The sequence below is a fragment of the Anoplopoma fimbria genome, chromosome 15 (assembly GCF_027596085.1).
Source record: "Anoplopoma fimbria isolate UVic2021 breed Golden Eagle Sablefish chromosome 15, Afim_UVic_2022, whole genome shotgun sequence".
Lineage (NCBI taxonomy): Eukaryota > Metazoa > Chordata > Actinopteri > Perciformes > Anoplopomatidae > Anoplopoma > Anoplopoma fimbria.
The window spans coordinates 6,677,147-6,819,427 of NC_072463.1; the positions used below are offsets into that span (position 1 = coordinate 6,677,147).

General features: G+C 40.3%; 9 protein-coding genes across 10 annotated transcripts in view; 6 read left to right on the top strand and 3 right to left on the bottom strand.

Annotated features, from left to right (window-relative positions):
- The first annotated feature begins 409 nt into the window (after window positions 1–409).
- Window positions 410–4,632, top strand: ccdc170 (coiled-coil domain containing 170). The gene is made up of 8 exons (XM_054614404.1): window positions 410–436; window positions 616–789; window positions 1,310–1,612; window positions 2,164–2,364; window positions 2,463–2,636; window positions 2,748–2,990; window positions 3,223–3,426; window positions 4,351–4,632. Exons 1-8 carry the CDS (start codon window positions 410–412, stop codon window positions 4,627–4,629), a joined length of 1,605 nt encoding a protein of 534 aa, XP_054470379.1. The 3' UTR covers window positions 4,630–4,632.
- A 1,056-nt stretch (window positions 4,633–5,688) lies between these two features.
- On the bottom strand, window positions 5,689–85,185 carry syne1b (spectrin repeat containing, nuclear envelope 1b). Its single transcript, XM_054614389.1, is given in 148 exon segments — window positions 5,689–5,933; window positions 7,726–7,790; window positions 8,759–8,851; window positions 9,012–9,224; window positions 9,684–9,812; window positions 9,927–10,127; window positions 10,260–10,471; window positions 10,616–10,742; window positions 10,998–11,125; window positions 11,906–11,974; window positions 13,035–13,362; window positions 13,524–13,715; window positions 15,389–15,526; window positions 15,758–15,940; window positions 16,056–16,206; window positions 16,313–16,500; window positions 16,948–17,110; window positions 17,248–17,305; window positions 17,308–17,413; window positions 17,521–17,679; window positions 18,481–18,636; window positions 18,851–18,976; window positions 19,251–19,445; window positions 19,845–20,079; window positions 20,241–20,335; window positions 20,422–20,569; window positions 20,782–20,936; window positions 21,033–21,179; window positions 21,303–21,485; window positions 21,795–21,999; window positions 22,094–22,227; window positions 22,429–22,599; window positions 22,760–22,915; window positions 23,029–23,184; window positions 23,290–23,466; window positions 23,732–23,881; window positions 24,067–24,249; window positions 25,032–25,164; window positions 25,343–25,539; window positions 25,869–26,000; window positions 26,275–26,448; window positions 26,577–26,777; window positions 26,890–27,009; window positions 27,110–27,211; window positions 27,461–27,670; window positions 27,948–28,103; window positions 28,217–28,345; window positions 28,471–28,624; window positions 28,736–28,851; window positions 28,998–29,129; window positions 29,683–29,874; window positions 30,870–31,046; window positions 31,155–31,349; window positions 31,550–31,711; window positions 31,810–31,920; window positions 32,285–32,425; window positions 32,701–32,889; window positions 33,172–33,315; window positions 33,599–33,781; window positions 33,906–34,028; window positions 34,206–34,391; window positions 34,649–34,786; window positions 34,878–35,060; window positions 35,152–35,304; window positions 35,459–35,614; window positions 35,741–35,906; window positions 36,110–36,378; window positions 36,465–36,683; window positions 36,767–36,911; window positions 37,015–37,352; window positions 37,979–38,991; window positions 38,994–40,138; window positions 40,538–40,803; window positions 41,098–41,274; window positions 41,537–41,662; window positions 41,752–41,892; window positions 42,014–42,190; window positions 42,312–42,479; window positions 42,654–42,806; window positions 42,910–43,236; window positions 43,491–43,661; window positions 43,777–43,932; window positions 44,182–44,499; window positions 44,637–44,801; window positions 45,213–45,356; window positions 45,510–45,663; window positions 45,894–46,066; window positions 46,164–46,328; window positions 46,670–46,825; window positions 47,349–47,492; window positions 47,613–47,795; window positions 49,529–49,706; window positions 50,280–50,416; window positions 50,558–50,914; window positions 51,529–51,693; window positions 52,037–52,346; window positions 52,470–52,642; window positions 52,738–53,029; window positions 53,191–53,340; window positions 53,426–53,631; window positions 53,745–53,857; window positions 54,180–54,387; window positions 54,486–54,689; window positions 54,873–54,974; window positions 55,219–55,401; window positions 55,851–56,009; window positions 56,104–56,254; window positions 56,359–56,538; window positions 56,692–57,317; window positions 57,449–57,602; window positions 58,091–58,257; window positions 58,454–58,577; window positions 58,760–58,947; window positions 59,150–59,248; window positions 59,338–59,565; window positions 59,945–60,095; window positions 60,464–60,624; window positions 60,737–60,877; window positions 62,290–62,466; window positions 62,575–62,742; window positions 63,225–63,389; window positions 63,587–63,695; window positions 64,440–64,648; window positions 64,934–65,092; window positions 65,323–65,457; window positions 65,672–65,836; window positions 65,931–66,089; window positions 66,263–66,430; window positions 66,946–67,089; window positions 67,188–67,340; window positions 67,439–67,603; window positions 67,765–67,967; window positions 68,292–68,312; window positions 68,444–68,540; window positions 68,634–68,802; window positions 68,976–69,088; window positions 69,235–69,399; window positions 69,894–70,031; window positions 70,138–70,245; window positions 70,701–70,751; window positions 71,169–71,278; window positions 71,726–71,922; window positions 72,051–72,229; window positions 72,512–72,604; window positions 73,479–73,562; window positions 75,109–75,204; window positions 77,945–78,006; window positions 85,119–85,185. Coding segments are annotated over 148 exon segments (26,397 nt in total). The 3' UTR covers window positions 5,689–5,695.
- Window positions 85,186–89,525: 4,340 nt separating this feature from the next.
- Window positions 89,526–91,671, top strand: myct1b (myc target 1b). The gene is made up of 2 exons (XM_054614409.1): window positions 89,526–89,641; window positions 90,556–91,671. Exons 1-2 carry the CDS (start codon window positions 89,587–89,589, stop codon window positions 91,050–91,052), a joined length of 552 nt encoding a protein of 183 aa, XP_054470384.1. The 5' UTR covers window positions 89,526–89,586; the 3' UTR covers window positions 91,053–91,671.
- A 3,410-nt stretch (window positions 91,672–95,081) lies between these two features.
- On the top strand, window positions 95,082–106,325 carry tulp4b (TUB like protein 4b). Of its 2 annotated transcripts, XM_054614391.1 has the most exons (16): window positions 95,082–95,333; window positions 96,871–96,999; window positions 97,163–97,324; window positions 97,589–97,769; window positions 97,873–97,980; window positions 98,074–98,240; window positions 98,472–98,696; window positions 98,836–99,070; window positions 99,640–99,781; window positions 99,902–100,046; window positions 100,181–100,274; window positions 100,362–100,505; window positions 100,595–100,991; window positions 101,664–102,424; window positions 102,503–103,977; window positions 104,363–106,325. In XM_054614391.1, exons 1-16 carry the CDS (start codon window positions 95,082–95,084, stop codon window positions 104,477–104,479), a joined length of 4,734 nt encoding a protein of 1,577 aa, XP_054470366.1. In that variant the 3' UTR covers window positions 104,480–106,325. The 2 variants fall into 2 exon arrangements, with proteins under 2 accessions (XP_054470366.1, XP_054470365.1); XM_054614390.1 differs by having other exon boundaries at window positions 101,667–103,977.
- Window positions 106,326–106,983: 658 nt separating this feature from the next.
- Window positions 106,984–113,223, top strand: slc18b1 (solute carrier family 18 member B1). The gene is made up of 14 exons (XM_054614405.1): window positions 106,984–107,108; window positions 107,322–107,461; window positions 108,971–109,066; window positions 109,161–109,234; window positions 109,931–110,078; window positions 110,300–110,456; window positions 110,564–110,700; window positions 110,788–110,889; window positions 110,980–111,071; window positions 111,348–111,443; window positions 111,534–111,608; window positions 111,736–111,829; window positions 112,237–112,286; window positions 112,516–113,223. Exons 1-14 carry the CDS (start codon window positions 107,078–107,080, stop codon window positions 112,568–112,570), a joined length of 1,347 nt encoding a protein of 448 aa, XP_054470380.1. The 5' UTR covers window positions 106,984–107,077; the 3' UTR covers window positions 112,571–113,223.
- Window positions 113,224–113,351: 128 nt separating this feature from the next.
- On the bottom strand, window positions 113,352–124,964 carry ahi1 (Abelson helper integration site 1). The gene is made up of 27 exons (XM_054614393.1): window positions 124,876–124,964; window positions 124,426–124,508; window positions 122,897–123,015; window positions 122,144–122,724; window positions 121,952–122,040; window positions 121,644–121,830; window positions 121,292–121,484; window positions 121,114–121,209; window positions 120,849–121,034; window positions 120,553–120,705; window positions 120,182–120,314; window positions 119,885–120,008; window positions 119,350–119,579; window positions 118,895–119,001; window positions 118,630–118,748; window positions 117,865–117,995; window positions 117,648–117,788; window positions 117,328–117,518; window positions 117,189–117,234; window positions 117,003–117,055; window positions 116,477–116,594; window positions 116,113–116,171; window positions 115,305–115,370; window positions 115,052–115,214; window positions 114,888–114,964; window positions 114,454–114,542; window positions 113,352–114,293 (listed from the first exon to the last, which is right to left on the bottom strand). The coding sequence occupies exons 2-27, from the start codon at window positions 124,433–124,435 to the stop codon at window positions 114,113–114,115; spliced, it is 3,642 nt and encodes a 1,213-aa protein (XP_054470368.1). The 5' UTR covers window positions 124,436–124,508; window positions 124,876–124,964; the 3' UTR covers window positions 113,352–114,112.
- Window positions 124,965–125,617: 653 nt separating this feature from the next.
- Window positions 125,618–130,068, top strand: LOC129103706 (uncharacterized). The gene is made up of 14 exons (XM_054614292.1): window positions 125,618–125,635; window positions 125,725–125,977; window positions 126,193–126,312; window positions 126,949–127,068; window positions 127,246–127,365; window positions 127,785–127,904; window positions 128,039–128,247; window positions 128,336–128,381; window positions 128,461–128,594; window positions 128,764–128,889; window positions 128,991–129,105; window positions 129,200–129,334; window positions 129,448–129,573; window positions 129,729–130,068. Exons 1-14 carry the CDS (start codon window positions 125,618–125,620, stop codon window positions 129,860–129,862), a joined length of 1,776 nt encoding a protein of 591 aa, XP_054470267.1. The 3' UTR covers window positions 129,863–130,068.
- Window positions 130,069–130,873: 805 nt separating this feature from the next.
- On the bottom strand, window positions 130,874–135,925 carry map7a (microtubule-associated protein 7a). Its single transcript, XM_054614294.1, has 15 exons — window positions 135,820–135,925; window positions 135,011–135,115; window positions 134,773–134,847; window positions 134,511–134,674; window positions 134,298–134,397; window positions 134,013–134,129; window positions 133,667–133,800; window positions 133,405–133,529; window positions 133,059–133,297; window positions 132,788–132,965; window positions 132,538–132,706; window positions 132,319–132,423; window positions 132,076–132,126; window positions 131,718–131,946; window positions 130,874–130,884 (listed from the first exon to the last, which is right to left on the bottom strand). The coding sequence occupies exons 1-15, from the start codon at window positions 135,923–135,925 to the stop codon at window positions 130,874–130,876; spliced, it is 1,908 nt and encodes a 635-aa protein (XP_054470269.1).
- A 6,309-nt stretch (window positions 135,926–142,234) lies between these two features.
- LOC129103794 (otoferlin-like) overlaps window positions 142,235–142,281 on the top strand; it is a 15,710-nt gene continuing 15,663 nt past the window's right edge. Inside the window, exon 1 of the mRNA XM_054614392.1 lies at window positions 142,235–142,280. Coding sequence (XP_054470367.1) covers window positions 142,235–142,280 — 46 coding nt within the window. The remainder of the gene's footprint in view (window position 142,281) is intronic.

Below are 142,281 nucleotides of genomic sequence, written 5' to 3' on the forward strand. Positions count from 1 at the left end.
TCATCATACTTTGTGCAACATGCCATACAATACTTAATATTATTACTGCATTGAGAATTGTGAAACGAGAAGACTCAAGTTGGTGCCTTAGAGGTTAGGCTACCTGAAAGACTTGACCGAGGGCATCATAGTCTTTATCATGAGTTGACCTTCACATGCATCTTCATCAGCTTCTTGCTTCTATTTTATTAAAATGTTACTTCATGCATTTACTTACTGTTTTATAAGCTATGAATAACATTCAATTTGCATCCAAAGATCTATCTTTTGTTTTTGATAATGTCAGATGTTCTCACTGCTACAGCTCCCCCTCTGGTGGAGTCTTGTGTTTGGTTTGGTGTTGCCAGGAGACTTCTTAAAACAGAGACAATTCTCTCCTGTATTCACTTCACCTGCAACACTCCTAATTATGGAATTTATGGAAAACCCTGAAGAGGTATGCTTACACAACAGAAGTTAATTTGAACTCTCTTTATGACACATATTTTTTATTGAGCATGAACTAAATTGAACCTAATGTTGAGTTTAGCTTCTTAACCAGCTTTTAATTTATAAATATCATACTAAAGGTTAAACTATATCTCTTGATTGCTTTTTTTTAATTAGGTGGACCAGTCTCATGAGAGGGAGAGGCTGAAGATGAGAATTGCTGTTTTGGATGAGAGTGTGAAATCCTGTGAGGTGGAGTGTAAAGCCAGCAGAGAGACGGTGCTGAGGCTGGTGGCAGAGCTGGAGCGAGAGAGGAGGAAGGCTGCCAGCAGTGCAGCAGCACTGGATTCACTCAAAGGGGTACTTACACAGCTTTTGAACTCTCCATACTCAAGTTCATACTACAATTACAAAATACAGTGCAACCATCAAAAAAGACTGTCAGACACCAGAAGAAAAGTCTGCAAAATGTTTTCAGTTTTTGGATTTTTCATTTTTTATTTATCAAACTGTTCCAGGGATATTTAGATATATGTTTTAGCCTTCTCTATACATCAAGGAATAACTTAAATAATTATTATAATAATGATAAAAAATTTTAGGGTTTGATAGTAATCAAATTGAGTATACAAATACTGGAATCAGCCTATAAAATAACCTCCATGTGTACATTTTTAACTGCTTTAATGTTTACTACTCCCAGGTTGATTAAACCAAAACACTGGTACAACATTGATGTCTTTGCTGCAGCCCTGTGGTGCAGTTCTGGAATAGAACCATTCAAAATCATACCAAAGTTTCTCCTGGACATGGTCTTACATAAAAAAAATCTGGCAACATTGTGTGTTGTGACTCTTTGTGGTGTGTTTACCTCCTTCAGGAGTTGGACGGCCTGGTGGTGGGCAGGAGGAGTGTCGAGATGGAGAGGGGAACTCTAATGGAGAGGCTCGACGCCAGCAAGAGAGTCATAGAGGCAGCGAGGCGAGAGTCCCATTGTTTGGAGAAACAGGTGGAGGAGCTTGAAAGAAAACTACAGACAAGCCAAGGAGAGAGCCAGGCAGCTGAGGAGAAGCTACAGATGTTCCTGAAGAAAGTGGCAGGCCTGCTGCAGGGGAAGTCTGAGAATGTCATCCTGCCCACAGAGAAAGATGTTTTACAAAACCTGGATAATGTCTGCAATAAGGTGAGGGATCAGAGCAGGGATTCGTGGCACAAATTGAAAGGAAAGAAGTCATAAAAGGTCAAGATTCCAGCACTTCAATCCTGAACAACTTTATTGTGAGAGAGCCCAATGCGAAACAAGTTGGTTTCACAATAAAGTCATAGCCTAAGGTATGGCTTTTTTGAACATAACACTGAATTTTCAGTGAACATATTTTTTATTTCTGATGCAATACAGTGTAAGCAGCATTTTAATATTGTTGCCGACTGTGGTAGAGCAAATTTTACTTATTTTGTTGGGTGGTTTAGGTGCATTTTTTGTGTTTATGATAAGTTATAATAATGATTAACAAGTAACTAGTACCTACATTTGTCAGATAAATGCAGTGGGGGAAAAAGTGTAAAATACCCTAAAAATTGTACTTATGGACAGCACTTGAGAAAATGTACTTAGTTACTTTCCAACACATTTATCCACATTTCCCTTTACATCAAATCTTGAGTTTCCATGTCTCAAAAAGCCAATCCTACTCTAACATATATAGCATCCTTACTACATTTCTTTGGACGCAGTTTTTGTCAGAGATAGAAGCCAGGCTGTGTCACGTCTCTGAGGAGCTGAGCGAGCAGACGGAGCTCCAGCACGGTGCACTGCAGAGGGCTCAGCTAGCAGAGCAGCAAGTCCAGGACCTGAGGGAGAGACTGCAAGGTCTGGAGACTGAGCTGCTGGCAGCAGACATGCAGCGTGACGGGCTGAGACAGAGTGAACAGCATGTGAGTAAAGTCAGGAGCAAAGAAGTTGAGAAAAATTATTTAGATGACAGATATATCCAGTTGTCTTTCATCCATTTTACTAAGTGTTTTTTTAACAGTATGAGGAGTTTCTGGAACAGCTGTCAGAGACAATGAAGGTTGACGGTATTGCTGTGGATCTAGGCTTCGACATGAGGCTAAAACTCATCCTGTCACGGGCAGAGCAGCTTGTCAAACAAGAGGCAACTGCTTTGGTGGAGAGCAAAAGTCTGACCTTCAGTCTGCAGCGAAAGGTTGGTTTCACAAATAGCTAGTGTCACCTGGAGTGTAATGTTGTGATGAAAGTTGTTGTGTTTCCATGAACAAAAATACCCCTGTAATCATAACTTTCCTTTTCCCAATAGTTTAAGTCACAGAAAGACCAACTAGAGAGCAAAGGACTCCACATCCAGCTCCTGAGGAAGAAGGTGTCCGACTTGGAGGAGGAGAAGAGGAGCCGTTCAGCGTTGGCTGTGGAACGAGACGATGCTCATCTGGAGGTCGGGAGGCTGAAGAAAAAACTGGAGCGTCTCCAATTAGAGCTGAAGGCTACCAAGCTGTCCAACACTGAGCTCAAGGCCCAGCTGTCCGTCACCAGTGAGCTCAAGGTAGAGGGGAGAGGGGTTAAGACCCCAAAAAATAAATGCAGAGGCATTTACACTTCATAATTTATCATGTGTTTGTGTTTATGTCTATGTTTTAAACTGTGCACCAGTTATGTAAAGCAGTTTTTTTCTGAAAACAACCATGTATATATTTTTTAAGTATCAGAGTATATGAGAGCAATAAAGCCATTGAATAACAGTTGCTTCACTGAACACCTCTGTCTGACGCGCCAAGTTGAAAGTCATGGAACATAGTCAGACCGTGCAGGAGCAGAAAAAGAGGCTGGATCAGCTGACGGAGGGGAAGTCCAAGGTGGAGAAGAAGCTGAACACAGTGAGCTCCGACCTGCAGAGCCGAGAGAAGAAGACCAGAGAGGACCAGCAACAACTCCACTCCCTCAGACAGAGCCTGACCCAGCTGTCCGACAGGGAGAGAGAGGTGAGGGAACGATGAGAAAGAAAAGTTTTGTTCAGCAACATCTGAACAAAGAGGTTCAGATGGTATGGAGATATTTACAGTAAGAATACGTCTTATGTATTTATAATTTTTTTGTGATTGCAAGGACATAAAAACTGGTACTTGTGGCACAATTATTGAAACTACAATCTCATGTAGCTATCCATAAATCTATTAACCAGGAATGCTAAACCATTAGCACTTTGTCTGCTTTATACTTTACAAGTTAGAAATTCTAAAACACACTTTGCAAATAACTACACAGTAATCTACATTAGACACGTCATTTAAAATGAAAAGCCTGTGTTTTTTGTTAGATAAATTAAAATTGAATTACCACACTCTATTTCAATCACCTGCACCCAGAAGGCACCTGGGAAATAACCTGTAAACCATTAGATAACTAAGATATCAGAGCGTGAACATTATTAATAAGATTAAGGTTTGCTTTTTTGGGTGCAAAACAATGAAGAGGGTTAGAGGACTGTAATTGCAATATTGTTTGTGCAGTGACTATGTTTATGTCATCTGTGTCTGATACTATTGTGAATATAAAAGTATTAACAATAAACACATTGCATTTGTATTCAGTCTGCTACAAAAAAAATGCCAAAGGCTCTATATAGCAGGTGTTTTATACTTGACCAACTTATATAGTTGGAATGTGGAAAGAGCTATTTATTGGTGTTTCTTTGTAAAATTGTGATTCAAAAATGCAATTCTAGAAGAGTTTAAATAGCTTTGAATGACATTTGTGTTTATTAGATATGTTGTATTTCGAGTACATGTTTTTGTTTTTTGTGTGTAGAGTTTCAACAAAGAGATCCCTGGTTTCAGAAGTAGTTTCTTAGCAGTTGTAAAAAGCTGTTAAATCAAACTAAAACATTTTTTATCTCCATCGTTCAGCTGCTGGATTTCCGGATGGTTGTTTCCCAGATGTTGGGTCTGGATGCCACAGCTTTGGCTCTTTCAAACTATGAAATCATCAAATCACTAGAGACCCTTCTTCACACTCATCACCACCATCACCTCCTCCATCATCATGTCAATATGCCCTGGCACTGTGCTACTCACCAGAGGCCTCATCTCGCCCAAATCCAGGACCTTCCTGACTGCTCCTCTTATGACCTTTCTACCTCCAGGTCTGCTTATCCAGGGGATGCAGCTCCACTTCATGAAGCCTAGATTTAAACATACTTAAGCCAAACTGTACTTAAATATTAATGTATTATTGTGGCCAAAATAGTATATCAAAATAAATCTTATACCGAATCAAATCATATATCAAACACCATATTATCCTATTTGTTTTTTCAGGAAAAGCTCAGTATAAATATGATTCACTGAATAAATATCACATTAAAAAAATAAAATAAAAAGACAAATATAAACATGAGGATTTGGCATTCATTGTTTTTGATGGTCGCATATACATACATTTTTCATATTTGTTTTTAACCATTATATACACATGTTAAATAATCTTTGACTGTTATACATCTGATACTGACGGTCATACAAAATATACAATAGTTCTGTATGTCATAATTCTCAATCTTAAAGTCGTATTTTATATTTTGTTAAAAAATAAAATGGCAAAATGTATAAAGACCATGGGTGACTGACGATGAAAGTTAAACTCTTGAAATGTGTGTGGCTTTGATATTAAAACACATGACTTGGTTTTAAAAAGAATCTTACATGAATCAATGTAATTCAAGTTAAAAATGGACACAATGACGGATGTAAGTAAATAAAAGGATGTAAGTAAATAAAAGCAAAAGCTGCATGCCAAAATACAGGTAAAAAAATAATTGCAATGGAAGATATATTAAATGTTTTTTGTCTGTTTGTTTAAGAAATGTTTGAGTTACAAGCAAATTCACAGGCTATACTTCAGCATTTAACTTTGGTGCTATCCACTGACAGATCCATTCAGAAAAATACGACATGTATGTGCCACTGAGTTGATCTCCAGTTCATTCATCCAGCAATGTCCACCGTGTCTTCAGTTCTGTTTCTCCTTCATCGACACAGCATTGCACAGAGCAACAAAGTCAGATGCTTGATCCTATGTGCTACACACAAAGTTATTTACTGTGGATGGCAGCTGTTTTTCTGCAGCACAAATGGATGACAAAGATCATTTTTTGCTCCCAACATAATACCTTTTTTTTATGGATATCAATGTAATTTCAAGTCAAGTCATACAGGTGCATGAATTCTGAAATGAAACGCTCGCACAGCCAGTCTACACTGGAGGTGGTCCGTTCGTGTAGCTGAGCATCGGGTAGAAGGAATGAGCAAAGTTGTTGGATTGAGAACAGTAGTCCTCCTCGGTCATTGGCAGCAGGAAGGCAATGACCACTAACAGGAGCAGGAGGAGCTGGAAAGGCAACGCGACCCAGAGGACGCGCCACAGAAACGAGGACCTAGGAACTGCCTCCGAGTCAGAAGGGAAGGAAACGGATCCAGCGTCGCTGCGAGACCTGTTCACACACACACACGCATTCACAACACAGCAGCACAGACGTTTAGTTACTCACATCGGTCAATAAGAACAAATGAAATCCTGCTATCTGGTTTGACATCTGACTCCCTAATTCAGACCTGTGTAATCACATTACAACGGCCACCTTAAATGTGTTTTTATTCCACAAAAATAAACTCAGTGAAAATAACTGACAAATTAGATTAGTCTAATTTAATAAACAAACTTAATTTGAACTGTAATATAATATCCTTCTCTCCATACGGCTTATTGTTTAGGTGTTGTCTACCAATTCTCAATCCAAATAAGAACTCAGTTCAGCGATGGAGGAACTGCGTGACAGTGCTTATAGAGACCATGGTATATTTGAAAGACATCACCAACGTGGTTCAAAAACAATGCCTGGACAATGTTTCACACTGTGATCTACATGCTGACTCAGACTCGGTGGCTAAACACAGTTACAAAGACAGTCACAAAAGCATACATACTGTACAATCCTGCACCAAACAGACACATTTATTATGTGAGCTTGCATTCCTTTGTAAAGGATGTTAGGATAAAAGACGACAGGCATGCTGCAAGTATCAGCTGCATTATCACACGTTTTTATAAAGGACTCTTTGAAAGTCCTGTTGGAAAAATGCAAAGCATGCCGAGGCAAGAGCAATAGCAATTAGAAACAGCCTCTTTGACCAGGTAGTTTTGGTAAGCTTTTCTGCAGGAAGAATATGTTAATTTGCTTTCTTGCTAAGAGTTGGATGAGACGAATGATACCACTCTCAAATCTGGAGACGGTTAGCCTAGTTTAGCATAGGACTGGAAGCAGGGACTAACAGCTGCACTACTTCCATGCTTCCAGCTCTATCAAAGAGAGCTCCCAGCAAGAAAACTATCTTCCCAAAGTGTCATACTAGTTAACTGTATAATATAAAGTCACCCTCACCCTCAGTAAAACTGTCTTCTTTTAGCCTCCAAGGTTAGAAGCCAAGGTCAACTAAGGGAATGATTGTAAAGAAGCTCACTCACACTTACCTACTGTTAGAAACAGGCCTGCAGTACTCTCTAAATGTATTTCATTAAATTGATCCCTGACTCCAGGAATGCATGGACGTTAATGATGTATGAATTATTCTCAGGATGTCCTATGTTACCAAAAGTGCCCCTTACCACTTTACAAATGGAGACCTGAGACTCACAGATGACAGACTGAGGGGGGGGAAATGGCAGATAGTTGGTGAAATAGCAGCAGCAGCAGAAGAAGAAGAAACGTCACACACACACACACACACACACACACACGAGAGAGTGAGAGAGAAAGAGAAACTGCAGCCTTTCGCATTGTTCATTGCAGACATTTACTGGCTCGGCAATTTTAGGAAAAAGGGTGTGTGTGCTCAGTAACAGCGAGGGAGTGTTAGATATAGAGAAATATTTGTGTTATACATAGTAAATGCCCTCTGGTTAGCGATATTAAGCAGCCAAGGACATCGCTGGAGAAGAGGCGTCGCACCATCCCATGTGAAACTCTTTCATTTAAGGATGTGTGGGCAGCATTGCACCTCATCACCGAGCCTACACAGAGCGTCTAGACTGACAGAAGATGATGGAATTCACTATCATGAGCTGCTAAGCTGGCACAAAAACTGAAATTGGGATCTTTTTTTGTATATTTTAAAAACACAGCTGTTGTTGGGAAGGATTGGAAAGCATGAATAGGCCTCCAAATGCATCATGGGCTGATGAGTTCCATTATCTTCTGCGTGTGCTAGAAACCAACAGAAAGGTACCTGTGCTGTGGACTGCTCACAGAGGGTCCAGGCTGTGACAGACTACGGCTACATTTGCCCCGTTGCTGTTTGCAATGAACAGGGGGGGGGAGGTAAAAGAAAGAAAGTATGTTTCAGTCCAGGCAAATCAAGACAAAGCTACCGATGAAAAGAAAACTCCCAAAAAGAAAGAAGAGCAGTAACAAAATCATATGTGAAGGTAGATTTTGTAAACCTTGATAACAAGGAATCTGGCTTTTTCAAAGTGCGTGACTACTTTGAAGTGCTTCGGCTTGGGAGTGCAACAAACGTATTGCATATAGGAAGCTACGAATAATGCATGTGATGCATGGATTTCTTTGATAACACTGACATTTAGTCACATACACATAATATAAGCAGCGGCATGCTTATTTGGACTGATATCAAGATAAGATAAGATAATCCTTTACATCATTAATCAATACTGGTTCTTGAAGCCTACAATTCAAAACAAAATATGATGTCATGCTTTCTACATCATAAAACCACAGTTTATATTCTTCTTTTGTACATTTAGCAGTTTCATGATAGCCAGTATTCCTGAGAGTAACATTACAGGGATCTAACCAAAACTAGAGTGAGAAGATATTAAGAGGAAAGTTTATTTGGGAAAAAGGATTTGTAGGACAGAAGTCTTTTTTTTTAGTGTGGAAATACTGGACGAGAAAAAGTGATAGCTAGGGCAGAACTGAAAAAGTCATCCAAGGAAAAGAAGAGGAAATAAAAAGTTAGATAGAAAGGTTTCCCCAGTTGTCTTGCAGGAGTTTGCTCTGGGAATATACGACATGCATGAAGAGTAAAAGGCTGGAAAGAAGTTCAGAAATCAGAGGGAGGGAGTGTAGAGTAGGTCGTGGAGGTGTAGAAAGGTGTGAGGAGAGATCTTGGGATGACAGGGGTGAACATGGCCTTCAACGGGGCATTTGGGGCACAAGTTACTGTATGCAATGTAACCGGGGTAACCGAACACCTGGCTTCACATAGAGCAGCATGTACAGGTAGATGAATACGTTACCGATCGTCGTCGACTTGGCGTACTCCTTCCTGATACAGGACTGAGGGAACCGGATGTGTCCAGCTCATCAGCAGATGACCAAGATGACAGATCCTGACAAAGGAAACGTTTACACAAAAGAGAGAGAGAGCAAGAGAGAGAGAGAGACATGACAAATCAGACAGAGGTAGGAAAGTAGCAGCCTTCCATTCCAATTATACTTTCAATAATTTACCTAAAACACTGCATAGGTATATAGTAAGTGAAGATCTACCTGTTGACTGCTTGTGATGTCCAGTATCTTGGCCAGCTCTCTGAGGTCTCGGGTCACTTCCTTTAGCAGCAATTTGAGGCGGTTCCCAATAACATGAACCTTCTCTTTGGCCTCCAGGCAGTCGCTGCCCTGAGAGTTGACCAGCAACTGGAGGGACATGTCTTGCAGAGAAGCGACTTTGAGCTGGGAGTCCAGCAGCTCCTGGCGGATTTGCTGTGGGGATTGTGAATTTGAGACATGAACACTAAAACACCAGGAGAACTAGGAGTATTCATGCAGTCCTGTTGTATTTTAAATAGATATTGCGATACTTTAATCCATATTGTTTAATCAGGATGTATATTTATTTTCACCTGGGCTATAACTATGACCTTGCACCCCTATTAAAGTGTTGGGTCAAAATGTACAGTTTTTATTCATGATCCAATGAATGATCTAAAAAAAATAGCCCCTATTATGTTTAATTCATTTCACAATTTTGGATGCAATATTTGGTTAAATACACAAGGATATAAATAATTTAGATAATTAAGATATTCTCAATTACTGTCCAACAGAGGGTAAATCCTAACAGGAAGGATAATGCACTTTTATGTGAGGGTTAAAATATGACCCAATATATCACCAATCATTGTTGTGTTTATATATTTACTTATACAATATTTTCTGTACCGTAAGTGATTTATGATGCGCGTGGAGAGTGTCACTGTCCTGGATGGGGTCGATGGGAACCACCTCATTCCTCCTGCGGTCGATATTTTCCAACCAGAGCAGCAGACCATGACTCATCTCATGGAAGTCCTGTTAGTCAGGTGTGGATCAGAAAAGAATGCGTGATTACAGCTCTATGAAACAATCTCACATAAACATTCAGAACAACTGCTCCCTGTCTTAATCTTGATGACTGGCACCTACTTGACATTGCATGAGAGCTTCCTGTAATGAAGACCTCCACTCCTCCAGTGAGCTTCCCAGTTTGTCCCAGTGGTTGTTCATGTCTTTCAGTTTGGCCTGCAGCTCTCGGGACTCCTCTGTGTCTGACTGTAGAAACTCAGCACTGCACAGATTGATGGACAGCACGATAGCTTTGCGTTTGTCGTACGCCTTCTGCAGCTCCTGTAGACAAACAATGTTTATTTATATTTTTGCTTTCACAGACTTAAAAACTATATTTATTTAAAAAGAGAAAACTAAAAAAGTATCAAAACATACCATGTTAATGTACTACCAAAAAGAAAACACTGATACCTTGAGCTTTTTGATGCGCTGCTCTATGGTCTGGATGTCCGTGCTGAGGTCCAGCCTCCGCTGCTGCTCCAGCTCTTCCTCCGTCTCTCCCAGCCAAGTCCAAACTTTGTTCAGGTCAGAGTTCAGCTGCTGCCACTGCTGCTGGTTCTGCTTTGTGCGCAACTCTTTGCTGAGGTCCTGAGCCTGCAGGAGCTCCCAGCGCTCAATCACTCCTAGATTACAGGGTGCAAGAGAAAAAACGATTCACTACATTTGGAACATTTACACATTTCAACCTTTTTTTTTCATGCACATTCATTTAAATGTTTGGTAATGTAGGATACATGCATGCAGGATTGGTTTATGTGTCATATTACCTGATGTCTGGGACTCTGAGCTACTGGGATCTGCCAGTCCAGACACCGCGTCTTCCTCCTCCTTCAGCTCATAGCCCATCCTCTTCACCGTGTCAATACTGCCCCGACACTCACCCATCAGCCGCGTCTACAGAATCGACGTATGTTAGGTTAAACAATGATATTTTGTATAGTGCAATCAGTGTACGCTGATTATATTTCATAGGACTTGACATTATTTAAATACATAGTTAGTTTTTTTTAGATCTCATACTAATGTGATGGTTGTTAGATTACATTTAATAGACCAAACAGAACTAATTATCACTTCATGTTCGCTGAAAAACAGGATATTTCATGAAACGTTTTTTGGGCCTCATTTAGCTGTAAGAGCATCACATACATATCCCATATACGAGGCATCCAGCTCTGTGCTCGTGGGTGTGCGGCTGCGGTTGCTGTCCATTTGTTGAAGATGGAAACGGCTGGAGTCCAGAGGGTGAACATGTGAGTCCGTAGAGGCAACCTCTCCTGTAGGCACAACATAAACTGGTCATCTTTACAGATTATGATCACATATTGTATCATGATGGTTACTTGAAATATTTGTACACACCAAGAAGAGATTAGGCCCCGTTCAGACAGAGAAACACAAGACTTAGAGAGTAAAGAATGAGTTGAAACAAGTAGACTGGAATGCAGATTAGTTTGTGGATCACTTGTGACTCATGTTGCCAAGTGATCCACCTCACACACTCATCGCAGTGCTCTCCTGTCCTGCTTGCATTACAAGTTGCATTCCTCATTTAAAATAAAGAGCTCAAAATCATTTTTCTTATGTAATGCACCTCTGTGTGAACGGAGCCTTTGAAAAGTTTACTTTAAACAAATCTGCAATCCCTTCAACAAGAAGTTCAGACTTGTTCATTGTGATAATATAACAACATGCTTTTCTTAAACACAAAAAGCACATCAAATAACTCTGAAGGTTAGATTCACAGCACACTCAAACAAAAGTAAGAAAGCCAGTTAGAAAGAAGGGTTAGGCTGAATTCCATTTCAGTTCTGCTGACATTAGAAACCAAAGCAGAAACAGTGAATTAAAGGAGTAAAAATGGAATTGACCCTATCCCCCGGTGTTAGAAAGTGTTGCCGTTGGTTACAGCCTGTGCCCAAAGTGTATATAAGAGAGGAAATCAACACAAATCAAAGTCCAAGCCGGTGATTAGGCTATAAGTATGGTATCACTCAGTGAGCTGTTATTTCTGGCCCCAAACACTTGTGGCATGCTGGGGGTCTGCTGTTGCCTACCAGTGGAGGACCTCAGTGTTTGTTCTGTAAGTTTAACATAGGCCTCTGGGCTCTCTGGGATCACTACATCTGGAAGAAACATTATACAGTACACACATTCAGCATTGGGCATTACACTGTTTGACTCCATGAGCTGGTTAACCTGGTATCCATCTGCTGTTTTTAAGCTTGTTTGATGCACCATCAGATGGATGGAGATGCCTGTTATCAGTCAAAGGAAAATACAGTCTATTGACAATATGTTTTGTGACAAACGGTACTCACCCAGCATTTAATATAAACCATGTCAAGTATTAGCTTATTCTCCTTGGTCCACGGCTCAAACCCAAATCATTAGCTGAGATAATATGTTTTTTTGGCTAAAGAGTTATTGTATGTTGTCAACAATGTACTTTTTGTGAGATGGTTCAAGGCTTTAAAAAGTCTATTATAACAAACTCTTCTAAAACAATCAAATCCAACATTGAATTTAACTGTATTTAGTGCATATTATCTGGAATTTGATGCTACATGAAATTCTTGAGAGATATTCCTTTACTACCACTCATATATACTTGCTAACATTTAGTTCCTGTAGGCAAACCCTTTTTTCCATCTGCTTAGGGAGAGCAAAAGTCATAGTTGGCCATTGAACAGCAACCTATAACTGTTTTACATTTAGTGACTCCCTCAGCCACACTTCTGCTGGACTCGGGTTGGCAACGGGTCACTAGCTAATAAATTGGACAGTGAAGAAGAAAAATATTATTCTGCTACACTTTATTGTTTTGTTCTGACTTTTATCAGATCTTTGTTTTTTTTCTTATGAAATACTTGATAGTTTTACCACTTTATGCCCTAATTATTCAGTTAGTAACCATTATCAAAGTGAAACAACCTGAGAAATTTAGAGGACAATCCTCATTGGTGGAAGTGCTGACAATTCAAAGATGTAACCTGTGACCACAGACTCTGCATCAGGGATCATAAACCAAAAAGGTTGTGAACCACTAGATTAAAGATGCTCTCCATTTTCACTTGAAACATTCTCTGTTTTCTACATCTCAAAAATAGCAACCATACATCATACACCAAGTCTAAGTTAACACCTTAACTTTAAACAGACTGCTGTGCGTGTTTAGAAACTAACCTGACAGGGCTGAGGTGGGCCGCTGGAGGAAGTCCCCCTCCTCACTCTGCTGTTCTCTCAGGGCCCTGCTGGCGCTCTCCAGCCCGCGGCTCAGGTCGTAGTCGTGGTCCCACTCCAGGGGAATGGAGTCCACGCTGGCTGGGGTGTCCCTGCCTGAGCGCTCGGTCCTGAGCTGGGCTGCCAGGGAGGCCGAGCGGCCAGATGACGGCAGAGGTGACAGGAAGCCATCCCCCAAACGCTCGCCCCATGGGAGGCCGGACAGATCACCAGGCTCGTCCAGCTCCAGCTCTCGGTCCGAGAATGACACTTCGGTATCATCGTCTGCAAGCTGAAGAAAAAAGCACATACATAACATATACAGTTTTAAATGCATAAAAAACATTATTTTAGACTCCTATTTAGTATCTGGAATCAAGCAACTTAAGTTGGTGAAATCATGTTTTATTAAAAATATACAATCTTTGCTATGCTCTCAATCTGGGGCCTTACAGGAAGCCTAATGAGCTTTTTGTAGTAGCGCTCCACTCGACCAAACACTTCCTGGCAGTAGCGCTGCAGCTCCTCCAGCTCCTCCTCGATGACAGCAGCATCCAGAGGCTCGCTCTTCTCTATCAGCGCCTCTCCCTGGTGGAAGATGTGCTCGATCCTGGCCGTAGTGAGGGAGATCTCCTGTTGGAAAGACTGTGGGACCGAAGGAGGAAGAGAACCGATAAACAAATCCTCAGAAATTCTGTTTTTCATGCTGAACACAAGATCCTTTCACAGTCTCAATTTCTAAATGCATGACATTTTCCAGATGTTAAATTATTTTGATGCTCAGCATGACTTGTGACAAAGTCAACTTGTAATATCAGTTAGTCTAACTGCTCTTCAAAATGGCAAACATCAGAGAATGAGATGAAAGGGGTTTAACATTTTTTAATAAATTTGGGACGCTAAATGCCGTCTCTTATTTGATGAAATATTAAACTTTGATATTAAAATGTTTTGATTAGAAATGTATTCATACTATTTCAATAATTGCATGTAATGTTATGATGTTTTCACGGTGCCGGTACCGGTGGACCGGACGGCTCATCCTCCTGTATACCGGTGTACCGGTGGACCGGACGGCTATATATATTTTCAAGTTCTGATTTTTAAGATCTTAAGTTAAAATAGGTTTGTTCAATATCATCTATTATCTTTATTTAATGTTTCATTCTCTTTATTTAATGTTTCATTATCTTTATTTAATGTTTTATTTTCTTTATTTAATGTTTTATTATCTTTATTTAATGTTTCATTCTCTTCATTTAATGTTTCGTGGTTTGTCACAGTCGCGGTGCAGTGACGTCATGTGGTGACGTCAGAAAAATGGTGACGTGTTCAAATTTATTCACCGATAGATTTTTTTTTTTTTTTAAATTCAATAACTTTATTGAGACATTTGTTCATACATATAAAACACAATATATTTATATATATATATGTATATATTTAAATTTTCAAGTTCTTATTTTTAAGATCTTAAGTTGATGCCACGAAGGCTGCAATATCATCTATTATCTTTATTTAATGTTAAAAAATGTAATGTTTTATTCTCTTTATTTAATGTTTCATTCTCTTCATTTAATGTTTTATTCTCTTTATTTAATGTTTTAATATCTTTATTTAATGTTTTATTCTATTTATTTAATGTTTCATTATCTTTATTTAATGTTTTATTCTCTTTATTTAATGTTTCATTATCTTTATTTAATGTTTCATTATCTTTATTTAATGTTTCATTTTCTTTATTTAATGTTTTATTTTCTTTATTTTATGTTTCATTCTCTTTATTTAATGTTTCATTCTCTTCATTTAATGTTTTATTCTCTTTATTTAATGTTTTATTATCTTTATTTAATGTTTCGTGTTTGTCACAGTAGCGGTGCAGTGACGTCATGTTATGATGTTTTCACGGTACCGGTGTACCGGTGGACCGGGCGGCTCATTGCATGGTTATTTTGAGTAAATTGTTTAGTTTTACAGTGTGCTTTATATATATCCAATTCCTTATTGCTATTATTAAAACTTGAGAAATGTTTAGATTAACAAAGTAGAAAAAGTCTTTCAATAGTTTTCCAAACATATCAATAGCTAAAAAAAGAAGAAGAATACTTGATGGGCATTTCACATCAAAATTGAACTACTTTCTAGCTCACTTACTGAGTCTGTTGGGCAATCCCTATGCAAAAATCTTGAGGAATTCTAAAACTACAATAATTCTAAAAAGAATAAACACATCAATATAAATGATTTAAACCTGTTAGTTTGCTTTGCAAACACTTTCCAGACAATGTTGTTGTTCTGGCACTTTGTGACAAACCTACCCTGAGTTGTTTGATCTTGGCCTGAATGTCACACTCAGAGAAGTGTTCGATGTTGGTCAGCTGCAGGTCCATCTCTGTCAGCCAAACCAAGATGCCGTCTCTGGCTGTCTCAAACTCCTCTCTCTGACTAATAAAGTGCTGCATGTTTGAAATAGAGATGCTGCTGTTAGTTTGATGCACTAGTGCATTGTGCAAGTATAATGTACATAGTATATAATAAGCTTCATTAGTCATTGATTTAACATATAATGAAAGGGCAGATCACAGATTCTACAATCTAACATAAAAGTGAGGAGAAAATCCCAAAATGCATGTGGAGATTGAACTTTGATTTCAATAAAGAAATCATGAATGTAATGATGCATGTACCTTTAGCCTGCGGAGGATGGATGCCACCCTCTTCTGCAGGTTGTCCCATCGCTGATTGGCATCGTTAGCCATCTCCCTCAAACGACAGGAAGAGTCAGTGCGGTTCTCTCTGGCCAGACGGCGGTATTGCTTATTAATTAACTCCAGCTGGGTGAGGCTTTCGTGGACTTGCCTCTGAAAGGCCTACAGACACACAGAATCTTATCAATATCGTCCTGATCAACAGAACCATCTAACTGGGTCAAAAAAGAAATGTTGTCAAGTTTTTAGTTGTATCGACGGAATACTTTTGCAATACCTCAAATTTCTTAAGTTCCTCCTTGGCTACAGTGTACAGAACATCAGAGGAGTTGGGCAGAGCAGCAGTCTTTTCTGAAGTGGCCAGCCACTCCTCAAATCGTGCAAACTCATCCAGGAATTTCTGCCATAATCGCCACGTCTCTTCAATCCTATCGGAGGAAAACATGTCATATTTACATACAATAATAACAATGACCTGTTTCCCATCCATACTATTACATGCTACACTCTTTTTGTTCTCATCTGGCATCTTACTTGATTCTCCTCTCCATAGACAAGGCACAGATGCTCCTCCAGCGGCGATCAAGGCTACGAGTCGCCTGCTGGATGGAGTCGCACTCTGCATCGGTGGCGCAGGCGTCACAGTCGTGCAGAAGCACCTCACACAGATTCAGTACGGACGCAACTCCTGTACTGTGTTTCTCTATGTCACGCTGAAGCTCCTGAGAGGTGAGAAAAGAGAAGTGTCATAGGAGAATGATACACAGTGAGGGAGAGAGAGAGAAAGGGAAAAATAATGACGTAATGTAAAATAATGACTTTTGATTTGTTTAGTTAATCGAAAAATTCTAAAGATGAATACAGTCAGAAGGACCATTTTCACTACTGACTTATAGCTATAATAATGTGCCATTAAAGGATCACAAAATTATTAATAACTAAAAAGTTTTTGATTTAGCTGTCCCATTAAATAAGTGCTTCTCTATTTGAGGAAAAAGAATGACACTTAGATCCATGCAAAAAGTAGAATGTAATACTTCTGAACAACAGGGAAACTGCTCAGTGGTCGTTTGAGGTTGCAGGTTAACATTAAAATGCTAAAGTAAGATTCTAAAATCCACAATAAAGTATTGTACATATGTTATGCACTGTGCTGTACTTTATGTTACCTGCTGCAGATCGAGCTTCCGCTGAATCTCCTGGAAGTCACAGGAGTCGTAGGCGATGGGTTTGGACAGCTCGGTCTCGATGTGGGCCAGCCAGGAGCGAAGGCTGCTCATATTCTTATCCAGCTGCTGCACAGCCACCAGAGTTTCTCTCAGCTTCTTCACTCTATAAGCATAATTCATTCAGCTCTGTGAGTAATCTATGAAATACACTCTAGCACTTAAGGAAAAAAAGCACTCTTAATACCAAAACAAATTACAGGACTATTTAAGTTTCTCAGGTGTGAGTGTGTGTCTTTTCACCTGGCTCCGATGAGATCCAGGAGGTGCTGCCAGCGGTCGCTGACTTTGGTGAGTTTTGTTCGATTTCGGCTGCTTTGCTCGTGTGACTGGCTCTGGCCAGGCGCTCTCCCAGCTGGTGCAGCTGCAGCTTGTTCTCCTCAGCCACAGTGATCTCCTCCTGGTAGTCCTGAGACACAATGCAACACAAACAATTAAAAAAGTTTAAATGCTGTGTCTAAAAGCTTGGCAATAGCTGCATTTTTAAAAACATGCTAATTGTATATTTCTGTTTACCTTGCGGAGCTTCTCGATCATCTCCTCAATGCTGATGTCTCCATTTTGGGAAACCTTGCTCTCCATGTTGGTGAGCCACTCGCAGAGCTCCTTGTACCTTTCGCTGAATACCGTCCACTCATTCAGCTTCTCACTCACCTGCTGCCTGCGCAGTGACAGCTGCAGAGGCACAGCAACATATATATTCAGTTAAGTGCATCGCTGTGCAAAGTGCATAAAAACAATCAATGAATGCATGTTAAATTTCAACAAAAGTGCATTCATGTCAAAGAGTCTCAAACGGAAGCAGTGTTAGAGATGGCTGCACCATGACTGATTCATTTGCATCAAGCAGCGAGTGTCTGCTTCTGTGTGTTTCCTGTGTGCGTATTTTATCTACTCGACACAGGATGCGACTCACAGGCTTGAGGTTTAGCTTTGCATGCAAAAGCTACGGCTTTGGACCGTTAAGTTCCTTTTTAAAAATGTTTGTGAAATCACATTGTGAGTTTCATTTAAGTAATCTGAGGAACAGTGAACACTATATTCATAGGTTAAAGCTTCTTTAGAACTGTGCAAATGAATGTGAGAATAAACTCCTTATTTCTAACACTTGTTCTACCTTGCATTTCTAAAACTCATTCATCATATAAATGTTCTGTCTTTCATGCATATGATGGTAAACTGTATTTGATGATGGGGAACTGACACTGGCAAGACCAAAGTGTAAGTCTTTTGTAAGTATAAGTGATTTTGTTTGACACTAGCACCATCATTTGGTATCTCAAGGAACTGCAGAGACAAGAGCAGTGTATCAGATAGTGACACCTACGAGTGGTAAATACCGTGTGATACAGGGCCTGGGGATGAAGTCATTGGAAATAGTTTTATTTGAATAATGCTCCAAAAGATGATCGGATATGCAGCATAGAGTATATTCAGAAAATCAGCTCTGCAAAGGTACTGTTTGGTGAACTATACCTGGTGGCAGATTTCGTCCCATTGTCGATGCAGCAGCTCAATTCTCTCCTGTAGGACAGACAGGTCCTCAGCGCTGATGTAGCAAGACAGGGACTCTCGCAGCACATTCAGATGGGCCAGATCCCCAGTCCAGCCATCAAATGTGTTCTCAAGGTCCTATAATTGAAACGTTATTATCATTATTAAACATAAATTTGTACATCTTGAAGACAAACTCAACGCTGATGAGACAATTTATTCAAATACCTCTATATTGATTCCACACTTTTTTGGTCAAGGTCCCCAAAGCAATGTAACATTTTAGCCTTGTGTTACTGGTGTATAATATTTCCATTGTGTAAAATGACATACATAATGAAAAGCTTCTTACCTTGCAGCGCATCTGCTCAGCTTGCAGATCCTCGTGGTGATCAGGAAGAGGCTGAGAGAGCTGCCGTTTGAAGGCTCTGAGTTTTTCAAGGGATCCACCAATACCTCTCTCACACCTCTCCCAGTCCTGCACATTACACAAACAACGGTTGCAACTCCATCAGTACTATATAATTAAGAATTAAACAGTGAAATAATAGTGGTTTCTCCATAAATTTCTCTATAATGACTTGTTTGGCATTCATCATTTAAACCACAAGTAAAAGCTTGTTGAAGTTTAGAAAAAACAAAAGCAGGGCATACAAACATGCCCCTAAAATGCCAACACATTAATAGTGTCCCTCATATGTCCCCTGAGGTTCCCTATACTCCACAAGTTGCTGGCAATTTGTCAGGTTTACCCTTAACAAGGTGGCAAGCTCTTTCTTCTGTTCGTCCAGACAGGTGTTGGCATGTTTCCACCGCTCCTGGATATCAGTAAGCTCCGTCTGCAGGGCCAACTCCGCCCGGCTATCAGCCGACAGGAGCAGTTGTCTTCCAGCCTCCACTGTCAGGATGTAGCTGCCCTGCTGACGCTGCAGCACCTTTTCCTTCAACTAAACCAGAAAGCACAATCACACAGACCTGTCAATCTCCTGCCCGACAACACATGGAGTTATTACAGTTACATCTTATACAGGTGGAGTTTATCACTTCAAGAAATATGAGACCTTATTGATTTTTAAGATCCCTTGGCCCCCGATCTGCATCAATTCTTGCTGTAGCTCAATGTTTACTAAGTGGGTTTATTCTCTCCTCATTTTGATCTCCAGAGTATTTTTTGCCAGAATCCACTGCATAATACATCTTAATCACCCTGGCAGAGAGATATATATCTGTTCATTAGATTAGTGGGTGGACTAAACATAAAATGTGTGTCTTTCTCTCCAGCACCACCTAGATAAATATGAGATGTGTGATGAGATGTGTACTCTGTAAGCTGTTACACTATATACCTGGACAGCGTCCAGCATGGACCGGGCTTGTTGCAGAGGAATGGCGGACCCTGCCTGAAGGGCTTCTGCAGAGTGTGAAACTTCCACCAGCCATTTGCGCAGCTTCTCCACCATTTCTCTGTAGCGCTGCCACTGTCGTATCAGACCGTCAATGATGCCCCGCCTCTGTTGAGCACGCCGCACCACGCCCTGCCACTGGTTACTCAGGAGAGTCAACTTCAGGTTGAACTCATCTCTGCAGGAGAGGGAAGTTGTTTAATTGTCAAAGGAAGACTTATGATGGATTTTTTGTGGTAACAGAGAAAAATGGATTTACAAGGTTGAGCAATCTTCTACTCTTAATGTATAAAATATGAAACTAACAGATTAGAAACAATGTGATTTGGGGTTCTTTACCTGTCATCCACCTGACCCTGCTCCAACATCTTCTGTCCATCGCTGATGATAGAGTGGAGGATCTGCTGGCGACTGAACATCTCGGTTTGGAACAACTGGAAGACAACATATTGATGATTAATGATTATCAAATTAAAAAAGCAGCTGTTTGAGAGTCTTTTTCTTCAAAATGAACTCTCACCTCATGACCTTTTTGCTGCTCAATCAAACTCTGGTAGTTCCCAGAAATCTCCACTGCCAGATTCTCTTCCGTTTGGACCAAGAACTCCATCCATGTTTCACACTTCTCCAGAAAGGTCTGCTGCTGCAGCAGGAAGGACTGGAGTTTGCTGTGAGGAGAAAACAAAATACTTAATTTTTATGCCCACCCATTCCATCATCCCAGTCAAACTGGACATTGGCCTTTATTGAACATCCGTGGTGTTATCAATGTTTTCTTGAAACTGTGCTGGGAAGCCACATTTATTTTCAGAAATGGATATCTGCCTGGAAAAGGTTTGCACATTTTTCTTTAATATTTATCATATATTCCATGTCATACCTGAATCTCTCTGTGGTCTGTGCTGAGGCTGTTGACCAGCCCCTGTTGAGGTTCTGCATGCGCTTGATCTCTGAATCGTTTAGAGGGAGCCGGTAACCAAGTTCATTAAGACGCTCCAGTTCAGGAGCCATACTGCTGAATTTCAGCATGAGCCTCTGTAGAGGACAAGATATAAATGTTAAATTTCTCCTATACATGACAATCAGTAAAATTGATTTTTTTCAAACTGACATAAGTGAAAAAACAACAACCTTGAGCTCCTCCATGCGGTCTTGGATGACTGTCGGGTCGGTGGAGCCGTTGGGATCGTGCTCCCTCAGAGCCTCCTCAGCTTCAACTATCCAGCGCCCCAGTGAATCCAGCTGGTTGTTAAAGGTCTCATAGTCTTGAACTCCAGTCTAGTGTGAAGGAAAAATATCAGCAATCAATCAGTGTAAAATTCATGATTCTGACTGGATGATGACTGACGACTTAAAATGGAAAACTTGAAGTCAAAACTAATTACAAAGCCTTTTCTTTACCTGCAGTGTGGTGAGCTGCCTGCTGAGGGCCTGTTCCACAGCAGCCAGCCGCTGGGTGAGAGAGAGGTGATCTGACTGGATTGTAGATGCTGCTGATGTGTCCACCTGCTGTTTCAGCTGATCTCCCAGTTGTTGGAGAACTTGCAGGGAGGCCTGAACTGGAGCTTGGGACCGAAGCACGTCCTGAGACAAAGCACAAATAAAAATTTAGAGTAAAGTATTTTTTTCATTTAAAACTCAAAAACGAAATCCCACATTGAAAGAAATATGTATCAATTGGAAGGGTTAATAATATGTATTATCTATTTATTTCACTTCAGGAACATAAACAACAATATGCAATCAAGGTATAGATTGCTGATTGCAACGAAGAAACAATTAATTTTTTTTAGCAAACTTTTTTTAAATAAGGCTTAAAACACATAGACAGCTACTGAACCGTTGTTTAGCTGAATACTGAGTCAACAGTGGCACAGCTGTGGCCTCACTCACGCTGCATTCTTGGATCCAGTCGGACACTTCCTCGTCGGCGATGTCTTTGCTGCAGGCGAGCTTGAGGAGCTGGTCTGCCTTTTCCTCCTGCAGCTGGCTGCTGCTGCAGCTCTGCTCGTAGAGCTCCTTATAGCGCTGCCAAAGCTGAAGCAGAGCTTTGCTGCTTCTGAGACGCTCCGCAATCTCCTCCAGTAAGCCGGTCCATCTGGGTGCAAATATGACATGGATCAATGTAAGGGATAATGAAAAGAACAAAAACTGCACTTCAATCAATGAACTTTTTTCTACTTCAAGATCACCTTGCATTGACGTCCTTAAGGGTGTTGTTGAGAGAATCTGACACTGAAGGGTGACACTCCCTGAGCAGTTGGTGGGTCACAGCACCAAACTTTCTTAGACTGCTCTCCTGTTTCTCCAGTTCCTCTTGCAAATCCTTCACAGGTGACAGAAAAACACAGTTTTTAATTCACCAGCAAGAATAAACAGTGTTTGAGACCATATTCAGAAACATTCCCCTTGTAAAAACAAGTTTATCGCAACAAAATTTCTGAAATCAATGTCAACGAATTCTTCTGGATGACAAAAGGCCAGCTGACAGGTAAAATAAATCAGAAGCCTCTTCCTCCTAACATACCTGCAGACTTTGCACCTGCAGCTGAACAGCCTCCAGGGATCCCGTGAGGAGGCGGAAACGAGACACAGAGTACCTTCCCTCCATCAGGTAGCCATTGATCTCTTCTGAAGCCCGCTTGTATAGACTCCACTGATCAAGCACTGACCTCAGGCTGATTTTTAGTTGCCCTATCTGTTAAAAGTAAAATAAAAAACACACAGTGACATTCAGTAAATTGTTAAGACCAGGCCCAAACAGAACAGAAGCAGGAAGAGCAGAGTAGAGCAGAACAAATGGGTGTAACTGATCGACCATATGGAAAACAGAGTAGAAAGAGAACAGGGGAGATTACCAAGTGGTCCAGGTTAGCCCAGGTGTGATTGACACCCTGGAGTGTCTCCATGACGATAGCACAGGCCTCATCGGTCTTGTTCTGGACAAGGGCACAGCCCTGCTCCTCCACTCTCTCGAGTTCTTTCTCTTTTTCCTTCACCAACTCTTCCATTTCCTAAAAGTGAAGTATTATCACATGACAAATCAATATTGACTCAAAGGAGGTGATCAGAGCAGCACGTATGGTTATTAACATGTTTTGCTAAATCAGTGTTGAGAGAAGCCTACCTGGCAGTCTTTGAGGGCATTCTGCACAGATGTTAGATCCTCTATCCGGTGTTTCCTCTTTAACCTTTCTTCCTGAGTTGCCATCCAGGACTTCAGGGCCTGAACGCTGCTCTCATACTCCAACCACATCTCCAAAAGGCTCTCAAGGAACTGGATCTGCAAGTGTTTTAAAGCAATACAACTGTAAAATCCTGATTCTGCACTAATAAATTACAATGCCTGTTCTCTTTCATTATCCAGTATCAGTGCCTATGTTCGTACCCTCTCATTGATGCGGCCTTGCAGGATCTGCCAGCGTCTGTTCATGGCTCCCAGTCGCTCAGCAAAGTCTGTCTTATCGCTGCGCTTGCTCTCCACATCCTGACCGCTGATCTGCAGCACTGACTGGTTGACAAAGTCCACAGTCAGCTGCTTACAGCTTAAATCTACTCTGAAGCCCTGATTTGGAGGAAACAAGAGTAGATTCCAAATTAAAATGGCTGTCACAGATTCATAACTAGAATCATGCATTACATCAACCTTTATAATCCGGTTAGCAAGAGTTGCAATCAAGAACAACTACATTTTTGACATACACACATCGTCTTTAATAGTCTTAATAGTCCTCTAATTTTGAAGCTAGAAAAATATTTAAACTTAAAAAATACAAGTTTTTGGACCAAACAAAAAAATTAATAATAATAATAAATATGGAGTCCACTACCTTGTGCTTTTGCAAATAGTCCTGAATCACATTTGACCCCACTGCACTCTTGAGGTTCTCTTCATTCTCCTCAATGACATTCTCCATCAATGATATCCAGTTAAAGAGCTCAGTAATGGCATGACGGGAGGCCAACTTCTCCATTTGGATCTGAGAAAAAATAAAACCCATTGAACCAGCATATCATAAACATCAGGGGAAAAAGACAAACGTGCAGCCAGTTGCAGGGCAACCTGGTGTGAAAACTTCTGTATAGGAGGGAAGCAGCAGAAAAGAATAATCCTATTTGCTCTGGAGCAGCTAAGCCTGCTCTGTCACGCTGTATGTGACGATACCTGATGCAGCTTCTCCTGGACCACTGGGATGCGTGTGAGCAGCTCAGTCCACTGAGTGTCGATGCGTGCCAGGTCCGACCGCAGCACCACCGTGTCCACTTTCTTTAGACGCAGCAGCTGGTTGCCCTCGGTTACCACTGAGCTCTTAAGGCTTGACTTGCCTTCAACTTCCTTTGAAAACTCCTGAGACAGAAGGGGACAAGAATCAACAGCTAGTATGCAATCAAAGGTTTTTCTTATGAGGATATTAAATACTTTAATAGGTTTTTGCAGATGACACAGCAAGATTATTACTACAAATGCATCTATGACAAGTACCAGTGGTGAAATAAGTACATTTACAAAAGTACAATTTGAGGAACTTCTGCTCTAATTGAGTATTTACGTTTTTGTTACTTTTACTCCACTACATCCCAAAGGTAAATATTGTACTTCTTACTCGACAATATAGATTAAACTTCCCAGAAGTATAAAAAGTAATTAAAAGTAGCATCAGCTTTACCAGCTGCAACACTAATGCATCAATAATTATAATCCAATAATATACAACATGTCATTCTGTAATGGGCCATTCTGCATCATGAGTACTTTTACTTTTGGTATTTATTTTGATGCTAATACAAAAAAAAAAAGATTATATTTTACATGTATGCTCTTATACAACCGGCATGTGCTGTAACATTGTACATACAGCGTGTAGTATATTATTTGAATTGTATACTGTAGTACATATATAACCTAATATACATTGACACATTCTTGCATGTGCATGTGAATAATGTTGTATGGCTGCAATTGGCTTAATTTGCAGAATGGTGACTCAGTTATGAAAGAAACAAGGTTGTGTATACATCTGTATAAATGTCTACTAGTTGTAGCACTTTTGCTGCCGGCTAAAAGCCTGAATCTCTGGATGAATACAGATACAAAATGCAAAAGAAAACAATAGAAAACTGTGGTCTCACAAGGAAAGCAGAGAGATGGTCTCTGACAGTTTCCAGCTCCTGTGGGACTAACACTGCCTGTGTATTCCAAAACTCCAGACGCTCCAAAGCCGACTGCAGCCATTCGCTGAGCTCTGCACACTCCCTCTGATACCTAGAGGAAAACCACAATTCAATCAAAGAACAAAGTCATGGAATGATCCTGAGTTCAGAAATCACAGGTGCAGTTTTGGCTTTGCTAAATTGCACATTTTAAATACCCTACTTAAAGATAATGTTTTTCAGTGCCCCTATGGTATACCAGTTGGACTTGGTGGCTAAACATTTCTGACCTGGTCCAGTGTTTTAGGATGGCCTCCAGTCGCTGTAGTTCCTTGTTGACCTTGCTAGTGTTGTTGAGCCAGTGTTCCCCCAGCAGCATGAGTTGGTTCTCCAGTGCGGGACAGCACACTGACAGCAAGAGATGTTTGCCCTCATCCAGTACCTGGTGTAGCTTGTGCTGGTGTTCTGTCAGTCTCCCCTTGAGACCCTTTACAGAGAATGGAAGAGGAGCAGACAACCAAATGAATGGTTTGGGGGAAGAAAGGGAGTGCAACTGAGTGAGTGAATTAAATAAAAGTAAAGAAATCTTCAAACAGTAAAACAAAACTATACCAAGAATCTCAGCGAAAGCAAAAACATATCAAGTGTGCTGGCCTCTTGAATTCCCTTTGGTCCTCATAGGCCACATATCAAATCCTACCAGAATCCTTCTTGTCATTCCTACTCTATTGACAGTATTGTAACAAAACAAGGAGGCTTACGGAGGCTATTTAGGATAATCCACATCCGTGAATCTGCACTGATGTCACCTTGTACCTGATATAATGAGATTCTGTCCATGAGTCTTTCTTCAGTCTCCTCCACCAGGCCAACGGTAGGAATATTTCCTTCAACTGCCTCCAGTTGGTTGTTCAAACTTTGGTAATCCTGAACCAAGCGGCACCAAGTCTGAAAAAAAGATCACAAAGGGTATATGAAATTGAAACAGCTGACTAGTAAACCTTAAAACACAAAAAATCTGCTGTGCTCTCTCTCTATAGTGGGGGAAAGAAAAGGCTCTCCAATACATTGTGTTTAAGATCATCTTCAATAGCTTTAGTTTTCAAGCATAAGTAACTCTGGGCCAGAAAAATAAGCATTTCAATTGTCAGATTTCCTATGATTTTATCAGTATTATTTTAATAGAAAATCATGGTAACACAAATAGTATTCTCTCTCTCACCTCCAGGATACACTCCAGCTCAACTCCTTTACTGTGTGCCTCTTTGAGGACGCTCTGAGCCTCAGCCAGTGTCTCCTCCAGGGCCTGACTCTCTTTGGGAAGCATCAGAACGCTGATTTTTCTGAAGAACGTTTCTGTTAGAATCATATGGGACTCCAGACCCTGGAAGAACTCCTAGGAAACACAATCAGACCCACACACAAAGACATCATTGTATCTCCAGCATTAATAGTTGTGTTTTCATACCGTTGATAATAAATATTAATCCTTTCTCGCTTAACAGAGCTCCAAGTTGACCAAACCTTGTGTTTGTCCAGGTGATTCTGAACTTCCTCCACAGAGCTGGCAATGATCCTCTGATCGGCTGCCATCTTGTCTTTAGCTGTGTCCACCAGGTCAGTCAGGTCCTGCAGAGCACGCTCATACTGCTCCTTCAGCGCCATGTTCTGGTTCAGCCCACTGCGCCGGGAACCCACCGTCATCACCAGCTCCTCATATGAGTCCTGAAAACACACACAAAGAATATAAATAAGTAAAAGCTGGACTGAGCAGCTTTTGCTGCATGGATTTCAGACTGAACAACTTTTTGTGAGAGCTGTCGGTGATGTAAATCACCTGGAGTTTCAGTATTTTGTTTGTTGATATCTGATCCGCCTGTAGTGCTGCTCCTCTGGTTTTAAGCTCCGTAATCCTCTGTTCATAGTCTTTCATGCTCTCCTCTGCACTGGCAATAACCTAAGAAAAATGACATTCACAATGATTTATTGTTCTGTAAGTGCTGATGAGGACAAGCAGGGTCTGTGGGCATGCATGTCTATGTCAAAGCTTCCTTTACCTCCAGTTGTTTTGAGGCTGGTCTATCCATGGCTCCAGCTAAAGCCTGCAGGATCTGGCACTTTGTCTCAATAAAAGCAGTCTGGAGAAGTTGCAACTCAGTCTGTATTAGACAAAAGACAGTTCATAGAACATTTATATTGAGGTGTATGGAGTTATGATACATATAATACTGTACTGTACATATATTGCTATAAAGACATTTTCGTGTGATTACGTTCACTAAAATCTGATGTGAAGAATTAAAAAAAAATCCTGAATGCTCTGCAAATGTGTCTTTATTAGCTAATGATTTTTGTTTTAAAAAATGAAAGTCCCTTAAAAAGTAAAAGTTGCAAATTATCAAGCAGACCTGGTAGGCTGTGAGCTCATGAGCTCTTGTCCTCATGTGGTCACAGCGTTGCCCCAGAGCACAACCCAGAGCTCCTAATCTCTCCTTCAGGCAGTCAAGGTTGTCCTCGAGCAGAGATCGGTCCTCTTGTCTCAGCCCTGAAGACCCAGCTAGCAGAGCCTGGCTGAGCTTCACTTCCTCTGTGACATGTCGCACATCGTTCTCTAAGGTCTGGAGGAAAGATAAGAAACAGTTCATGGGAGATTTAAAAATATCAAAATGCTAAATGACAAGATTACATCCATAGATAAGATAAACTGTTACTTTAATTGTCAGTGTTTTTAAACTCTAGCCACAGTATCACTGTATCCTTAATCAACTTCTTGTGGAGATTTTCAACTGACCCTTAGTAGAAAAATGTGATAATTCCTAGGTCATGGGTACTACCAGATTTGCTATTTAAAAACTGCAATAATTAAAGACGCAGCACAAATAAGCCTAATAGTACCTCCTGCTTTTGCAGCTGGGTCTCTGGGTTTTCCGCCAGCAGCACTGAGCCAGAGAAGACGTTGTTCTCCACACCATCCAGCCAGGAGGAGGTGGATGACACAGCTGTGTAGAGCTGCTGTTCCATCTCCGCCACCTGTGTCTCGCCACCACCGGGCTATGTACACAAAAGAGGGTTGCAAATTTCCATTGACACACGTTGAAATACGTATTTTTATGTTGCAATAGAATGGATTAAAATGTGTAATAATGTTAGAGAAATATAAAAACCTGAGTGGTCAAGTCCTCCATTGTTTGTCTGAAACTATCATACAGAGTATTCAGGGAGGATTTGTCAGCCTGTGTCCCTCCTTTAAACAGTGATCCAGCCGTGGTCATACGAGAAGCTCTGGAGTATACCTGCAAAAACAAAAACAGAGGACAGTCAACAACATTAAAAATTAACAATTGATAACAACAAGAACAATGTCAATACACTTTACTTCTACTTTATGCTAAGAATAACAACACAACAAGGTTTGTACCGGCTGTTTGTGGTCCTGCTCCAGGGTTTTCTGCAGGAGCTGCAGCTTAGTTTTGAGCTCTAGTCTCAGGCTCTCCCATTTCTGCCTCATCTGCTCTCTAGCAGCCTGAGATTCCCTCTCAACCAAAGCTGCTGGTGAAAATGGCTCTGATGTACTGCATGGAGGGAGACAAAAACATGAATTAATTAATGTTCCATTTGTAATCTGCCACAGGAATCATTACATATGTTAACTTAACATTCTAACTATTTGATTTGAGTTACACCTGTTTATAAAATAACTGGCGCTGCTGGGCGAGGCCTGCTGGATGAGGATCTCCTCTCCTCTGCTGGCCACTGACTGAAGCAACTTTTTCTGCTCTGCAAGCTGCTCCTCCAGTTCCTAAAAACAAACATGTAAAACAGTTAAGATTGGACTGGAAATCATTTGAGAAAAGAGATCATTTTTTTTGCCAGCGGCTGCACACTACATGCCCCATGCATTATGAGTACTAAAACAAGGAGGCAAAAGAATAATGGAAAATGTACCCTCTGTCTCTGCAGACTGTCCTGGTGTTGTTGGGAGCGTGTGGTCCGGGCCTGGACCAACCAGTCCTGCACACTGGGACTTTGAGAAAGGCTGGAGTCTGATTCACTGTCCTCCTGCTCCTGCAGAGAGCCCTGTAGGACCAGACAATGTATTAGAAAATATCTAAGTAATACACATCAGCAAGGAAGTACGACTATCAAACGCCGTAGTTAAATTTTGATTCAAAGGTTTGGCAAATATGTCGGTGGGTGTGAAGAAATCCTAAAGTAAAGTAAGGGTGCTCTATCAAGACAAATATTCAATATTGGCCGGTAGATGGAAAACAAATGGACAAGACATTAAGGTTAGTCTATTGTGTATAATAATGCTCTAATAAATATGCTGGTGCAAGTCATAGTATAAAATATTCTTTATGGTGCAGTTAGAAAGAAAATGTTTTTACATTGTAAACAAAGAACCCACAGTGGAGATTGAGTATAATATCATATCATATAGGCCCTTTTCACAGCAGTGATTTTAACACCTCATTGCATGGTAAACAAAGGTGTAATTAATGACACTAATAATGACCCTGCTCCATTTAGGTGGGTCAAGGCTCTGATATTCAGCATTCTGTCTAACTGGAAATACTTTTACACACCCACATTAGTGTATATCAGCACTGAAAGCATGTAGCCAGCTCACCTGAATGTTAAGGAGCTTGTCTTGTAGCATCCTCTGCAGCTCCAACAGGCTGCCCTTCAACATGCGTAACTTCCCGCCCAACTGCTCGGTGTCCTCTCTGGTCTCTGTCCGGCCCTCCAGAAGCAGGTTCTCACTGTGCATGGACAGCTCCGACAGGGCCAGCACCTTCTCTTCAATCTCCAGCAGCATGTTCTGCAGCAGCAGGAGGAGAGAGGCCAGCTCAAACATGGTGTCCCTGCCCCTACAGCAGCTATTCTCTCTACACAACAGACCTTCCAGACAAACAGGGGGTCAGGGTCTGGCTCAACCCCCCTTAGACCAGAAGCTTTCCTCAGCCACAGGACAGTGAGAGCTCTCCCTCTGCTCTCATCCTTGGCCCGACTCTCCGGCCTCGCCTCCTGTGCAACATATTACCACTAATCCTTCACGCTCCATGCTCCACAACATACATGCTCACGCCAACATTCAAAAGCAATTCTCGTGTCCAGAACACCATGCTAAGTCCAGACCGGTTGACGATGATGTACCAAAGTTTGAGGATACATTTGTCTCTAATAGCATTGCCACTACTCTCCTATCGATATCTTCAGCAGTTCTTTCTATGGCAGATAGTAACTCCCCCTCCCTCCCGCCTTACCCTCCCCATTCTCTAGGATTCACCTACTTGGATATTCTAGTGGCTTTATCACCAACACCAATCCCAGCAGTGGGATCTATTAATCGTCTGAGAGCCACAACCTCTGACACTCCGCCCTATGCTGCTAACAGGCCCTCGTCAAACAGAGACATCTGCATAATCTGCTTAAGACTAGTGCTACAGTCGCTTAGAGCGCAGCCGTCTGAATGACCCTCTAACTCCTCTAATGCTCTTGTTTACCCACTGAAAGGTTTCTGTCGCGCTCGGATGATCCATATGTCATAAAGGAAACAAGATATTGAAGTATAATAAAGATGTAATTAATTCATTGGAAAATGTGCATTAGTGTGCTGACCAGAAACACAGGCTGAACATCTAGAAAAAAGTACTCCAAAAGTACTCCAGCACAGTATTCCCATTCCTGACAATTTGCTTTGCCATAAATGTTAGTAAGCAACCTTATTATCATATTCATATATTAATTAATATAATAATTCAAATATGTTGTTTGTATCCATTGCTCTGAATGAACAGCAGGGGGAGCTCTTACCTGACATTCAGCAAGCTGATCCTCCATATCCGTCTCCTCTAGAGGTTTAGATTCAAGGATGAAGGTTACAGCACTGCGCATTCTGGTCAACCACAGGTCCAGGTCGTCTGCCTGGGTGTGATAGAGCTGTATGGCTTGTTCCTGCTGCTGACCCTCCAGACGGTCACTAATGCGTTCCTGGGGAGGAGCACATCACATTTTACTCATCACACCGGTCTATTAATTCGGTATTATAGATATAAAAATGAATTTTAATCAATAAATCACAATATTCACAAAAAATACCTCCAATATCTGCTGTTTCCCTGAGGCCTTCATGTGGATAGTGGCCATCCTCTCAGCTAACACAGCCAGGGAGGAGTGCATGGCCAGCTGGTCAGCCATGTCTGACTCCACAGCATCAGAGGCCAGATCTTCTGTGAAGCTTGTCTGCAGCCTGTCTATTTCCTCCTGCACACTCTGGATCTCTTTTATCAGACCCTGGAGTGGACAACATAGTTAAATGTGTAGCATTCTGCACATTTATTGACTTTATTTTTCATTTATATGTTGGTCAAATGGAAGTATCATCTTTTTGAGGCATGTAGTTTTTACATTATGTTAAAATTCTGACTTCTCCCTACCCTGTCAATGCGAACGTTCTCTTTACATCAAACCTTTATTGTAGTGTAATGACTCACCTCTTGTGTCTTAACGTGGCTATCTGGGCTTCTATCTGCCTCCAGAGGCTCACCCAGTTTGGCCTCCAGAGCTTCCATTTTAGAGGAGATTGACTGCAGGGAACTCTGGTAATGCTGCTGCTTTTCAAGAGCTTCATACAGAGACCTCTGCTTCTCGCTGATCTGTTGGAAGACAGAGTGGACAATTTAAAAGTGCTTATCCTGAAAATAGTGGATGAGATTCAACAAACTACCAAGCTGACATCTTGTTAGTCACATACCACGTTCTTTAAAGTCTCCCATGAGCGCTGCAAGTCATCTAAGTTGGCCACGGACTCAAATGCCGGGTCATATAAATCTTGGATTGGAGCTCTTGTGAGTGTTCCTCTTCCCTAAAAAAAACATTCAAACAGTGCCAGCAGCAGTTAAGAGAAATTAGTTATGAAACAGATGGCAGATAGAAATTCTTCTATAAAGCTGTTAATTCATTGTCAGTCATGATGAGCTTGCGGGTGCAGGCAGAGAGTAGATATGGATTATAACTCCCCTTGGTTTGTTTTTGCCTTCTTCTTTTATTAATTGCATTTATTAATTGAGTGTGTTTAATGTAATTACAGAGCTAACAGGAAAGATTACAGAAAAAAATAGAGAAAGATTATTCATTGACTAGATAGAAACTACAAATTTTACAGTATGTAGAATTTTGCTGAAAGACCAGAATGACTGAAAAAAAAGATGAAGAGGGAAGGCAGATACCTTGGTTATAGTGGCTTCAGTGTAAGTGATGGGAGAAGGAGAGCGACAGACAGGAGGAGAATAAACCTCACTGTTAGTGCCCTCCTCCCCAGACTCCTCAGTTACAGGAGACAGGAGGGTGTGACAGCGGCCAGCCATCATCTGACACGCCATGCAAGAAACATTAACACAAGAGCAGACATGCGAGATGGATTGGGAAAGATTAATAATATGCAATGTGTTTTTTAGTTAAAAGTTGCAAAATGCTCCTTTTGAAAACACATATTTTATAATAAAAGCAGGCAAAAAGGTGTAATTAGTAAGATTAAAGGAATAAAACTCTTCAGAATTATTTAAGCTTGAGCCAGAAATAGCAGAATGAGTTTATTAAGTAGGCAAGCACCACTTTGTTATGGTGGTATATTGTGTTCTCTTACCATAACGGCTTGTGCTGAAGATTTCTGGGATTTCTCCCCATCCGTCTCCTGCAGCCCCTCAGGCAGTCCCTCCACATCACTCACTGTCAGCAGCATGGTGGCATGCTTGGCCTTCACTGCCAGCATCTTGCATTTTGAATTCAGTGAGGCGATCTGCTCTTGGTAACCTTTGATCTTATGGGCCAGTTCCTATTCAGAAATACAAAATGTACTTATTATAACTTATTATGCAGTTATGAGGACATTTGACTTAACACCATAGTGCAGAGAGTATCATAAGTAGAAATGAGGATTGCATTGAGTAAGTTTAATAAATACAGATGTTACATGTTGTAATGCTATGTTACAAGCATGTCACATTTTATTTGTTATGCCTGTATTGCATTGATGACCTATCCTGGGTCACTTCCCTTCAATTTCTCCCTTGCTGTTAAGAAAAGGTGGGTTAAGTATGTGAATAACGTATTCTACTTCATGGTGAAGGATCTGGGCCTGCAGCTCCTGGATGTTGTTTGTGGGAATCGGTCGGTCTTGAATTACGCGATGTGCTTCCTCTATCAGTCCCTGTAGGTCTCTCACTTCCTGTTCATATTGCTCGTACTGCACCACTGCCTCCTGGATTGAGAATGAAATTGCTTTGTTACTGTCAGATGAACAGGTTCAACCTCAAAGTTTTTTTGTGCAGAATTTAAAAAGAGTATACAACTTAAAATATGCAAATAACTATATGAATCCTTCAGTTCAAGTAAAATCTTCTTTAATCATCTTAAAACTTGTTTACTTGGCAGCATTGTGACTCAAGCTGCTAGCTGTGCCTTTCTATAGACACCGTGCATTATGTCAGAACGCAGGACAATATGACGTTACTGTGCTGCAGCAATAGTGTCCCCTACTGTACCTGTAGGATGTTGCATTGCTGAATGGCCACATGCTGCAACTGACTGGCCTCTTGCTGCAGACGCAGCGCTGTGCGACATATGGCGAGGTTGGGCATCACCTCCTCTGGGACCCGCAGAGCACTCTGACACAGCTGCACTGCCTGCACCTGCTGCTTGAAGCTCTCCATATCTGACAAGAGACGCTGCACAAACAAGTTTACATTGTGTGAAACTGTTAGCAAGCTTTAGTGTGCAAAGTAAGCATCCGAGGTGCTTTCTGACAAATTACAAGCCATGTCATGGATTATTTAAATGAAGTGTGGTTACCTGTCTCTGAGCCAGCTGTTCTTTGAGGCTCTGGCGTGCCAACTCTGGAGAGGTCAGTGTGGCTTGGACCTGCTCCAGAGCAACATGTAGGGCCTTGACTTCATACTCCAGGGCTTCCATACTCTGAGGAAATATAATACATGAGTCAATTATAGAGTATATATATCACTGTAAGGTATGAGATACAAGTACTAAAGGGAAAAGGAAATACCAGTAGTCAAATATAATAAAAATAGAAAGAGAAGGGTATTTGTAAATGTTACAAAGAAGTAATAGATAATAAGTATTTTTTCTCTGTACCTTATCTGCATCCTCCAAGCTCTGCAGTTGTGTCTTGATGCATTGCTGAAGCTCCTCAGTGTGTCGACTAAGTTCACAAACCTGCTGGCTCATAGGTTCCACCTGCAGCACCTCAGAGAGAAGATCCACTTTCTCTGCCATGGATTCCAGGTCACCATGGAGCTCCCGAGACTCACGAAGAACAGCCTAAGGAACAGGGCAACAAGACAGTAAATGAAAGACATGTGTGGTATGGTCTCCTGGTAGGAATAGTTGGCTTATTCCCTGCATGAGCCTTTTATGAAATGTGTGCATTGGTAAAAGTCCTGACATGTCCATGAACAATTTACTTCTTTCTATTTTTAAATAATTGGATTGTAAAAAGCCCCAAAACACTTTTTTCAAAGCTGAAATGCTGCAGTTGTATATCACAATAGAACCCATGTCTGGACCCCCAAACTCACTTGATACATTCGTATCTGCTCCTGCAGATGAACAGAGGAGTTCCAGATGATGTTTGCCCGCACCAGGCTTTTGGCTTTCTCCGACCACCTCACAATGAAGTCCAGCATCTCATTATACTCATCTAAATAGCAGACAGCCTGAGGAGTCAAGATTAGATAGAGTATCAGTGTATCTGTGCATAGCATAAAATAACATTTGCATTTGTATAGGCGACCTGTAAACGCAAACCTTTTTGAGCCAGTTGTTCCTACAGTCTGCTAGCCGTGTTGTGTGGTGATGCATCTCTGATAGCTTGCTGATGGAATCACTAAGCTGTTTTGCCAACAGGGGGTTTCTGCGGCCAAACTCTTGTACAGCAGCATCCAGTTCTGAGAGGGTGCGACCACAACTGTCCAGGTCCTCAGCCAGGCTCTGAAGAAATGTAAAAAAAACATCAGAATTTCAAAGGAATCTGTATCAGCTACACATTCACAGTAGGTTCAAGCAGAGTAAGCTACCCCACCTTGACCTCTTCTTTGGCATGATCAACGTCAGGAGATTTTTCCTTGAATTTGGCTGAGATTGCTTTGAGTTTCTCAGAGATGTCATGAATTCTAGAGCTGAAGTCCTCTTTTATTTCTCTGGTTCTCTGAATTTCTCTCTCTTTTGAAAGAACCTAGAAGAAATGTCAACAAATGCAACATGAGGGACACACATATGGTTGGTGTCCCTTTATGAAATTGATAGGATAACAATTACGATGATACAAAATATAAAAGAGGGCCATTAGGATCTTGTTTTCATTGAAAGCTTTTTAAATGATACCCTACCTGATCCTCAATGGCACCCAATGCAAGTGAGACCTCAGCCAGCTGCATGGAGATTTCAGAGGGCAGTATGGTGTAGAGGTCCAGATACTTGCTTTGTTGCTGCTCTGCTAGTTTATCCACATTCTGACGATAATTGATCACTTCTCCATGAACAACCTAAAAGCAACAAATACAGAACTCCATATCAGCTCTCTCAGTAATAATAACAGTCAAATAAAAATGTTCAGAGAATGACTGGAAGATCAGAACGTTGATATACATGTTTTAAGATATGAGACTTACCTCAAGCTCCTGCAGCAGAGAATCAATGTCTGGTGTGGGATTGAGAAGAAGCTCCCTGGTCTCCTGGATCCAGGCTTTTACGACGCTAAGTTCCTTCTCCACTTCCTCTCTGTCCCTCAGTTCCTGAGCTGTTTGAGCGCGCTTGGTCCTGGATTGTGTCAGGAGGCTGGAGGCAAAGAAACAATGAGTCTACTGAAATTCTGAATGACACAATTACTATTTCTGAATAGTTGAGAATGTTTTCAACCAAAATAATGACAATCTAAATCTAAAAACATCTCCATTAACACAATACCACTGATAAGACTTAATCTTAATACATAAGCTCCTGTTAAATGCAACAACCTTGCAGGTTTATCGCGTCTCTACCTTTCCATTTGGTCTTGAACAGCTCTGATCGCCTTCAGGCTGGGCAGCTCTTCCTGCTCAGTAGTGGGTGAAGGCACTTCCACATCGTGCAGCAGGCTGAGAGCGTACTGGCGCAGCAGTGTGAGGGAGGAGAGCTCTCTCTCCAAGTCTTGGCTCAGCAGGTCGTGCTGGTCCAACAGAGACTGCAGGGTGGCTTTGGAAGCCTTCTCCACGGCGCTGTCAGGGAAACGACTTTGGAGCTCATCAGAGACTGCTCTCACCTTCACCATCTGCACATCAATGATTAAGAAAGTTAAGCTTCTGGTAAAAAATATATTTTCATTTAATTATCGTCTGTCATTGTCTGTTTTTGTACCTTCTCTCTAAAAGTCCTCCAATCCTGTGCTGTGTCCTCGAGTACTCGCTCTCGTCCCCGTGCCACGCTGCGTAGTCGTGTCCAGCGCTGCCACACGGTGGTCATGGAGCGACTGATGGTGGCCTTGCTGGCATCACTCCCCACCAGCTCCAGCTGCGCAGCTTGCTCCTCTAAACCACTCAGCTTCTCTTGGAAGCCATTCACAAGAGAGACAAGGGACTGAAAAAGTGAGAGACAATTAATAAAGTTAGTTGACAGCATTCATAGAAGCCCAACAGCTTTTTTGCTTTGGTCTTTCATACCCGATGACTGCATAGTTTATCTTCAGCCTCTTGACTTGTGGCTGCTTTTGCAGTGGAAAATTCAGTCAGCTTCTTTTCTGCCTCATTCATGAGCTCAATGACAGTCTGCCTTGACTCCTGGTAAGACTTCCACTGAGTTACACAGCTAAGAATAAAACAAATATCACAGGATAATGTCAGTATTACCAAACTTTCAGTATCGTCACGGTATATTACACATGCGCCAACACTGTTTTTGTTCTCATTACCTTTTTAGGACATCCTGGTGACACTGGAGCTGATCTCGAACCTCCCCGCCTCTCTGCTCTGCTGACTCCACGCTCACACGGAGCTGATCTTTAGCTTTGGGGTTGACCAGGTTCTCCAGCTGAGGCAGCAGGCCCTGCAGCTCCTCCAGGTGGATGAGGAACTCCTGCTCTGTGGCCATGATGTCGCCCTGCTGCCGGAGACACTCCTCATAGTTCTCCACGTCCACACCCAGGCTAGCCTGCTGCAGGAAGGACACGGCGTCCTCCAGCCATTCACAGGCTGACTGCATCCTGAAGTGGTACTTCTGACACAACCCCAGGGCTTCCTCCAGAGTGATCTATACACAAAAGCAATGAGGTATAAAATACAGATTCAGTTTTTTACCTCTCTTTTCTATTATAATTACATGTTTATTGTATATATTTTAAAACATTTTAAATCGTATTCATTATTTTCTCTATATATTTTTATGTGTATTTATTGATTTACTTTGATTGTATTAAATGTTTCCTTTTAATATAGTTTGTTTATTATCATTATTATGTAGTATATGTCATTATCACTGTTTTATTTGAATAAATATATCATATGATGTAACATTATTATTTTTAGAATAACTTTTTTTCTACGAGAACTGTACATTTGCATGAATCTGTTCCCTTATGTGAATTTTTTCCTTTATCTTTTATTTTATTTTTCATGCATGAATGCAAATGTTTATGTATCAATCATAAAGCAAATGCACTGTAAATTGAGCATCATTCATTTTTCAATAAAACAAATCTTTACAAATAGAATAGAATCTAACATGAGTGCAATTATTCTGATGCTTCTCACCAAATGACAAATCAAATACTGTATATATCATTAAGGTAACTTTACCAAACAGCATTACAGATAAAGCATTTCACTAGAATTTTGAATACCATGTTTTATAGAATATTGAGTGTAATATTGTCCCACCTGTTTGGAGCTCAGTGCTTTCTGAACGTCCGCCTGCAGCTTTGCCATTTCTTCCAGGCTTGTATCTACGTGGGCCGGGACTAGCTCATTTGCGCTGATAAATTGCTGTTTCTCTCTGCTACTGAGAGCAGCCACTATCCTCAGCCTCGACTGTACTTCCTCCTGCATGATTTGCTGCTTTCTGATCTCCTCCTGCACCTTCTCCACCCTCACATCAACAATCACGGCACAGCCCAGGTCGTCCCTGACCTGCTGCAGCCAGTCCAGGGTCCTTTTCATCTCTGTCTCAAAGTCTTTACTCTGGACAAACCTGTTCTCACACTCTTCGATCAGATCCCCTACTGCAGCCTGCAAAGAGCGCAGCTCGTCTTGCCACAGAACCACTTGCTCCTTGGAGGCATCATGGGCCGCTTGCTCCACACGGGGTGCGAGAGTGTCCATCTGCTCCATGAGCCTTGACAAGTGAGAGTTGGCGCTCTGGAGGCTCCCCGCCAGAGCGTGGTAGTTCTTCAGCCTCTCCTCAGCCGACTGCGTCTCAGCGTTAACTTTCACCAGCTGCTCTTTTGTGGCCTTTAGCTCAGAGTCAACCTGCATAGCCATTGCCTTGTGGTCCTCAAAAGACTCCAGGGTTTCATCCAGATGCTCTACTTTCTGTTCAACCAACCTCTTTAGGCCGTTGTACAGGCTCACTAGCTGGGTCATTTCCTCTGGGCGCCATGGTTGACCAGTGCTACGGAATCCCTCCTTCTTCTGGTTCAGTTCGCTCACAGCTAGACCGAGGCTGCTCAGGTCTGCCTGGATCATTTTGTAATCACTCTGCAAACTGACAACCTCTTCTGTTTGCAGCCCTACAGGCTGTGTACCCAGATTATTGAACTGTTCCTCAAGCTCCTTCAGGGCTTTGTGAGTGACATCGATGAAAGAGGTGTACTCATTCCTCGTGAGAATGGCCTGCTGGATTTTCTCCTGTTTTTCTTTGGCTAGTGCTAATATGCTATTATATTGCTGGGGAGCGTGTTGAGTTTTTCATCCAAATAGCAGTGGTCTACTTCATTCAGACTGGGCAATATTTCCTGACCAGCTCTTTGTACAATCAGGAGGAGATTCTCATAATCGATTGCTTGCTCGACTATGTGTTGATACTTAAGTAGCTGCGCTTCCAATTCAGCATCTCCAACCATCAGATTGATCTCAGGGAAGGTGACTATGTCAGCTTGTTTTATCCACAGGCATATTTTCTCCAAGTCTGTCTTGAAATACTTTCTGGAAACAAGTACTTTTTCAAGCTCCTGAAGTTTCTGCCCACATCTATGTAATGTTTTGTCAAAGATGTTTTGTAACTCCTGCAGCTTTGTAAGAATCTCATTCCTCTCTTCCTCGCTGGCATCCCTCATCAGGTCCCTCCCCTGAGACCACAAGGAGGTCAGCTCGCTCTGATAGGCCTTCAGGCTGCTTTGGATGTTCCTGCATGTTCTGACCTGCTTGGCCAGGTCATCGGGTAACAAAGCAATGTACTCCTCAGCCTGAGCCTTCTTCTCATTCTGCTGGACCCAGGAAATGGACTGGCTCACAGCCATCAGGAACTGCGTTCTCTCTGTGAAGGCCTTGCTGAGATGTTTTCTGCGCTGCACAACCTTCACACTCAGAGACTCCACCTCATTTTGAGTGTCGACAATAAGCTGTTGGAGACGTTGCCGTTCGCTGAGGCCCAGCCGGGCCAGCACCCTGTCAGCGTCGGCCATGGCCTGTGCCAGCAGGAGCTGCTTGGCCTCCAACTCACTGCAGATGCTCAGGTGGTCAAACAGGAAGCTCTGAGCCAGCTCAGGAGGAGGACTCATTTTCATGGCCTCAGACAGGGCAGGCTTCTGCTCCTCGGCCCAGTCCCGAGCATCTCTCAGACGGGCCTCCACTTGGCCCATATCTTCCAGGGTCACCACTGAGTCTTGGATTTTTCTCTCTATGAGGTTTTGCATCTGAGACCACCGCTGCTCAAAGTGGCTGATCTGCTCTTTTACCAGCTCCTTGTCATCCAAGTTCAAATGTTGGATGACTTTTTGTTTCTGTTCCTTGAGGTCCTCAAGAGTGCCTTTTTGTTCTTCCAGAGTTACTGCAAGCTTTCGTAATGCCTCCAAATGCTGAGATGAACTTTCTGCATCCGTTCTGTAACACAAAGAATAAAAAAGGAGTTGCACAAGTGATGTGAGGAAGATATGACAATGTAAAGAGCATAAGTTTTGATCAAGAGAACTAAAAAACAACTTTATTTAAACAAGAATATTGTTTCGAATTAGCCAAAGGTGATTGCAATGGTGGTCAGACTTCTATAATGACAAATAAATGGTCTTACGCAGAGCTCCTCTATTTATTTATTTTCTATCCATGAAAATCGTATAAATAATTTAAGCCATGACAATGAAATTGAAAATAGACAGCACAACTGGTAATTTCTTGCAGCCTAAACAAAACTCAATGGTTTTGGTCCTATCAGGAGATTATTAGAATCAGAACACAGCAGTATGTGATGACTCATTTAGATGTATACTTCATGTACAAACACACCTGGCCAGATTGTCCCAATCTTTGGACACCTGTTCAAACAGCGCCTCCACTGCAGTGATACAGTCATGGTATTCTTTGGACCTCTGCAGGTCCTCCTCTCTCTGGATCTGCAGCTTGTTGGCCTGGTGACAGAGCTCAAGCCAGGAACGGCCCAGACGGTCAAGTTCTGCATGTTCCGGAGAGTCCTGGCCACCGGTCAATTTGCTCACGGTCTCTGTCATCTTGGTCAGGACACTCTGTTTGGACTGCAGGTTCTGGCTGCATTCCTGTGTGAAAAGCAATATACTGGATGTTAGCCATAAGTACATCCAAACAGTAAGCAGATCTCACTGTAATCTTACGCTAACTAAGCCAAAATGTTTGATTAGATAATAATAACAAAACAACATAACCATGTTTATACTCACTGTACTGTATAGTTTAGGTAAAAAGTACATGTAGACATACAGAATATCTTAATCTTAATAAGCATGAAAAATAAGTTTCATGAGGATGATTAAGAAAGAGTTCCCCTTTGTGTGCCTTGTCTAAGGATCAGCCGCTCCGATACTGTTTCCTACCTTGGCTTGTGAGAGCATGTTTTGAACTATCTTGGTCTCCAACTCTGCAGGCCTTCTGGAGAGGCTGAGGAGCTGCTGCCCCATATCCTGAAACAGGCTGGTCAGATCCTGCTTCTGATCCTTGATCTCCCTCCAGCCCTCTGAGAGTTCCTGTGCACTGGACATCCTTTCCTCTATCTGCAAAAACATATGTAAACCTTCCTACCGTCAATATTGGCAGAATTTTCCTCGACATAAGGAAAAAGGAAACACTCTATTCCACTCATGATATATGTTAAAATATATTCACATACACAACATAGAACCAAGAACATTTACTGTTTTTTTCATGTAATTACAATCAGTTTTTTTATAAATCAATAATATGATGCACTAATCCTAGATTAAGAAAATATGTCTTTTATGTTGTACAATGGATAAGGAAGTAAGAATTACTGACCGTGAGTTTGACTTGCTGGACCTGAGCAGCGGTCACTCTCACAGCATCATCGGACAGGTCACACACAGAGCACACCAGGTCCAGGTAAGTGCTGGCCTGCTCCTGGAGGGCCCTGTAGTGCTTCACCTGTGTGTGCAGAAACAATTAATTAAGATAAAGCATTGAAAAAAATACTTTTCACCACAATTGCTTTCCAAGAGTGGGCAACATTGCACCTGCTTCAGTGCTTCCTGCAGACCAGATGGTCCCTGATCTTTGAGCTCCTCATGCACTGTGGAGAGCCAGGTCTGGCTCTGCTGGAGAGTGTCCTGGTGGTTAACGTGTTTCTGCAGCTCCCGGTCCAGACCCTGGTACACCTGTTAAACAAGGTGAGGTTAGACCTTTACTAACCTTTACTCTATGTTAAAACTTTTTTTGAGGTTTCCTTGTTAGGAAAGTCAAGAAGATAAAATATCTAAGCTGTCTTGTATTACTCACACGTTGGGCAGTGCTGCATATGGCGGAGTAGCTATCTCTGGTTCCCTGTTGGTGAGACTGGACTTGTTGACTGATCTTAGCTTGAACTTGGTCTGTGCAGCTGGCTATGAGACCTTCTCCTTTCTGCTTCAAGCTGGTGAGACGCTCCTCAAAACTGGCAATCTCCTCCATTATTGCCTGAAAAAAATAAAATTCAGGTGTTTTAAAACACACAACTATTTGAAGTCATTTATTTGTGTAAACTGCAAAACATATTTTACAGTAAAAATTGTAAATTTGACAGTATGGTAAAGGTCACCTTGTGTCTGGCAAGATGCTGAGTGGCCATCTCCATACCGCTGGTCTGCATGGAGTCTGAGGTGACCAGTCTACTGGACATCTGTAAGAGCCACTTCTCAACCTCTTGCAATTCACTGTTGTAGTCCTCGTGCTCCTTCACCCACTCCACAAGGTTCTGGACCTGTGTCTAAAATACAACATACAGCCAATCTCAGAAATGCATGTTGCTGTATGACATGTCACCATAATTTTGTTGGTTTGCCATAATAACACAGATCAAAAAACATAAACGAATGATATCCGTGGTTCTTGACTTTCAGATACTCGTGTGTGACCGCTATCTGACATATAGTGTCCATACCTTAGCTGCTAAACAAATCTCTTGGTAGTCAGCCTGCAGCTTTTTCATGTTGTCACTTATAGTGGGGTCATGGACTGTGTCGAGCAGGGCCTCTCCTTTCTCAAAAACAGATTTCACCGCTGATTCGTGAGACTGCACTGTTTGCTGGATGGTCTGCATATATGGAAACAGAGAAAAATATTACAGATGAATGAATACTGTTTATTTTCACTTCAATTCCACGAGGAAAATAAAAGAATAACGAGTGTTAAGTTACCTTGTACTTGGCTAGCTGAGCCTTCTTCTGGTAGAGTTCAGCCTTAGGCTCCACACTTGATGCTAAAAGGTTCTTGGTCTCCATCACCCACTGGGCCTGGGACTTGTATTTATCCAAAAAGTCTTTAGAGAGCGAGATACATTTCTCGAGGGAGCTATGCTCTGTTCGCAGAGCTTCCATCAACTCCTTTAGTTGGAAGAGGCGGCTGTCCACTTCCTCCTTCAGCTGTTCTGCTTCAGGCTCCTCTAAGAAAGCCATGGCTCTCTCTGTCTTCTCCCTCATTGCCTTCAGGTGAGAGTGACCCTGCTCAATGTCTGCCTGAAGAGCCTGAAAGGTACATGGGATAGTGTTGTTACGTTTAAAAAAGACACCATATTTTTGAGGCTGATGGTAGTACTGCAACTTTTATTAATGCACTTCTGCTTTCATTTAAACTCATGATATAAATACAAGTCAGCAATAGTTTGGTCAGGTTAGAGTAGTTATGTGCACTTGTATATGTTAGTGTTGAAATGCTGGGAATGCTCTTTACAAAGCAGTCAATAGTACAGGAGGCATGTGTTCTATGTTAGTGAGAGTACCTCTAGTTTTTTCATCTTTCTGTCCATAGCAAAGCGGTCCACTACATCAACACTGATAGCCACAGTGCTGAAGTTATTCTGAGCCGCGCTGAGCCAGTCCGAGAAGGTGTTAAAGACACACTGTGCCTCTTCAATGCAAGACACCTCCTCCTGGAGCTGTTTGATCGTCTCCTGCAATATAAAATAAGAGGAAACAACAAGGTATGGTTATGAAACTATTTCAAAATGCATCAAGCAATCAATACATATCTATTAACAAACATACTGATACTGTGTGCTATGTTACCAGTAAATGCAGGAGCAGGACGTGGTAGCGGGCTGTAATCTGGGTAGCTCTGGAACTGATCCGGCTGCTAATATGGGTCTCATCCAGAACCTGCTGAGCCAAGAGACTGAGGCCCTCCATCTCCTCTTGATAAACCAGCACTTCCTCCTGCCAGCTCTGATCAAACAAGAACCATTAGGAGATGTCTGAACAATAATTGAATTCCAATATAATGATTGGACTGAAATGCTAAATGCAAATTAGCTTGTTGAAAGAAACTGTTTTCTGATCCGACTGAAGGGACCAGTGCTGATTTGAAATGCAGTATTGTCAAAGCAACTAAAACAGCAGTGAAAACTATACATATTTATGCAGATTTGTGCAAAACATTTCCATGTGCATAGCTTCTGTGCATTTAACACTAACCTTTATTAACTGAAGTTGAGCATCTTTTGTGGCTCGGTCAGACCGCCGATGGCCACGCAGTTGTGCTTTGGTCTCCATGCCTTTAAGCCAGCTGTCAAGACGCTGAAACTTCTGCTCCATCTGCCGGAGTTTGGCCAGAGCGCTGTTGAGCTGAGCCCGGGTGTCGGCCAGCCGGCTCTGGTACAACCTCCACTCCTGCTGCAGGGTCTCCAGTGCTCGGTCTTCGATCTGAGGCAGGCCCCAGGGAATGACCAGCTCCCGACTGACCATGAGGGTGTTTAGCAAAGCCTGGCCCTCTGTGCAGTGCAGCTGCAGCTCCTGTAGTTACATAGATGTGATGAGCACTTTCAGCTATTATTATATATATATACAATATATTAACCAAATAGAACTTCTGGCTATTTGGTAGAACAAGCATTACATTTTTAACGTTTCCCCACTGAGAATATTCAAACCTGTAGCTTTTGCAGAGTCTCCTCCAGCATATCAACATCACCCTCCAGTTGGGTGTAGCAGCCGAGCTTCTCTTGTTCTTGTTCCAGCCAGTCCTCAAATGCTTGGAGGCCCTGCTGATACTCCTGGTGGGCTTTCACCAGCTCCTCTGCTTTGCCTACAGCCCTCTGAGGACACAATGAAGATAAGGATTCAGTCATAATGTGAGAGCTAATTGATTATAACCTTTCCTTTGACAACATATTTGTTGATATGCGACAATTGGTTTGAAATTTTAACACTTCACACTCAAGCTGTGTTTTTCAGTGTGATGCTATTTTCAAAAAGAATTCTGCTGATGAGTCTCAATTACCTTATGTCAATTTGCGTAAGAAAAAAACAATATAACTTATTAAAAGGACAATGGATCATTGTCATAAGACGTGATTAAATAATAGATTTTAGGGGAATGTCCTCGAGACATTGTCATTTTTTTCTACTTTGATGACTCTTTAAAAACAGCTGCACAAAAACTATCAAATACTACAGCTGAAATAAATATTTAAAGTAAGATTTACTGTCCACTCTGCTTTTATTACCATGGCATTGTCTTTGATAGTGCTGTAGCGCTCTTGCAGATCTTGGAGCTCCAGTTGAGTGACATAGTTCTCAGCGATCCTGGCACTCTTTGCGGTGATGGTGTCCAGCAGAGTGCTGTGGCTGAGCACTTCCTCATACAGCAACTGAAACAACAGAGGCACAATATCAATCAATGGTATTTTTCAAGTGTATATCTGTTAAATTCAAAAGTACTTTGTATTTGTAAGTCTACATGAAATTCATTTAATAATTTATACGTCTAATAGTATACATTATGACTAAGAAGGTAGCAGTACCTTGGCTCTGCTCAGATTAGTAGTTTTGTCTCTCATCTCTGGGCACTGTTTGTCAGTGGGGTCAAGACTCTCCTCCACACGCTCCACCCATGCCACAAACTGGCGTATATCCTCCTGGTAACTGGTCCACTGAGACAGGGAACCCTCCAGCTGACTGTCGATTTTAAACAGTATAACAAAGTAAGACAATGGTGCAGTAGTAGCAAAAGCAGCAATACAAAAGCTTCCAAAAATAGTAGCAGCAGAATTGAGATGCTGTGTACACTTTGCACTTCATGTAAATTAAAGTGGACTGAGTAATGTTGCTATAGAGCTACCAAAAGGCAGTTTGAAACATATGTTTTGTTGTTGATGTGTGGTGTTACTAGTGGATGAGGAATGAACCTTTTGCATTGTATTGAGGCGGAGAGCAGAGCATCCCAGGAATCTTTTAGGTCCTGTATTTGTTTTTGGAGTACAGGCACTCCTTCAGCTGAGGTGTTTCTTTGAACAGACTCTCCTCTTGTGATCAGCATCTTCAGCTGGATCTCCTTCTCCTGCCGAGCTGTCAGCAAGGCCTGGTGCAACAATGACACATGGGCATTTAATAATCTCCTATAATGGATGCTCACAGGGTTAATTCTAATTCTAAAAACTATTGGTGACTTTTTATACCTCCAGCTTGATCATCCTGCTATCCAGAACATTTTTGTCAGCAGTGGGGATGCAGTAAGTCTGCAGCATGTGGCTGGTGTCAGCCACCCAGTTCTGCAGCTCCTTCAACCCTTGGGAGAAAAGCTGGTGCTCAGTGGCTATTCGGTCAATCCTTGATGCCTTCTCCTGCAGGTCCACAAAGCAGGCGCAACAAGGAAAATTACCACTGTAGGTTTTAAAAAGTGAATCCACAGCAACCTCATAATTAGACAAGTCTTTAATGATTAATAAAGATTTAGAACAAAAGATATTATGGAAAATAGCTTGTACATTCTCTGTTTAAGACTTACAGTAACAAATGAAAAAAATAAATAGTGGAAAATCATGGTGAGTTAGTACCTTCACATTTTATCACTGTAAAATAATATTAAGTTAGAGCTCGATCCAGTCTAGTGCTTCTGCCTCCTCTCCAGCTCTACCCCCAGAAAAGCCCCAGTGCACAAGCGGATTGGTAGGCATTACTGTACCTTGGTCAGGTTGGTTAAAGCTAGGTACTGAGCAGAGAGCTGCGAGACACGGTGCACAAAACCCTTGCCGGCAGAGTGTTCATCCCACAGCAGCTGGGCCTTCTCTTTCAGCTTGTTCAGCTGAATCTCGTGAGAGGCTAACTCCTCAAGCACAGACTGGAAGAGCACAAGCAGGTTATCAAAGAGGCATGCAAGCTGACACACAGATATAAGAAATTCAGACACAGACTGAAGGGTTAGAGATGGCAACATGGCAAAAAAGAAAAGAGAATGAGACATTTGGCCACGGTGTTACGGTTGGTAAAGCTCTTGGTGGACGTGCAAGGCCTTTGGAAATAGCTGGCAGACAGTTTTAAACAATTAATAAATATGAAAAGCAATTATTTTATAAATGAGGCAAGTATTAATATATATGATATACACTGTTAAGAGGACATCTGAGAGAAGCAAAGCAGAACAATTAGCACAGAAAATAAGCAACTGGCAGTTAGTATAAGCTGTTGGCAGGGCTTCCTAAAAGAATAACAGCAATGCCAAAACACGGTAACATAGCTGGAATGGTGAGTTTCTGAAAATGACAGGATTAGTCATGTTGGCACTCAAGCACTGAGTGGTTGTTGGAGTTGAACATGAGTGGTCTTGAAATGAGGGGTGTTCCAGGCTCAGTGAACATTAGTACCTGTAGCTTGTAAAGCTCTTGCTTCTTGGCTGAGAGATCATGAAGCCTTGTGCAGCTCTCGTGTACAGCCAGCTCTGTGGCGTTCAGGCACTCCTGGAGAGGCTCGGCACTCGCCTCAAAATCTTTCATCTGAGACAAGACGTTCTGGAGCACAAAAGACGTGTAAGAGGAGATTATTGGGATGTTTCCTAGAATTAAAATGTATTAATATACCATTATTTATTATGGCTGCTGATTGGCGCAAAGGGACATTTAGGTACTTACCTGTAGACTTGTCTCTCTGTTGTGCAGGTTGGTCATCATATTTTTCCAGTCTTCTCTGGCAGTGTTCATTTTAGCCCGAACTGCATCGACTTTGTCTTTAGCTGCAGTACTACAGACCAGCTCACCATTCACAACCACAGCATTGAGCTTTGACTGACCTTGATCTCTGCCACTTAGAAACTCCTGAGGATAGAAGCAGAGATGAGACAATAACATTAGCATGTAGTGAAACTGTTAATCTTACAGTATAATAATATAAAGTTTATTTTATTAGCACCTTTAAAAACTGAGTTTACAAGGTGTTTTGACATATCAAGAAGAAAAAGCAAGGCAATAAAACGACAGAAAGCTCAACAAAGCCCTAATAAAACAGTACAATATTTAACATGGCAAAACCAATGTATACAATAGAAATTAACTAATAAAATAAAATAAAAATATATTTTATTTTTATTTATTTTTTATTAAAATAAATATATATATATTTTTTTTTACTATAAAATATTAACTAATAAAAAATAATATATGAAAATGTTTTTTTATTGAAAAAAAAAAAAAAAAAAAAAAAATATATATATATATATATATAATTGTTTTTTGTATATAAAAAAAGTATAATATTTAACATGGTAAAACCAATGGATACGATAGAAATTAACTAATAAAAAAAAAAATATATATATTAAAAATAAAAAAAGTATAATATTTAACATGGTAAAAACAATGGATACGATAGAAATTAACTAATAAAAAAAATATATATATTAAAAAAAAATATATATATATATAATAAAAAAAAGTATAATATTTAACATGGTAAAAACAATGGATACGATAGAAATTAACTAATAAAAAAAATATATATAAAAAATATAAAAATAAAATAATAATAATAATAAATAAATTTAAAAAATAGAAAAAATAAATGAAAATTAGAAATTAACTTTAAAAAAAAAAAATAAAAACCAAAATAGAAATAACTAATAAAAAAATAAAATAAATAATAAAAAAAATAAATAAATTTTAAAAAAGTATAATATTTAACATGGTAAAACCAATGGAATAGAAATTAACTAATAAAAAAAAATATATATATATATAAAAAAAAAGTATAATATAATTAACATGGTAAAATTGTTTTTTGTATAATATAATATTTAACATGGTAAAAACAATGGATACGATAGAAATGAACTAATAAAAAAAAAATATATATATATTAAAAAAAATAAAAATATATATATATATATATAATTGTTTTTTGTATATAAAAAAAGTATAATATTTAACATGGTAAAACCAATGGATACGATAGAAATTAACTAATAAAAAAATATATACTAAAAAAATAAAATAATAATAAATAATTAAAAAAAAAAAAAAAATAAAAATTAGAAATAACTAATAAAAAAAATATATATATTAAAAAATAATAATAATAATAATAAATAAATTTAAAAAATAGAAAAAATAAATAAATTTAAAAAAAATAAGTATATATAAAAATAATATGATGGGGAAAATAAATCAATAACATGGTAAAACCAAAAAAATGAAGAAATAAATAAATAAAAATTAAAAAAAGAAATTAACCAAACTAATAAAAAAAAATATATATTAAAAAATAAATAATAATAATAATTAATAAATTTAAAAAATAGAAAAAATAAATACAATTTTAAAAAAGTATAGTAGTATATATATAATTGTTTTTTTGTATGCCAGCTAGTTAGTTGAGCTGCTGCAACACCCGAATTCCCCCATGGGGATCAATAAAGGAATATAATAATAATAATAATAATAATAATAATATATATAAAAAAAAAAAAAGGTATAATATTTAACATGGTAAAACCAATGGATACGATAGAAATCAACAAAAAAATAAATAATTAAAGCTCCTTTGAGTGTTGTACCTGAATTTTCTGCAAGCTAGATGAGGCCTCGTTGATATTTTGAGGTACATCAAAGCACTTGGCCGTGTTGATCTTGGCGTTGACCAACCATTGCTGGAACTCTCTGTAGGTTGAGCGGAACCCTTGTTCCAGCAGCTTCTCTTTGCTCTGGCACTCTCTGGACGCTTGCAGACTCAGACTAGAAACAAGCCATGTATCATTGTTAATCATTTTAAAGATCCATACATTTTTGTCAGTGCTTGTTGTTGTTTTATGGTCTGACCATTGGTTGTCGAGGCACTTAAGCTGACAGAGTGACCAGGTAATTATTTTACTTTGCAACAGAATCAAATGCAAAAATCCTGCAGAAAGTCTTACCTGTGGGAAACTAGAATTTAAAATGTTTGTTGACCGTGTGTCAGAGAGATGTCAATTCAGTTATATGGCAACTTGTGGTTTTGTGTTCTAATCTGCGTTATATTGTAAAGAGTTTCTAATGTGTATGCCACTCCATATATTGTAAATGAGAAAAGGTAATTCAGAGAAACTGAATATTTAACTAAGGTTATATTTATTGTGGGTCTGTGATATTGCATTGCACTGTTTTGCATTAGTTTAACTATTTTTCTGGTCACTCCTGTTCTATAGTCCTGCAACAGATTGTGTGTAATTCTATGGAAAAAGTATAAAATACCTAGTAAGGTTGTATGTAAATGCTTAATGTTGCTACCGTTTTTCTTTAAAAGCCAGGACCCCTTTACAACTTTCTCACCTGTTGTATTCCTTAATGAGAGCAGACACTCTCTCAGATTGTGTGCCCATGTCTCTGGAGAATCGGCACAGATCATTGAGTTGAGTCTTCAGACTATCAGACACAGGCTCAGCTTTGACAAGTTCCTCCAAAGTGTCCTGAGTGGAAAACAAACAACCACTGATGAACACCAACAAAAAATCATTAACATTTCATATCAATAAGTCATGTACTGCCATCATTGCTTGTGCCCAATTATTAGCGGCTTATTTATGGCACTTAACTAAGCCCTGACCTACCTTTGCCATCTGCCAGCCTTTAACAGCGTCCTGTCCTTCATTTTGTCTCTCTGCCTGACCCAACCGCAGACGCCAGTCCTTAAGCTGACGGCCGAAGTCGTGCAGGTCCTGGTCCAGCTGAGTGGACTGGCTGCTGAACTCTTGCTCAGAGCTGGCTATCTGGGAGAGGGCAGTCTCCAGACTAGCCCGTGTCTGCAGAGCTCCACGTTCCCACTGGTCCCATGACGTAAGGAGGGCTGCTTCCTCTCGCTCCATAGCCTCATAGCCCCCTGAGCCAGTGTGATCTCTTGACACTGCCCCACATCTCTGAACCCGGTTTAGCCTCTCCCTGCCTCGCTGCTTAGAGTCAAGCAACTCCTGGAAAGGGCAAAAGGAATCACAATTGTCTTCTTTGTCAAAAAAAGAAAAGTAAGGGGAATGCTCTTGAATCCCAAAAGTGACAACATTTTTGCTCGCCTGGATCCAGCAACTTGAAATCCTCTACTTTAGAAAAGTTTTATCAATAACGTCTTTTTTATCTTAATCTAGCCACTTGGACCGCTAAGCTTATAACTGACAGTCACTTCTGCAAAGGAAATGAGCACACAAAAGCCAGACGACATTTTGAGTGATACCAGTCCTTGCTAATCATAATAAAGGTCTTAATCACAGTAAATGGAATCCTCATACATAAATTATGCTTATAAGCCCTCGACTGTGACCAAAATATTGAAACTGTTGCCACTAATGGCTGATAGGATTGGGTGGTTGCGCTCAAATGTCCCAGGAAGACCTTAACCTCAAGCTGCTACTTGAATGAGAGGAGCCAGCAGAACTGTTTTAAAGATGCCTCGTTGTGGAGATCTTAAACAAAATCTGGGAGGAGACACTGGAGCACATATATATCGCTTTGGAAGAAAACCTTCTCTCAGTGACCAGGAGCCACATACAATGTTTTTCATCCTTAGAACATTTCATCTTGAAGTCCTCACCTGCACCTTGTGGAGCTTTCTCTTAATGGAAACTGAGTCTCCTGAAAGGTCTGACCAGCGCTGGAGTTCCTCTTTTGCTGAAATCAGCCAGTCGTTGAAGTCTCTCACAGCATCAACATACTGCTCATGATCAGACACAATGCTTTGCATGGACTGGACTTTACCCTTTGTGGAAGAAAAAGACAATGTAAATTACTACCAGAAATGGATGAATGTGCCAAATAGTATTTGTAAATACTTAATTGTATGTTTCAGACTAATTCCGTGGTAGGAAAAGTGGGATGGCAGTTTGCATCCTTGAAAGTTTGCATGTTCCATTACAGTTAAAGTCAATTTAATATACTAACAATCTGTATCCATTTAATTAATGTAACCAGTCTCTAAATATTGGTAACAATGTGTGTGTAGACCAGATGCAGCGTCTCTTTGGCTGGCCCTGTTTTCCTGAATTAATAATCTAGGATTTATTTAGGATAAATAAGTTATCCTATGTCTGTATTTAGATCACCTTGACAACGGCTGAGATATCAGCAAAATGTGCATTGAGCTCCGCCCTTGACTCTGGTCCAAACGTCTGGTCTCCAGTTTTTTCGTGCATCTCCACCGCCTTGTCTGTTAGGCGTGACAGTGCTGCTGCATGAGCGTCCACATCAGCCTGGATGGCCCTGAGGCGCTCAAGCAAGGCGGACTTCTCTTTGAGGCCCGGCTGCTGAGGCAGAGTCATCCCCACCTCCTGCTCCACTGACTCCATCCACTGCTGCAGCTGGATCTTATTTTCCTGAAAGCTGGTCCACTGGGCCACTGTCCACTCCAGACGACTATGTAAACAACAAAATATAAAAAAACAAAGAAGTGCATTTACCTTTGATTATGATCTTTGGTGTCAGTGGGTGTTATCAGTCTTCTGCCTCCCTGGGTGCTGAAGATGACACATTTCCTACCTGTGGCAACTCATGGAGGTCATCAACATGTTGGCCCAGGCATCCTTCAGGCTCTGTAGCTGTGAACAAATGGCCTCCTGTCCCTCCATTCTGTTGTGCTTCAGGACCTGTTCTCCTTTTCCTACGGTCATGTTGAGCTTCACCTCACCTTCACCCTTCATTAGCAGGATATCCTGCATGTATAAAAAAACAGCAAGCTTCAAAAATGTGTCCAAAAGCACAGCAATCCAAAGCACAATATCTTTGAGTCAGGGTATTAGTCACTGACCTGTACAAGACCCAGTCTTTTCTCCAGAGTCTCTTTATTGCCAACTGTGCTGTTGAGAGAAGCCAGACGCTCCTGGACGCCGCTAAGCCACGTCCAGGTAGTCTGCAGTGTCTCTTCAAAGGCCTGTTGCTCCTGTAAAGTGAGCTGGCAGCTGCGCAGCCTCTCTCTCACTCGCCTCAGTAAGGCCTGGTGCTGTGACTGTAGCTGAGCTGACACTCTTGTCTCACTTCCATCGCCTCGCCCGCCTTCATTCAGGGCCTGGCCTTCCTGACCCAGGCGTTCAAATGAATCCCTGCAGTGAAGGAAGTAAAATGTTTAAATAAGCTACAAAGAGTATTTCGATTTTTGATTGATTACTAGGGATCCTTTTGGGAACACTGGTAGTCAATGAAAAAATCATTAAATGTCTATTTTCTTTTCCTGGTAAATGCAGACTTGAAGCAGATTCAGCACCTTTCTTTGAGCACTTCCTGCTGATATTCCTCCACTTGCTCGAGCGCAGCCTTTTCAGGACCACGCTGCTTGGCTTCAAGCAGATCTGTGGTCATCCTCTTTTCCATGTGCTCCAACCACCACCGGAGCTTCTTAAGGCGACCCTCAAACCTAAAAGGAATTTAAAATGCAATGCTAAGTAAAAGTTTGGCTTACAAAGTGCTTGATAGAACTGGTTTGTGTGAGTCTCCTTTACCCCTTCATGAGCGATGCGCTGTCTTCCAGGATCTGTTGGTTTTGTCTGCACTGCTCCACAAAGCTGTCCCAGTCCTGCTGGATGGAGGAGAGGTGCTGCTGGACTTGCCCAGCACTGGCTTTTGGAAGATGGAGTAGGAGCTTCTCTCCTTCCTCACAGACCTGAGTGAGACGAACCTCACCCTCCTCCACACGATCCATGGCGCCCTGATGGATAACCCACATCACTTTTAGCGCTGTATCTGTTTTTTTCCACATTTGTCTCCCATTCAAAGACTATAATTAAATGAACAGCTATTTCTTTGGAGTTTCAGTTTTACCTTTAATTTCTGCAGTTTGCGTTCGACAATTTGAGTGTCTCCAGACCTGTCAGAGCATTCTTTCACAATCTCCCTCTGTTCTGAAAGCCAGCGATGAAACTCCTGAACTAGATCTGAGGAGGCATGGAGAAAAATAATGAATATCTTAGATTCACAAAGAAGTTTTACAGACTCAAGCTTCTTCTTGCTAAAGCAGAAATGTAACACTCCATGACCACCACTGTATATGAGACATGGCTTCTATTTTAAAGGAAGTAATAAATAGGAGGCTACAGAACATATCTGGTCATAGATACAGGATATTATGCAATCGTTGTATGTATTGTGCTGTATTTAAATGTTTTAAACCTTAGTATACAATCATGTGGCAAGTGGCTACTGAGTTAAACTACACATTTTATTCAGTATTATATATATTTAGTTATTCAGTCTCACCATTGAAATGCTGCTGGAGGCAGTTCTGCAGTGATGCCAGCGTCCTGGCAGAAAGCTGGTTCACAGACTCATAAGTCTTGATGAGGTCAGTGAGAGCTGATCCCAAACTAGCCAGCTCCTCAGAGGGATATTTTCTACATAGTGTGTTGAGGCTCTCCCTGGTGGAGTCAATACTCCCCTGCTGATTTTGCAGTTCTTTCTGAAAGTCCTATAAAACATGTTCAAAAATGTAGTTTAGTTTATTAGCTTTCATTAAATTCTCATTTCTGCCTATCTGTGACACCAACAATGTTATTCATGCTGTACCTTCACTCTGCAGATGTCCTCAGGATCCGATGCAGTGGGCGAAGAAACCAGGGACTCCTCCATACTTTTTAGCCATGCAGACATCTGTGAGATGTAGTCTTCCAGCTGTTTCCTTTGAGAAGTGAAGTCCATGAGGTTTCCCCTGGCCTGCTCATGAAGCTTCTGAACAGTGCTGATCTTTTTACGAAGGTCATTCTCCAACACCTGATGTATTATAATAAAAGTTTGTGGGTGACACACATGCATTATGAATAAGAGGACCTACTTCTTATACAGGGTCAGGGGTTAATATCTGTTGGTCAATAATGCAAATGCAATACCACTTGGGAGATACAGTTTAACGAGAAAACAAAACAAAACAAACACGATTATAATCATCTTTAGTACCTGTAATTTAGCAGGTGTCTCTTGACTTTGATTGAACTTCTTCAGCTCGGATACTTTGCTCTGCAGGGTTTCAAGTTTCTGCTCCTTCTCGCCCATTTCGGCCTGTGGATGTATGAAAAGCATGTATGACACCACTGTTATCTTTGGTATTTTGCGAGAAATTATACCCTGTGGTTATGTCTTTGAGCATTTTTGTCATTGAAAGCAGGGAGCTAACATTTGATTGCACAAAATCATTTTTGGGTTAACCTAACACATTGTCCTATGTGGAAAACCCTACTTATCAGGTACCAAAGTAGGTAAAACTAGTTATAAAGAGGTTTTACTATGACATCAGAAATCTTACCTGTAACGTGGAGAGCCTTGCCGACACCTTCTGACTGTCATTGAGGTTGTTCATGCTCTCATTTAGTTCAATCACACAGCTGCTTGTCCAGCTCTCGGTGTCCTCGCTGATTTTACGCACATCCTCCCACAGTGTCAAACTCTGGTTCAGGCGATCAATGTTATCATCTATCTTCTCAGACACCTGAGAAGTGGATTAAATCACAACCGTTTAAGTCACAGACACTTACTCCCTGTAGTGTGCCTGGCACTTCTTTAACAGCGTTTATGTTTTATATCTGGTTGCACTGCTAATCCAACATAATATAGACCACAAAGCTCTACATTGTAATTGTGTTTGTGTATTAATAAAACTGTAGAGTAGAGAATTGTGGTCTTTTGTGTGAAATTGGTTGTTTTAACTGATAGTTGACTGATAGATCAGGCTGACAATATTTCATTTTTTTCTTGTCAACAAATCACATTAAAAAACAAAACTACCAAAGAATTGATCATATGAACATCTATTGCCAAATCCTAACTTACTCCTCTGTGCCATAGCCCTCCACTGTTGTACAGAAACTATTAAAAGCACATTTATGACACATCAAATCAACACATTAGGATTGTAGCAACTCCTGAAGTCAGACTTACATCCAGCCACTGGTCAACAAGGGTCTCCATGTCCTTTTTCATCATCTGAGCGTTACACTCAGGGATCTTCTTCAGTTCAATCACCAGTTGTTTTCCTTTACTAGAAAACTGGTCCAGTTCATGTTGCTTGCTAGCCATCTCCACCTTCACTGCCTCGTGCTACATATGGAGTAAATACAAAACACTTTTTTAGTATCCTGAAAGCCAATCAAAAAGACAAACGCAAGATAATTTGATAATAATTTGCCCTGACCTTGGTTAGTGACCTCCTGGTTTCCTCATGGTCCTTCAAGACAGAGCCTATCTCAACCAAAGGTTCGGTGCTCTCAATAATGCTACTGATGGAGGTTTTCAGTATTTGGTATTCTTTCATTAGCTCAACTAGGACATTGCACTGCTCCTGTCTGTCAAAGGGGAAGAGGGAAGTGTATTTTTTTTTTACTTGCCAACAAACTAATAATGCGATATTTAATGACTCATGGAAAACCCTCTTCCACTCGTTCAGTACCTCTCTGTGATGAGCTTCTTGGTGTCCTCCCATGTGGTCTCCAGCAGACAGATTTCCCTCAGTACCTCCCCAGCCAACTCTGCATCTCTCTGGGCCAGCTGGTTGCCCTTGTCCCTCAGCCACTGCTCCTCATGCTGGTGTGACTGTAGCTCATCCTCCAGCTGATTAAAGAACCTTAGCCTGACAAACAGAGGGATAATATGTTGCTGTTGAACACGTTCACATACCCACTCATGGTACTGGCACAAAATGTTATCAGTCCCACTCAATTTTATTATTAGAGGATTGACTAAATATAAATACATATCTGATAACACTCTTGAAATGCTTTACCTCTGCTGTAGTGCATGCAGGCTGGGCTCCTTGAAACTCTGGTGGTCAGCTTTTTCTTCAATGTCCTCCACAGCTTTGAGCAGCTGTTCTTTACGTTGTCTAAATGAGGTCCACAGAGACCCCAGGGCCTCTGCTTCACTCTGCTTAGTACCCAGGAGGTTCCTCACTGCATCTAGCTCAGCACTGAGTGAGTCAGCCAGCATGCGGCATGACTTACGAGAACCCTCGTCAGCACCGATGTGGAGATGGCTTTTGCAGAGGCTGCTGTCCAGATTGACAGCTAGAGTCTCGAGCTGACTGATGTCTGGGACAATAGTGGAAAGCTCCTGCTGCAGCTCCTCTACTTTTCCGCGGTCCCAGCTCCCAGCACTCTCCACAGTCTGCTTCAGACCACGCAACACCCCTGCTGCCACACCGTGAGTCTGCAGAAAAGCCTCGAGCCTTTCAAGGCACTCTAGCTGGAGCTCAGCGATGTGCTGGGACTCCAGGTAGGGTTGCAGACAGCTGTCCGCTCTGCTGCGGAGGAGCTGTGCATCACTAGGCTCACAGAACTGACAGAGCTTCTCAGTCTGCTGCTCCAAGCTCTGTCTCACACTGGACTGCTTCTGTAAGGACACCTGGGTCTCCTGTAGAAGGCAATTGATAGAAGATCAGTTGTTGCTCTTAAGAAAGATGCTATTCGTTGGTTGATTGACTATAAGTGGCTCTGGAAGGAGTAGCACAAACACGAAGAACAATGACTACGAGTAGTTCTGACCTTTACTTGTTTGGTGGCCGACTGCAGGTTGCTGATGTTGATTTGAGAAGTTGAGTGCAGATTTGAGAGCATGGCCTCACCCCACTGGGAGAATTTGAGCAGGGCCTGGTCAAACTGCTCCACCAGCGAGAGGTGGCTCTGAAGGTCTTTGATTCTGGAGGACAAAATGTCAGCAATGTGAGTCCAACCATTTAAGACATGACCTGCTTTTACTAGCATTTGTACGGTATACTTTTCAGTCAAATATTTAACTTATGTTCAGCAAAACGTGTGTGTTATTCAGGATACTGACATACATACTAAAATCTATTGGTATTCTATATACAGTATATTTTACATTACTGAGTCCCATTTTGCAGCTGCAACAACCATCTTCACCTGAGATATAGATTTGTTATTCTGGTCATTGATTTGGTAAGGCTTTCTGTTAAATATACTGCTCTTGATACATTGATGATTACAATGAGTTTTTTCAAATTCAAGCTCTTTGAAAGTGTGAAAACACTTGTGTTTGATTTGTCTGTGAAACCGGAGTAATCAAAGCTAGACTGACTATGCTGAACATGATTGATCAGATAAGGTCCCTGGAAACGCATGTGTGACCTGTTGTAAAAATGGGAATTTGTGTGAGATTATTTTTACCTTTGAGGGAGGACTTCATTTTGAACATGCAGTCTCCTCTGCAGGGTCTCCAGCTCGTCTTTCAGCTGCTTCACTCTCTCTTCTGGTGCAGTCGGACACAAAGATGTTCCCAAAGATACCAGTTCAGCATGAGCAGGCTCGAGGAACTGGACCTCAGAGTGAAAGGCCTGCAAGAGAAACTTTCACTCAGAATATGTTTTCGTTTCAATTTAGTGTTGTATAAATATATCTGTGTGGTATTTATCTGTCATGTTGTATGGGCAAAAGTTCGTACACATTCTCCTGTATGGAGAAAAAAATATGATGCCAACCAGGAGTCATTCATTTTATGAGAAATATGAGAGTATGTGTGTATGTTTGTACCTGCAAATCTTGTAACTCTGTGCGGAGCTTTCCTTTATCAGCTGACAGATACAGACTCTCCGGTTTGCATGCAGATTCACTTCTCTCCAAGCAGGAAACAAAGTTGGATCGTTGTTTTTCAAACCTGAAACACATCCATAGAAACACTGGTGTCTCAGATTTATTTTTCAGTTTACACTGTTGGCTGTGCTTTACTGCAATATGAGTTTTAACATTACCATCAATTGGAAAAGTCAATTTTATATATTAACATTGCTTTTGTTTACAAATCCTGCATATGTTAAATTCATCTGTTCAAGGGCTTACTTTTGCCAAAGAGAAAGCAGGTTTTCCAGTTTGCTCTGTTTGTCCTTTGCATCCTGTACATTTTGGTCATAGCTGTTGTTTAGCTCTGTCACTCTCCTCTCTGCTTGCTCTTTGTCACTGAGTCTTCTGGCACCAGCTGACAGGGACAGCAAAGTTCCCTTCAGCTTTTCCTGATTCTGACAGACATCCTGAAGAAAAACACAAAAACAGTGACTTACAAAGCATTATCTGTGAGCTGGAGGACAGCTCATGCTGTGTTAAGCTTTGCAATTAATTTTCAAATGCTGTTGATATATGCAGAATAATTTATATTTAGCATTACTAAGGAGGAAAATATATTAAATAAGTATTGTATTTTTCATAAGAGTCAAAGTAAAAACAATTAAACACCATGTGGTTTTGAAGAGCTTTGTAGGTCTCTGATGAGGAGGTGCAGGATTTGATAGGATGCTCCAGGTTTGTGTGTAGCTCACTGAGAGATGCTCGAACCTAGGAAAGAAACAAGATCATAAATGTATGCCGATATCTTCCTTAAATGCTATTCTGTATAAACAGTAAGTATGAATAAGCCTATTTACCTCATCCAGGCTCATTTTGAACTTCTGCTGGTGAGAGGAGCTCTCTTCCAGCTGTCCATCAAGCTGCTGTACGCTCTCCTTAAGCTCCTCCCAGTACCTGCCAATTTGGGTCAGACGGGCCTTGATGCGAGCGGCCTCCCCTGAAGATACAAACTGGGCTAGTGCCTGTGAATCTGCCTCCAGCTGACAAGGAACCTCTGCTCGCTCCTGAAGCTCTGCACCAACAGCCTGGACATGCAGGGATGGATGTAAAACAATACAATTAAAAAGATACTTTATAAATGTCCAGTGTAGGTGATACTCTGTTGAATTTTGTTGAGCATTTTCGAGCATCGTTCAGCGTTGTTAAATTTACACTGAATGGTTGGTGCCTATAATGGCTTTGGCTTCTATGGCCCGTTAAACTTCCCCAAACAGTAACGATTTAAATCAATACAAAAATAAATAAAAACAAATAATAATGAGAGATTTCAAAAATGCAAGCGTTACATCTCACCTTAAAATAGGGACGCTGTAGTGCTTGGGCAAAGAAGACCTGTATTGTAGCTTTCTAACACCAATGGCTCTGTATGGCAGAGTTGTATCTTTATAATTCACAATTATGTACCTTTACTGTGTTGATCTGTTGCTCAAGAGGCAACGTAGAAGATTTCAGTACATCCAGCTGCTTTTCCTTGTTAGATATCCATGAGGAAAAGGTTTCAAACCCAGTTCCAAACTGATCCCACTGAGTTTTCATTTCTTCCAGAGTCTTGACACTGGAACACAAGAGTATTTATTAGAAATTGGCTGAGTTATACTGACAAATAAATCTTGACAATCATGTAAGATACAGACTACAAGAGAATTAAGTTTATTACATTTGGGTCCTTGATATAGTGTCAGTTAATCGTGTTACATTACATTACATTACAGTCATTTAGCAGACGCTTTTATCCAAAGCGACTTACAGGAAGTGTATTCAACATAGGTATTCAAGAGAACTACTAGTCACTAGTTGTATTGTTCTTTGTGGCAAACTCCACTCAACTGGAACAATATCATATTAGGCTAAAACTATAATGTATTTGAAGACTACTAAAACATAATTGAGCATAGGAAACTAGAATGAAATCCATCGTCTTACTCTTTTTTGAGACTAGCCTCTACTTTGTCCACTTGCTCACTGAGGGAATGAGCTTGCTGTAAAAGCAGAGTTTTGTTCTTCGGACCAAGCTGGATTTCTTTTGCTCTCCTCAGCAAAGTGTTCATATGTGAGGCCTCTGCTTCACACTGCTTCAACAACACCTGTTTAAAAAAAATATATATATATATATGTGATATTATCCATTTTGCTTATATGTTCCAAATTTTAAAAAGGTCAAGAGTAAACCAGATAATTCACACAAACTGTACTAACTCTGGCCTGGTCAAGCTCAACAGCCAAGCTCTCTGGACTGCTGAAGTTCAGGTCTCTCTCCATCGTTGAGCCGGCCTTGTTAACAAACTCGTGCACCGCCTCCTGCTGGCTGTCAAACTCCTGCCAGGCTGCCAGTGTGACCTAGGGATGACAATGCCTCGAAATCAATGATATGATATCAAATTCATATAGCGCTTTATCTATTAAACACAATATTGCAGATCCAAAAGGGGTAAAAGACACTAACAATATGCAATGTTTGTGCAATGCTATTTAACAGCCAACTCGGACAGTGGTGATATTGGACCTCCCTTCTCCAACTCTCACTTGAATGTAGTATAAAAGTTATAGGAAACAAATTGCTTTCTAATGCCATCAATTCCAGATCAAGATCCCAGCAAAAGAACACATGACATCATTAAGTATAAAGATGACATCACTTGGTTTGGCTTTATCAGCAAAGGTGATGAGGCACATTAACAGAGAAAAGTACAGCTAATATTATGTAAGCACTTTGCCCCAGTGGTGCTGCAGCAGAGGCATTAACATCAGATATGTTGCTGTTCACCGTACCAAGAATCTTTTACCCGGATGAGTAGTGCATTCTCCCGGACACATACACAAGGCAAACAAAGTTTCCATTTCAAGACTCCCACCTCCATCCTCTCTATGTTCTATAAAAGCACTATCAAGAGAGAGATGACTGACTCACTGCATCACTATCTTCTAAAGCCTCAGAGGGCGAGGCCTTCCAGCAAAAAAACATCCATCAGACCTCTCTACCCTCCATTCAGAACAACTTTCCTGCATTAACAAGGATAACTCTCCTTCTTCACATACCCAAGCTCTTTTCTGTCCACAACATGTTCAATAAATCTGACTCAATTCATTTATTTTTAAAGGACAACACACGTTAATTAACGTTAATAAGATGTAATGGTGTTAGAGTTAGTGAAAAGGGTCATTTTCATTTACAGTCAGGGCAGGTTGATGTTATTCTACACAAAGAACAGACAAGGCATATAAAAAAGCATAATAAAACAGCACCTATAGGTGGATGAAGCATAAATGAAAGGAAGCCTTATAAAAAACATACATACACGTACACATACACATATAAACACAACAGCAGACAAGACTAAACAGTCTGTCAGCTGAAGTCAGAACAAGTTACACTTTACTGAAATACCATTAACCCTCGGAAAAAAGGGGCAGAGGCATAATATCACAGAGCAAAGTCTATAAATTAAGTGAATGAGTCTGTTCTTCATCCTGTCATTTAATAACTAAATTGATCACGAGACGAGATGTGTCAGGATTTAGTTTAGAGGCTGACAGATACCTTGAGTTTTTAAAAGTTAGGAGAAGTAAAGACTCTTTTTGTTCATGATGTTTAGCTAATATTTAGCAAAGAAAGATGGTAGCCTAAATCATCCTCCATTCTAAATTTGCCGTCCGGATTATTATTCAGAGCAACAGTGCTGATTTAATCTGCTGTGAAATGTTATTCACAAACAGTGACCCACAACCACTTCCTTAGAAACATTGCTTACCTCGAGGCTTTGCTCCTGTGAATCCATATTCTGCTCCATTTTGCCGAGTGTGTTCTCTAAAGTCTGCAGGTCCTGCTGCAGCGTCTCTCCCAAACCCTCCTCAGCCTGGAGCTGCTGGCCTCTGGTGATCAACTGCTGGACGTCCTTTCTCTTCATCTTCAGACGTTTTAACAGTTGCTATGGAAAGGAAGACACATTCAAAATGTTTATCTATTGAAATTAATTCAAAGTTAACCAAAATCAAGACCAAAAAGTCAAAGATTTTTTGTGCATGTCCTACAGTACCTGGTGAACGAGAAGTACTTGCTGGGCTTCTCTCACAGTTGGACAGTCCAGTATTTTGGTGACCTCGGCCTGAGCCTCTTTCTGCCCCTGAACGAGATCATCCAAAATAGTTTGTACCTCTTCCCTGAACTGCACACAGTCGCCCACAGCCAGCACCATCTTCTCAGCCTGGAAGATATAACAGAGAAACACACAGTATGAGAAATAACATCATAAATTAAGCTAAGGTTTGTATACTTTACTAAAATACAAGGCTTATTTCTCTTCAGATTTTGGTCAGAAATTTGTTAAAATCCTTGTCAGCAAACAATTCTACTTTGCCAAGATATAGATAGTAAGAAGTGAGTTATTTTAACTCATGAAAATTGGGGCTAAAACAAACATGTTTATATTTTGTTCAGTGTACTTCCAGTTTAATGCAATCAAACATACATTTTACCTTAATTATCACACCAATTAACGCGGTGTGATAATTCCCTAATAATTTGTACTGATCTGTTACATACAATTATAGATTACTGCAATATATTGGTATTTTTTTTGTACCTTAAATAAGGTTAGAATGTTTAAACACTATACTGTAGATTCCCAGAAGCAATATTATGGCTGGCAAAATAAAATAAATCAAATATGTGAAAAGCTGGACCTACCTCAACGAGAGAAGCAAGAAGACCCTTAAAGTCAGTAGAGAGCTTGCTCAGGGCACTTCCTTGCCTCTGGGCATCGCTGTCAGCACAAATCTCAATCAGTACGGCAATACGAGCTTTCAACCAGCCCAGGTTCCCCTCCTGTAGCTCTGCATCATTCCTCAGCTCCTGCACACATGAAAAGAGTGTGATTCAGCCCATGTGGTCATAAGAGTCATCCGTCGCAAAGCGTTTTTACAGTCTCATCTTCTCAGCAGTGACAGCGACAAGCCAGTAGCACATCACAAGTGACAGATCCCAGAGGAGGCAAAGGAGGGACTGTCAGTGGATAGTTGTGTTGTGGGGTGTTGATAGTAACAACTCACCGTGATGGTAGACTTCACCTGCCCATATTTCCTGGGGTCGTTGGCTCGGTTTCTCAGCAGCCTCAGTTGACTTTCTTTAGATATTAGCCAACAGGAAAGTTCAGCGTACCTGTTTCACACCATGACGGGAAAAAAAGAAAAGTTCACGTCAAACTCATGAAGATCTAAGGAATAATTGCTTGTGAAGAAAAGACTGCATTCATTAGATGCAAATTTCTTCGGTCATGGACCTTCGTCAGGCATCAAATTCACAACTCAAACCAACTCATTTTTAACCTTAAGCCCCAGGCTTTAACACCTGTTTCAAAAAGGGGAACCAAGTCTCAGATATTAGTGGAACAATGTGTGCGTAATGTGCGTACAATTTATCTTTAATTATATGTGTTATTATGACTCTAAAGGCATCACTACAACCCTCCAAACCCTTATTTTTTGTTTTGTTTTTTTCCCTTCTTCCATTTAATTTGTCATTCATTTATTTGTATATACTTTTAATATTAGTATTATTTGACACGTTAATGGTAATGTTAATTTGTTTACTATTTTATCAAGCTGTAACAAAATCTATCAAAACCATATTGCAAACCTTCTCCTCACCTCAACTCTCTCTCTCCTCATCTCAAGTGAATGAAGTAATTTAAACATGATTACTTTGGATATGTAATGAAGGCAGGACACTGCCTGGTGAATGAACAGATTCTTCTGTTGTTACCAAAGTGCTACAACAGTCAAAAGGTTAAATCCTATGTTGGACTACCACTCAGTCCCTATGCTGTAGATCTGTACATTGTAACCTCTGCAACCCCTTGACTGCATTAAAAGAGGACTTCATCAAAATGAATAGTTACTGCACCTTGAGTTGTACTCCTTCCATTTATCCTGGTTCTGCATTAGCTTCTGATGGGTGCTCTCGATTTCCTCTCGGACCTCAGAGTAGTCCTTTCTGGACGTTTCCAGCGTCTGGTGGACGGGGTCACCCTCAGGGAGCTTTTGACAAAGTTCCTCCATCAGCTGCAGCCTTTTCTCACAGATTGACTGTGGGCCCTTTTCCCTAAAGAAGGCCTAAAATAAAACAAAACATTTTTATATTTGTTTGAGTTAGAAGTCAATGCCATGAATACAGGAGAGCGTAGATAATTTTTTTGTACACAGAAATTTAAATTTATGTAAATGTAAAATGTAAAATGGCAAAACACGGCTGATTGATGACACTGGAAGGGCCTCAGTTTTTCTAGATCAAGTTGATCAAAATCTTCCCACGCTGCTTCACAGGCACGAATTTGCATTGAATTTTTTCTCACAGAGTTAGATCAATACATGAAACTCAGCCAGCCACTCCGTGCTCACCCTGTGCTCCTTGACGAGCCTCTCGCTCCCCATGCTAGCCATGTGGCGGTTTTCCCTGGTCAGCTCTGCCTGGCACTCCTGCAGCAAAACCATCAGCTTGCTCCTCTCCACCTCCACTTTAAGATGCAGGAGGTGAAAGGGGGCGTCTGTCTGGATATCCTGTGAAATGAGAAATACAACAAATATGAGTCCAGATTCAGAGCAATTTGTGCTGCAACTTTTTGGCTAATGGGCTGCAAAAGATAAAAAAACAATATATGTATATTGTCTAATGGACATAATTTAAAATTGATTTGAAAAGATGGAAATATGTAACAATTTCTTTGTGATCAACTTGGAGCTGTATCATTGCACTTAAAAAATGACACTATTAAAGTCAAGGAACTAACCTTCCAGTGTTTGTGCAGCTTCCTGACTGTTTCCTGAAGCGACTGCTGCTCCTGCTCTGGCAAAATATCTGTCAGCTCATCACAGGCCTTTAGGAAAGTATTCAGGACCCGCTGGTCCAGCTGACAAAAGAACTCCTGTAAAAAAAAAAAAAGATATAACTCATCATGTGTCATACTTTGTACAGGACAGGCCATGTCTTAATTAAATCAATTTTTTCTTATCAATCTGTTACAATTCTATATATTATTTAGATTTGTGGCACTTAAATAAGCACAACTTATTCTTATACTGTTTGTACAGCTACGTATGTTTTTCATCGTGAATCTTGCACAAGGCCCGTTTTCTTACCGTGTGTTTCTTGAGCAGCTCGTCTGGGTTGCCTCTTTCTGTCAGACAGTTCTGTGCCATTTTAAGAACCTTCTCCAGCTCTATCCGTGACTCATCAAACCTCTTCATGAGGCTGCTGTTTGCCTCCACATGCTTCCTCCACTCGGTAGATTCCTTAATCATGCCCTTAATGCACAAACAAGTAATTTTTTAAATACCAAAACAGTTCAGAGAGAAGATGGATAATGGACATTAAAACAGGCCTAGATGTTTACTGTACCTGTGAGGAGGACTGCAGGTCTGCTACTCTTTTCTGCAGAAGGCTCATGTCCATGTACTGGAGGGTGTTACTGCCGCTCATTATTTTCTGGATGGTTTGGTGGTTTCTCTCTATCGCTGTCAAACACTTCTTACAGCTATGTGTGTAGGTCACCAGCTCCTGTAGCATTCAATGCAAACAGTGTGTTAGTCATTTATTCATAACTGGAAGCTGTGCTATTCATTTTAAAACATTGTGACAAATCAAACATGCTTGGTATTGGTTATTTTATGCAATCTCTTCATCTTTGTACCTAAAATACGGCACCATATTGAAACTCTTGCTTTAGTTACCTGGCAGTTCTGTTTGAAGTCTATTGGTCCCTCAGAGTCGCCGGTGCTGGTGATATGACTGGCCTTCTCCAGAGCCTGGTAGAAGCCCGTGATGTTCTTCTCCATTTCCTCCAGTGGAGGTAAAAGAGACTGGGACTCCCTCAGCAAAGGCAAAGACCTCTCCCTTATCTGATCGGAGGAAAGCATGTTGATTAAAGTGTTTTGATCTTAGATCAAATACAGCAAGTAGCAACCATTTTTTCAGAAGCTTTAACACCATGCCAGCAATTAACTTTTTTTCTTTTTTCTTAGCAAATCCTTAAAATGATAGTTTGCATAGAATTTGCAATGTGGCAGCCCTATATTTCGTAACGATACAATGCATTACTTTGTCCAGTGCAAACAATTCCATGCATTATTTATGTATTAAGGCTTTGGTTCATCTCAGCTAAGATATGGTAACTTATTTTAGTTAAGGTTTTGTCATGCTTTTGCCTACTTTTTATGTAAACAAACAAATTTCAAAACAACCTAATTGAGTCCATATGTCAAAAATAATCCATATATTTTGAATGAATTACTTCGTACATAAGAATGAAATACTTAAGAAGATGGAAAAAAAAACCAACAGTTTTACTATAAAGAACACACATGTACACACAAACTCATACAGTACAACATACTGTACAATTGCATGCACACACCTTGCTCAGCTGCTCTTTGATCGAGGTCATCACAGCCATCATCTGTGAAACTTCCTCCTGTGGAGTGTCTTTGGTCAACAGCTGAGCAGTGCGGCTTGCTGCCTTACAGGCGGCTTCCATAGCTGGCACTTTGTGCTTGATTTCCTACAGTAAATTGGGATATAGAGATTTTTTTTTTTTCATTGCACAGCAGATTCAAATCAGTCTGACCGGAGTAAAGGATGAGCGAATCAGCTGCTTACCTCAACATCCTGAGCAAAGGCTCTGACGTTCAGGAAAGATACTTGGACAGGAGCAGTCATCTTCTCATTGGTTGCATCCATGAACATTTTCAAGGTATTAATCCCATCATGGTAGTCTTGTCTCAATTTATCTACTTCGTCTGCTCTTGCATACTGCAAATGAAACAGAGGAAGACAGTCAGTGGATCATTTCTATCTTTTTTGAAAACTTAAGCTGATGTTCACGATAAAGTTGTTCGAATGGCATTTACATGTTTGACTTTGACAAACAGCTCCCTCCATCTCCCGTTCAGAAGGAGAAGCTGCTGCTTCAGATCTCTTGAGACTGTGTCATCGCAGGTCTCAATGAGAAAGTTCCCAGCATCGTTCATGTCCATGTGCTGCTGCATCCAGTGAGAGAGGTTTCTGAAGAAATCCTAAAAAAGAAAAAGGAAAACAAAGACCGTTGCTGCAGAGGCTCAAATGCTTTGTGACCAATTAGACAAAAACATCCCTCAAACAGTTTAGCAGCACAAATATAAGCTGTATATTACAAATAATACTATTTACCATTACTAGTATCTGTGATTGTACTTACACGTTTGGCATTCTCTGACTGATTGAGCATCTGCTCTCCGTCCTCAAGCCAGGCCTGCAAAGACGCCACAGTGCTGCTGTACTTCTCCCAGTTAGAGATCACCTCCTCCAGCATGCTGCGAACACTCCGCACCTCCAAAGCCAGGTTTCTCCACTGAGCCGTGGCATCACTGAGGAATTTACTTACCCCCTCTGCTTCATCAACTGAAAGTTAATTATTTAACAAGTTTGGTTTAGTTGAAGCCAATATGAGTATCAACAGTACAGCATTTGATTATGTCTACTGATTATTTGGCCATTTGGCTGATGCTTCAGTTTGTTAGGTCAGAAAAATCGTGCTACAACAGCATTCCAACGGATGCAATCATGTTACTTTTTCATGCATAATGCAATATTATGATTTTTCAGTTCCTGGGATTAAAAGTATGTTAGCAAAGAAAAGTGCAGCCCCACATTTACAGAAAGAAATGGCTCAGGAGACAAGCAAAGTTAAGGTTTTAAAGGTTGTCAGGCTGTATTTGGACTTACCTTTGTTACAGGTCTTAGACCCTGTAACATGAAATCAATAATAAAACTGTTTACCATGAGCCCAAGATGTATATATACACAGTGTATATATAAAGTAAATGTGTGTGTATATATATATAACAAATTGGAAATAAATCAGAAAAGAGTCTTACTTGAGCTGTCTGACTTTACATAAACCTCTGCAGCTTGCTTGAGGTCTGTGAAGATTATCTCATACTGCTCAAAGAACCTGTGGCCCTCTACAAAAGTCTGGAATAGAAAGACACAAATGAATATACAGATTAAATAGTCTGGTAGACACAGCGACTTTCAAATACTGCAACACCAATAATTTCCACTTACAAGGTAGGTTTGCATCAGGAGTTCCACAGAGTCCCGCCTGCCATATTTAATGATCCAGGACTTGAGCTTTGACTCAGCCAACATAAGAAATGCCATCAGTCGATACTTCATCTCCCAGAATTCCAGTTTAATCAAGTGAGCGTGGGATGATGTGGACACAAAATTGAACCTGCAAATTAAACAGATGTTCAGTAATTATTTTCATATTTGCTTTGATTTTACGAAACACAGAAAATGTTTTACTTCATTTCAAGCAAGTTTTTAATTTTTTTAGAACAAGCTGTACATAAAATGAATTCAAAAGATAATATGTAATTATAATCATTCTGCTAAATGTCCTACCTTTCAGCCATATCTTGTAGCTGCTCAGGTGGGACAGGCACCCCATTCACTGATCTGTCCCTGTGGATCTGCTGGAAGGTTTGTTTGTGCGATTCCAGGTTTTTTAATACCTCCTGCAAAATTGAATCACATAAAATCACTTTCATGTTGACATTTCTGTGGACAGTTCATGTGTTAAACGATTCAGATATCTACCAGGTCAATAGCACGGTACAGTAGGTATCCACACACATTGAAACTCAAAGGTTCACTGTGTTACCTTATGTTGCTCTAGTTTTCTGTGAAGAACATTGGCTGTCTCCTCATGAGCATGCTGGATGGGAATGTCCTCTCTCAGAGCCATCTCTGCCCTGTGAAGCCAGGCTCCAATCACTCCAAGAGGACCAGGCAGGGACTTGTCCAGATGGATGTGCCAGTCCAGCAGCTGCAATTGACATTCATTAAAAACCCACTCTACCAAAACAAGATCCCACCATAGAGGAGGCTATGCTGACCAAAACATGTCCACATGTTCACAAGCAGTCAGGCCACAAAAGAGTTTCCTGCCAGTCTAGATGGGCTGTGGATGTCCAGAGGAGCAGGCTGCCCAATGAACAAAACCTCCTCTGTTCCTGTCTCCTCCCCTCTGAACAAACTCTTATTCAGACGCTTCCATCCCACTGAACTTTCACTGGCAGCCAGCGAAGAGAGGAACCCTGAGCTGTGTTTCTCTCATTATGATACCATCACTATGGCAATGCCATTTTCAAGCACAGAAAATAATAAAGACAGATAACAAACGTACAATCTATTATTTATACTCAGGTTAGATTTAATTTGGGGATGAGTAAACCCAATTTCATTATCATAATTAATTATCCTTTCTTTGTGGCTTGTTATAAATTATTCATGCTGTGTAAAAGTATGCAGTACAATTACCCTGGAGGACACGCGGTCCCACGCCTGTTTGACCAGAGCTTGGTCCACGGACAGCTTTCCGTCTCTGTTGACTGGCTGTAGCAGCGGATCCGTCTGCTTTTTCTTCATTTCATACTGTACACGGAAGCTCTTAAATGCCTGCAAAACCAAAACTTTCAAATTAGAGTGGTGAAAGTTGATGCATGTCTCTGTCAAAGCAGAATGTTATGGAACAATGCACTTTGTCTTTCCAGGCCTGACTCACCTGATATTTGTCAGTGAGGTTTCCCTCTGCTCCCTGGGCCCGCAGCACATCTCTCTCCAGCTGATCTAAAAACACCTTCAGCTCTCTCAGCATCTTCCGCTCCTCTCTCTGTCACAATCAGGGAACATCCATCTTAGAGTCTCAGGAACAAACTGATGTGAATCCTTTTTTTCCCCAAATGAGCTTGCCAAAATGTTGAAAGACACCAACTTGACATTCTAGAAGCACATTTCTATGTCTCCAACCTCTATGTTGTAGCAAAGATTAGTAGTTTTTTAAAAGTCATGGTAGTAGGAAAGGGGTTTGGACACTATCATCTTTTTAAAGACTTCGGATTTATTCAGTTAATTTAGTGAAACATACCTCAAGCATTTGCTCTATATCTTGTGGACCAAACTATCCAGGAAAGCAGCAAAGCACACAAAGAGATGCAAACACACCACAAAATGCATTAGAAACGCAAGGAGGAAAATAGGAAGCAAAGTGGAGAGGAAATGGGATGCGCGTGAGCTGGGAATACACTCCAAACCGAGAGCATGCAGCACTATGACCTGAACTCTCACCTGAAGTACTGGCACTGACAGTGCAAAAGTTGGAATTGAACCAAGAAGCAGCTTAATGTGCACAAAAAAATAAGTAGATGGAGAAATTAAATGAGTGACGATGAAAAAGCAAAATTTTGATGATTATAATACTTCTGTGCTCATGCTATGATGAAAGCTTCATGTGAAGTAAGAAAATGTGCACAGGATTTAACAACAATTAAGCACAGCAGCAAGTAAAGCATGTTTTAATCAAGCAAACACTGTTGATCTCTGCATGTGATCATTCTCTATAAATAATGGTGCAATAGGTGATTTATGGGAAATGTGGATGACAACAATATATACAACTAAATGATTAAAACATGGCTTTAAATTGCTTTTTTGTAGATTATTAAGTAGCAACACAATGATATTTGTTTCAGGTATTACCCGGTGTATGATTGGGTATATGCATCTATATAGCATCAAACGTATTAAACAAAGTACCTCATCCTGTTGTCCATCAGTCTCAGAGTGGTGCGGGTTTGGGTAGTGCTTGAGGAACTGAGCCACATATGTCATGATGGATTTCTCATCTGGCTTGTCTACATCCACATCTATAGAACACAAACAGTGTATGATACACTGGATTAAACCTTATGACTTTGTACATGTAAAAATAAAGGGCAGATATGACAGAGCCATTATACTTGGTATTAGGTTAATGTGACATTAAACATTAAAAAACAGATGTGTCCTGAAGAGGATAAATCTCTGCAGGCCTGACTGCTAATTATACATGTGTACTTTCATCTCCATCCTCGACCTGATGTTTCTAGAAATCAGGGTCAAGCTCCTGTAAAAAGCAGAGATGTTTCAGTGCAGCTCTACTGCAGTCTGATTCACCTCCTCAGACTAAAATTCAGAGCTACAAGTAAACACAGCATTTTATTCCCAAACTTCAAAATACTAAACTATTTAACACTCTTATTCAATGATATCTTGTCTGAATAGCCATCTACACGTGAATATTTAATGCAAGAAACAGAAAAGATCAAGGGCACCTTCTGCATCCAGCAGGCGGGGAATACCAAGCTCATTTTCTGCAAGTGCAAAGGCTTCCTCCAAATTCTCCCTGTTGCTCCTCCTCCGCACCAACTCCATGTCCACCAGGTCTGGCCTGATGGCGTGCACCACCGACTGGAAGGCAACACCATTGCGCCAGCTGGGACCAAAATCCTTCACCTCAATACCATGATACCTGAAATACAAATACGTGACCATTTTTTTTTACACAAAAAAGAAAGAACACAGGCACCCTATGTACTGAAAATGTATCTCCAACATGTTTTAACACCTGGCCAAAAAGGTGATTTGAAAGTGACATACTTGGCTGCTGTGCACTGCACCCATCTGAGCAGAGCCTTCCTGGCATTGCCCTGAAACTTGGGAACCACCTTTCGCTTCATGGGAGGGCTTCCTGCTTCAGAGCTGGCTAAACTCTCCACAGAAGAGTTGCTGTTGGACAAGGCCTGGAGGGCTGGCAGGTTGCTGGTTAACTCCTCAATCTAAATCAAGAACAAGATCAAAGGGAAAAGAAGAGGTTGCATTGTGACCATAGCAACATGATAAGAACGCTAGTATTTCTTGGCATTCAACTGAATCAGCGACATAATCTCTCCATAGACGTCCGCTCTATATGGTATTCTATGTTGAGACAAAGATCAATATTGGATCAAAAAATATTTGGTCCAGGAGTTTGTAGGTTCTGAGTTTATGCATCATGTCACCTTTGAGTGAGCACAATTATTATCAAACTCTTAGGATTTAGGGATCAGATCAAGTTTTACCTGGAAGTAGAGGATAACGGTCCATATCAACCCAAGAACAATTGATGGTCGTCCATCTGCGATGTCAGTGGCATGAATGTTAACAAGCTTGATCTGGAAGAGAAAAAACAAGGGGAGGATTACTCAGAGAAAACAATAAGAGATATCTTTTGCATTTTCACCCACAGAAGCCCCCAGAGGTTTTACACTGTCCAAAAGAAAATTGCAAGTTTTTGTTTGCTCAACATCATCAAAGCCAGCTCTTTGATGCAGGTAAATACTGTAATATAGCCAAACCAGGAAGGCAGAAACAGCCACAGTGAAAAGTTAACCAGCAGGAAAAACAGAAAAGATAAGATAATTGTGTCCGCATTTAAAGAAAAGCAGAGGTACCACAGCAATGCAAACCTTGCATTGGAGAAGTGCCACAAATTGCCATGTTTACATCTCTATTATATTTGAGAAACTCAGAACTGAAGATAAACAAATCAGTAACTAGTATTCTACTCAAAATGCATCAAAATGCATGTCAGTAGAAAAGCGTAATGACTAAATTTATTGAAACAGAAATGGCTGTATCCAAGCTTTGCTTAGGTCACATCGTGCATCAAATGAAAAGAATGCATACAGTATGTGATCACACAGGGCGGTTAATGGCGACTGACCGGAGATCCTCGATACACAGACTGAAGGCACACATGACGGGAGAGAGATCACAACAATATAAGTCTGTATCCTCAGGGAGCCCAGATGAAAAGTGGGACACAGGCCTCATAGAGCCAAGGGATTTAGAGATGGATTATGTAATCAAGAATACCTATTTCTATCTGCTGCTTCTCTGAATATTATGTGGTGCAGACCTTATGTGCGCTGACAAATATATAATCATAAGCTTATTTTTCTCATGAGTTCTTAATCATACCCTGGACTTATTTAAGACATAACACTGCACTAAGAGGTTAAACTGATGATGTCACTGAATGCTTACCTTCCTGCCTTCGAGGAATTTGAGCGCTGTGCCGATGTTTGAAACCCAGTGGATCCTCTTCAGCTGGCGGCCTTGCTCGCGGGGCTTAAGACACAGATGACAGACGGTTAAAATCAAGCTTGCCAAAAAAAGCCTTATCATACAAAGCTGATGATATCTTCATTCAACCATTTTCTGCTTCCAAACATTATAATAAGTTAACTGCAGATGGTAAATTTGTCTCCTTTCCTACTTAACCACTCATGTTTGCCACTAGTTGCACAGTGATAGTGAAAGTGGCCTGAGCATGTTAGCAGGGCTTTTCTAAACACAAATTAAGTGGCGAGTGCCAAAGCTGCTTTTAAAGAAAAAAGTATAATCCTGTGCTTTAAAACCTGAGTGAGAACAAGCTTCAATACGATCATTCTGTGAATATTTTGGCTGAGATAAACCAGCAGGGGTCAACTCCTGGAAGCAGTAATTGAAAGCATCAGAAGGGTTCACTATGACATGGAACTGACTCATTTGCTGGGCAAGAGCTTTACAGATGACATGGCAGTTTGTTTTAAGACAGGTCTGATTACTAAATCAGAGTCTGGGCCAGGGTGTTTTCTTGTGTGTGGGCTTGTATTGCTATTTTTGTGAGGACCAATTTTGGTTTCATACCATCGTTATGAGGACATTTGTGAGTTGTTGGTACAGTTTGGCAGGCTTCCATTACCTCAAAGGGCTGTTTGAATGTTTTTAAGGTTGAGTGTGGGTTAGGGTTGGATTGAGCATTTAGTTGTGGTGCTTATGGTTAGGATTAGGGGCTAAAAAAGGGATTATGTCAATGAGGGTTCTCATTGTGTGTGTGGCTGTCCGGGAGATAGAGAGAGGGAGAAACAGACACCGTTGGAGCCAAAAGCTTCTCACAGTGGGGAAGTTCAAATCTAAAGCATGACCCCGCTTCAGTGATCCGACCTTCATGTGAACTGCAACTATTTTATCCAAAGTTTCTCAGTTTTGTAAAATGGATATACAGTATGCATGTATATATGTATATATATGTGTGTGTATATATATATATATATGGATCTGCCACAATTTTCTGTTGCCTAAGATAATGGCTATATGATCTTTAATTATTATATTATATTTAATTGCATCCTGATTCAATTTTGTTGTAACTTTCGAGGTTCAGTAATTATTAGGAATTTTGTGAATTTTGTTTTACAGTATTTAGTCATCTGTTAACAATTTTTCCTCCAACAGACCAAGCTGTGGAGGATTGGTTTTGAATAGTATTTCTTTTTAGTATTTATAAAGACCAACGACACAGCTTATAATTATGCAAAATTGTCAAACCTAAATCCTTATGACTTATGACTATGCAGATTTTTGGTTTTTAAATGGGAGGAGAGGCTTACATAATGTAGGGAATCACACATACATATACAAGTTGACCTGTGAAGTTGACCTAGATAAAACAGTGTGCCTTAATTTACATATTCATTATTTCAAGTGGATATCGTACAGGATGGCTCTTCCCCTTAATTAAATCCACACTGCAAATCAAGAGAGTAAATCACATTGCATTAAAAACATTATTTAAACATCCTAAAGGTAGGACTCCTGGTAGAAGTCATGTCAATTCATAAGTATTACTTACTAGTCTTTGACCAGACAGAACTTCCAAAAGAGCCAAAAGTTTCACCCCATCTTTGATGTCCTCAAAAAGGTCGTTAACCTCTAGTGGTGGTTTGTACTGGAGGAGAAAAAAAACACAGCTTAAATAATTACAACAAATTAAAATTGTTTTGTAATTAGAAATGAATCAGTCTTGAAAACCAGTGTATTTATAGAACCAGCAATGTTGCATTGTTGAATCTTTAGTGTGAAAGGATATTAGTATTCTAGTCCATTAGCAGTGATGAGGAGAGACCAAATGCTGTTTGTGAGAAACAGGCTTGTTAGAAACAACCACAGAGCCTCCCTGCAGCTGAAAAGATGGTGCCTTTTCCTCAGCAGTGGCTTGGTGCCCAGTCCTGAGGCGATGGTACTCATTTAACCCTAATTGGACTGTCTCCTGATATCATATCCACACATTTACAGAGCTGTACAATCTCCGAGATGAATGACTTCGTTATAACCTACTGAGCACCACTGTATAAGTAAAAGAAACAGATGTGTGTTTATTCAGCAGAGGAAAGCTTTAATTACAAGGATAGCTCACCATGGGAATTCTTTATTAGGCACCATATACAGGCCATTTCACAACTCAACATATTCCATGACAGGATGCAGTTGGCTGCATATTTAGGGCAAAGCAGTGTGAAGAGGCAAGCGTCTGTCCTGTTATTCTCTACATGCACACTTCTCTTCTTCCCGTCACAAAAGTACTGTAGAAGATGTGTCATGTTTTTGTGCCGCAATCTCTTTTCAAATATTCAAGTCATCAGTTGCTTGAGATTTATCTGAACCATACTGGTTACAAAATGTACAGTTCTAATTGTTCTGGATCAGTTTCTGGTGAGAAAAGTAGCAGGGGTTAATCTGGGTTATTAAAAAGGTGATTTATTTATTTATGTATTTTTAAAAATAAAAACACTGCAGCTAAAGGTCTGATGGTATTGCATGGCTTCGCGTACAGTAATGTGTTAAGAGAGTCAATAAAATATACTATTTTAGTATATAAGAAACTAAAACTCCTACTCCTCAAATTAAAACAAAAATAAAACATAATTTATTTTTTTTAATGCCCAAACTGCTAATATGCACAATCTGCAAATACAGCTTCTGTCATTCCCACCCTGGAAAATGAATTAACTGAACAACAGAATCACATGAGACCTCCTGGCAGTGGAAAACTGAGAAAATCACAGAAAAAAATCGCTTAGTAATACAGTATCAGAGGAAAGGGAAACAAAGACTGGAAAGGCATGACAACTGGAGGAAGTTCGACCTCAGATAATACACACTTTCACCCACAAACAGGATACTTCATTCAGACCAAAATTCATAATTTATTCAAACACACAGAACTATTACAACTACAAACACAGAAACCTTTTGTTAACTGATCAAAACAAAGTATCATCTACTGTGAACGTTGCTGTTATATAAGCCAGTCTCACTCACACAACAGCTGTCCGCAGTGTTAATATGACTGTTAGAGCTCGTTCATGATGTAGCTTATGCTACATTAGTCCTATTGGTATGCACAAGGAGTGAGCTTGAGCGCAGTGCATGAATAATGAAGAATAGACCAACACAGCGTCTCTGCTCTGGCCCACCACATAACTGAGATTCTTCTAAAGTTTCAGAAACCACGCTTTGAAGTAATGTGGGCTGATCAGGCTCAACAAAAGACCCCTCTAAACTAAATCTCTTTGCAAGGTTTCCAGACTTAAACCCTGTAGCTGTGTCTGACTAGCTGAACACTGCTGTGTCATCAGGGATTACCGTCACAAAAAGATAACTCAGTACTTATTCTGAATTCTCAAAAGTTCTTCAGTGTGCATAATCTAATAGTTTGTTATTTCATCCTAACAATGTGACGTAATTCAGCATTTTAAGCTTAAAATGTGTTGTTGTTGTAATTTACATGCCGGAACCTGGGAAGCAAACGACTGCCTACAGGGAACTGTCCTCACCCTCTTGCTCTCCATCTGCACACCGCATCACTATCCCTGCCAAGCCTGTCCACAAATACACACACTCACACGAATAACAAAACACCTACGTGCACTCAGACACACACAGCGGGGGCACATATACACCTATTACACCACAAACACATACCCCACACACCAGTTTCTTAATAATTCCATTATACCTCCCATATGTCCACATAAAAACCACTCCACTGGTGGTACAGAAGCTCACCCAGCTATAATAGGCCCTAGTGAGCTTCTTGAAAACAGAAGCGCAGTTCTGCATGGTGAATATGCCTCTGAGCTCCGTTATGTCTGTGTCAACAAAGCAACAAGCAGCATGACCTTTTTTAATGGTTTTCCTCTCAGGAAAACAGACTAGAAGAATCCCAGGTTTACATTACTGTTTGTTCCCTCCCCATCACCAGCTCCAGCAAACTGTTATACTGAACATGATAAACATGTTCTTAAATGCTTTAGAAACAAGCTGGTGTAATTTACGGTAACTGGATAAATGTAATTATCCTTCTTGTGCAGTGTTATTAGGGGCCATTATTGTCATCTTGCAGTCAGTTCCCTTCACAGGCGTGACAGGTCAGTAGCCTGAAATACCACAGACCAGAGAGAAGCTACATCATCATGACGAGCAATAAAACATCACGAGCCTCTCTGATTAGAAAGGTCCACATAGCACAGCTTCTAATTTACATGTGATTTAATTGCATTGACCAGTTGTTTTACATGAGCTTGATGAGCCAGTAAAATCCAACAATCTCTAACTCCTGTCAAATAGGTTATGATAGCCGGTGAGTTCGAATGCAGCGGTGAGCATGGATGGAAATTCTTACTTACCTTCGCTAAATGAGAGTTGATCCATTTTGTGAAGGTTCTCTTCTGCACCGCCTCCTGCTCATCTGAAATTAAAAGGAACAGAGGTCATGTCAATACAGTACATGAGAGACGCCACATGCTCTTGACGGTCGACTGTTAAGCCACACACACTTGAGCCTCAAGGAGCTGTTGACAATACATAGAGTTATTACGGATGTGCTCTTGCTTAGAAGTGGCTGTTAATTGATTTTAGGTGTGGATATGGCTGGGTTGATAGCTGCTGCACAATCGTAAAATACATAAAATATTAATCTCTAACAATAACAATATTTATAATGGCCATTGTATGACTCCCCAAGCCTACAAACCTCATACTACATCAATTTACACTGCTTCTGGTATGTAAAGTAGCATTTCAGCCACCCTGCACCAAACATGTTACAAAGTACGACTTCTGCAATGGTTAGATGTGTTCAATGTGAATAACAGAGGTGCTACTAGAATCAATGTTTCAGAGCTCTCAGAAAGAGGTCATACAAGGAGATTAGAGAATGAGTGGGGAAGAAATTTCTGACAACACATCTCCCAAGCCCCCTCTATGATCTGTAATAACATGCGTGATTGTTTTGGTCCCCACCAGCCTCTTTTGTGGTCTATTAATATATTCAGTCACAATGCTTCATGCATTATGTAGCAGGTATGACAAAACAACTGATTTCTTTGCTAAAGTGGTGCCGTTGTTGCGTCTGGGACGGATTTCTGACACCCTGTCACGCATGCCGGTAGGCTACTGCTGCACACTGCACAGAGTGGCCATTTTTAAACATCCACCCTTAGAGATATAGACAGTGGGTCACGTGTTGTAGAAAGCAATGCAAACACTACACAGGGCGCAAAGACATTGAGTTAACCCACGGGCAAATGCTTCATCACTGATGCACAGGGGATGCCCACTGAAGCATAGCACACACATACAGATACTCACAAACACACACACACAGATGCAGCACACATACAGCTGTGTTTGTGCAGCATGACACTGTAACTAGTTCATGTAGCAGGGATTCACCCACAAACCATTAGCATCTGTTATTTTTCCAGTTATATCCCAGATTAGCTACGTATGTGCACACAGATGAGGGATGAAGGATGCTGCTGCCCTACTTACCACGTAGATACTGAAAAAATCCAGTCACCAGATTTAAAGAAGTCTTTCTGACAGATACATCCTTATAGTGAGCCATTCTACACCCCACTCTCCGGCTCTCTCCTTCTGCCTCTCATCAGTTCCCGGGTACATATATGTATATGTGTGAAAATAAAATCCCCAGTGGAAAACTGGCACAAAAAACCCACAGCTGTCCTTTTCCTTTCCTTTTTTCCAGCAGGAAGCACAACAGATCTGGCTGCCTGGTTTCCTCGGTGAAAGCTAAAGAGCTGCTGGAGGCTGTGTCGAAAACGTCCCCTCCTCCCTGACACTCTCTCACACACACACACGCACAGATGGCACAGGAGAAGGCTCTAACGGATCGGGTCATTTACAATCCCATCCTTCCATCTTCCTGTGTTTTTGCCAGCCAGAGGAGCCATGCCTGTGAGGATGTGCACAGCCCCCGCTGCACTGCCTCTGTGTATCATCATACCGTCTGACACTGGAGAGGGATCAGCTAGAAGCATGGCTCCACCAATCGGCATGGGGGGAGGCGGTGATGTCACAGCCTTGGCTGCATTATCCTGATTTATGCGTGTCTGTGTGTGTGTGTATGGGCCTGTGTTTGCCTATAAGATTTGCCTAATCTTCTATGAGACTGACACATTTTAAAAGCCTCACAAATTCCAAGGAAATGATGAAAACATTGTAAAATGTCCCTTTCAATTTTTAGGTCTTTATCTTTTTTTGCCCTTAAAGTAAAATCCAGTTCATGTCCCAGTAGGCCTATTGATTAAATGGCCCAGAACTAAATTAAAAGCCTGCTGCACAAAGCTCACCATGGTGTAACAAATCTCAATAATTAATGCTGAGGCTGGTGAATGACATCCACCACCTGCTCTCTCTCTCTCAGTGTCAATGCTATTGTGACGACAAAAGAGAACACACCCACTCCGGGATTCCCGCTACACACACAGTATCATGTAAAAGCTCTAAAGCATTTCCATTTTTATCCTGTAAGACCTACTGGAACAACTTCTTCTTTGACCAGTCTGTTTTCTATTGGTCTAATACTCCACTCTCCTGAATATAACACTCAATAGTGAATAAGCATAGTACTTGATAGCTTATCATCTCCTGCAGAAAAATCCCTTTATTCTTTCAAGACCACCGGCATACTAAAAGCTTCTCTGATATACTAAAAATAGGCCTGCGCTTGTGATTCTATTATGACTGCTCTATAGACCGCTGGTGGAACTGGGCCAGAAAAGCTATTTGGGTTAAAATAGATTTTTTTTCTTGCCCTTTTATATAAAAAAAGCAAAAGGTTAAAAGTAGCACCATTGAAATGTTGGTCACAGCTGCGTACACTGAGAACAATGAGCCTGTCGACATACTGCAATAATGCACATGTATGAGTAGCTAAGTCCCAAGCAAAAAAGGTTAAAAAATAAAATATATATATATATTACCTGGTAATGAATTGCAATCAAAAACATAATTCCATTTTAGAACATTTTTTTAACCCTTCATCACTCAACTACCTGGAGACATCATATGTTTAGGGTTTCAGTATTTTAAAACCAGGTAGTTCTCTTTAAAAATGACAAACATGACCAAAAATACTCTACTCTATTGATACATAAATTACTCACTTAGTACTTTCAGATTAACATTCCGAAAAATAGTGCATATTTCCCCCAGGGAGAACAGTGGATAGTAAAAGGTTATTGTAAAAAGGTTTGTTTTGCTTCTTTGTTCAGAATAGTGAGTTGACCTTTAACCTTCAAACTAAGGCGTTTACTTTTGCTATTCTAAATGCCTGATGCCAGATAGGACCAACCCAGGGAAAATCCTCCGCTTAAAAAGGAAGTGATGTGTTTTTGTTTCCACCAGAGTCAACTAGGGCTAGATAAGAGCCACCACCTACATGTTGTCCCTGATACAAAATCAATATGCTTTTTTGATAGCTTGCTTCAAGATATATAAACTGTTTTTTCTACAAAATGATGTTTTCACTTAACAACATAAGCCAGTAGCCAGAAGTAAGTTGTCAAATTTTGAATGCAACCGAAGCAGCTGTACTCTGCCTACATATCATAGACAGAAACTGGTAAAACTTCAAGCTTCAAGGATCATTCTTGAAAGCTGTTTTGATAAATTCCCAACATAAGATCAAACTTTCTTTCTTCCGGACCTGAGCAAATCTATTCGCTGAGGAAGGCCACAAGAAGTGGTTGAAAGCTTCAGAAAAGAATAAGGTTGAACCTGGAGAAATTCTGGTCAAACTAAGATTCAAAAATATGCAAACAAGATTATGAATCAGACATAGCTTTAAGGCAAACTTTGGAACTGTTTTTGAGACTCTGTGCTGCAGACACAGAGGTATTGGGGTTCAATTACCAGCCCTTAAACACTTTTCAGGAAATAAAAAGAAACACAGTGTGCTCATAAAAGTTTGTGTAAAAAAAAATGTATGTAGGTCAGGTCTGGATCTCTGACAAGCATGAAATCCTTATGTAAAGCAGCTCCCCATCATTGAGTCATTATGTCTTAGCCGACTGATATAATTAACCCTGATGTAGTACTAGTAGCTAAGTGGCAATTAGAAGTGGATACCCCCAGCAACAAACACCAGCAAAGCATCAAACCACTAAAGCATCCACAACCCACATGAGTGATGGAGTACTTAAGGTGATCTTAGGACAGATGATACCTTTGGCTGTACTGTACTGTAGGTGCTTGGCTTCATTGGCCTGTGTTGGTCACCTGGGAGCACCTTAAAAGCCCACTCACTCCGTTGTTGTTCCATTTAGTCGAGAGAAGCCTCACTTTAGCTCCGACAGGCAAACAACAATGAGGCAGGACAAGAAATGATTCTGTAGCTGTCTATTCCGAGATGATTGACGCTGAGGATTTACTTACAGTGTGAATGGTTTCCTGGTCTTCAAAACAACATGACAATACTTTCATCTCTTATTCACATATAAAGATAACAAATGAGGAAGATACATAAGACATGGTTTGTTTTACACACTAAGTTCTGCAATGATCAATATTTAAAACAGTCTGAGGAGGCTTGTCTTGGTGTAGAGAGGGAAGAAGGCTCTCTGTTCATGAGATCATGTCAGTGTGATGGCTGTCTGTCCCTGGCAGCTGTCACTGACACTGTAGAGTAGAAGCACTCTTACAGCTGACAAAAATGCATGCTAGTCAGTCTTTTACCTGCTTCTACTCCAACTGTGATGTAACTACTCCACCCTCTTGGTGAAAACAGATTTCTAATAACATATGCACAGTGTTTAAGCTTGTGACCTTTTCCAACAAAGCTGCAGTCTTGGAGCAGGGAGGGGTTTTGGTTGAAAATTAACGGGCAACTTTTTTGATTAATGATTAATGATTAGTCGTTTCAGTCATTTTTTTAAAGCCAAAAAGCCAAACATTTGAAGATCTCACCTTGAGTCTGAAAGAATAGTGATGGGCATTTTATAACTATTTTTTGACATTCTGCAGACCTAATGAATAATCAATGAATTTAGAACATAATTATTTGTTGCAGCCCTAATGATTTTTCCTTTCGTGCTGTGTCACTTGATTGCTTATCACAGGAAGAAAAGATGCTAAACATGTTTCAACATTTCATAATTATTTACAAGAAATCCTAGAAAAATCTGAAAGAGTAACAGTGATAAAAAATAATCTACATTAATATGCTTTTATCTGTTAGAATGTGTTAAGGGGAGGGAGTTCGTCGCACTATGAGACGTCACCACAAACCCTTCACCAGCTGTGTTTCTTCATATCCTGTTTGACACACAGCCTTAACTAGAATGAAACCCACAAGAAACCCAGGCGTAATGAGAGCAACACGCTTGTCATGCACACTCCACCAGGCAACTAACAGACATCAGTTATTCCCTGAGGGCATTTAAGGCCACAGGGTGTTGCTACTCTATGGTCTTATGGCGCTGAAATCAAACAGGCAAATACTACAATAGCATGAAGACCACAAAAACTGGAATAAAGTATTTTCTCTTTGATTGGTTGTTGATACATTTAAGAGAATTCTTCCCAATCTCTTTCAATACACAGTGTAGGTTAATACAATCGATAATAGCTACATTTATTCACAAGACCACAGATTTGCTGGTGTCAATAATTCATCCACTATACGTTGATGGACCGTTGCTGGAGAAGTGCATCTCTCTGCAGGATGCCTTTAATGACAGGAAGCTGCGTTGGAATAACAGTGAAAAAGCCCAGACCAGCTTGCTGCCCGCCATCTACAGAGCACCTCAAACCACTGGCACAATCATTTCTGACAAATCCCACTTCCTGTCATGAAACACGCAACAGTGGCTGGCACTTTGCATTGCAGATAATGCCTTTTGTGCACGGCTCAGGTGAATTTCCCCCACACAGTATTAAAGTATTACATTTTCCTGATTTTGTGTGATAGGTCTAAAAGATAAGTTAAGCAATTTCATCTTACTGTGTTTCTCTTATTATCTTAAAAAATTATATTGAAGTCTGATCTTTTTTTACAGCATTAACAACAGCAAAAATCTTCCACAGAGACTTAAACATTTGCTTATAAAGGCTTTCATTCCCTTGGATGAGTCAGTGCGAGGGCCTCAAAATGTGTGAAACAAACACCCAAATGGCAGGTGCTCTTTGTCAGGACACACTTCACCCTCACTGTGCTTATAATGTCTATTGATATCAAGTGAATATAAGTAACTGTGAAACCAAGTCTCTCTACAGCAGGAACTGTGCCGCGTTGGCAAAACCACAGACAAATGTTTCATAACAGTCTCTATGGTAACAAGCTATAACGTGTAAAATTGCCTGGTACACTGTATCAGAAATACATCTAAACTGAGCTGGAGCGGATGCCAGAATCGACCAGACGTGTAGTGATGGTAGTGGCCTAATGCCCTTGTAACAAAAGGGGGACACCAACAAAAAGAGACTCCTGCTATCGATCTATTCTCTTACCAAGGGCAGAGAGGGTGTCAGGTTTTTAGTCTTGTTCGGTGCATTGTCTGTGCATTCATGAAGCCACAGTTATTGTGACTGAGTATCCCATGTCTAGACTCAGACCAGATGAAATGTTCCTGATCATCCCTGGCTTGCCTCAAGGAGCAAGAATAAAATTAAAGAGATAACTTTTAACCGAAGACTTGGATAAAGACATCAAATTTTTCACAGAAGTAGTCAAACAAGGACAAAACATTACTAAAAACATTTCTTTGTACTGGCGACAAGATGACTTGATGCTACTTGAATAATGGCATGATGTGAAAACTAATTTAGCTTACTATTCTCAACGGAAAATCAGATTTAAAGATAAACGGATCAAGGAGAGCCCTGTTCAGTGTGTTGAGATCACGAGTTTCACAATATACACTGAATAAAACAAATCATGTTTCTCTGAATAATTCTCAATTAACATATCTAGACCGCCAAACAACGTAGTTTGGTCACAAGAATGAAAATAAAATGCCAAATAAGATTACATGCTATAGGAAAAAAATAAACCTAGTGATATTAGATACAATGGGCACATAAAATCAAATTACCCAAATGTGTGATTCTATTATCCTTTAAAAGGCAACAATGCCTGTGGACAGACCAGTTACATAATGTAGGACTGTAAGGTATAATTTTATTTGTATTTAAGTATTAAATAAAAACTATTTTTGTGAATTTTCATAACTCTATAAGTCTTATCCAGCAATGCAGAATGCATTGCAGAGACAAAAAAAAGTTACACAGGGAACAGTCAGACTGTTAATGGAAAGGCATAAAGTAATAGTTTAATTTGAACATCATATATTTTTTTAACTGTATGCCTAAATGCTATGTGTATAAATGAGTATGTGTACGCATGTGTGTGTGTGAGCATCTTGCTGTGCATAAGCTGGCAAACTTCAGATGGGCACACAGCCCAAGCATTGAATCAGCACAATATGACTGTGCAGCAGCAGAGGAGGAGAGAGTGTTCTGTCCATACGCCGGCTGAGCAAAAAGAATGACACTCACCCTGCAGTTTTTGCATCACATTAGCGATGTCCACAGACGGCCGACCGAAGTGCCTTGGAGAGGCCATGTCGTCTCGCCGAAGCTGTATGACAAGGTGGGTCACCGATGCTGATGGCAGAAGATTCTTCACAACTGACCTGAGTGGGACATCCCCTCTGCCCCTCCCTCGCTCTCCTTCTCTCTCTCTCTTTCTAATTTCACTGCAGGACCAGGTCCAATTGAATCTCAGGTTTCATGCAGGGACAGCAGGTTTACCATCCAATAGAAGCACTTCTTCCAGTCGTTGCCTGAAAAAGAGAAGCACGTTAAGAGAGTTTCAATTGAGGCCACACCTTTTGTCATGCAGTTATTTCACTACTCTGTTTTACTCACGATTTATTAACTTATCAAAAGGTTATCAAATATTGAAATACTACTACAAACTGCATGTTTTATTACATTTTTTCAAGCTTTTATTCTAGTTTTCATTTCTGTTGATGTGGTTTTTACCTCTCGGTTGCAAATTAGTGTGTAATTATGCAACTAAAACTTGTTACCCTCAATACTGTTTGCATATTTCTGGAGACAGAGTTTACCTTCAGTGAGTTTCTCATGTATAAATAAAAGAAAATGACCCTTCTACATCAATCAATGTGTAACAAGAAATAATTAATGTGCACCCTGGGACGAAGTATACATGATGAGAAATTAGGCCGTTCAGTAAGCCTTTTTCACAGAAGACATTTGCACATGTTACAGTAAGAGAAGCACAGGTGCAATTAATAAAACCAATAAAGACTGAATTCCAATAAACCGTTCACAGTCACACTTTCTGTCATGGTTTAAAACACAGTTCTCGTTAATGTTATTTGTGACACCTGTGCTGGAGAATAGGCAAATTACTTAAGACCATCACCTTTCCTGTATAACTAAAGGTGTCAGTCAATAAAATAATTGCTTTTAAAACAAGTAAGACTCAGATACAACTTTACTGGTTGAGCATGCTGACACATGCAGGGTATCTGCCTTAATCTGAAGTCATTAGTTATATCTAATAAGTGCCTGGAGGAAATTAACAGGAAGACATGAATATAAATATAGACATACATCTACACAAAGATAACAAAGATAGGCAAACATAACCACAAAGCTATCATTAACAGGAAAGTAACTGGACACAAGTACCAGAAATATATTACATACAGATAAAATGCTTAGTATTTTAGACTGGTTAACTAGAACTTGAAATAAGGAGTGAAACTGTACTTCTTCTTGGCCTGCAAAACTGCCAATTCATAAAACCACTATCACTTTAAGGACAATAAAAAAAGGAAGTTAAATAGTCGAAGAGAAAATATGAATTAGTTAAAAGAAGTGTCCAAGTTAGTTACCTAGGCACAAACCGTTTCAATACATATGCCTTCTGTTGCACATATTATCAAAAACAGTTATTTAATACTTCATTAGAAATAAAACAATTGGACACTTGTATTTTAATGGTGTTTTAGCGCCAGTTCAACAGGAGAGGAAGTTACTAAAATAACACAAACTAGTTAAAACTACATTAGAACTAATTACAACTACATTAGAACTAGCACGGTAGAACCATCTCAAAATGACAACTCTTCAGTAAACCTACCCTAACGACCAGCAAACACACTTAAGAGACAAAGTTGCATCTGATATGTCATCTTACCACTTGCAGGACTGCAGGCGGGCATGATAACTTCACAGAGGAAGTGCCTGCGTTTGTGTTTGTGCGTGTGTGTGCGTGTGTTGCGTTGTTACCAATGGAAACGGTGAACATGAAACATTGTGACGTGAAGTGAAGTTTGAAACCGCAAGAAAAAGAAGAGCGGCACGCTGCTGCGGCTGCTGGCAGCAAGCTGCACTCATTTAAAGGAGGAGGAGTCTGAAACGTGTGGTCCACATTCTGTCTTTAATATTTAGGAACAAAAGAGGTCATTCTACATTCAATTCAATTCAGTTTATTTTGTATAGCCCAGAATCACAAATTACAAATTTGCCTCAGAGGGCTTTACAATCTGTCCCAGTGTTTGTTTAAGACAGGAAAAACTTCACTAAAAAACCCCTTTGAAACTTATGGGAGTGACATTCAGGATGACAGTTTTATGTGTACAGAATGACAGCATAACAGTTCTTAGATACAACACATTCAATGTATATGACATAAATGATTCATATAATAAGACTACTTATAATAACAGCAGCAATTCCATACATGTCCCCCTACTATGTCCCCCTCCCAGTGTTTTTTAAGACACTTCACATGACTTATAGTGACATTCAGTGACAGTTTTATGAATGAAATGACTACAGGAACTGTAGTTTGACCATCTGGAGCACAATCCATTTGTTAAGTCATTAGTAAAGGTTCACATGTTTATCACTCTGAAATGCCAGCAAGTCTACAGTTATACATAAGTGAGTTTCTAAAAGGTTGGGGGTTTCCATGAGGGGCACTCAGACTTTTTTTTTCTAAGGATAAAGATTCTTAGAAAAAGTAATTCCATAATTGTGAGATTTATTGCATAGTTCTTATTAAATCACCCTGGATCCTCTGTGCACAGCAACAAAAAAAAAAGAAGATACAAAAAGGTACCTCCATCTGGTCCAGAGAACACTGACTGGACACATTTAATAAAGCAACGTGAAATGTATCATATTTGAGGACAAAGCATGAATTCAGTGTGAGCAGCAGAAGCATCAGCTCACTCCAGACTCCTGATGTTGGCAAGTGACTGCAGGGAGTTGACTGGGTTTGTAGCTGGTGGCTTTCTCCTCACAGTCAAGGTTATGTAATTAATTTAACTTTAAAAAATACACAATGTTCCAAAGGACACATTCTATTCTAGTGATGCTAAATATCAGGATCCTGAAATCAAAGAAGCTAAATGGAATTCAGCCATTATTAGTTTCATTATTCTGTGTTTTTCTTACTGTTACTCCACACAGTCCTCCTAAAGCTCCGCACATTACAATTAATATATAACAGTAACCTGCTACCTCAAAACATATATTGTCAGTTAGAAATCTCAAATGTAAGACTTATAAGCCTGCAGCTGAATTCATGTATTTCTTGTATGATGTTTATGGTGAACCTCCTGTCTATATACAACAGATCATAGTGACTGTGAAGAGCTCAAAGAGTGCAGTTTCCCAAATTATAAGTACTTCAGTGCCACCTGCTGGACTTATTTGAGACATTAATGTACATTTATAGAGAATTTACCTCATGAAACATTCTCTGTAGCCTCTTCCTTAATACAATTGTTTGAGGATTTTTTTTGAGGAAGTTAAATCCTAAAAAAAGTGGATATAGGTATCTAATAAAGGCCCTCATTTAATACTGTTTCTCAAAAATGTCCCTGGAAAAGGAAAAGTGAAACCTGTGTATTGTATCAGCTCTTGAGCTGCAGAATGTCAGCCTGAAGACTTTGAGGACGTGGGAAGTGGGAACAGTGCAACAATTGAAGGAAATCCCCACAGAGACTGAGAGCTTGATAGCCTGCAAACTTAGGTTCCATGGTTCAGCTTATCCAGAACAATGTCAAGACACTTGGAAACGCAACACTTTTTACATCAGAAGTAAGGTTGCATAATATCTGTACCATTTCCTACATTCACATAAGATGGGTGTTTGTATCTCTTTAATAATAATAATAATATATTTTTATATAAAAAATGTTGGTTAATATATCTTTAAGTCTTAAAATTGATTTGTAATACCATGACTCAAAGCAAGATGTAATTAACTGGAATCATCACAGTGCGCAGCAGTGATACATACATGACCTCTGTTGTTCTGTTCAAATCCAAATTAGGTTAATGTCCCATTAAATGGTTGAAATATAATAATCAGATTTGGTAGTCCTACTGTTTTGACTGAGATGTGTCACAGCATGACAAAGCAGGGAACAGAATTGCTTCCAATGTCATATATAGCATCTTTAAAATGTAATGAATTATTGCAACCACAGAATTTGAGAAAGACTCTACCACATTCATAGTCATAGCCTAACACTAAAGCCAATGTGTTAACAGGTAATTACTGCAACAAAAAAAAAACATACATTAAGTTACTGTAAATGACATACAACATCTGCACTTTACCCATAATGCTATGCAAATTACAATAACTAACTGTTAAGATGTTTGATGGCAGGTTTATTGGGCATTTTGTGGAATGAACTGTAAAAGTGACAGCAAAGGCTACACAGTGTATTGATCTTGAGGAAATGATGCAAAAGGAAACAACCCCTGCTTCCCAGTGTTGTGTCCCACACAGATAAGCAATGCACTTGCTAATTTTAAAGCCAGAAGGGGAAGGAAGCATGACAGCAAAGTTTCCGCCATACCAAACACTGTGGAAGGGGGAAAAAGCAAAAAGCTTGTCTTGGAAAAAGCTCAGTGTTCGTCTGTCTTCTTGGAGTCGGTGTGGATTTTAACACCAGTTTATGGTGGAATTATGGCACAAAATGAAACACATCCCCTTTTGGAAATACTAAAATCATTTAATCTTGGTGAGTGTACATGTGTTTGTTTCTTTTGAAGAACTAAATAATATCCCAGAGCTACTATGTAAGAGTGGCATGTTGTATTGTAAAATGCAGATGTGATGGTTCTTCAATTCATACAAAAAGTTATATTTTATCATAAAAATCTATTTTATCTCCGAAACACAAAGACAAAAAACAGTTAGTTTGCACTACATAGTTAAAAAAGTTTGTTTGTTTGCTATACTGCCTTTTATAAAAGTTAAATGTGGGGCTTTTATAAGTATCCGTATTTGCACTGTAACATTTTATCCCTTTCTTTCTTCTGTTTAATTCAATTTAGCTTATTTTGTGTCCTCTATTGGATCTAATTATTTCAAAATCCTAGTTATGTATGTCTAGTTTTTCTTCCATGTCTTATGTTAATGCCTGTTTGAGTCTTATATCAAGCAATTAGAATTGCCTTGTTGCGGAAAGGTGCATAAACATGCCTTGAACAACTTTTCGTGAGAGGTCAATACCCATTTATGACATAAATTCAGGAAGAACGTCATAAACAAATGATAAAAAGTGGAGTTATTTTTTTCAGTTTGTGCTTCAACACAACGATGCTATACCTAGACAGTGAGCCCACACGCAGGAATGATGTAAGATTTTATATAACACTGCCCAGTATAGCAGTGTCCAGCAATAGCAAATCAATAAATAAAAAAATACACAACATTCCCTGAAACAATCTGGCACATTGGAGATGTACTTGATGCAACTGCATAATATGATTCTATTTCTAACTTGAAATGAAACTGAAAAGGCCATCTGGGGAAATGGTCTTCCCCATTTTTAGAACAACACAATGCATCCGGCCTCACTTTCTACCAAACATTCATCACAGTATTTCCCCTTTTCTGACACTCTGCATTGATTTTTTTTTTCTTTTCCAGGCGATATGATTTTAGCCTTCTGTTTGTCTGTGCTTGTGGGCCTGCTGCTGGGTGCTCTGGTCTACGTTCTCCTGACCTGGGCGTCCCGGCGCCAGGCCACCGCCCGTATCACCAGGCGCTCCAAAAAGAAATCTGGCACTTCACAAACAGCCACTAGCAACCAGCTGGGCCTCTACAGAAGCACCTTTCTGAGTGTCTACAGACAGCCCTCTCTGGAGCCGGTGGGCCCTCTGGGGAGTAAGCCCGGCGTAGAGAGCTCCACCTTTCGGCCAGTGCCCAAGAGGAGCAGGCCCGGCCTGGAGATGGGAGAGGACACTCTGATCATCATGCCCGACGACACAGCAGCTTCAAACTCATCGGATTCAGCAGCCCTGGTGCCAAACAAGAGACATTCCTTCTGGTTGGGCAGCAACGGACTTAAAGGATTCCTCCCCTCACAGACTCCGCCTCCTGCATACGACAGTGTCATCCATGCTTTTGAAGAGACCTGCACTTGAATCTCTCTGCATAAATACAAGAGAAACTGAAAAAAGGGAGACCATTCTGGGACTACACATGACTTTCTGAATGTGCTCTGCTATTTATCAGACAATTTCACACACTTTTCAGTCTAAAACAGTGTCCTTATCTGAATAAGATGCTTCCACAACCATAAAGTCTCATCACAGTGTTGAGATATAGATAGGAGGTGCAACTAATTAATTTTTTTTATAATTGAGTTATTTTGCATGTTAGTTTCTCAATTAATCAATTAGTTGTGTTCTCCATAGACTGGTTTAGAATAACAATAATACCCATCAGTTATCCAGAGCCCAAAGCAACTTCTCCAAATATCTTGTTTAGTCCAGAACTACAACAAAAAGAGTATTTAATTTACAATGATATAAAATAGAAACAAGCAGCAAAAGGAGAAGATGTAAAAAGCAACCGTTTGCTTGAAAAATTATTTAAATGATTAATCAATGAATCGACTAATTATTGCAGTTCCAATATTCTGTAGTTTTTTTGCAGAACGTCTCATGACCATTCATGTAGTGAGGAGTGTCTGATGCAGTTTACTCTGACTATATGAAGATGAGGGAAACACTGTGTCCTACATATTTATATATATTATCTAATATCACAATAAAGATTTAATATTGATTTGATTCTAGTGCTTGTGTTTTTTGTATATAAATAACACATTCAAAATCGATTCATTTATTTATAATGAGTGAATCGTGTGTCATCATATGCTGCTTGGGAAATAGAGGAACATTATCAGTTCATTAATTAATACAACTTTGCACTGTTACAGGAAGGACAGACAGTTACTAGCACATTCATCACATCAAGGTCTTGTGTTAAGAATGTCACTTCAACTTACATTACAAAGATGGGGTGCGCCTAGCAAGGTTGCCATTATGAAAGAAACCCCCCTTTGAGGTGCAGCAATACATCTAGTTTTGATAATAGTGGTGTGTGGACCAGGCTCCATATCAGAATATTATCAAATTGAATTAAACTGCTACATATTTAGTATCAGTGCGTCTTGACAGGTGTATTATATGTATTGGTAGATTCGTTTTAACGTTTTTTTGATGTTCGGGGTCTATTTTTCCGTGCTTTCTGCCTCATGGCAACCCGTTTTAAAGCCACAACCCCAAAGTGCGCCAGCGGAGCAGAACCTGGCAACACGACCGCACTGTGCGCCTACTGCCTCTGGATGGACGTCGCTCCAGCGGTGTCAGGTACAGTGCGTTCACCTGCATAATGTCTGTCCATATAACCTCTTTGATGAAAGACCTTATTGATTTTTTTTTTTTTTTTTTTTTACCCCTCTTGCAGCTCATTGGTCTCATCAGCAGTGTGGCTCATTCAGACTGCTGCATGCGGTCAGATTGGCTTCTAGACGCATTTAAATGAGAATTGTAATTGATGACATATGTGATGTGGTGATGGAGCATTCATAGAGGAGACGATGGGGCTTTAACGATGGGACTTTTATTGGATGCTGTGAATCTTCATTCTTCAAAGCAAGAGGCAAAATGTTTTTTAAAGCGTTTATTGAAATGTCACTATTTGTATTCTAAGTATCTGCATTAGAATAGGTTTTTTTTTGTTTTTTTTAAATGTAGAAATAAGAATATAGTGAGTTCACATCATTGCCTGGCTGTTCTGGTGTTTGACGTAAAATAGGATAAACGGACAGTCTCAGTACCCATGGAGACTGCGAGTGCCCTGATCTCCAATGCAGTGTTGCTGTTGCATAGAGACTGAGAAAAAAAACTGTGGATTTCAAGGTTGATGCACTGAATGACAACGCTGCTATTTTAAGCATAAACCACCTCTCTATCTCTCTCTTGGATGTATCATAGTATGTTGAATAGGAGTGGTTTTAATTCGTCTTTTTCTTCTCATTTGAACAGGATTAACACGACTCTTCAGAGCCACATCAGGAAGACATGGGGTGGGCCACTGACATCAAAGAAGCCCTGTTTCATGGCAAACTCTGAAGTGCAGAGCTGTTTGATTTAAATTAGTGTAGAGCTGGACAACATCTGGCTGTATGATGCATTCTACTTCCCCATAGATTTTATTATAAGCACCAGGAGCATAGCAGCCATCACCATTCAATGCATCTTCTAAATGGAAATATGGACACCGTCAATGGAGGAATTTTAACTCAACATGTCCAGGAACTATGAGGTACGTTGTATTTATTTATCAGAAACTATTCTCCCAGGTAACAAAGCCAGATATTATGACATATTATGCAATCTACTTACAAGTGGGCCAGTCAGTATAAACTCTTTCTGTGCAAACACATTATTCATATTTACATGACTTCATTTTAGATTGTAGAGGACATCCAAAAGTTGCCAATAATACTAATAGTCAGACTAATATTTGTGAAATGTGTAACATGTAATGCACAAGACATGAATGATATATTTTATGGAATTGTTCAGCTAAAAGCATCAGTCTTGGGTTTGACTATTGTACTCAATATAAACATAATGTAGGTTCAATAAAGAGGTGAAACAATAGGAAAGATAATATACAATACTGTCAGACATTGGAATTAGATAACAAGAAATAACATGGCAAAGCTTTTAATGGGAAATTTAGCTTGTTCTGCTTCACAATAGACACATTTTAGGCCATTTTGTTTTCAGACAGTGTTTGTCCAGTGCCATTAGTTTGGACAAGGTTTGAAATTAATGTACTCAGTCTTAGAAATAATTAAATGAACAGAGAGCACAGTATTTCAATAGACATTCAAATGCATTTTAATAACAAAAAACATCTGTCTTTAAATACAAATTTCATGGTATATATATATATATAATACTTTTAGTTTGGGCATCAGTACAAACAAAAGACAGACTGAAGTGATGATGTCATCTGGAGCCAAATCCTGGAGCTGCTCCACAGTGAATAATAGAACAACAGCTACAACACTTTGAGCAGCAGCCATGGTGATTTTACTGGTATAAGGGCACATTTAGTGATTCACTGAGACAAGCTCTGTCCACTCAGATGAAGATGGAGTATCTCAAACACAGAGAGCACAAGGCCTTGTTTCTGTCACATCAGATGCCTGTGAACTAGCTCAGTAAGGTGACGCCCACTAGGATCTAAATAGGTATTTCCTATACATATAAATTATTGTTGCATGCAACTTTTCACCTTTTAGGCAGCTTCATTTTAATGTCAAATCCATTCTTGTGTTGGTAACCAAAAAATCTTACAACAAGGTACATTTAGTGGCTGTTCTGGGCCTTTCTGTTGTATCTTAATTTGCCCAGCTGATGATGAAATTTCCCATTTTTATGAGCATATTTAGGACTTTTCATCCATGTTGACTTAAAAAATTGTGATTGAAAGTAAATTCATGAGCTTGGAGACAATAATTGAAAGAATAATCTCACCACAAGGTCCATTTAGTAGCTGGCCCTTTGATTGCATCTTCCTGAGCAGATGGACACACCACATGTCCAAAGAAGTGACACTATTTTTGTCAGAAACTGTTTTCAGAGTCAAGAAATAACTTTCAATCGCATCTATGTAATAGTTTTTTTTTTACTGTGCTCCTTCTTATAAAGCCTTTCCTCATGCTTGTTATTGGTAATGGAGTACAAGAGGGTGAGGGAGATTGGCAAGGGAAGGCCCCAAATAAAGACAGTTGACGCAGCAGGATGATTTATTGTTGAGGCGAGAGTGTATAAAGGTTTACAGGAAGGGGCAGTTACTGGTGATTGAAAAGCAAAAGTGCAAAGATCAGGGCAACTTTGATGGTCTGGCAGTGAATGAATGGAACTATGCCGATGCATGAACTGAGAGGCTGAAGAGGGAATGAGATGCAGGTGAGGAAGTTAGCAGGGGAGGCAGTGTGGGAACAGGTGTGTAGATGGGTGGGGCAGTCAGGTGATGGGGAAAGTAGAGAATTGTACCATTTATCACATGTATTGAACCTGAACTTAAAATAAGTTATATGTTTCCTCTTCCTCTGCTTTACCCACCAGCCTGGTCACTCAGTAGGGATGTTGGCCGCCGTGGAACATGGTCCCATCCTCTGCAGCGACTCCAACATCCTCTGCCTCTCGTGGAAAGGCAGGGTCCCCAAGAGTGAAAAGGACAAGCCGGTGTGCCGGAGGCGGTACTATGAGGAGGGCTGGCTCGCCACGGGGAACGGAAGAGGAGTTGTCGGGGTGACGTTTACATCGAGTCACTGCAGGAGGGACAGAAGCACGCCTCAGAGAATCAATTTTAATCTGCGAGGACACAACAGCGAGGTCTGGTCTTGACTACTAATATCAATGTCTTCACTGTCAATTTTTTTTGTAATATGTTTTTAATAATTTCAAAAGACTTTCTAACAAGCTTTTTTATATATAACAAAATCCTCTGTCCTTATAGTAACAGCAATGTTTCTGTCGTTGACAATAAGTCAATATGAGATAAAGCTTTAACAATCTAATAGGGAAACTTGATTGTTGCAGCAGCAAAGAGTGCTAGAATAAAACACAATGTTTGCATATAAATAATAATAAATGAAATAAAGGTAAATTAGAAATGAAGCCAACTATTACAACTCTTAAATGTATATAGAAAACTAGAAACATAATCAAAACCATGTAATAGTGTATATCTAAGTAGCACATGACCGGGCGGCTGTGGCGTAGTAGCAAGGTAGTTCTCCAATCAGAGGGTCGGTGGTTCGATACCCGGCTTCGGCAGTCGATGTGTCCTTGGGCAAGACGCTTAACCCCAAATTGCTCCCGAAGGCTTGCCATCGGTGTGGACTGGATGATGAATGTTAGTTAGAGTCTGATGGTGGCACCTTGCATGGTAGCCTGTCATCAGTGTGTGAATGCGTGAATGATATGTAATATACTACTGACTGTAAGTCGCTTTGGATAAAAGCGTCTGCTAAATGACTGTAATGTAATAAGAAGACAAAAAATATTAAAATGTAGTAATTTATAGACATATAGGCAGTGAAATTGCAAATAGTTTTTTTGTGTTCCGTTGTATGCAATATAAATTAGATGAGAAAAATAAGATATGTATAAAATGAAAAAAAGAAATTCTTAGCACATGTAGATGTAATAATTTATGTCTTGGCATACTGTAAGATGCATATTTTAATGCCTCTGTGCCGGCGACAGCCGTGGCCAGAGGCGTAATGTTTTTGGGTTGTCAGTCCCTCTGTCCGTTCTCCCAATCTGGTGAAAGTAATATCTCAGAAATGCTTAGAGGGAATCTTTTTCAAATTTGGCAAACACGTCCACCTGGACGCAAGTAGGATTTGATTATATTTTGGTGTTCAAAGGTCAAAGGTCAAGGTCACTGTGGCCTCACGTCTGTACACAGACACAAGAACACATTTCCCTCCTTGAGATGACATTCAGACTAAAATGCTTTTTTAGCACTGTGCTCACGCTCTATATGAATCATGAATGTTCCTCTGTGCAGAAATGGTAAATGGTAAATGGACTGTACTTGTATAGAGCTTTTCTAGTCTTCCGACCACTCAAAGCGCTTTTACACTACTAATCATTCACCCTTTCATACCCATTCATACACTGATGCATACCATGCAAGGTGCCATCAGGGTCTCTCTAATCATTCACACCCATTCATACACCGATGGCACAGCCTTCGGGAGCAACTCAGGGTTAAGTGTCTTGCCCAAGGACACATCGACATGGACTGCCGGAGCCGGGGATCGAACCGATCCCGATTGGAGAACGACCCTGCTCTCCACTGAGCCACAGCCGCCACCTGGGTTTGTGAAAAATAGTAACAGTGTTTTGGGGCTTTTTGCAGGTTGTCCTTGTGCGTTGGAATGAACCCTTTCAGAAGCTGGCCACATGTGATATGGAAGGAGGTATTTTTGTATGGATCCAGTATGAAGGAAGATGGTCTGTAGAGTTGGTGAATGACAGAGGAGCCCAGGTAGACACTTTTTACTTATATCCACATATAATGTATTATCCTGCTATAAATACTAACATATTATACTATAAGACAACTGCAATGCACTTGATGACAAAAACAACCTATTTGCGTCCTGTATACTTACACAAATAGCCTTAAGGGGAACATTTCTTCCATCTAGGTGAGTGACTTCACTTGGTCACATGATGGCACTCAAGCCCTCATAGCGTACCGGGATGGCTTTGTGTTAGTTGGCTCGGTCAGCGGACAAAGACACTGGTCCTCGGAGATTAACCTGGAGAGTCAAATCACCTGTGGCATCTGGACGCCTGATGATCAACAGGTACACATTGCCTGGTTGAAATTGTATGAATTACTTTTTTGTAGAATTTAACGTGTGTATCTGTCTTAAAACAGAAAAAAAGTTGTCTTTAATAAGAAAAATGACATGTGTGGTGATATTATTTCCTTTGAATGCCTCAAATACAAGATGAAACAACTTATATAATGGGCTTTCTTGCAGCACTCCTCGGACTAGAATTTGATGCTCCAGAGCATTTTTTCATCATGTCCATCTATTCAAGTTTAATGTACAATGCCCCCTCAGGTCTTGTTTGGTACAGCAGATGGTCAGGTGATAGTGATGGACTGTCACGGACGAATGCTCGCCCACGTACTGTTGCACGAGTCTGACGGGATCGTGAGCATGTCATGGAACTGTCCTGACTTTCTGGTTGAGGACAGCACAGAGAGCGACACAGACTCTGATGACAATATTCTGCCTTTAGGTACACACACATCCCCCCGGAAACCTCACTGCTTATATGACAGCTTGCTACCTTGGGTTAGCTTTTAAAAACTAATATACTTACTTTTCTTTGTTTATTTAAGTGCGCAGAGTAAAGCCTTTGTTGACAGTCACCTTCCTATCAGGAGATATCAGTTTAATGAACAACTATGACGACCTGTCTCCTGCCGTAATCCGTTCAGGGCTGAAAGGTATAAAAATCCATGTGTCCCAAGCATGCCCATCAATTGTGTTGATCATATGCCCCATAACACACAAGGTTTTCGTGCTCCTTCACTCCACAGATGTTGAGGCCCAGTGGTGCTCCCAGGGGGACCTCCTGGCTGTGGCCGGCATGGAGAGACACGGGCTTCCCGTCGACTCTGCCTGCTCCTCCATCATGAGGAATGCCCTCGTTAAATTCTATAATGTCCAAGGAGAGCACATCTACACTTTGGAAACACCGGCACAGGTTGGTTCTGTATATATAAGGAGGGATATAGTAGATGTGTAGGCAAGTCAAATAGATATTGCTTCAGGTAAATGCGCAACTGTAAGGTGCAGAATTTGTGCTGAATATAAGTATGTACAATATGTTTTTACACATTGTTATTTTGAGGGTCTGAAGTGCACAAGGAAAACGGCTGATTAGCAGATTAACCAGTATGAGAGATGTGTTCTTTTATTGTGAATTTTTTTTCAGAGACCCATCACCACCATCTGTTGGGGTCACAGAGACTCTCGCCTGTTCCTTGCATGTGGACCGGCCCTGTATGTGGTGCGTGTGGAGCACAGGGTGGCCAGCCTCCAACTTTTATGCCAGCAGGGGATTGCCAGCGCCCTGCGAGAGGAGAAAGACGTGGGGAAGCTGAACATGCCCTCGCTGCTCTGCTCTTATGTCACCACTGCTTTTATACCCACCATCAAGGTGCATTTATTCCTGATTACTCATTGCTGTGCAGTAACAGTTATAGACAGCTTTGTTGATAATCCAAAACTGCTGACTGAGACATGTTTACATTTGAGTGATCTAGAAATCCTACAGCTCTTTCCTCTCTTTGTTCTAGCCCCCAATCCCTGACCCCAACAACATCCGTGACTTTGTCAGCTATCCCACAGCTGGGAATGAGAGGCTCCACTGCACCATGAAGAGGGCCGAGGACAGCCCTGAGACAGGCGGACCCTGCTACACTCTATACCTAGAATATTTAGGAGGACTGGTGCCCATTCTCAAAGGAAGGCGCATCAGTAAATTACGGCCCGAGTTTGTCATTATGGATCCAAAAATGGACAGCAAAACAGGCGAGTCTTTTCATAGGGACTATTTATTTTTCAGTAGTTCCAGTGAAAGATGTTTACAGTAAATTCTTTGGATTATCCAGAGTAACAACAAAATAAACGCCATGACCTCAGAGGCATATATCTGAAATGAATTATGAACTTTTGAAATACTGATGAATTAAATAAAAGTACTTATGAGAAAACCAGTAGTCTAGAGACACTACTATTGGTAGCAGACATGCCCAGAGGTCAAAGGTCAACTCTTGTTCTCTCTGTCTGGTTCTTCTCTTTAAATGTGCTCCATTTTGAAATAACTGGCCATAATCATGCAAATTCACCTTGAGAAAGAACAAGTACAGACTCTGGTGATGAATGTTCTGCTCTGATATAACATGGTCTGAGGCTTGATACAGGAATAGCCTGCACACTGACCTGGTTGCTCCAGGGTCATATTTAGCCTGTGGTCCCACCAACTGTGGGCGTGCTTATTTACTTACTTTCTTATTCTTACGCTGGGGTAATTTCATGTTAGTATGTATGTAGACTCAGTTCAAACTCACCTTATCTGTTTTGTCTTTGTTATTTTCCAGAGGAAGTGTGTGTGAATCCCATGATCTCATACACTGACAGCTGTAACTGCTCTGACTCCAGTGACATTGAGTTGAGCGATGAGTGGGTCGGGAAGAAGTCACCAAAGTTATCCCGAGGAAACAGGTCATTAAAAGTCTACATGTCAGCCATGCTATTTCATCATGCTAGTAGGGTTCATGTCTGTTTCATCAGCTGCAACATAAACTGAACCATATATCAAAAGGAAAGGATGATTGAAAGCTGTACCTCTTTGTTTCAAAGGATGAACATGGAATTGAGAAAATCTCCCAAACTTTCACGCATCAATCATGAAGGCCAACGGTCGCCGCGGTTACCAACAAAGAAGCCTCCAGTTCGGTCTCCCAGTCTGACGCGTCGAGAGTTTTCTATGGATGGGATCACGGAGGTATGAATCTGCATCATTCTCTAAATACACGGTTGTACATGCAAGTAGTATTATCTAGTTTTTAACAAAAAAAGTATAATGTAGATGTCACAAAAGGCTTATAATAACCACTTTTCATTTCTTCTGCTTTAAAGCATAACTACCTTGCTCAAGTGACATCCAACATTTGGGGGACAAAATTCAAAATTGTTGGACTTGCTTCTTTTCTCCCTGCCAATCTTGGTGCAGGTAAATGTCACAAAAGAGACACACATACAAATAACGTTGACCACTCTGATGAGTTTAAAAGTCACCATGACTTTCTTTATGTTTCAGTCATCTATAAGACAAGTTTGCTTCATCTACAACCGAGACAGATGACAATCTACCTTCCAGAAGTGCGAAAGATTTCTCATGACTTCATGAGCTTGCCTGTGTTCAACCCCAATGTGTTCAGTGAGGATGAAGATGACTTACCAGGTGTGAATGAATATTAAGCACAATATAAGATATGAATAAATGTTGTGCTAAAAGTCACTTACACAGTTCTCTTTTGTGTTTTTATAAAGTGATGGGGCCCTCTGGAGTGGCAGGAGACAATCCTCCCTGTACAGTCAACATCCCCATTGCTCCCATCCACAGTCCGGCTCAGGCAATGTCTCCAACTCAGAGTATCGGCCTGGTTCAGTCTCTTCTGGCCAATCAGAACATTCAGCTTGATGTCCTGACCAACCCTACAGCCACTGCAGCAGCTGCAGCTGCAGCGGCAGCAGCTTCTGTCCCTGTTACGGATCATGGGCAGGATGCAGTTCCATCACCGTATCCAGTACCAACTAGATACTCAAACCCCGGTCAAGTGATCTTCAACGGGCTAGAGATGGGTCCTCTCCTTCCCGGTACTCTTCCTCCTCCACCTCCACCTCAACATCTCCCACCGCAGCCTCACCCGCAGCGGCCGCATTCACAGCAGCCTCGCCAACTGCCGCCCAAACAGTCACAACAGATGCAGACGCATCAGCAGAAAATGCATCATCATCAACAACAACAACAGCAGCAGCAGCAGCAGCAGCAACAACAACACCATCATCAGTCCCAATCACAGCAGCAACAGCAGCAGTTACAGCAGCAACAGCAGCAATTACAGCAGCAACAGCTGCAACAGCAACAGCTACAGCAGCAGCATCAACACTTACAGCAGCAGCAGCAACAGCTACAGCAACTGCAGACGCTACACCAACAGCAGCAGCAACAACATCAACAACACCAGGTTCAGCAACACCAACAACTCACACAAAATCCGACGCACCAACAGCTTCATCACCAACAGCAGATCCAACAGCAACAACAACAGATGCAGATGCAGCACGAGCAGATGCAGCAACAGCAACAGCAGATGCAGCAGCAGCAGCAGCAGATCCGCCAACAGATCCAGGAGATGAGGCAGCAGCAGCAGCAGCTCCAGCAGCAGCACCAGCAGATCCAGCAGCAGCATCAACAAATGCAGAGGCAGCACCAACAGATGCAGCAGCAACTGAAGATGCAGATGACGCTGCCCCCTCCTCCGTCTGGCTATCCAACCATTTCCTTACACCAGATTCATCTCCTGCCTCCCCCTCCTACAACCGAGCCTGGGTTCAGCAGAGGGGAGCACGCACACACTCTTAAGCCAAGTCTGCCGCGGACTTTACCCCCCTTCAGTGACATGGATGGATCCATAGAGATTCAGATGAGGAAGGTGAATCCTCCTCCTCCATACCCGGGCACTGTAGTGTCTGTAGCGACAGCTACAGCCGTCGCTACGCCTCAAACTCTTGTCACAAACTGTGACAGCCCAAGTGTCCTGTCGCCAGACCCCTGCCTGAAGAAGGACGAGTTTTTGCTACACCCTGTCACTTTACAGTACCCGACACCTCTGGGGTATGAAAGGATCACGACCTTTGACAGCAGTGGAAACGTGGAGGAGGTTTGCAGGCCACGCAGGCGCCTCGTTCGCAACCAAAATGCGTATGCCGTCCACGGCATCGGAGGCTCGGCCACGCTCAAAGTCACCTCCTCTGAGAACAAAAAAATTCAGCTTCCCTACAGCTCCGCAACATTGAGTCGTCTCTCTGTCCCTAGATACTCAATACCTAGTGGGGACCCTCCTCCTTACCCTGATCCAGCCAATCAAGTAACTGCTACACTCCCTCCTCCACAGAGAATCGATAGCAGTCTGATTCATGCCACTTTACGTCGTGACCGCAGGGACGTGGGACTTAAAGTACCACAGATGATGGAAAGCTCACGAACCCTCCCCACCAAGGCTAAAATGAACAGTGCACTGGCACTCACCTACCAGCAGAGGTTGCCCACAGCGTTGTACACATGCACACAGTGCAGCAGTAACAGCAGCAGCACCAGTGTCAGTGTTAGTGGTGGAGGGACTATGAGTAGTGGCATCGCGGGCGGCACGGTGGTGAGGCAGGACTTCCCACCAGGTAAAGGGGCACATCACAGTACCATTATCGTGCACTCCAAAAGTACCTCGCCCATGGCCTCTCAGTCATCCTACAGTCTGCTGAGTGCTATGGACAACAGCAGGGACAGAACGGTGTATGTCAACTCCGCCTTTACCGAAGACGAGACTTTGAATCAGCAGTGTCACCTTGAAAAGTCTGTACGTCAGCTGACTCTCGGCGACGTCAGTTTGACAGTCAAACGCCCTCCGCCTTACCAGTGGGACACGTCCACCACAGAGGAGTTCTGGCTCACTCCAGAACAAACAATGTTAGGTCCTCCACCGGGTCCTCATAAACCGCCTCCGCTCATCATCAGTCAAGCTCAGCACTTGGACATGACTCGGCTACCGTTTGTCCTCACGACTAAACCTCCAACCAGTCAGACCACGAGCACTCTCACTTTCCCGTCCGGTTACCAGATATCTCTCGCTCCTTTTCCTCCGGGTGTTGGTCACAGTGGTCCTTCTCTTCAGACCTTACAGAACCCTTCGCCAGGTGAAGTGGTTGGTTCAGTCTCTTTTGCTCAGCAGGAACCCAACCTGGTCTTGCCACCAGGCTATCCTCCAAGTCTTGCTAACCTGGCCTGCTGCCCTCTCCCTCCGATGTATCCAGGAGCCAGCTCATGTGCCGGACTTCAGCTGCACCCCGTCAACCTTCACCCCTGGAACCCTTACCCCTGTCCTCCTCCCATGCAAGACCCTCCAGCGCCTCCCCTCCCTACCAAAACTCACCAGATTTTAGAGAAGCCTATCCTCTCGCCACCTCCTCCTTCTGGGCCACCCCCACCACCTCCTCTCCCCCCGCCTCCTCCACCTACCGAGCTACCACCTTCCAAAAGTTCCACAGAGGATCTAGCAGAGTCTGCCAACAACTTCCTAGAGCCATCATCTCTAAACGACAGCCCAGTGCCACAGGAGTCAGAGCGCTTCAACAAGAAGAGCCGCAAAAGACTGGACAGCAGAGCCGAGGAAGCCAACATGACCACCGTCTCTGAGGGAAAATCTAGAAAGGAAGGGCGTGCGCTCTCCGACTTCAACACTCTCATTTCCAGCCCAAGGCTCGGCAGCAGGGAGAAGAAGAAGCCCAAGGGGCAGAGAGAGCAACTCAATAAAACCAAGAAGATGAACAGGACCACAAATGAGTTCCAGGACAGCTCGGAGAGCGAGCCGGAGCTGTTCATCAGCGGCGATGAGCTCATGAACCAGAACCAGAGCAGTAAGAAGAGCTGGAAGAACAAGCGCAGCATGCGCATGGCAAGCGAGCTGGAGGAGATCAAGTGCCGCAAGGCAAATGAAAGAGAGGACCGGAGTTTGGGAAGCCAGGGGTTCGTCTATGTTATGGCCAATAAACAACCATTGTGGAACGAAGCCACCCAGGTCTACCAGCTCGATTTTGGAGGACGAGTCACACAGGAGTCGGCAAAGAATTTTCAAATTGAGCTGGATGGTAGACAGGTAATGAGATAAGAAATCTTAAAGAAATGACCTCTGAAATCATGAATGAATTGCTCTTTTAATTGATTTACAGAAAAATGGCTGCAACTATTTTTATACTCACGTTTTAAGCAAAAAAAAAGCTTTTAAAATGGGATGGCCTGCTTTTTTTGTTTTTGATTTCTTTTTTGTGTGAATATTTTTAGGTTTTGGACTGTTTTAAAGCCATTTAATATCTCACCTTGGGGGTTTTTTTCTGACATTCTTTAAAAAAAAAAGAAAATCATTGGCAGTTTGATCACCAATAACCCTTCAGCCGTAAATAAATCAATAAAAAGCACTTATAGATCTGTTTGATAATAATTCATGCTTTCTGAAATGCCTTCCTGTTTTCTGTCTTCCTTAGGTGATGCAGTTTGGGCGAATTGATGGGAACGGCTACATCTTGGATTTCCAGTATCCTTTCTCAGCAGTGCAGGCATTTGCTGTTGCCTTAGCCAATGTAACTCAAAGGCTGAAATGAAAAGGTTTTGTGTTGCTGTAGACTAATTCAAAAGAAGCCACAATGGTCTAGCACCCCACATGTGTGGGGATAAAGCTGGGAAAGTGTCAATGTTGTGGTGGTTCTTTTTAATATACAAGGCGGCCTTGCACATGCAGACGATTTACAATCAGTCTGTTGAGGGCAATGTCAGTGTAGGTCAGTGGTGATGGGGACTACACCAGTTATTCCATCATTTCTAGTGCATATGTTGAATGTACTCAAGCTAATTTTATTTATTATTCAGATGCTATATAGTGAAGTAAAAAATATCAACCTTCCCTGGATATCAAAAGGTTATTATGGTTCATGTTGGAATGGATTTTAAAAGCAGTGTGGAGGTTTAGTACCGCATGTGGTGCCAAAGACATCGTCCCTCTCTCAAAATGATGGCTTATTTAATGTATTTCAAATTAATGAATATTTTATTTATGTTTGTGGTGTTTATAAAAAATATACACAGAAAATACCTTCAATCATAGTTACAATGGCTGTCACAAATGCAAATACATTTTCACCAAGCCATACCATATCTGCACTATTTTAAGTCAGTTTTAAGTAATTAAGTAAATAAAATATAAGGTTTTACTATAAATATCAAACTGATTGTTATTTTGTTATTTGTTTTCCCAATACCTTTATTTGTATCGTCATTCAAATCCCATTTTTTCAAGGCAATGCTTAGATTTTTAGTCTTTATTTTGTTCTGATAAATGTCCTCTACATTATGTTCAAATTGCTGAACATGCAATAGAAGAATATATTGATTCTGCAACTGCAACATGAAGAGTTCACCGCAGTTTATCATAGTTTGTATATTTTCTATTCATGATACTTCTATGAAGTGGTGCAATTAACATAATAAACCATATTATTTTGGCCACAATACTGCAAATCATATTTCAGTCAGATGTCGTTATGATCTGACAATGAATTCTTAATTTTTTATTGAGTCAATTTACACATTCCCTTTCATTTACAAAACCATAAAGCCAAAATGCATTTGGCTTAAAGTAAATTGGTGGGGAATACGGTAGAAAATGGTTTCATCCCCACTAACGAAAATGTGCAAAAGAGCTGAGATCCTCTCAGAGAATCCCAAACTTGGTTGGCTCTGTGTTGTTTTCATTGGGTGTTTATGATGCTGCTACGTCAGTAGTTTGCCTTGTTGGAAACCAGTGCTGCTTTAGATAGATAGAGCTTGTGTGCAATAACGCTACTTACATAGAACTGATGTTGTACTTGCAAAAGAAAATACAATGCTGCTTGCACTGTGTACTTAGTGAATGACTTCACATTATTATATGCTTAGACAATTGTGCTTATATGTTGCTGATTTCAGTAATTTTGTACTTCACCTTTGCTTTAACATGGTAACAAGAGTTTTTTTGATGTTCAACTTAGAAAAAAAAGAACGAGAACAATAAACTTGCAATGGTAATAAATACAATTTATTTACAAGTTGTCAGTAGGACTGAGATTAATGTAGGTTTGGTGCTAATGTATAAAGAAACAAACGTGGAAAGGACGTTGTGTTATTTGCTAAAACAAGGTTGTTGTGACATTTGTCATTTGCGAAAAGTAGGTTATTTTAAAGTATATGAAGAAAGTATTTTAAGAGAGGCTACAGAGAGTTTTCATTTAAGAGCTTTTCATTTAATTCAGCTGTAGAGACTTCAGCAACAGTGTGTGTCAGTTATCAGCAATACTGCCTAATGAATAGTTGGTTGCCTGATTTTTTTTCTCTTATTTTGTGAAGGAAACAAATATGATGTGACCATAGGTTTACATGGACCTATCGGCAGGCCAAAATGTAATAAAAATACATGGTTCCAAATCTGTTGTTATGTGTCATTTACAGTTTTGACTCTTTCACTCTCTGATGCAACGTTAGGGACAGCCCAGAACACAGGCTGTGTGTGTGTGTGTGTGTGTGTGTGTGTGTGTGTGTGTGTGTGTGTGTGTGTGTGTGTGTGTGTGTGTGTGTGTGCATGCATGCCTGCGTATGTATGCATGTATCTATGTAACTATGCATACATTCAAGGCCAAAACGCCAAGGGCCTTCAGTGTAAGAGTCAGAATAATGTATTATCATTTTAGTATTATTCATACTTTTTTGATCCAATGATATAATGTTCCTAACTTTAAGTTACACACCGTTTTTTTTTATATTTCATCAGTAAAAAAAACCAGTCCCAACACAATAAATAAACACAACAAAACAAACATACATACATTTATTCAAGCGATTAAAAACCCATAAATTAACATAGTGCATCCTAAAAGTAGTTGAGCGTGTATTTGGTGTTAATTAATGTGATTGATTTAAGGAACCGTTTATGGCATATAAACAAAAATGTTGAGTAATTAAAAAGAAGCCAGTATTGTTATAGCCCCCGGAAGTTGGCCACCGGGGCTTTTATTTTTGTTGTGTGCTTTGTCTCTCACTGGACGTTAAAGGTAACTTCATTGAGGAAATAGCCTCCGCTGCCTCAGCACTGAGCAGACAGGCAGCTCACTGTGTGCCGGTATGTCACCGTCTCAACCTCTGTCCTGAATTGGATACAAAATAACCCAGAAATGGACTCGCAAGCTGACCTTCAACAAATAGGTTGGTGACTTTTTAAATAAGTTTTCATTATTTCCTGGCTGTGTTTTGATTCATCTGAACTAATCCATAACTTTAACTTCCATATGAATGCGATTCATTTAAGCCCCTTAAATGAATCGCATCTCATTATCACTTATTACTATTTATACTTATTACACTTATTACTTACTATTTAATAACTTTTATTAATTTCCGTTTTTCTTTTCACAACAGACAACAGCACTGCAGCTGAAACGACAGATCCTCCCCCGAGGATGACCAGACAGCAGATCCTCACCTTAATATCTATGGCATCTGTCAACTTCAGTTCAATGGTCTGCTACTCAATATTAGGCCCTTTTTTCCCCAATGAGGTAAGCCAAAATAAGCCCACGTGATAGTGTACACAATACGTGTTGTTAATAAGTTTAGTGGTTTGAGTAACACTTTTTTATTAAAGGGTAATACAGTTTCAACTCCTGGCTTTATTGAAGCAAAACCATGTAGCTTTTGAAAGTATAAATAATAAATGATTTCTCTTTTGAATGAGAAGTTATTTCATAAGCAATAAAAACATCATTAGTTTATTCAACAAAGTTCATAATGCTACTTGGTCTGGTATGACCAATATGGTTGCTTATGTCAGCAAACTTTACATAGAGACTTCTGTGTTTTCAAACAGTACTGAGTCTTACACTGTTACACTATGTTTTAGCATCAAGTTTTATCAATTTTTCATGTTATTCTATATTTGAGGGGTCTTTTTAGGGACTTTAGTGAAAATGAGCCTTTAAAGTTCACTCTGATTCATCCAATCACAGTCCCTGACAAGTAAACAAATAAAACAGATTTAAGCATTACAGTGGCTACTGCTCTCAAAGTTTCATTGTTAAATTTGAATGGTTTCTAAATAATTTGCTTAGTTTTATAGATCAGTTTTATGGCATTATTCAGAACAAATTTGGGGTTGCCAGGTTGAGAAAATCTGAGAAAGAGGCTGTGAGCAAATGCAAATAAGATAAGTGATGTGAAACTTCAAACCGCAGAAGCAAGACTAAATCAAAGAAGCAACTCTGTCAAAAGTAAACACAATGCAGAACAGCAGGGCAGTGTGTCTTGAAAGAGCATCGGTAACACGTGAAGTATTCTTTACCCAAATAAAAGAGCATATGCTATTACATATTATACTGACAGAGTGTATACTTTAAATCCTGGTCATTTGCATAACATCTGCACAGAATCATAACAGAAATGTGAAGTGGAGAATGTCCGGTCTATTACTAGCTCATTAAAATATACGTTGATGGCTTTTCACAACAATGTTTTGAGATAGCTGCTATCAAATAGACTAATAAAATAAATGAAATACAGGACATAATGCTTGGGCTATTGTGGTGACTCAAGATAGAATACATAATACTTTTTATTTTTTTAGTAGGGCTTTCTGTGCTGGTAAAGGATGTGAAATAGCAGCTGTGAACCATAATAATAATAATAATTATTTGATAATACAAACAGATGCTTTTCTTAGACTGAAGAATAGCCTGGGTGGTGTGTGTCTTCTGAGTAGAATGATCATGTGCTAGACAGACATCCCTCCCTGAAGGCCAGTGAATGACTGGCTCAGTTATAGCCTCTGGTGTCAGGTAGGGTCAGCTGACATCACGACTAATAACTAAAAAGCGAAGGTTAGGGCACAGTGAAGTAATAAATATAATATGGTAATGATAAGGCATTAATGCTCTGAAAACAGCTCTGTGATAACAAAGTTTTTTGGTCATCTGCTATATCCATATGCTATCAATTGATACACGTCCTTATTTTTGTTACTTAGACGTTTTTCCTCGGACCAATAAATACCTAACATGTATATTTCCACACAGGCAGTAAAGAAGGGAGCCAGTCAAACTGTCATCGGTCTCATATTTGGCTGCTACGCTGTCTGCAATCTAATTGGCTCATTGATCATGGGAAAATATGTAGGTGCATATGGCTCATTTTCTTATCAGTATGTGAAGTATGGTCTGCTGCCCAGATTTTGAGTGATTCATTCTCTCTTTGTCGTCGTATCAGATTGTCCAGATTGGTGCAAAGTTCATGCTTGTGGCGGGGCTTTTCGTGTCGTCAGGCTGCACCATCCTGTTTGGGTAAGTGTTGGTCCAGTGTGCTTTGTCAATGATGGTGATGACCACATAAATGTATCACAACTCAACTCCTATAATTAAGTAAGAGCTTTTGAAAGCACCCAGGTAGCAAATTCTGACTTTATATCTGAGGTGTTTGGCTGCAGAACAATGAAGGAAATAGTCTTATTGTCAACAAATCAAATGAAAAGACAACAAAGAGCACCAGTTGTGTAGTAATCTGCAGATAAAAATAGTTCCAACAAACACACTATTTTCTCCCCTTTGAGTAATGTTTGCTGATATCTACAGTGCCCAGATGTTTTAGGAAATTTATTTAACTTTTTAAAAAAGGTGAAACAATATTTTTGTGACCCATTTCAGTAGGAATGAATGGAATTGGCACTGAGAGCAATAGACTAACGCAGACATTTTTGATCTTTATCATTGGGTTTGTTCATAGTAAGATAAATTTAGAATAAAACCTTACCTTTAAGAACATTGTAAAAGAGTATTTGTTTCATAAATGCAAGGTCACAAAATGACAGAGCCTGTCACGTGGAACATTAATGTATTGGCAAAGTGCATTTCTTTGTGAATGTATTGTTTTTCTCCACTTTATTTGAATGTGGATACATGCCGATTTGGATTTTAGTCAGTCTGCATTTGTTCCAATGTTTCTATTTTGATTCCTGTTTGACTTTAATTTGTTTCTTGCAGGTTACTCGACCGTGTTCCTGCGGGAACCCCTTTCATAACTCTGTGCTTTGTTGTGAGGTCCATAGACGCTTTTGGCTTTGCCGCTGCGATAACCTCCACTTTTGCCACGACAGCAAAGATTTTTCCAAACAATGTGGCAACTGTTTTGGTGAGTGTAGACGACTCTTGTGCGACTGGCATGTTGTTTAGGCATTAGAATCACGAGAAAAACAAAAAAGTATTATTGTTGGTGTTGTTTTGTAACCATTTTTTTCAGTGTCATGGGAAAAAAATACATATCTTCTGGCATGTGAATTAAAAGTCTCTAAGCTGACAAACTGTGCAGATTCTACTCGCATGTTTTAAAGTGCTGCTATTCTCTCTGTTTAGGGGAGTTTGGAGGTTTTCACAGGACTTGGTCTTATTCTGGGGCCACCGGTCGGAGGGTGGTTCTACCAGTCTTTTGGATATGAAGTCCCTTTTATGCTCCTTGGATGTTTCTTGCTGATTATGGTTCCTTTCAACATATACGTCTTGCCAAGCATTGGTTAAGTTTCAACATATTATTTGTTAATTTTCTGTCATTTCAATACATTTTTTATTTTGTTCTTGTGTTGTAACCGTGAGCTGTACTTTGTGCTTCCGTCCAAACAGAAGCTGACCCCTCGAAGGATTCGTTCCTTCCGCTCCTCACCAAAGTGAAAATCGTCCTGATGTGCTATGCCATATTCACTCTCAGTTCAGGTCTGGGCTTCTTGGATGCCACGTTGTCCCTGTTTGCCATGGAGAAGGTCATTTCCTTTCTTCTGATGAAGTCACTGTAGAAAGAAAGTTTATTGTGCTTCCTGTGAATCATTTTTCACTCTCTGTTGTTTCAGTTTAATCTCTCAGCTGGCTACGTGGGACTCATCCTCCTTGGTTTGTCGTTACCTTACTGCCTGGTATCACCGCTGATTGGGTACATAACTGATAAATATCCTGTGAGTATGAAGGCAAATGTGGATAATTCTTTCAAAATGTAAGTTTGTTATTTTGAACCTAATCTTTTGTGTGTGTTTTGTGTTTATCAGTCCACCAGGTGTTGGTTCATGGTGTCAGGAGGAACCGCCACAGCATTTGGTTTCTTTATGCTTGGCCCCGTTCCTTTCCTTCACATCCCGAGGTGAGCATGTGGTAAAAGTGGAAAGTAACAGAGACTCTCTCCTTTAAAAGAATAGCAGCACATTTCTTTTTTAAATACGCTTATTATTTTCTATTTATTATTATCTGTCAATTGAATATGGAGTTACAGTCAGCAGTCTGTTAGCTTAGCTTAGCATAAAGACTGGAAACAAGGGGAAACTACTAGCCTGGCTGTGAGGGAAGGTCACAAAACCTGCACCAGCAAATGAATATATACTTCATTCTGTTTTTTGTGCGAATGTGTTTATATATGCAGTCAGCTGTGGTTGGTGATCATCATGCTCGGTGTGATTGGGCTTTCTCTGGGCATGACTGCAATACCCACGTTCCCTGAGATCATCACATGTGCATAGTGAGTGGCTCGACATGTTGTGCAGTTATGCATTTATTTGTATTTATGTCTAAAATGCAAGGTAAAACAAGGTACTTTTATTCTTTGCAGTGAACAAGGTTATGAAGAAGGGCTAAGCACTCTAGGAATGGTGTCTGGACTGTTTGGGGCATTTTGGTCCTTGGGGTAAGTCCTACTCCTTTTTATTGACATCCAGAAGCCATTTGCTTTTCAGCAGCCTGAATATAGAAGAAAATAAATACATTCTCTCACTGATTCATACTTATTTTCTGCCCTTTGATTTTTTTTAAAGGATGTTTTATGGCCCAATAGTGGGTGGCCTTATCACGCAGCATCTGAGCTTTGAGTGGGCAGCTGCAATCCAAGGAGGCTTAGCGTTTTTGGGTGTAAGTATCAGTTCGTGCTGTGTTCATGTGCATGATGGGTCCATGTGAGAAAAGGATGCATGAAGCTTGAAAAAATTACCAGAACCGTCCCACTTTCTCAGTGTCTTCTTGTGATTTTAAAGATCCCAGTTAACACTTTATGACCATATCATCAAGAGTAAATGATAAGTCATGCATTCAAACAATGGTCACATTTTCGAAAGCCTGTAAAATGTCAACGTCAATGTAAAATGAGACTGTGAGAGTTGCCACTTTATTTGCGTGACATTTATGTAAGGACGGAGAAAAAACATTATTCCAAGCCCGGTTATCAAACACACCACAGAGATTTGATAGAGAAAGAAGCGTGAGATTTTCTTTTCATAGCAGTTACACACATTAAAACTAAATGCCAACTCTGTCCTCAGGCCTTCCTTCTTGCTGTGTATTACCTCACTCATCCTCAACAACAACAAAGGTAATCATTAACCTCAAATGAACATAATCAGATATATGGGTGAATGATATGTAATATACTACTGATTGTAAGTCGCTTTGGATAAAAGCGTCTGCTAAATGACTGTAATGAAATGTAATGTAATATGCCATATATTTAGATCAACTGTTTACTACGTGGAGGGCTATTTAGAAGTGCAGTTTTTATAAACGTACTGAGTGTAACAATCACTTTTATGTTTGAATTGAAGCGTTCAAAAAGACAGTGGAGCAACTGATGAAAGCACGCCTCTCCTGACTGACTGAAGCCCTCAGCAACATGTGGAAGGACGCCATGTCGAACTAAACCAGATCTTAACGTGTCAGCTGCTTTTGGTCAGCCTCCTTTTTTATGTTTTGTAAAAGTTGCAGAGATTGTAATGCTTTTGTAGGAGTCATAGAAATATATTTGTCAAATTATCGTTTTTATGAAATATTTACAAAATGTTTGGATCCTAAACAACAGCCTTAAAAAACAAAGCAGTACTTCATTTATAACTTTACATGAGAATTTAAATAGATGATTTCGTATTGTGAATGAGGATAAATGAAAGTAATATGAATGAATATAGTTAACCACTGGAATGTCCAAACTAAATGTGCCTTTTGTTCTCAAGCTCAGCTGTAATAATGATCTTAGTTTTCTGCATCACATGACCTGGATTTCATGTCGAAGTTAGCCAAGATCTGCTGACCACATTCATGGCAACATGAAGGAAATAAGAATGTTATGAGCTATGGATATATTATTTGGCTCATAATTAACCTCAGAATAATTCAACAGGGAGCATCGTGTCACATTCACTGCATGTTTGTGATTTTGTATGTGGTAACTTTCTCTTCTGACAGAACAATTTTACGATTTTTGCACTGATTTAAATTAAAAACTGTAAATATGTGAATGAAAAACAAACATCTGTGTTCATTCACTTTATCCATACCATGTCTGTGTATGCCATGCAAGTGGTATGATTTTTAAGTTATTCTGAACTGACATGCTACTGCATAGCCTGCTTATATTTTATTTCACAGAATAAATAGAAAATTACCCAGTTTTCCTTTGAAACAAGCCTAAATCCTAAAATAATTGTGTCGCAATAAAATCAATATCCCTTTGCTATTAGAATCTTAAAATAAAAATGTATTAAATAATCAAAACGTTGAATATAAAATAATGATATGCTAGCGCTAACATTTATTTATTGGTAAGTTGACTTGACTGGCTCAAATAAGTCTGTAAAATAATAGCAACAAGCAGAATAATTAGTATCCTATTTGCTTTGCTTTACAGGGACATTCCAAAAAAATTGATGCATACATAATCAAAATAACCCGTAAGCATATTTATTTAAACATTTTATATATAAAAAGTTTGACTTTACATGTGATTAAAAATGTGGAAAGGAATAATCTGCATTCTTATATAGCTGTGTAGAAGTGGCGTATAAAAAAACGTTAATCTCTTACAGGCTAAGAAAATAAACTACATTTTACAGACATTTGGTATTCCATATCTTCAGTATAAATGTACACAATAGTCAATTCATGCTTATGTCAATAAATATGTAAAACATACAACAATTCTATGTGAAAAGTCTTTACATTTCATTGATCAATATGTATTAAATACAATTCAGAACACACTGACTTATACTCATTTAGTTCACATAAACAAATATAAAAAGCAAAACGGTAAAAATACAACAAATCTGTCAGATTTATTATAATTTTAAAAAAAAATACAATTTATGAAAAAATAAGAGTTAAAGTTGAAACACTCGAATTGAAAACAGCAATGTGTCCGTGAGTTTATGTATCGGGCTCGAAAGCTCCATTAGTCCTTCCGGTGGGTTTCTTTGGGAGAGGCCTGTCTGTAGATCTGCCTCTCCTCCTGGTGCTCGCCGACCTGGGAGCATCTGCATCTGAAAATGTGGCTTGAGATGAAAGAGCAGGTACTCCTGGCTTCTTCACCTTCTTCTTCCTTCTAGCTCTGCAAGAAAACCATCATTCACAATCAAAATGAATTATTTCTAAACCCGCGGTGTCTTGTTTTTGTTATGGAAAAGCAGCACTTAGATCCTCACACAGTGTTCAGTTACCATCACCCTGTTAATGTTGTCAGGAGGATTTAACCACAGCGAGCCACTCACCTGGCACTGGTCAACTCTGGTTCGGTGTCAGAAAGGGTCGGCTCAGAAAGAAACCTAAGCTCCCCAGAAGAACTAATTGCAGCAGATACCTTGGAAACGTAAGGAAATAGAAAAGATAAAACCATAGGAAAAGCCATCGTACCATGCAGATACTAAAAAATAGATCATCATGCATTCTTGTATGCTATAAAGTCATACAACTCCGCAAAGCCCAAAGTCTTTCAAAGAATACTTTACCCTGTTTCTGTTTCTTTACTAAACAGAAGCAAAGGGCCCATAGACACAAGAAAGAGGAAACCCGAATATGGAGTGCGAGAAATGTATTCACAGCCACAACCTTTTACCTTTCAGCTGATATTCATTACTGATGAAAAAAGAGAAATGATTCTAATCCATGACAGACGCCCCTTTCTCTTTCTTTTCTGTCTCCTTACCCTGGTTGGTGTTGACCTCTCAACAGTCCCCTCAGTCGAGGCTGCGTGTGCCTCAGTCACCTCTTCATTGAAATCTCCTACAAAATAAAAGAACTCAACATCTTGCACCACATTTGGAAGTGTTTCCACTTGGTGTCTATCACAAGAAATGATGATTCACTTACTCTGATCTGCTACATAAGAAGCCAGAAAGTATCCCTGCTGCCCATTGGCCAGACTCCCAAACCACCAGTTCTCATTGTCTTTGTACAGCACTTGGATGACGTCACCGCGGCGTATGGTCAGTTCATCAGACCGATTTGCTCTGTAGTTATGGAGGGAGACGACCTAGAAGAGGAACACAAAGGTGGAGGGCTTGAATATGAGAAGGGGAAAAGGTTACATGTGACTGAGCTCACCACTACAGTGGATACTTACTACTTGTTGAACAGGGACAGGATCTGTTTCCACATGGATGCCTGAAGAAATGTGGTCAGGGAGGCTCTGATGGAGAAAAATAACATAGTTTTAATCATGTAGAAGCAAATTTAGCAGATAAATGATACCTGGCAGATAGAAGCAGTTGACTAGTTAGTGCAGCAACGTACATCTGGTTAAGATTCGGTTGACAAAGTAAAAGACAGAACAAAAAGTGTCAATTTTGTCGACTCTCTCGATCAAAACAAAAGCAATAGACGGCGTTTGGTGACATAGTGTTGAGTGTGGGATCATGGGAGTCTTCACCACTATCGTCCTCACTACAGTCAGCTTCTCCCATTTAGTATTCCTTTTGTATCGTTAAGGGCGTTTTCTTAAGGTGTTGCCTAACCCTAATCCTAACCCGCAGAGGACTCCTCCTCTCAGTAACAAATTAATTTGGGATTTAAAACTGGTCTTAAACTGATAATTTAAAATCCTGACGTTTGATTACTAAAATCCTTCATCAAGTGTAAATATAAAGTAAAAAACAAACAAGATCTAAAAAAGTGTATCGTAAGAATGTGGCTTAAAACTGGATACAAATGTAATCTTTGACAGCTTGTGGCAGACGACCACAGCGCTGACACATTAAAGGGGATATTTTGCCAGGCGAACAAATGAAACGCACCATTACTTTGATTAAATAACAGATTCATCTTGTTGCAAGTTGTTGGAAAGATTTGGGTACAACTCAAATAAATATACAAAATAGGTCTGTAGTTTTTAGACATTCTAATGAGGAAAAGTTATTATATAACAGCCTTACCGTCTGTAGCCTGAGAGATGAAGCTCCTTTTAGACGCTGACCGACTGGACTGAACCCGCCTGAAATTACAAGAAAAAAAAACAAAAGCAGGCAAAAAATGTTTAATCTTCGACTGAAACACAATTCAGTGATTGTTTACAGAGATCACTTACGGACACAAGTGAAAGTCACAAGCGGTCCATCTTTGTCTCTGTGTATGGTGTACATGCTTCAGGAGACTTTAAACCAGAATAGTGGGAGTATTTGGTCTTAATGCAGCTATAATCTTGGAAGGTATTTGACCTCACATATCACAGGGCAGCAGTAAAGTCATTCATTGGTTTCAGAGCAAATTACTATGTGATTAACTGGACAAGCCACTCACGATTCTGGGTGCTCAGAGCTGCCTGGGGGATTAGCTGCTCTGCGAGAGAACCGGAGAACTGCAGCTGGGAGTGCGGCGACAGGAGGGACGGAGGTGGTAACGAAGTATTTAATCCCGTCTGCAAAAGAAAAGGCTTGGCTTCAGTTTTCAAGCAATATGATTCATTATAAAATAGCAGTAATGTATTAACTACTTTCCATTTAATGGATAACTGATCATGACTCCTTAGGCAATTTAAGGTCAAGATTAAGTGAAACATTTATCTGCTTCTGTAATGCAGTGCTAATCACGATTTCAGTTTATTATTGAAAATACACAGTCTATAACTTTATAGACATAATTCTGTTGTGTGTTTCCTTTCTAAGCTCTTGGGAGGGAACCAGAGAACATGCTGGTTTAGACAGAGATTACCGAGAACAAAATATCGGCATAAAGGGCTTGACACGTTACATCACCAGATATGACCTCAATAAAAACCAAGCCAATCAAAGGTGTGTTTACAAAGGAGTACTGATCAAAGACTCACTGTGCCAGAATCTATTGTGAAGCTCCTCCCTGTGTGAGTAATGTTCATTTTGTCTGCAAACCAAACACACAAAAGCAGAATATTTTCCATGTAAATACAGAGACAGCATTGTTACAAAAACAGGTTATTACAAGATGTAATGCAGAACACCATGTTCATTATAAAACAAAAAAACACATTCAGTACCTTGCTCATAAATGTATCCAGAAGTTGAAGACCTCTGATGTGGATCCTAAAAAGATTTGAAAAGATGAGTTTTGGAGATTTTAAATTTCTGTATTTCTATATGTACTTATTTCTAAGTAATAGATGGATGAGTATTTACAAGCACTGAATTCAGTTGCTCCTTAACACATTGCATTTTCAATGCGAGTCTTGTTGCTTGGGCAAACTGATCCATGGTTGAAGCAGACGTGTCCTGACACGCTGGGGTGTCAGGTGTGTTTCTGAAGGTTTTGGTGTCTGTAGAAGCTGATCTGCTCCCAGCTCTTATATTGTGCACCTCCAGCTGGGAAACTGTGATACAGCATGACATAGTATGGATTTTAACGCTTGTATATATCAATTTAACAGCACAGATGATGAGAGATTCGAGGGCTGCATCCACAAGGAAAAAAAAGGCCCTTGTCAGGTGTTTTCACAAACCTTTGCGATCGTACAGGTACAGGCGGACAGGCTGGCTCTGACCAAAGGCACTGAAAGCAACCATGTTTTCGTGAGGATGGAACGACACGCCGTGGAGAGCAGTGCGGTACAAAAGCTCAGAGTAGACGGCAACTTGGTCACCTGAGAAGACAGAACAGCTGGAGCCACTATGCATAACAACAACAAAACTGACAGAAAATAACCATGATAATCTCACCTGTGTCTGTATTCCAGACATATGCCATCCCGTCCTCGCTACCAGAGAAGATGAAGTTCCCACATGGCGTGAACGTGCTATAGATCCTCTCTCTGTAGTTTGTGGCTCCGGTGTACTTCTTCATTGCCAGGCTGAAAAGGGCAGATACATTGTTGAAAAGATGGAAAATATATATTTTAAGTTTGAACAAAGAATGTATGTTTTTTTGGCTGTAACAACTATACTGGGAAACATAATACTGTATGTTTCATACATTATTTATGATCATCCCTCTCCTATCAGTTATAATTTAGAAATGCAAACACCAATGTTGTGTTTCAGAGTAAGACTTAAATGAGACATCATCTTATTTAATCTGTATTTTAGTTATGAATAGTGACATTATTTGGATTCAACAGCTCTAAAACTTGTGTTTATTTTACCTGTGATTAACTTATAACCAAAGCCACTAACATACATACATACAAACAACAAACTTTAATAGCTGTGAAATGTTTTATAATGTTGTGATCATAAAGACTTGACATTGGTGCTTTACCAGGACAAATACAATAAGTTAATGCCATTACTTAAAATGTGTTATCATCTTGCAAACTTGCTCCAGCCGTAAAAAAAATTCAGCACGCTTTTTCTTTGCACTGGGTAACTGAAGTGGCTGTATAGCAAACCATAAAACCAGCAGCGACACTCAAAGAGCTGAACAGAGGTCACTGCTTCCTGTAATTACAGATGTTGCTTTTCAAAGTTATGTCTTATCTTATTTACATTCTCAAGTCCATCACCCTCAGGACACTGTCTTTGGCATGGATGAGCAGGCACCGCCCGTTTGGATGGAGCTGCAGCATGTTGATGGGGACGCCCCTGAGGTCACTCTCATCAATTTTCTGCCAAGACAAAACATGCAGAGTTTCACATTTATTTCCAATTTCACTTCTACAGCAAGCAGACCACCATCTGACAAACTGACAACTAAAGTATACTGTGTTATATGTACATTTGGATCAAAGATGACACATATAATGTCCCGTACCTTCTCTATACACCAGCGCTGACTTGGTGGATGCCGCTTGCTGTCATTAATTGTAGTTTTCCACACAAGGATTAGGCCGGTGTTGTCCGCAGAGAACATTCTTCTTCCTAATTACAACAAATACAACAAACAAAACATCAGCTGTAATTATAACATCAACGTGTAAGTATAACATTCTTCATTCACATTACAAAGTAAGCTATCTTACATTTAATAGGGAGAGCACCACAATATATAAATACTAACAATAATCCCCCTCAGAAATGTACTGGAATGCACATCATTCACTATTTCTAACATGTACATGTAAGATTTTCCTATATTACATTACATATTATGTCATAATAGCATTAGTTTATGTAGATTATATAAATGCACTGGGTGAGAAGTACACAACATGGACAGGTTGCCAGTTTATGATGGGGTTTACATACAATATTAAAAAAACACAATACCTTCAGAGTCAAAACAAATGGAGTTGATGAAACTGTTGTGACCCTCAAACTCCTGCAGCAGCTGGCCGTTCACATCGTCTACATCCAGCCTCCACACTCGTACCAGAGCGTCGAAGCCCCCCGTCACCACCAGGTTCTGGGCTGTGGGCTGGTACTGAGCACAGTACACAAAGGATGGATGAGGGAGCACCTTCTGGGCCGTTCCCTGAAGCCGCTCCACGTTCCACTCTCTGATGGAGGAGAGCAAGAGAATTTGAATAATGCAAACCCTCTTTTGTGCAAAGTTATTATATTCTTTAAATTAAATTCAAATCAGACAATCCCCACTACAGCCAAAAACATGCTGAGTCACTGATAACCTAAACACATAATGAGCCACTTGCTATGAAGGGTGCTTGCTCCCCCTAGAGGTACTATTGCAAACAGCTATTACATCAATTCAGTCACCAGCAGTGAGGCCTCATTGTGAAACCAACTCTTTCATTCACTGCTGTTCAGTTTTATTTATTTTTCAATTCAAAAAACATAATCTCACCGGACAGTTCCATCAGAGGAGGCAGACAAAAGGCTCCGATCGTCTCTGGACCAGCAGAGATCATAGACTATTTTCAGATGGCCACTGAAGGCAACCAAAGCCTGGCCAGAGGGAATCTCATACACTGAAACAGTAAATGAACGGGTTACTTATTGAACAATATGCTTATATGTTGTTTTATATGCTTGGAAGTTGTAGAGACTTGAGTTCATCCCCAGAGATGTTCATGTGTAAACAGCAAGTTAATTAGCTTGTGATTACTGCTGAGGAGTTTTACACGGACGAGGTGTTGTTTACCTACTACAGGGAAAGCATCTGTGTCAGCACAAGCAGCAGCCAGCATCGTCCCGGTGTGAGAGAAGAGCAATGTGAAGCAGCCCATCCGACCACCACGGAATGACAGCATGGACTTGTTCGGAATCCGACAGACCTTTAACAGAGAATTTTAAGTAAGTAATGTGCAACTAACCACATTTCAAGGACAGGTTCACATTTTTTCCTTGTTAAAACAACACTAACATGCCCGTATGTACAGTGCTGTCTCTTAGAGTGGCATTGCATGAGGAAGGGACCACTTGACAGACACTTTGTACAGGAGGAATGATCACAGTGGACGGAAACAGCTTTAATGTAAACGTGTGAGTGTTGTTTGTTCCAATTCCACCAACCTGTCCCGGCAGCCTGCTCCATCTCAAGGCTGGAGGCTTGATGTCTAGAGGCTGAGTCAGGCTTCTCCTGGTGACCTCATTCTGTAGTTCACTGAAGGAGGTGCTACCCCTCTCCTCCTGCAGTGCCATCATGGACCGAATACCAGGGTCCACCTGCAGAACAAAAGCCAATCTTAGCTCCAACATATTACTGAATCCACTTGAGGCTTGACTTAACACCAGAATATCCTAAACAGCTTTTTCTACAGTATGTAACACGTCATCTATTTGCAGCTATAGGGTAACAAAAAACGTACATGCTCAGGGAGTTTAATGCCTTTCACCGTGACATAAAGGGTGGATGTGTATTTGTTTCGAGGGTACTTCCTCCACCACTCGACCACCTCGATTGTTTTGGGTTGTCTCTTTGCCCGAGGTGGAGGGCAGAAGAGCTGGAGGCGAAGTTTACTGTCGATATTCAGCACACCATTTGTGCCGACAAGCTAAAGGATACAGAGAAAATTGTGAAATAAGTATTCAAAGAACAGTGAAAAACAAAGTCAACCGGGACAAATATAGTACCTTGAGGAATGCCCATGCAATCTTTCTGAATCCTCGCTCATGCTTGTCAACATCAACGTTGGCTCTTGCTTCTTCCATGGTTATGAAGTCCAGGATCTTTACGAAACATTTAAATACAGATAATTATTGACAGCTACATTGAAATTGGCCAATTATGTCTAAATTAAGTGTCACTTACTTCAAAGAGAAGTATAACTCTGGGTCTTTCATCATTCTGTTCAACAAAGTAACCAAAGCGTTCATTAAAGATGATCTGTTCCTGCCACTCAGGGATGATTGATTTGTTCTTCTTGAAGTCAAATGGTTGAGTCATGATGGGGATAATGTGGTCAACGTTCTCTTGCTCATAAAATGAGGAGACTGGCCGATGGCTATGAAAAAAACAAGACAAAAACATTTAGATATTGTGGTTCTTCAAAGGCTTTACCACACTCTGCACCCTTTCAAATGGTTAAAATAACAATTAAACACTGAATTAAACACTGAGCTGAACTGCAGTTATATAGGTGACTGAGAGCGTCCATTCTCACCAGTCTTCCTTCTTCACATACTGTCCAGTGACTTCATCGATAACATGTATCTTCACCATCGGGTGTGAGATCAGTAGGTCCGTCTTGAGGCGATCTGTTCTGTGGATGTACACTCCCAGTACAAGGCTGTCATCAAATGTTGGTTTCTGTGGAACTTCTGTCTCAGCTTCACTCTCTTCTTTGACAACTGAAATAAAGTAAATTAGTAAATTAAAAAACATGCAATTCATCAACATTGTAGACTTTTCAAGGGAACTTCTCAAATGAATGCCTGACAATAGTGAAGCTGATAGTTAATATCCAGTTACCATGTTTTTTCTTCTTCTTTTTCTTCTTTCCCTTGGTTTCAGTTTCGCTGTCCACTTCAGCATCTTGGTCAGCATCCTCATCATCATCCCTAGAGGAATCCCAAAGATTTTTATTTTACTTCATTATGCTGCTAAATCTGTAGTCTGTAGCCTAATCACTAAATGTAAAAACACACTAGTAGATATACATACCCTATTTCTGGCTGTGTAATTACAGATTTCAGCTTTTTCTTTTTCTTCTTTCCGACATCGTTATTTAGCGAGACATTTTGGGAGAGAGCGCTCTCTTCCTCAGTCTTGGTGCTTGTCGTCTTTAAAGTCCTCTCCTCATTCTGTGCAATCTGCTGCTGGTATTCATGCAGCAGTTTGTCCTCTGCATCCTCCACTTGACTCACTGCCTTGGCTTCTGTATCTCCCTTGCCTTTCCCCTTTTTACTTTTTCGCTTTGGTTCCTTTCCAGCACCTACATCATCTGGCTCCAAAGCAATCTCAGACTTGGAAGCCTCCGCATCTTTCTGGGTGAAACTTTTGGTATCCTCAGGTACACGAAGGGGGGGAAGCTCTCTCCTGCTTTTCCTCTTACCTTTTGACGTCTGAGTCTCCTCTTCGTTTCTACTGTTGTTGATATTGACCTTTTCCACTGTTTCTTTCTCTCTTCTCTTATTCTTGGTGTAGCGAGGGCTGCCCTGTTCGGGGTGATATGTGTTCTGGAGGATGGTCTCATCATCTTCTGTGTCCTTCTCAAGGTTTAGATTCTTTTTTAGATTCTGAAGCTAAAAGAAACAGGGGGAAAGGAAAGGTAAACAAAGAAATGTCAATATACATGTATGTAAATCTTGTTTCCCTAAATAAGATGTTGACCATCTCAATTACTTTCCAGTTATTTTGGAGAAAGGAGATGAAGTAAACAAACCAGGTGTAGTTTGAAACTTTTAGAGCACATACCACAATAGTCTCCTGAGTTTCAGTGTTTTTCTTCTTTAACTTTTTCTTGTCTGATTCAGAGTATTTCTTGAAGACTTCGTTGAATCTTTCCCGGGTCTTTGCCCGGTCTTCACTCGCACCTGTAAAAAGATTTACACCGATTAATGGGCAAAGTTGCCATGGGCTGGCTACATTGAGATCAGTTATTACTGTGTGATCAAAGCATGTATCTATGTTGCTGTTGTGAAGGCTAAATTTACAACTTCTACAACCTATCGTACTTAAATACAATTTTGGGGTACTTGTTCTTGTGCAGGAGTATTTCCAATTTACAACATTGCAGATCTAAATAGTGCGTTTTACTTAAGTACATTTATTCACATACATACAAGACATGAATTTATGCTTGTGCTTTCTCGCCTCGCAGGTTCCCAGGAATTGGGGTTATATTTGGACTGTCATCGTGCCACCTACTGAGGCCCTGCTGACACCCACTACTACTACCACTATCATTATTAGTCACATTACTATACTATTACGCTTATTGACTTGCTTGTACCCTGGAGTCTTTGTGCTTTCTCGCTTCGCAGGCTTCTATAAATCGTGGCTGTACCTGGACGTGCATCCTGCTACGGCCCTGCTGACACCGACTGCTACCACCATTATTATTATTACTAGTCACATTACTATTACTATTACCTGTACCATTAAGCATTTTAGCTTTACTTCCACCCTGAAGCCCTTTTGCTTTCTCGTTCTGCAGGTTTCCATGAATCGTTGTGGTACCTGGACCGTAGTCGTGCCTCCTGCTGTGAGCCGACTGACACCCACTGCTACTTCGATTATTATTATTAATCACATTACTATCCCTATTTTCATGGCTATAATTCTACTGTAATAATTGCTGCTGTTATTATAAGTAGTCTTATTATATGAATCATTTATGTCATATACATTGAATGTGTTGTATCTAAGAAAAGAACTGTTATGCTGCTCATTCTGTACACATGACATCTATTGCATTCTGTCCATCCTGGGAGAAGGATCCCTCCTCTGTCGTTCTCCCATAGGTTTCTTCCTTTTTTTCTCCTTGTTAAAGGGGTTTTTTAGGGGAGTTTTTCCTGTGCCGATGTGAGGGAAGGACAGAGGATGTCGCATGTGCACAGATTGTAAAACCCTCTGAGGCTAATTTGTAATTTGTGATTCTGGGCTATACAAAATAAACTGAATTGAATTGAATTGAATGAATAACAGATAAAAGATGGCACATTTTAATAGATGACACTGCTCAACAATGTGTACAATTGTTCTAATTAGCCTCACCATGATCAACTTCAGCATTAAAATGCTTACATGCTTACACTTTAATGCATAATAATAATCCACTAATGATACAATAATATAAGACTCTGAAAGAAGGTATTCTGCATTATATTAACTTTTACTTTTTATACTTCAACTTTATTCTTGTGCAATTGTGTTGAAGGAATTTGTATACACTGTGGTATTACAACTTTTACTAAACTAAACTAAGTAATGGAGTAACTCACCTACTGGCATCCTCAGACACCGTTATGTCTCTCATTGTGAGGGCAAAAGGTGCATAATTAATCCAGGCAGGAAGGCTTTAATCCTATAAAAACAAAGCATGAATCATGTTAATAACCCTGCACAGACACTAATCTCTACGGTGTTTCTTTGCACAATTAGTTTTGCAATTTGGATGACAACAAGTAAACGAACCCACATCGTGTTTTCTTAGTTGAAGCTCAAAACATTCTAGGAAAAGCAACCTCTGTGTGATGCTAACAGTGAATGCTAACGTTAGCTTGCTAAGTGCTAACATTAGCTAGCATAAGTGGCATTATTAGCTCACTTAGTTTGGCACAGTACGACTTAGCTTCTTCAAGCAACAGTTTGAGCCTCATTATAAACCATGTTCCTAACAAATGTATCTTAAACAGAAGGATAGGAGTTATGTGAGGCGTGTATCTATCTACCCTGCAGTGATTGTGATCCTCCAACGACGCTGCGACGGTTTCCAAGTCAACCAAAACAGGGCTAAACGTGGGGGCGGGGCGTGGCGGCCATGTTTGTGACGTAGAGATAACAACAACAAATCCACCAATGGCTGAGCAATCTCTCACCCGTAACCATGGAAATAACATACAAAGTATAAAATTAACTTTAGTCGTTTACTTTCTACTATCAAAATGCACTTATTTTATCATATTTAAGTTGATACTATTTAATTATTTTATCCTCAAAAAAAACAACACAAAATAAATACAATTATACTTGGGAAATGCTGTAACCCATGACAACAAAGAAAGAGCAAAGATAAATACATGAATACAACAATAATAAATATAATAAAAAAACGTGTTTTAGGCTAATAGTCGGGTAAATATATTATAAACAAAACACGAGATATGGGTCGGTAAATGTAGTACTGATAATAAACCCTTTTTTATAATTTTTGCTTCTGAATAATAGTATATTATATTATTATATTATTATAATAATATATCATTATTATTATTATATATTATATTATTATTATTATTATATATATATTCTTTATTATTATTATAATAGTATTTTTGCTTCTGAATAATAGTATATTATATTATTATATTATTATAATATATATTATATTATATATATTATTATATTATTATTATTATTATATATCATATTATTATTATTATAATAGTATTTTTGCTTCTGAATAATAGTATAATGGTATGGTATGGTATGGTAATATTCTGAATAATAGTATAATGTAAAGGGTCTGCTCTGTAATCCCCACAGTCACATGACATTCCATTGGGCGTGTCTGTGTGCAGGTTGGGTGTCACAGGCAGGTGCGATGCCTTTCTGCTGAAGATGTGGTCATGGCTTCTGGCTTTTGTGAAGATTGCTCCCGATTGCTTAAAGAATTTCTCGTTTATTTGAGGAAGGTTTGCAGAGAGTTTGAGCAAAAAATAAGAGACTTTTTCAGGGAACTTTCTCAGTGCACCTGCTTTAGGATTACCCCGGAGGGTAGTGTCCTGAGGAGGAGGAGGACGCAAGAGTTGCCCTCTTTGCACCTGCTGCATGGTAGGAACATTGGAGCCGTTCATTTTCTTTGTTGTAGACAGCATTGTTGTGGAGTGCAAGTACACCTGTGGGCAGACAACATTACATCAACAGTGTATTTGTTACTTTAGAAAACACACAATGTCAAATTATTTCACATATTATACAAACTCAATCACTGAACAACTCTCAAGTTTTGGGAGTATTAATCATTGTTGATCTGTTTCTTTTCTTAGATGATGATTCTCAACTACTTAATCAGGAGTGTCTACACGCACTGAACAGACTTGCATCCTCAGAAAACACTGATCTACAAACTACTGCAGCCATGTATTATTTACATGTCAGTCATCATTGTGAGTAAAGAAATCAAACCGATTTTTATGTGGCTTCTATCTTCATTATAGCTTGCAGATCCGTGGTGCAATGAATGACACTATTGTTTGCAATTAAAGGTTTCTCATATCACCCTCTGTGGAGATAAGCTGTCCAACGAGTATGACTGGAATCATGCAAATGCTCAACTGTATTTTGTCCAGGGTTGGCTGACAATTCCCAGCATGTGTTTGCTCCAGTGTCAATTTAAAGACATAATAAATAGATTAAATTTTTAAATCCCACAGTATAATAACTACAGAAGTAATGGTTCATATAAAGTATGACTTGTAGTCCAGGTTAGATCCAGTTATATGCAAAGTGTAACCACATACTGTATTTTGCATAAAGGTGGCAGTTGACAGATTCCTGTGTTTGCCTGGTTGTGGTTGATAGACAAAGGTGGATTATCTCATTTGGAACCTGAATTTAAAACTCACCCCCAGTGTTAATAACTCATTTTTGGCTTAAGCTAGTGAGACTGACAGTTTATTAAATTTATGTTTACATTCTAGATTAATCTTGGCTATTCTAAAAATACTTTTGGGCGTGAAGAACTTCAAACAACTCGTAAAATTCTGCTTTTTCAACCAATAATAATCTTTTTGCTGTTGCAGTGACATCGCCTTTACCAGATGCCTTCATGGAGCCAGTCATGGCCTTACTTTTATCAACTGACCTAGACGTGCAAAAGACTATATCTCTCTCTTTGGTCAATCTGTTAGTCAAAAATAATGGTAAGAGATCATCACAAGGTTTTTAAAGTATCGTCTTTTGAATTTTGAATCATAATCCTTATAACCCTCCTCTTTATTTAAGTTGTTATAAATGTGCATGCATCAAAGCTTACACCCAAAATCCCAATTTTTGCAGTTCAGATGGTCTCAATTACTGTCCATGTGATCTGATTTCAGTGTGCAAGGAGTTAGTGATTGAAATGGGGATGCTGGTGCCCATACTGGAGCTGTTCCAGTCCGGTGATGCCACCGCTCAGTGTCACTCATGTGCCTGCATCACCATGCTGGCCTCCTCAGGTTGGTACAGACGGGCAGGACCCTGTTTAGTAGATCTCACAGATGTCTCGACAGTAAATAATTAGCATTTGGTGAAAGGACATAAACAATAGAAATAATATATATAAAACATAGCAATCAATGTCTTTATGTGTTGCTAATTCATATAGTGTTACAGAAGGCTTTGGAGTATGTCGTATAATTCTGCATACTGCCACTTATCCTGTATAAACTTGTACTGCAAGACATATGGGAATAATCATCTCATGAGGATTAGATAGTCAGAAAGGTTAAATAGATAGAAGTTGCTTCTTAAAATGTTTTTTAGCATCTTTATTTTTCCATTCTTATTCATCCTGGCTATGACTGCAGAGACACATCATACCATCGTAGTCTTGTATAGATCAGCTGAGCATACATATGTGTTTCTTTTGTTACAGAACCAGACAGTGAAGCTATCATGGTGGATGGCATCATGCCACTGTTGGCTTTAGCCAAATCCTACGAGCCACAGGTGCAGCAGAACGCCACTTGGGCTCTGTTACATCTCACACAGTCAGGTGGGATCATTTCCTTTAACTTTCAATGTTCACATATTTTTAATAAAAATAGAAGCTGCTGTGTTTGTGTGGTTTCCAGTGTTTTTCTGCTTTAATATATACAGAAATTTCCAAAATTTCTCTTCTTTTTCCAGATTGGTCAACAAGGATCTTATGTCAAGCGGGAGCTATTCCTGTCCTGGTACTTCTGCTGCAGTCCTCAAATTCAGAAGTTCAGTTTTACAGTTGCACCGCTCTGTGCAACATCGCTGCTGTCCGGGAGCATCACCCAAAGTTGCTCAGCATCGGGGATCATTTTTTGTTAAAGTCTCTTCTGACTCTCATGTCTTCCTCTGTGCAAAAGGTAATTGTGACCTTAAGTTTCTGATTGCTGGGTTTTAAGGTAAATCATCAACATTGTTCAATAGAAATCGTATTTATTTATTTTTCAGAATTCATCTCAAGCATGCAGATGCCTCCAAACGCTCTCAAAGAACGGTAATTATAAACATTGCAGGCAGAGATTGATGCAATGCCTAAAGCAGATGCTGTGTGTCATTTTCCTTTGTGTGTTTAGTGCTGATCCAGGAGCAGCTGATGGAGCTCGACTGTGTGTTGCCCCTGAAGGCGCTGCTGAAAAACTCTTCTCCTGTGTGGACAGAATCAGCCATAACACTTCTGTCTGCACTGTCGGCACACACACCAAACAATGTACGGTATCCTACACAGCACAATCATAATAATGATAACTATTGGTGATGTTTTAGCAGGAAGACTTTGAAAACTGATTTATTAAACTGATTTAATAAACTAAAAAGTGTAGATATCAAGCAACTGTTCTGTTTACATCCTAATATTGATAATATTTCCATGATTCCAGGACGTCCTGGTGACTGAGGGTCTGTTGGATGAAATTGGTCAGCTGCTTCATTATGAAACATCCTTCATAATCACACACAGCTGCAAGATAATCACCAACCTGTGTAGCTCCAGCATGGGTCAGCAGGTACACAAAGGCTGCAATTCATGACCTAATGTCACATGTTTGTAGTAAGATATGTTTGTGCGTGGTTCCTGAGATTGATTAAGCCCATCATTGTTATCTAGGCTGTGATGGAAAGTCTGTGTTTATCCAGACTCCTCAGGGCCCTTCTGTCTCCGTCCCTGTCGGATGAGACCTTGCTGCATGTGACGTCATGCTTACGTCACCTCATGACCTCGGGTGAGTGATGAATTAGTTTTGTTTGTCTTCATAATAAGATCCCCCTTTTATATGAATTATTTTCATAATCCTTCACCCTCTATCACTATTTCAGATCCACTTAAGTCTAACTTGTCGGTGACAATAACATCAGAGCAAGTTTCAAGACTTGTGAAGTTGTCCGGCCAAATACAAAATCCTCAGTTGTCCTACAACAGTGCGGCCATCATCAGCCAACTAGAAATGACCGGTAATGATGTGTGGAAGTATTCCTTTGTGATAGAAAACATCAAATAACCAGCTTGGTTTTGTATTATTATTAAGTATTGTTATATTCTGTGTGTTTTCATTCTATTCACCCAGAGGAGATAATCCAGTTGCTGAGATCTCACTACATTCTCATGTTGGAGTACCTGTTGGTGTTTCTCAAAAAGAAAGATGTAAAGTTGCAGCAGCTTGGCATAATTACAGTATTCAACCTCAAGAAAGGTGTGTATTTGTGGCACCCCTACTTATTAAGCTACTGAGGGTACTGTAGCCATTTAAATTATCCTATCATACTAGATGTCCCCAAGCAAATTCAAAACATAAAGCCATTGTAAGTCAGGAGTTCTTAGCCTGCTTTGTCCCGTCTTCCTCTGCAGATGGGGACTTTTCCTCTCTGCTGGCTGGCAGTGAGTTGGAGGCTCAGCTGTGGAAGGTGCATGCGCAGACGGAAGAAACCAGACAGATGCTGCAAATGATTAAGCCTCTTTCTCCATCTGCTGTTAACCCATGACTTTCCTCACCACAAACACTTGTGATGTGCACAGTGTTTACATTCATGCACATTATGGACAAGCAGCATTTTTTTTTCTATTGTGTTTATTGCATTTCAACTTTTAATGTTTACAGTCAACAAATTAAGTGAAAAACAAGGCAGAGATGTGGCATAGTATCAACTTTAATGAAATATGGCATATATTTCAACTTTTTAACAGGTTAACAAGCAATAGTTATAAGCAATACTTAAACTATAGGATCAAATATTGTTGATCAGATACATTTGTTTTTATATGCTTTTATTATAATAAACTCTCTTAACCTCTACGCCTCAAACTTTGCTTTGTTAAGTGAGATAATGGTCAGACAAAGCAACTGTCAGTGCAATAAAGGTTTTGTGCATCATATTCTCTAAAACAACACTCACAAAACTAAAGCAAAGTCTTTGGAAACTAAGTTCCTTAGCAGCTTTGAAATGTGTGATCTTTATACTTCACAAAATCAAAGGGTAAGATAGGAATTTACATTTCACCAACAACCTAAAGTATTCTGTTTATAGCACAAACATTCATTTGAGCTATTCTAATTCCACAGTGACAAAACTGGGGAAGGAAAAGTGCTTAGATTGCAAGAAATATCAGGAATAAGCAAAAAGCATATGGCTAACATATGTTGTGATTGTTAAAATGGCTATTCCTAGTATTTTTCAGAGGCAACACTCGCCAGCAAACTACATTACCCACTGACTACATCTACTGTTTTTTTGGATCTTCATTATTAGTTCAGAAACCTGCTGTACTGAAGAAAGCAATAAATAACTTGCCCAATATTTGTGCCACTGGTTACACACAGAAAAGTGCCCAAATGCTGACGTCCTCGGTGAGACGCAAGGCTGTACTCTTACATGCTCTTTCAAGGTGCCAAAGGGCAGCAAAATGCCTGTACTGCAGTGTGGCTCCTGTGTATCACAGAGAAATCACAGCTCTCCAACAAAGTCTTTGAACGTCTGCCCGTTGTCTGCAGGTTCTCAGATGACCTCTGAAGAATGCACAGAAGGGAGAAAAAAATATATTATATTAAATAAAATGTTTCAGAGCAGCTTAAGAGAAGAACATTTGCTATCTATTTGTAGACTTTTCATTAAGGGAAACTGTATACAGGGAAAGGAGAGGCACACCGATGGAGACCTTTTTAGCTCTGAACACTGTCTAGCATTGCCTGATTAGACCTTGCAGGACAAAATGATACTGTTCCATTTCGATGGGCCAGGGCCCTGGTATTGCGCATGCTGGCTCACTGCACCGGCTGTGACACACTTAATAGAATAGGACCATGAATTATTTTATCAATTACACATTTTTACCATGAAATGACACGTCACAATGGCTGCTGTGAAAAGGGTCTATAACTTGGGTGCTTGCAAACTTCAGTGTGCGGACAGGCACTTTTTTTTCCTTTGCAGTTTTTTGTCCTGCATAATTTGAATACTGTATATAGATGCCACCAGGGTGGGAAACTGTCATGTCAACCAACAAAAATGACGGCTAGCCTTTCACCAGCGCCTTAACCTTGATCTCCAGCCTTGAATCATTTTATATACATTTTCCAAACTGATGCATAAGACCCTGCCTGCTAAGTTGACAGATCAAGATGAATGAATGGCCCTGATTGTGTGGTCTCTAAACACGGCCATGCCTCATTCAATCTGATTGGAAACAAGCATGACGGGTGATGGAACATGTCCAAGTTTCAAGGTCAATAAGGTTCCTGACTTCTAAAAGAGTCACTAGCCAGAGATCAGTCATCATAATCCGGTGGTTGGTGATAATTTCCCACCCTGAGGACAAGCGCTCTCAAATGATCTGCCTCACCTGCTCGTTGGTGGCTCTGGATTTCCTCCAGGCCTGTGAGAGTCCTGAGGGACCTGCGTTCTTTGAAGGCCACAACAGGTACCATGTCCTCCTCGTTGTTCAGACCCAGCTCTGAAGTCTTCGTCCCCATTGGCAGCTTGACGGCAACTTCTATTGTGCCGTTGTGCACAGGCTCTGTGTTTTCCTTTGGTTGGGCTTCATTTGGCAAAATACTTGCAGGAACAGATTTCTGTGTTTAAAAAGGATAAACCAATTTGGTCTTAGAAGTGGAGCTGGTTAGTCATTAGTGGATACTGGATGTGGGTCTTATGAGCCCAGGGGCAATGTACTTTTACAGATATTTAGCAGTAAATCTCACCGTATCTGGAGAATCAGTCCTTCTGGTCCTCCGCATGATCTCCTCAAGTCGCTGGGAAAGAAAACAGCTTTTATTAGGCTATTAAAGTCCGCTTTGTGATACCATGCAGTCTCTTTAACGAGACAGAGATTTTGATATACTTTATGATTATGAACACAGACCAAACATTGTTGTGTACAGATATAGCAATCAACTGATCAGATTATAGATCAGATTATTTTGAAACACTGTCAAACTTGTCACCTTTTTTCTTGCTTGGCGCGCTACCTCCTCTTTCTGTGCGATTACTTCTCGCTCTTGTTTCATCTGCTCTGCTTTTGCCTTCTCTTTGGCTTGTTCCTCCTCTCTCTGTATAAACAGGGAAAACAGTGATCGTCCTTTCAAATGAAATTACAAATAAAAAGCAGATGTTGTCCCCTCTGCGATTGCCCTCATGCACTGAGGAATGTTTGCATATCTTACCTGTTTCTGCAGAAGGGCGGCTTCTTTCATAGCCTGAGCTCTTTCCTCCTCAGCTTGTCTCTGCTCCTCTTCCTCCCTCCTCATCTTCTCCTCTACGAGACGCTGAGCCTCGGCCTGCTGTCGTGCTCGCTCGTCTGCTCTCTTGCGCTCCAGCTCTTCACGACTCCGCCTGGACACAAATTTATAATTTTATGTATAATAATCATGAACTGTTATTTCATGTTTTGGTGTCGTAGGTGGACATGGTTACCTTTCAACCTCCTCTCTTTGCAGGCGCTCTTGCTCCTCTCTCTCACGTTGTAGTCGGGCCTCTCTTCTTTTTTCAGCCAGGAGACGTGAGGCCTCCCCTGGGTCTGTTGTCCCGGCTGAAGGTCTACACGGGACTTCAGGAGGCTGTGGAGCTGGATGAGGGGGCTTTTGCTGAGGACCTGAACAGAAATATTATCAACGTTAATACACATTTAAAAAAAAAAAAAAAAAAAATTAAACACAGCAATTTATTTAACATTTCTCTAGCTTACTTCCATGTCCTGCTGTTCTAGTTATAGCAGCTGTCTCTTTGTCGGGCAGGTTCAAACATGGAGCCTCTGGTGGATTTTCATTCTTCATTTTCTCCTGCTGACCTCTAGCTGGAGTCCTGACAGGCCTTGAGTTACCAGGGGAGAGGACTGAACTGAAAACGGTAACATCTTCCTCAGGGACCGATGGGAGCTCCAGCTGCAGAGGGGTTGAGTGTTTGCTGGTTGATCTGCGGGGAGTCCTTTGAGATCCAGTAAGAAGAGAGCAGATGTCCCACTTTGTTTAAGTCACTGTTGCTATGTCATGAATGTAAAGCAGATTTTCTTTGGTCATAAACATTTCACTTACCGTTCAGGTGAGGGGGAGGTGGTTCTGCTCCGTTTGACTTTGGCTGGTTTCACACTGGTGTTGGCGGCAGGTGATCTAGTATTTGAGTTCTTCTTATGAGCGTCTTGCTGTCTTGCTGTTTTGATCTAAACCAAAAAGAAGAAAAATAATTATAAACATCAGAATTAATTTTCTGACATAATGTTATTCAAATCAGAGAAAGTAAGCACGAATAAAATAGACAGCTAAAAATATGTAAGCCCAAAGGAACAGCTAGAGTTACCTGTGCCAGATTGATGCTTCTGTGCTGATTGTTGTTGGGACTCGGGGAGGCAGATGGCATGTGGTGGGCTGGACCAGAGTGGTGCTGGGGTTTGTGAGGGGCAGTGACGGTGGAATTCATGGAGTGGAATGAAACTGCACGCCGACAAACATGGACAACTGAGCCAGTAGATTTGTGCAATAATTATGGGGAAATAGGAGGAAATATGCACAAATGGGATGGAATTGTGAAGCAGTACGTAAACAGAGAGGAAAATCAGCAGTTGGTTAGTAGCAACAAATGCACTACAAACAATTAGCATTGCCATAATATTAAAGCAGGGTTCTCTAATCATGGGAGTGAGTACCTTCTTCTCCTGACTGACAACCAGCACTCTTGCTCCTCGCCAGATAAGAGCATGTAGGGGTTAACAGGCGACTGACCAAGTTCTTCTCCCATGATGTCAGAGGCAAGCGACGTGGTACTAGCATATTGATCAGTATAAAGGTTAAAGTGGAGCATGAACACAAAGATAAGGCACTCCAAGATGTTACACAGAGAATACAGATACTGTTTAGTTTGGTGTTATGAGATTAAAAAGATCATGTTAAAAGAGAGTGAAAAAAGGGAAGCACATTCGTCTCTTGCTCACCGTTCTTGGTGAGTTTCCTTCCTCTTGAGCTTTGACTGAGGCTGTGTTGGGCCTTTTGGCTCTTCTCCACTGTCCTACGCACTGCAGATTCATATCGCTCCTTAACTCAGGGAAAAAAAGGTTCAGTGTTGATGTTTCTCAACCCAGAGCTGGGGGAAAGCATCTGCCTCGCTAAAAATATCAGTTTTCGATTTTCCACAATCCAAAACTCACTTTCTCCTCCTTCAGTCTCTGCTTGTGCTTCTCCTTCACGGCAGCTCGCTTCCTCTCCTCTTTCAGCCTCTGGTCCAGGAGTTTCTTCTTGCGCTCCTGCAGTTGTTGTTCATAGAACTGCCTGGCCCGCCGCTCCCGCTCCAATCTGCCCTGCTCCCGAGAGGCTGAGGAAGGAAAAATTGAACCGGTATAAATAGACAACTCAGTTATGTATGTTAATCTTATTAGAAATTGAGGACAATGCATTTACAGTGTCACATACCAAGTAGCTTCTGGTGCTCCTCTCTTCTCTCACGTGCTGCTTTCAGCCTTTCATCAATATTTGGTCCATTGGCCACTATGATGCCATAAATTACAAAAATATACTATTAGTTATATTATACATTAAAACCAAAATGTAAACAGTCTATTAAATGAAGTGATGCTAAAGGTCTCCTATCCAGTATCCTAATAATATGACAGCTGCCTGATAAAAGGATGAATGTGTGAGTTGTATCAACCTGCAGTGGCCCGTGGAGTGGCTGTGTTGCAGATTTGGGCAGCCTTGTTGACAGAACCAGCTGTATTCTTTGCCTGTGAATTTGGTTTGATATGACCAACATTGTCTAAAAGTGAGAGGAAAAACAGCATGTTATTCAGTTAAAGAAATATATAGCAATAACACTTCCCTCTTCTTGTTTTCATAATCTGATATTGATATTTGTGGATTTTCTACTAGCTGTAAATGCATCTTTTAGTACAACAGATGATGTTAAGGGACTGTTACGTATTAAAGCAAAAACAAATCCGCTTGAAGAAAATTGTCCCAAATAGTGGCTTTTGAGGACTGGGATGGCCTGAGGGTCAGCTGCTATTGAAAGAGCCATTATAAACAGCCTGCGCATAAAAAGCAAAGAGAACATGGTAGCACCTGATAAGTCGTCATGGACTGAAAATAACAAATAATAAAAAGGTCAGAGCATAGAGGCGATACACAAGACCGAAGAGCATATATAAAAGCCCAAGGGGGAAAATATCACATTTTTTAAGGGGTTGAAACATATCTTGATGCTGATTATGCTATGTGTATAATGTCCACAGATGTCCCCCTGATATCCTCTTGTTTATTGTTGCCATGCTCAGTTCCAGAATGTTTACCCAAAGGGAATGTAGGGATCTCATTCATGCGTCATCAATATGATCAGCTGCCCCTGTGTTTGTAATCTACAGTCATTCTGGCTTTGCTTCAAGGAAAGGCTTGTTTTGATTGGATACAATACAAATGACATTATATATATTATACACAAAAGCAAAAACAAAAGCTACTGACCTCCTGTTCTTTCATATCCATTCCTCTTCTTCTGGCTCTCGATGGTACGTGTAGAAAGCGGTCCCTGCGATGGAGGGATGTCACTGTGTTTCTCCTGCACAGCCATGCTAGGTTTTGAGCCTGGCATACCAATGCTCTCCCTCTAAAAACCTCCTCCTTTTCTCTCCTCCTTTTCTCTCCTCCTCCTCCTCTTTTCAATTTCTATTTCAAGATGCCTCCGGGTCCTCACTCTCCAAGTGCGCTGTGCTGAGAGCTGCCCTCCGCATCAGCTGCTTGTTCATCTGTACCATATAAAACCAATAAGAGAGCAGAGCATGAAAACAAAGCATCCACTTATACCCGTCCTGTGGCTTAGAGATAAATCAAAGGTTATCCACATATGTACTCCTGTCCCTTCAAAGGCTATGGAAGTCTGGGGATGTTCTGATCCTCAATGAGTCTATAAAAAGGTGATTTCCCCTTTTAAAGATATCACCCTTGTGAGCTGCTCTGCTTTACTTTCACATAATGTAGCTGTGTCACTTTAATTCCCCCACCACACTGCCTGCCTGCCTGATGGATGTGGCCAAAGGAGAAGCAGCGTTTCCTAGAGACAGAGAAAAAAATGGAAGCAATGCTGAAAGCCTGTCTTCATAAATAATTACCATGACAACGGTGGTATAATATTCAGTGACATACATTGCTTTGACATTAGCCCACTCTGATGGAGTCAGTGTTCTCAATAGACAAGGACAAAATGTGATGTTTATTTTTTTCCCCCCATGATTCCTCCTGATGAATGAAATAGGATGACCACTAGATGGAGGTCTTTATATCTGGAGAACAAGCTGAAGTCAGCTTTGCCTTTAAAAGGCTTCAGCTTCATATAGGTCAACCTTTTTTTTTACTAAAATGTGTTGTTTTATTTAGGGCCAGATGTGCAAAAGGCCAAACCCAGCCAAACCCACTTTCTTGACAATCTGAAAAATAAGTAATGTTCGGAAATATCTCAACAACTATTAGATGGATTTGCACGAAAATGTGTACAGACATTCATGGTCCCAAGATGATGAATTTCATTGACTTTTCTGATACCTTAACTGATCCTCCAGTGCCACCAGCAGGTCAGAGCTTTCACTTATGCAGTGAAATACATCAACACCTAGTAGATGGACCTTTAAGGTTTATCACATATAAGCATAACATTTTATAAAGTTTAATCCGTATTCAAAACAAGAAATTGGAAAACAAAAGCTGCTGCTTATGTCAATTGGAATCATAGTTTCCTGATGTTAACTATAATAATGTCTTATAAAGAATACATGGACATGCAAAATTACTTACACTTATTACGCGTAATAAAATATCTTAATATAGGGACTGAATTCTTATAATTGCTACTCTCATTAGCCTACCAACTGATAAAAACATTCTTTATAAAATCCCCATAAAAGTTTACTTCCAGGCAAAAATAGGAATTACTTTATTCCAGATGTTTTTAAAGTGTAAGACATGCGTCCCTAGGGGGCTCTAAAGATTTTCAAAGGAGACTCAGTGAATGGAAGTGAAACCACTTTACATTAGATGTCAAAAGAAGATCACACAATATAGCCTGTGTGTGTGATTTGGTAGGAGATATAACTCAGATATACAGTAGTTTTGGCGATTATTTATGTTTTTCCTACTTTCCCAGAGTAAGAAACTAATAAATGCAAATGACATTGGCTTTTTTTTTGGTGCAGTCAGAAGTTATGTCATACAGCAATATCAGCTATCTTGACTCAACTGTTGAGTGTCTATGGGATCAAATGACATGATATTGATCCTATAGACATCCAGCAATTGAGCGAAACTAAGCAAGTAAACTGAGGGGGCTCTTAGGCTACAAGCACATGGAAGGGCAACAGTGTGTGACAATTCATTACATTGCTTTACCTTTCACATGCTGTTTTAAATTATTCATTATTTTCAAACTGAACATAGAGGATCTTGTCTTCTATTTCCTTGAGGCACAGTGGCATGCATATGCCAGAGTGAAATGTGTGAAACGTGGCAAATGTGTAGGCTCAACATGTTTTAGTTGATGAAATAAGATACTGCAACTGCGGGTAACGTTATGCACAATAACTTACTAAAACTTGTTGTTATTTATAATCCACTGATAATAATACTTAACAATTAGGTTGACCTTTCACCCCGGACTTATTTATTGTTTAAATATTCACCGCTAGTCAACCTGCCCGCTGGGATGCTGACTGTAAAATCAAATGTCATAAATTAAAGAAAAAAAAAATATGACAACTTTATTCACTTGAGTAAAATTCTCAATGAAGTTAACTTCTAAGTTAACCGCCCTGTTACCGTTGGCAACAAAAACACCACAGTCTGTAGCTTTAACGTAAATACATTTTTTTTGTGTGTTGCTATGTTACTGCCTGGGCGTGGAACTGTATGAGTTATTTTGTACCCGTAGACAGCGTGCAAAAACACGAGTCCAGTTTGAGTTAGACAAGTGAAATGTGTTTTGCTTCCAGCTACCATTGGAAGGAACATGAGCTCTCTGGCAACCAGGTGGGGCCTCCATTCATATTGTGGTCGCAACTGGTAAGGTTAGCTAATGTATCCCATATACTTTGCTAGAGGCTGACCGTACAATGATCTCAATGATGGAATTGGATTAAATTCTCTACGTTGGTCACAGAATATAGACTGTGTTAGTGAGGCTTTTGATGTGCCATTGATAGTGTATGTGCACAGTTTGGGCAAAATTGTGCCACAAATAAGCTGATCATTTTTGTCCATTTTAGTAACATAGGTGATGTGTTGATGTACAATAGAAGACATTTAAAACCATTTAATCATCCAACCAGTCATTGAGATCGTGAGTAATTGGTTTAAAGACAGTTCCTGTGGTCACTTGAGGTCAGGCCCTACGTGCTTGCTGCCTTGTAGCCAACAATGGGCCCCCTGACACCAACAATAACAATGCCCTCTGGCTGTGTTTCACTGATTAAGCTCGCCAAACTTCCCCAACCGAGAGTTTGAGAGAAATGGTCACAAGGATACACTACACCACTGTCAGGTGGTGTGCCCACAGAGTCAGTGGAGCACAAACAAGATGGTGATAACCGGTCTACAACCAACAGACAAAAAAGGCCTCTGGACACAGTACCTCCATGGGATAAGATTGCATGGTAGGTATCAAGTCATCTGTGGTTCACCCTAGACCATGTTGTCAAAGGTGTCAATTTAAAGCCTTGAATGCTTGCTCATGCATATAAGTGTCAACTAAATATTCATCCAAAAACATAAGATCTTTGATTCCATACATTTTAGAAGTTTTTTTGCACCAGAGACACCACATATCTACTGAGAGATTTTGTGGTGTAAAGAAAGATTGCATTTAATTGTTTTTTAATTCAAGTTAAACACTTTTTGTTCTTTATCAGACCAGAAAAGTCAACCATGGCATATTTCTCTTGGTGGATCTTCAGATGTGTTTAAAGTTGCATATGATGACAGCATGCATCGGAGAATGAGGTTAGTATATGAGACTACAGGGGCAACAAGTAACTTTGCACGGTTGCTGACATGGCCACCGGCTATCCTGGAGGAACGAGGATCTCCTCAACCCCTCGTAGCCGCTATTGAATCATGTAATTAAGCGCAGACTCCCTCAGCAGAGTCGTCAGGTTGGTGTCACTGAGGGTATCACACACTTCCAGGTGAGCTGGCAGGAAAAGGAAGCATCCTTTACAGTAGTAAGTAGTAAAGTAGTTGCATAAAGTTAAGCATGATGTTTTGTTTGCTACACATCTAGTAAATATGTATCCCTGACTGAGAATGCTAAAAGTTCCTCAAGTGGGTAAAACCTAAAGACAATAACCCCGATTTTATAATAATGCATGTTATAACGGTAACATGTTTTCCTGTTCTTCCCTCTAAGCTAAATCTATTTATATTGTTGTGAATAGTGATACCTCCACATAATGACGATGCCACATGCATCCCTGACTGGAGCGCTTCAATAATTTAGAGCCTAGTTTCATCGGATACCAGCAACTTTAGACTTTGACGTATGGCTTACAGACTGGCTGTATGTGTAATTGATGAGTAGTACTCCAGCATTCAACAGTGGCTGCACTGAATAGAAGTTGCTAAAACATGCCTCAACTAAGCAAAATAATGCAACATAACCAGTACCACTGCTTTTTTTGTGGGGAACCACATAAAACCATATTTTCCTTATTTTATCTTTATTCATTCAAGTAAATATCCTCATGCAAAAATCAACAACACTTGTGTGATTCAAAATTGAGGGCAGTTTTTAAACCATAAGGCCCAAACCTGAATGGATTTGTACCACAAAGCGTTGCAAATAGGACTTGACACCATTTGGTGATTCCATGACAAAAGCCAGTGTGTCTGCACCCAGACCCAGTTTGGAACAGCACCTTATTAAAGATTAAATAGGAGCATTCTTCCAACTAGGCTGGCAAGACATTGTGTTCACTTCCATGAAATTCTATCACTAGTGAGAAATCATGCTCAAACATTTTTGAAGCTTTTTCTGTGAGGTACTGTTTTGATATACACTGCACAATATATTACAATGACAAGATGCACATTGCCAAACCCTTTTAAAACATTTGAAAACATTTCATTTGTGTTTCTCTTCACTTTGTAGCATGCCTGATAGTTTTATACATCTGAAAAGCTCACAAGGCAACATCTTGTACTTTTAGGAGGAGGCTTTTTCTGCTCCATTGTGCAGAATCACTATGCAATTTAACAGTTGGATTAATTCAATGGCCCTTTGCCCTGTATGTTGAAGATGCAGGTTGGCTTTTCAATGACAATCGTAAAGGAGTTTTTAAGTTAAAAAAAATACATGTTAAATATTTTCTTTTGTTTTGTGCCCAGCCTATTGTATTTGGATTGGCAGACTCCGCTCACAGTGACGTCTCTCAGCAGTCCCTAGTTATAGTTACCAGTCTCGGGTTCAACACTCATGCACTATTCATTGGTGTATCACATCACTCCTGCCCAACTTCAGACTTGGACAAACCCAATTCTTTTCTGTACAACTTTACTTTGAAGCCTTACTGCTGTGTAAATGTCAACAATGTTTATGTAGTCTTCCTTCTCATAGAAGAAAAAAAGAGGTTGCTGTTTCCCCTGCAGGAAACGTCTTGGAGCTACTCAGAGGAGGGAGACAAGAGCATTATTTTCTTGTATGGTATGTATTATAACATTATATTATTTCATCAGCAACATTATGTTAAACAGATATCAGATGTAACAAGCAAAGCTTTGGAATTTAGGCCTCAATGTTTTGCAGCATACTCGATAGACTTTCTTTTGATGACTAATATTTGTTTAGTTAAAATGTTGAGCAGATTTCTTTATTTGGATAACATAGAACCATTCAGAACCTTGCATTCTTGGTTCCTTACAATTGTATTTAATTGCATGATCTTTGGTTATTCTTAACCTCTGCAACATGCAGCTCATAAGAGTGTTTAATTATTTTGCTGAGCTCTTGGTTTTTACAAAGTTTCAAGCATTGGAAATGTGTTTAAAATGTGTGGAGCATAGTTTTGATGTGTTACACTCAGTTTATTGTTTTAGACTTTTACTCACATCAACTCTGAAAATGTAGACAAAATATTAAAAAAGCAAACAAACATTTAGTAAAAAATGTTAGCCCTTGAGTTGTGTATAATTTACTTCTGAAAATGCCAATCTTGGAAATAATTAACATTTGGTCACATCAAAAAAGCTTTTTAGATTAAAATTGTGCACCTGTGGAAAGGGCACTTTGCTGATTAATTACAGCGTATTAATTATTTTAAGTGTATTATTTTTCACAATGCATGTGAAATGTATCCTCTTTAATTGATGTATTAAGGTCAGCTGATTTGAATAATTAAAAAGCTCTTTTGAAGGCTAATCCAGGGTGTGGTAGCACACAGACACCTGTCTTAAAATGATAGCATGCATGCTGTACTTTAGTTCTGTCATCACACAAAAATATGTTTCCTAGGTCAAATGTTTTAGTTTTGAATACTTTCAATATTTTAAATGCTTTTAATAATTCAGGCCGTTTCCAGTTGCTCTTGGACTTTTTTTGATAGCAATTAGTTGTTGGCCTCCTTCTGTCTACAAGATGTTGGAGTAGAGAGTCGTGGTTTAGTCTACAGTGGCTGTTCAGACAGAAGAAGTGATGTTTGTAGAACGTTCATAGAAAATGGGATTATATTGCATAAAAAAACTTGTTTTGTTTCTAATTAACTGAAAGCAGTTTAAAATAAAGTTGTTAAAGTGACTGCATCAACAAAATCTATGAATCCAATGTTTTATTTATGCTTTTGTTTATGAAATAGTGATTCACTTTATTTTCTTTCACAGAGCACGCAAAGCATTGTCTTGAATCATGAAGCGCAGTAAGCACCGTGGACACAAGGAGGACAGAAACGGAGG

Bases quoted from the DNA above. Each gene is read 5' to 3' on its own strand.
- ccdc170 (XM_054614404.1), top strand. From the start codon at position 410: ATGGAATTTATGGAAAACCCTGAAGAG. The intron at 1,613-2,163 runs GTGAGGGATCAG...CTTTGGACGCAG, and splicing joins TGGATAATGTCTGCAATAAG to TTTTTGTCAGAGATAGAAGC. The intron at 2,637-2,747 runs GTTGGTTTCACA...TTTTCCCAATAG, and splicing joins CCTTCAGTCTGCAGCGAAAG to TTTAAGTCACAGAAAGACCA.
- slc18b1 (XM_054614405.1), top strand. From the start codon at position 107,078: ATGGACTCGCAAGCTGACCTTCAACAAATAG. The intron at 110,701-110,787 runs GTCATTTCCTTT...CTGTTGTTTCAG, and splicing joins CCCTGTTTGCCATGGAGAAG to TTTAATCTCTCAGCTGGCTA. The intron at 111,444-111,533 runs GTGAGTGGCTCG...TATTCTTTGCAG, and splicing joins GAGATCATCACATGTGCATA to TGAACAAGGTTATGAAGAAG.
- ahi1 (XM_054614393.1), bottom strand. The intron at 120,315-120,552 runs GTTGGTGGAATT...TCTCTGTTAAAG, and splicing joins GGAGCAGGCTGCCGGGACAG to GTCTGTCGGATTCCGAACAA. The intron at 117,235-117,327 runs GTAAATACTCAT...AAATCTTTTTAG, and splicing joins AGCAACTGAATTCAGTGCTT to GATCCACATCAGAGGTCTTC.
- tulp4b (XM_054614390.1), top strand. From the start codon at position 95,082: ATGTTGGCCGCCGTGGAACATGGTCCCATCCTCTGCAGCGACTCCAAC. The intron at 100,047-100,180 runs GTATGAATCTGC...TCTGCTTTAAAG, and splicing joins CTATGGATGGGATCACGGAG to CATAACTACCTTGCTCAAGT. The intron at 100,275-100,361 runs GTAAATGTCACA...TTTATGTTTCAG, and splicing joins CCCTGCCAATCTTGGTGCAG to TCATCTATAAGACAAGTTTG.
- LOC129103706 (XM_054614292.1), top strand. The intron at 128,595-128,763 runs GTACGGTATCCT...CCATGATTCCAG, and splicing joins CGGCACACACACCAAACAAT to GACGTCCTGGTGACTGAGGG. The intron at 129,574-129,728 runs GTGTGTATTTGT...CTTCCTCTGCAG, and splicing joins AGTATTCAACCTCAAGAAAG to ATGGGGACTTTTCCTCTCTG.
- myct1b (XM_054614409.1), top strand. From the start codon at position 89,587: ATGGCACAAAATGAAACACATCCCCTTTTGGAAATACTAAAATCATTT. The intron at 89,642-90,555 runs GTGAGTGTACAT...TTTCTTTTCCAG, and splicing joins ACTAAAATCATTTAATCTTG to GCGATATGATTTTAGCCTTC.
- map7a (XM_054614294.1), bottom strand. From the start codon at position 135,925: ATGGCTGTGCAGGAGAAACACAGTGACATCCCTCCATCGCAGGGACCG. The intron at 135,116-135,819 runs GTCAGTAGCTTT...TCTCACTTTTAG, and splicing joins TGGATATGAAAGAACAGGAG to ACAATGTTGGTCATATCAAA. The intron at 134,130-134,297 runs GTGAGCAAGAGA...TCAATATGCTAG, and splicing joins AAGGAAACTCACCAAGAACG to TACCACGTCGCTTGCCTCTG.